Source organism: Podarcis tiliguerta (genome assembly GCF_965153285.1).
Source record: "Podarcis tiliguerta genome assembly, chromosome: W".
NCBI classification, from domain to species: domain Eukaryota; kingdom Metazoa; phylum Chordata; class Lepidosauria; order Squamata; family Lacertidae; genus Podarcis; species Podarcis tiliguerta.
The window spans coordinates 2,805,442-2,949,620 of NC_139552.1; the positions used below are offsets into that span (position 1 = coordinate 2,805,442).

General features: G+C 46.6%; 2 protein-coding genes and 1 long non-coding RNA gene across 3 annotated transcripts in view; 2 read left to right on the plus strand and 1 right to left on the minus strand.

Moving 5' to 3' along the window:
• Positions 1 to 3,055, plus strand: part of LOC310668756 (adhesion G protein-coupled receptor D2-like) — a gene marked incomplete at both ends in the record, with an annotated part of 12,695 nt that extends 9,640 nt beyond the window's left edge. Inside the window, 3 exons of the mRNA XM_083422089.1 lie at positions 1,182 to 1,285; positions 2,661 to 2,763; positions 2,924 to 3,055. Coding sequence (XP_083278215.1) covers positions 1,182 to 1,285; positions 2,661 to 2,763; positions 2,924 to 3,055 — 339 coding nt within the window. The remainder of the gene's footprint in view (positions 1 to 1,181; positions 1,286 to 2,660; positions 2,764 to 2,923) is intronic.
• A 37,672-nt stretch (positions 3,056 to 40,727) lies between these two features.
• LOC310668840 (steroidogenic factor 1-like) lies at positions 40,728 to 103,300 on the minus strand. The gene is made up of 6 exons (XM_083422183.1): positions 103,138 to 103,300; positions 90,962 to 91,103; positions 83,315 to 84,057; positions 59,325 to 59,444; positions 58,199 to 58,346; positions 40,728 to 41,034 (listed from the first exon to the last, which is right to left on the minus strand). The coding sequence occupies exons 1-6, from the start codon at positions 103,240 to 103,242 to the stop codon at positions 40,787 to 40,789; spliced, it is 1,506 nt and encodes a 501-aa protein (XP_083278309.1). The 5' UTR covers positions 103,243 to 103,300; the 3' UTR covers positions 40,728 to 40,786.
• Positions 95,318 to 95,668, plus strand: LOC310668906. Its single transcript, XR_014506890.1, has 2 exons — positions 95,318 to 95,519; positions 95,574 to 95,668. It is a non-coding gene; the product is annotated as an uncharacterized lncRNA (long non-coding RNA).
• Positions 103,301 to 144,179: the final 40,879 nt, after the last annotated feature.

The window sequence follows — 144,179 nt, forward strand, 5'->3', positions numbered from 1 at the left end:
TTGTCCTTCAGTCCCTGTTGGGCTTCTCCCCCCCCCCCCCCTCATTTCATGTCATGCTAGCCCCAAAGGAGGAAGAGGAGGAGGCTGGTCCACTGCAGGCTGCTCTGTTATCACCTCCCACCTGGAATTCACCACCTGCTCTTGCAACCACACCACTAACTTTGCAGTGCTGCTGCAGGCCTATGAGATGCAGATGAAAGAGACTGAACCCTTTGCTTAAGGGAACCAGGGGGCAGGCAGGTTGGGGGGCAGGGGAACAGGCCTTAGTGCCATCCCAAAATGTTTTTTTCTGCCTGCAATGAATGGCAATATGGTGCCTCTTCCTCCACCCCACATACAAAAGCCACAGGTTTGCACTAGCAGCTGGATAACTCTTTCGCCACAGAGGTGTGTCTGGCATCTTCATTATACAGATACAGCTTTACTCGAATACTGAAGACACACCTCTTTACCTTGGCTTTTGACACTTGAGGTGTATGTTTTTGGACCCATCTAATTTCTGTAATTTTTGTTAGGAGAGCTTGCAGCCCGGGTAAATTAGATTGAAATAATCACTTACTGTTTCTGGAGTTCAAAGGCTTTATTCATGCAGGAGCTATTAACAGGATGAGTAGGGATAAAAGAGAGAAGTACCAGACATCTTGTCTCAACATGTTGGAAGAGAGAGCACAAAATGGTTCAGCTTTTAGTGGTGCAATTAACTTATAGAGGCCACAAGCAAGTGTTGGATAGATTGCTAGGCAAACAGCATCCTCATGTGGTTTGAAGCAACACATGCATGAAATAGAAGCTCAAGAGAAGGAAATGTATTTGCTTTCCCCCAACAATTTTAAGTTGTTTTAAATTGATTTTAATGTTGTGCTTTAGTTGTTGTAACCTGCCCTGGGACTTTGGGGTGATGGATGGGTAATAAATGGTAGTAGTAGTAGTAGTAGTAATGGGACAGTCGACCACACCTCAGTCAAGTGGGTTTTTTGAGGATGGGTGGCGGTGGTTTGCAGGACATCCTGTGTGGCCTACCCAGCTCTATCCACCAATAAAAGGGAATGGCTGGGGAGGGGCTTGGGTGGAATAGCCAGGGGTTGCCCCTACCCCAACACCTGCCAACTGAGGCAGTTGCCTCACTTTGCCTAACAGTAAGCTGACTCTGCTTAGCAAGTTGTTCCTGTGTGTTTGAGCAGAGGAGTGCAGAGGAGGAGTCAACCCTGAAGACCTTGACCTTTGTTGGCTGTGGTGTCTCGTTCTGTGCCCTGATTGTCACCTTCGTCCTCTTCCTGGCAGTTGGGTAAGGCTTGAGCAGGGCCACGTCTCCAGAAGCAACACAGGTGTAGGATGGGGATGATTTCCTTACAGAAGAACATCATGACACTCTGTTGGATCAGGCCAATGGGGGCCCATCTAGTCCAGTATCCTGTTCTCACAGTGCCCCCCCCCCCAGATGCTAGAGGGAGACCCCACAAGCAAAATCCGAGCACAAGAACCCTCTTGTGCTATCTTGGATAGCCACACACACCAATCTAAGAACTAGGCAGCTGCCCCAGGTCTGTGCTCTAGGAAGCACTTGCAGCAACCAGGAACCACTCCCCCTCCCCCATATGCACCTTTCCCCAGTGGGCTGTGTGCATGTAGCAAGAGGCTACACCTGCATGGAAGATGCCTCTGCTCTTCCCTCTTCAGTCCCTTCCTGGTTTGGAAGACATAGTGCAGGGGAGGCGCCTGGCGGTTCACTTGCCCAGCCTGCCTCTTCCTCCAGCTTGGAAGCTGCCTCTGCCTTTGATTCCTGGCTGCCACAGGCCTCCACAACCCACTGCCCCCCGCTCCTGAGTCCGACTCCATGCCTCCTTCACCCAGTGCACATTTGTCAGTGCCCTGCCAGTCCCTGCCAGATTCCTGCCTCCAACTGTGGAGACAGAGCAGAGCCATCCTGGCTAGGAGCCATTCCTAGTCCGCCCCCTCCTCCTCCGTGGATTTGTCTCATCCTCTTCAAAGCCATCCCAGTTGGAGGCCACCCCTGCCTCCTGTGGAAGTGAGTTCCAAAGGACTGGACAAATTCATGGAGATGGAGGAGGGGGAAGGGGGAGGAGGACAGTGTGAGAACAGGAATCAGGGCTAGGTGGACCATCATGGACCTGATCCTGCAGGCATGCTATGTTCCTTATGAAGGGGTGCAAAGCGCTCCCTGTTCTTGCTTGAGTACTCTGTATGAGTCGTTCCCGACTGTGGCTCCACCGTAGGGATCAGGCATTGCAGGGACTCCAACTCTCATCAGCCCCAGCCAGCAGAGTGCATGGTCATGGGGGGGGGGGCTGCAGGTTCTGCATCCCGTCTCCTAAGCATGTGATGGGACTTGACCAGCACGGGGGCTGGGTATCAGGAATGGCACTCCCAGAAGTGTTGGTTCTCCAGGGTGAGAGGCAGGGAGGAAAAAGGAGAGATCCCGGGTCGGAGCTGGGAGGGGGCTGCTACCCTCTGTAGGTGGTGGGGGTTGAGAACTGCCTCTAGGAGAAGTCTCCATATTATACGTATTCTGTTTGTAGCTTTCGTAGCTGTTCTTGTAGTGAGATTTTTTTTTAAAAAAATTGAACAGTAAAAAAAGGGGGGGTGCACTCCCAGCTTTGTTTCTTGACTCCCATCACCCCATCCCCCCTCCCTCCCTGCAGTGTCCCCAAGAGCGAGAGGACCACAGTGCACAAGAACCTGATATTTGCACTGGTAGCTGTGGAGGCCTTGCTCATGTTCAGTGAATTGGCCAAAACCAACCAGGTAGGAAGGGCAGGCAGCTGGGAGAGACCTCATGGGGGACCTACCCACCTTTACCAGCCGGACAGAGACCTGTTCTGGTCCTGCTTCCTGCCAATGGATCCCTAGCCCCTCGCCCTCACATCCCACAGCCTCCTGCCCTTCCTTCCATTCCTCTCCCCAGGGAGTGTGCTTTGCAGTCACGGCCTTCCTGCACCTCTTCTTCATGGCTGCCTTCGCCTGGATGCTGGTGGAAGGTCTTCTCCTGTGGAGCAAAGTGGTGGCTGTGAACATGAGCGATGACCAGCAGGTGTAGTTTTACTATGTGACTGGATGGGGTCTGTGTCCCAGTGGTGATGAAGCAGGGAGGGAAAGATAGGGCAGGCAGCCAAGCTGACTTCTGATTCTCCTTCTCCTCCGTCTTTTTAAAGTTCGTACTCATACAGATGGCTCGATCCAGTTTAGACAAACCCTGTTCCCATCTTAACCACTGTATGGTGAAGTGGATCTGTGACTGTGGCCACTGGGTTATTAGTTGCCAGGGGCTACCCAAATGGCTCAGGTGACTGCCTCAGGCAGCAGGGGCAATTCCTCAGGCATTCGCCTGGAGCTCCTCAGGTTTCCCCTCTGCCTCTCCTGCTCCGCCTAAGCCAGTCTGCTTCTCTTTTCTCATAGAATCTTAGTTGGAAGGGACCCTTGCAATGCAGGAATCTTAGCTCAAGCATCCCTGACAGGTGGCCACCCAACCTCTGCTTAAAAACCCCCAAGGAGGGAGAGTCCACCATTTTCCAAGGGAGTCCATTCCACTGCCTAACAGCTCTTACTGCCAGAAGGCTCTTCCTTTGAGCATAAGGAATCTTCTTTCCTGCCGTTTGAATCTATTGTTTCAGGTCTAATTCTCCAAAGCAGAGAAAAACAAGTTCCCTGCATCTTCCTTGTGACATCCCTTCAGATATTTGAAGATGGCTTTCACATAATTTCCATAGGTGAAATAAGATCCAACTGCTTCTTTATTTGGATGAGGTGATGGGGTGATGGTGGGGGGCAACTTGTCCTTTTTTGCCCCAGGCAACTATGTGTTTTGGGCCAGCCCTAGGTGACTGTTCATAACTCAAAGAGGAAAGGACAAAGGTGGAACACAAAAGGCCTTTAAGCTGTGGCTGTCCATTGGGTGCTCAGGTTGACCTGAAAGAAGTTTTATTTGAACCGAAAGCAGTTGAGAAGGCCCTCCAGACTTTGGGGGTTTTGTGGGGGTATTCTGAAACATGCTGTTGATGCCATAACAGTGCATTAGCAATTGTTTGACACACATTGCCCCACTTTATTAGTAGTTTTGCAATGCTTCCCAGTGTGACCACATTACAGTGGTACCTTGGTTTAAGAATAGTCCGGCTTAAGAATGATTCGGTTTACAAACTCCGCAAAACCGAAAATAGTGTCCCAGTTTGAGAACTTTTCTCATGGAACTTTGAAGTGTCAGGCATAGCTCTAATGGCTTTAGCCCAAACGTAGCAGAGTTTTCCTGCACAGCGAAGAAGCTAGTTGAGGTGGAAATGACTAGTCAGCTAGACTCAGAATAACTATTTACAGGATTTATTAAAAAGGAAAAGAAACCAGCAGAGTTTCTGCATACAAAACAAAGCAAAATAAATCCTTTCTTTCTCTCTCTCTCTCAACCATACACAGCACTCCTACTCCTACCACACCTAACACACCAAACTGTGCTAGCATTCCTAGATAACAGAGTTGAGTGCTGGTCGTTAACCAATCAGAGTAAGTAGTTTCTAGGTCAAGCAGACCTTGGCTTTCTGCCAAGAGTAAATTGACACTGCCTTGAGTTAATTGTGTGAAGCCAGAATCTGTAAGTTTTCATGAGAATCAATTAACAGAAACTGAACACCCCCTCACAGATTCTGCTGGACAATTAACATCAAATAGTACCTATATAGGAGATTATTTTTCCAGCAAACCTAAACTCTTGCACATTTGCTTGTTCTTTATCTTTGCCAATGGTTTAGTTAATACATCTGCTACATTTTCTTCACTTGATACATAAGTACATGTGATTATATTGTCTTGTACACAGCAACGCACATTTTGGTATTTTACAGAGATATACATCAGGATGTTCAAATTCAGGACTCTCATCTATATGAAGTGTTTTTATGAAACCTGGATCCATAGGCACCACTGCCCCTTTGCAATCCTGCATCCTGTATGTAGTCAGTAGTTGTTTAACTTTGTTCTGCTGACTAATTAGGCAGCTGCCATCTTGGGCCCAGCACACTTCCAACCCTAGATATGTCCTAACCAGGCCTAAGTCTTTCATTTTGAACTTACTGGACAATTGCTTGGCAAACCTTTTAGTTTGTTTATCAGTTTTGCAAGCATACAATACATCATCTACATAAATCAGACAAAACTCTTGGGCTCTGCAATTACACTAAACACATTTGCAGTATCCGGAGAAAAACGCACCGGAGGCACTCCTTTGTTTTGTCTTTTAGATCTTCTGGGAGAAAATTTTTCTTCTGACCCACTTTCCTCCTCAGAACTACGACCTCTCTTTTGTTGCTTAGCAACTGGTCTCTGGCTAATTCCACTTTCTTGAGAGCTCTTATCTGAACTTTCCTCCCCCTCAGACTCTGATTCTCTATGTTTACCTTCAGAGTCATGAAGCTCCTGAGAAGGTTCAAACCAAACCTCAGTATTGGCATGTAGTCTCTCCCAGCCACTATGCTCACAAAAACTGGCATTCCTGGAGATCACAATGCCATTTGTCCCTTCAGCAAAACGGAAACCTTTTCCCAGCTCCTGGTAACCCACAAACACTAACTGTTTGGTCTTAGGATCTCCCTTCTTTCTCATTTGTTTTGGAATTAATACCTAGGCTTTTGATCCAAACACATGCAAATTGTCAATTTGGGTTTTTTTGTGAAACAATTTAAAGTACGGAGTTGTACCTATTGTTTGATGAAAGAGCCTATTTTGGAGATAACACGCGGTGAGCATGCTCTCCCCCCAATAAGACATGGGCAAATCAGCATCATCAAGCATGGCAAACATCATATCTTGTAAAGATCTATGTTTTCGCTCTGCAACGCCATTCTCCTCTGGGGAAAAAGCGTTCGTTTTTCTATGCCCAATGCCACGCTTTTGTAACCAATCTCTAAAAGCATTTGACATAAATTCGCCACCTCTGTCCGTCTGAATCCTTTTGAGTTTAATGGACAGAAATCTTTCCACAGATGCCACCCAGCCTTTAAACTTAGTGAACACATCACCCTTATTCTTCATGGGAAAAACCCAAGAGTAACGCGTGGCGTCATCCACAATTGTTAATGAAAAACGCGATCCACCCCTGCTTACAGCAAATGGACCAATTACGTCCATGTGAACCAGCTGTAGCGGTGACTCACTAACTCTGTCACTTCTGGGGTAAGAGACCCTGTGGGTTTTAACCTTTTTACAAACATTACAATCAAGGTACTTGTTACAACTCTTTAAATTACCCCCATCAGCCAATTCAGACATTTTTAGTATACTTTTCCAGCCAGCATGCCCCATTTTCCTATGCAATAAATGCACACAGTTGTCATGTATAGCTTTGTTATTCACTGCAGGCTGAGATTTACTGACTACTGCTGCAACTTGAGATCCTGCTTTAAGCCAAAACAAGCCTCCCTCTGACTTAGCAGTGCCTAAAATCTCACCAGCCTTCTTAATAATGCAACTGTCTCCTTCAAAATACACTTTAAACCCAGCTTTTAGCAAACAGTCTACAGACATCAGATTGCTCCTTAATGAAGGTACACAAAGTACATTTTGCAGGCATTCACGAAGACAAGGAACAAAAACTGCACCCCCCGTCTGCTAGAGTCACCTGGCTGCGCTGTGCTGAGTTCTTGGAAACAAACAATTCATCTGAATTTACGATGTGCCGAGACGCACCCGAATCGACCACCCAGACAGCTTGTTTCTCATCAGCAATCTTGACCTCTGCGGTCACCAGCTGAGCCGACTGTTTTTGTTTGAAGAATTTCTTTTTACGCTGCTGCTGCTGCTGATCTCGTCTCTGCTCCTGCACCGGCCACTGAGACTTGACCAACTCCGGACATTGTCGTTTTAGATGCGCTGAAGACCCACATCAGAAACAACGCCTAACAGCAAACGCTGACTCCTCACCGGTACGCTGCTTTTGCGTCACCTCTGGCACGGCATGAGAACTCCTTCCAAACCGCCCGCCTGTAGAAGCCTCTGCAGCAAACGACCTTTCTTGCCTCTTCTGCCATTCTTCAATCAAACGCCCAGTAACATAGCTGACTGATAAATCACGCTCCTGTAAACCTTCTAGAGACAAAACTAAATTATCCCAGCTTTCCGGGAGAGAACTCAAAATAATAGCCACCTTCTCCTGCTGGTCTAACGCACAGTCTCTTTCCTGTAGCGCAGTAAACTTTAACTGTAAACTGTGTAGGTGTTCCTGCATTGTAACCCCAGGCTGTAACATTGCCTTGTACAATGCCTTGCGAATGGACAGCTTGGAAACCGCTGTCTCACGCACATGGAGTTCTTTAAGTGCTTGCCACACACCTCTAGCTGTCTTGATTCCCCTCACATACGGCAACTGGGAATCTTCCAGCCCCAAGACAATTGTGGCCCTTGCTCTTTGCTCTTTATCGAGGTCTTCATCATCAGGCTTCGCAGGAAACTTACTCACCACTTGCCAGAGACGATCCCTCTGCAGCACTGCCTGCATGCGTTCCGACCACAGCAAGTAATTGGAGTCATTCAGACGCTCAAAAGCCATCTGAACTGGTTGTGAGGCCATCTTGAGAGCGATGTCCCTGGAACCCGGAACCAGCTACTCACGACCACCGAGAGAGAGAACAGGAACCACAGCAACCAGCATTCACACGCTGTGTCTGTTGTCCTTGTGTCCACTGCGTTACCAGCTCACAACAGTCAGGAACCAGCCAGTGTCCATCTGCTGCACCAACAGGAACTTCTGGAACTACTGGAACCAACACCGTTGATGCTGACACCACCACAACTCAGGCTGGCAGCACAATACCCATAACCTCATGGAACTTTGAAGTGTCAGGCATAGCTCTAATGGCTTTAGCCCAAACGTAGCAGAGTTTTCCTGCACAGCGAAGAAGCTAGTTGAGGTGGAAATGACTAGTCAGCTAGACTCAGAATAACTATTTACAGGATTCATCAAAAAGGAAAAGAAACCAGCAGAGTTTCTGCATACAAAACAAAGCAAAATAAATCCTTTCTTTCTCTCTCTCTCTCTCTCTCTCTCTCAACCATACACAGCACTCCTACTCCTACCACACCTAACACACCAAACTGTGCTAGCATTCCTAGATAACAGAGTTGAGTGCTGGTCGTTAACCAATCAGAGTAAGTAGTTTCTAGGTCAAGCAGACCTTGGCTTTCTGCCAAGAGTAAATTGACACTGCCTTGAGTTAATTGTGTGAAGCCAGAATCTGTAAGTTTTCATGAGAATCAATTAACAGAAACTGAACATTTTCCTCAGTCTAAGAACGGAATCAGAACGGTGGAAGGGCACTGGCAGTGGGAGGGCTCATTAGGGAAAGCAACAGGGCCGTCTTACCCATAGGCAATAGGGGTGCGGGGCACCTGGGCGCCGGGCTCTCAGGGGCACCAGGCCAAGAGTCCAGGGCCCAAGAGTTGAGTCCGGGGAACAGCCTGCCCGTCGGTCAGAGTGCTGTGGTGGGCTCTTCTGCTGTAGGCGGCTCTGCGCTGCAAGTTTGGGGGCAACCAAGCCAGCGAGACACTGAGGCAGCCAGCCGGCTCCGCCCTCCTGGCTACCTGGGACTGGGTAACCGGGGGGGGGGCATGTGAGGAGAACCTGAGTTTACAGGGTTAAACAGCTCAGAGTGTACGTCCTGCCTACTGTGGGGTGGGGAGAGACTCTGCGTCACTTCCGAGAGTCTCAGCTCTTTGTCCTCTCTGCTTTCGCTTTTGAGAAGAGCAGACGTGTTTCACGATGCTGTGTGCTGTGTTAGACAATGGATAGAATCTGCTGTAAATAAAGCTGCTTTTAGTTATTAGAACCCTGTGTGAGATTCTGTTTTGTGAACACAGAAGCACGGAAGACAGCAGCTTTCTCTGTGGAATTGACAGTACAAGGCAAAAAACTCTTGATGCTTGGAATCTATGCACCAAATGAGGGCAAGTCGGAATTCTTTAAAAATTTACAGGCCACTCTTATGGATTACAAAATTGTCTTGATGGGGGATTTGAACGGTGTAGTCTCAACAATGATGGATAGAACCCAAAGGCAAAAACTTACTAATGATGGGAGGCTACCAAAGACGTTTTTGAGATGGTGGACCAGTTTGACCTGGTGGACATTTGGAGATTGAGGAATCCAATGGAGAAAGATTTTACATTTTTTTCAGTTGCAAATCTATCGTGCAGTCGTCTGGATTATATACGGCTAACTAAAGACTTAACCCCAAGAGTGACTAAATCTGATATTTGCCCAAGGGCTTGTTCCGATCATAATGCTGTGGTGACAGAGTTAAAATTGTCTCTACAGGGTTCTTTTAGATGGTGGATGAATGATGCTTTACTGAGAAATGATATGATTGTAAATAAAGCTCAGAAGACCCTAAAGGACTATTTTGAGTTGAACCTGAATCCTGGAATTGAAGCAAGGGTTGTATGGGATGCAAGTAAAGCGGTAATGCGAGGTTTTCTGATTCAACAGAATTCTATCAGGAAGAAAGCACAGAATGAGCAAAAGGGGAAAAAATTCTGTCTCAATTAAAGGGAAAGAGAAAAAACTGAGATGTAACCAAAAAAATCAACAGATTCAAAAGGAAATTAAAGCGTTACAATCTCAGTATTCACAAATAGTAAACCGAGAAACTGAATGGAAAATTAAATTGATGAAACAAAAGACTTTTGAATCGGCAAATAAATGCGGAAAATTACTGGCTTGGCAATTGAAAAAGAGACAGAAGGAGAGTACAGTAATTAATATTATGGAGGATGGTAAGAATATTGAGAACCCAGCAGAGATTAGAAAATGTTTTCAAAAGTACTACAAGCGGCTTTACAAAAAAGAAAAAGAAGAAAAGGAAAAAATGGAACAGTTTTTGGAGAAAAATGGATTGCAGAAAATTCCAGCAGACAAAAAGAACCTACTAAATGAACTGATTACAAGACAAGAAGTTGAAGGGGCAATTGCCCAAATGAAAATAGGCAAAGCACCGGGACCTGATGGTTTAACATCCAAATATTATAAAATATTTAAGGATTGGCTGATACAATCATGGATGCATGTTTGTAACAAAATATTACAGGGGGACAAAGCACCTGAGTCCTGGAAAGAGGCATTTGTCACTCTGATACCCAAACCAAATACAGATAGAGCTCATGTAAAGAATTACCGACCAATTTCTTTGTTGAATGTGGATTATAAAATATTTGCAAATATTTTGGCTACAAGACTGAAGAAGGTTTTGAATAAGCACATGCATAAAGATCAATCAGGTTTTCTACCTGAGAGGCATATGAAAGATAATATTAGGAACATAGTGGATGTGTTGGAAAGAGTAGAGGTAAAAAAAAATACTAAAGCAATGTTAATATTTATTGATGCAGAGAAAGGCTTTGATAATGTTTCTTGGAGTTTTATGAAACAGAACATATGTAATATGGGGGTAGGTAAAAAAAACTTAAATTGTATTGATGCAATTTACTTTGAGCAGAAAGCAAAAATTATAATTAACAATGTGGTTTTAGAAGAAATTAGGATTGAGAAGGGAACCAGGTAAGGGTGCCCACTTTCCCCCCTGCTTTTTATTTTTGTCCTAGAGGTGCTGTTGAATATGATAAGGAAAGATGAAGAATTTAAAGGCATAGTAGTGGGAACTAAACAATATAAGTTAAAAGCCTTTGCTGATTATTTGGTATTGACTTTACAGGACCCTGAGATCAGTGCAATCAAAGCACTGAAGATAATTCAAGAGTTCGGATAAGTTGCAGGTTCCAAATTGAATAAGAAACGGAAGTAGGGGTCCAATTTAGATTAAAATCTTATGATCAGTTGAAAGATAAATTAGATGATTGGTTCCAGTACATCCAGATAAATGAAGTGTTTAAAATGGATAAGAAAATCAGTTTTCAAACAAAGAAATCCAAACTGGAAACGGAATTATTAGACCTATCTAAGATGTATAATTTATTGCTGGAATGGCATATGAAAGATGAACAAGTGAAATCTGTAATGATTGAATGGGCCAGGGGTGTGGGGCACAATAGCATGATGATGGATTGGGAGAAATTGTGGGGGAAATGAATCACATTTACAGCTTGTAATGCATTAAGAGAAAATTTGATGAAAATTATGTACAGATGGTATTTAACACCAGTGAAGTTAACAAAAATGTATCATACTCATAATAATAAATGATGGGAATGTAAATAAATGTAAATAAAAAGAAGGAACCTTTTACCACATGTGGTGGACGTGCCCCAAGGTTGAAGACTTCTGGGAAAGGATTTATAATGAACTGAAAAAAGTGTTGAAAAACACATTTATTAAGAAACCAGAAGCCTTTTTTACTTGGTATAGTGGGGGGTGAAATCCCCAAAAAGGATGTTACCTTTTTTTTGTATGCCACAACAGCTGCGAGAATATTGCTACCGAAGAATTGGAAGAAACAAGATTTACCAACTATCGAAGAACGGCAGATGAAGATAATGGACTAATGGAACTTGCCGAACTGACCGGGAGACTCCAAGACCATAGAGGAGAGACGATGGAAGAAGATTGGAAGAAGTTTAAGGGATATTTGAAAAATCTTAGAATAGCTTTGGAAGTGGATATAGGCTGTAGGGTTAGAAGTAGAAGATAGTGTATTTTAAAATAGTATTATTTGTAAGTGATAAAATGTGAAGATTTTTATGGCTACAGTAAGTGTGATAAAAAATATGGTTAGAAATTATGATATATGTAAACTGCTAAAGATGAGGCAAAATGAAAATCAGATAGTGGGGACTTGGGGAAGCCCACCTAACAATGTTTAGAAAGAATAAGGATAAGACAAGAATCTGTTTGTATTGTTTGTTCTTCTGTTTGTGTTGTTTATTTGTGTTATAAAATGAATAAAAAATGGGGGGGGGGGGGCGGACAAAAAAAATACACAGCAGTACAGCAAAAGCAATATACAACGGAAGTTCCCAGCAGACTGTGCTGGAAGTAAACAGACATGTGACATACTATGACTCCACATTGTTAGGATATTTCCGTTCCTCCTTAAAAGGGGACAGGCTGTTGTGAGTCACAGCCTACGTATTTCCTGCTCACAGGAAGTTTCTGCTGTTGTTTCTCTCTCTGTGCCTGAGACATCGTAGCAGGCAGTCGTGTTTTGAAGCAGGCAGTCATGTTTTTTTCTTTGTTCTGACCAACGCTGAATAAAGTTGTAAATAATGCTCTCCTGAGTGCATCTTTCGCTGTGCGAACTCTGCTGAAAGAGCGTGCACCAGTCCTTGGAATGTGGCATGTTATTTCAGAGGCTCTTGTCGCTAATTGACTGATACTGCGTATCTACGGAGATCGATGGATCGTCCGAGGTGACGTGGAGTCATGATGGCCGCTGTCTCCCTGGCAGTATCCCAACACACATATGTGTTCCTCTTAAGGCGGAACGGAACATCAATATCCTGACATCCTCCCCCTTTCTGTGTTGCCTCTGGTACCTGTAATTCAACACAATTGCAACCTTTGTACATAAACCTTAAGTTGTTCTCTGTTAACAACCTTAGACAACAGATCTGCAGGAATTTCATTTCCGGGCATGTAGGACACCTGAATGAGTCCTTTCTGAACACACTCTCTTGCATGATATAACTTAATTTAACTTAATAATGCGCTGCATGAAGAACTACTTCCTTTTCTCTGTCCTGAATCTTCCAACATTCAATGACCATTTTCTTCATGGTTTCAGCCAACCCACAGTGGAGGAGCTACAAGTACAACTCCATCTCCTCGGACAAACAGCATCGGAATACAGTGGTACCTCGGGCTACATACGCTTCAGGTTACATACGCTTCAGGTTACAGACTCCGCTAACCCAGAAATAGTACCTCGGGTTAAGAACTTTGCTTCAGGATGAGAATAGAAATCGTGCTCTGGTGGCGCAGCGACAGCAGGAGGCCCCATTAGCTAAAGTAATAATAATAATAATAATAATAATAATAATAATAATAATAATAATATATTATTTATACCCCGCTCATCTGGCTGGGTTTCCCCAGCCACTCTGGGCAGCTTCCAAAAGAATATTAAAATACTGTGATACATCAAACATTAAAAGCTTCCCTAAACAGGGCTGCCTTCAGATGTCTTCTAAAAGTCTGGTAGTTGTTGTTCTCTTTGACATCTGGTGGGAGGGCGTTCCACAGGGAGGGCGCCACTACCGAGAAGGCCCTCTGCCTGGTTCCCTGTAACTTGGCTTCTCGCAGTGAGGGAACCGCCAGAAGGCTCTCGGTGCTGGACCTCAGTGTCCGGGTAGAGCGATGGGGGTGGAGACGCTCCTTCAGGTATACTGGACCGAGGCCGTTTAGGGCTTTAAAGGTCAGCACCAACACTTTGAATTGTGCTCGGAAACGTACTGGGAGCCAATGTAGGTCTTTCAAGACCGGTGTTATATGGTCTCGGCGGCTGCTCCCAGTCACCAGTCTGGCCGCTGCATTCTGGATTAGTTGTAGTTTCCTGGTCACCTTCAAAGGTAGCCCCACGTAGAGCGCATTGCAGTAGTCCAAGCGGGAGATAACCAGAGCATGCACCACTCTGGCAAGGCAGTCCGTGGGCAGATAGGGTCTCAGCCTACGTACCAGATGGAGCTGGTACACAGCTGCCCTGGACACGGATTTAACCTGTGCCTCCATGGACAGCTGTGAGTCCAAAATGACTCCCAGGCTGCGCACCTGGTCCTTCAGGGGCACAGTTACCCCATTCAGGACCAGGGAATCCTCCACACCTGCCCGCCTCCTGTCCCCCAGAAACAGTACTTCTGTCTTGTCAGGATTCAATCTCAATCTGTTTGCCGCCATCCATCCTCCAACCGCCTCCAGACACTCACACAGGACCGTCACCGCCTTCACTGGTTCTGATTTGAAAGAGAGGTAGAGCTGGGTATCATCTGCATACTGATGAACACCCAGCCCAAACCTCCTGATGATCTCTCCCAGCGGCTGCATATAGATGTTAAAAAGCATGGGGGAGAGGACAGAACCCTGAGGCACCCCACAAGTGAGAGCCCAGGGCTCTGAACACTCATCCCCCACCACCACTTTCTGAACACGGCCCAGGAGGAAGGAGCGGAACCACTGTATGACAGTACCCCCAGCTCCCAGCCCCTCAAGACGGTCCAGAAGGATGTTATGGTCGATGGTATCAAACGCCGCTGAGAGATCCAGCAGAACTAGGAAACAGCTCTCACCCTTGTCCCTAGCCCGCCGGAGATCATCAACCAGTGCGACCAAGGCGGTTTCAGTCCCGTGATGAGGCCTGAATCCCGACTGGAAGGGATCCAAATGGTCCGCTTCTTCCAGGCGTGCCTGGAGTTGTTCAGCCACCACTCGCTCAATCACCTTGCCCAAGAATGGAAGATTTGAGACTGGGCGATAGTTGGCCATATTGGCAGCATCTAAAGATGGTTTTTTAAGAAGCGGTTTAATAACCGCCTCTTTCAGCGGGTCTGGGAAGACTCCCTCACGGAGGGAAGCATTCAGCACCCCACGAAGCCCATCGCCCAGCCCTTCCCAGCTAGCTTTTATAAGCCAGGATGGGCAAGGATCAAGGAGACAGGTGGTTGGTTTCACTCGTCCAAGCAGCCTGTCCACATCCTCGGAGGTAACAGATTGGAATTGATCCCACGCAATTTGACTAGACAGGACTCTAGCACTCTCCCGCCCCGGCCCTGCTCCCAAGGTGGCATCGACCTCTTCCCGAATCTGAGCGACTTTATCTGCAAAAAACTTTGCAAAATCATTGCAGGAGATCATGTGACCCGTACTGGGCCCCGATGTAGCAGGTGGTTCCGCTAGAGTGCGGACCACCTGAAAAAGTCTCCTGCTGCTGTTTTCTGCAGATGCAATAGAGGCGGTGAAGAAAGTCTTCTTCGCCGTCGCTACTGCCACTTGGTAGGCTCGACATTGAGCTCTAACCTGTGTCCGGTCAGCTTCAGAATGGGTCCTCCGCCACCGGCGCTCTAGCCGTCTCAACGATTGTTTCATTGCCCTCAGATCCGTGGAAAACCACGGGGCTGTCCGGGCTCCATGCAATCGGAGAGGGCGCTTCGGAGCCAAACAGTCAATAGCCCTGGTTAACTCCACATTCCAGCGGGCCACCAGGGAATCAGCTGAAAGGCCATCAACATGGGATAAAGCATCCCCTACCACTCTCTGGAAACCATTTGGATCCATTAAGTGGCGGGGGCGGACCATCCGAATCGGTCCCACCTCCCTGCAGAGGGGAAGGGTCGCGGAGAAGTCAAGTTGCACCAGGAAGTGGTCTGACCATGGCACTTCTTTTGTTTCGCTTTTACTTAGTGTCAGATCACCAACATCCATTGAGGTAAACACCAGGTCCAAGGCATGTCCGCGGCTATGGGTTGGGCCAAACTTATTCAGGGACAGCCCCATGGAGGCCATGCTTTCCACGAAGTCCCGAGCGGCCCCTTGTAAGGTCGTGTCGGCATGGATATTAAAATCCCCTAGGACAACCAAACTAGGTGTCTCCAGGAGGACATCCGCCACGACCTGAAGCAGCTTGGGCAGGGAATCCTTGGTGCAGCGGGGAGGTCGGTACACCAGAAGGAATCCTGTACTGCCCCTATTGCCCAACTTCCAGAACATGCACTCAGAAAACTGGGTCTTCCCAATAGGACGCCTGGTGCAAACTAATGACTTCCTAAAAATCACTGCAACCCCCCCTCCCCGCCCACAAGGCCTGGGTTGCTGTGCGTAAGAGAAACCTGGTGGACAAGCAGCGGCAAGAACAGGCCCATCTGCTTCATCCAACCAAGTCTCTGTTACACATGCCAGGTCAAATCCTCCATCCATGATCAAGTCATGGATTGCAGTGGTTTTATGAATCATTGACCTGGCATTGCACAGCAGCACCTTCAGGTCATGTGGGTATCCCTTGCTGATTCTAGTATCCGTCCGGTCAGGACCAGACCCGGAGGCAGGGATAGTCCTCAGACAACGACTAAACCTGCCTCCTCTGTAATGACAAGGTCTGGTCTTAGCGTAACTCCTCTTCCTACCCGTGATCACTGAGATCGGTTGTCCCAGCGCATCCCCCTCTGTGGAACATGCCCCAGCCATTTTGTTGGCTGGGACCCACTCCCCGGCAGCCCTGACCCCTCCCCTTAAGAACAAAATAAGACCTTAAAACAATAAAAACAAAAACAAAAGACCCCAGAAAACAAAAAACAATACAAATAAAAAACTATAAAAATTACAAATCCGTTAAAAACAAACAAATTCCCAACTAAACATCCATCCCACCCCCATCCACGTCCCCGCATATACAAAAAAATAAAAATAAAAAGGACAAGGAAAAATTTAAAACATTTTTAAAAAGCTCTGCACCACTCCGGAACCCCCTGGGCCGCAGCAGCAGTGACAGCAACCGTCCCTGTGAGGCCTGTCAGGCACCGCCCCAGGCCAGATGGTGAGTGGCAGGAAGGAGCAGGGCCCTCAGACACTCACGCAGGAGAGTCCTCCTGGGCAGCAGAGCGCAGCAGCAGTCCTTCTGAGGCTTCAGGCCCCGCCCCGGGCCAGATGGTAAGTGGCAGGAAGGAGCAGGGCCTTCAGACACTCACGCAGAAGAGTCCTCCGGGGCAGCAGAGCGCAGCAGTCCTTATGAGGCTTCAGGCCCCGCCCCAGGCCAGATGGTGAGTGGCAGGAAGGAGCAGGGCCCTCAGACACCCACACCAGTGGTGCTTCAGGTTAAGAACAGTTTCAGGTTAAGAGCGGACCTCCGGAACGAATTAAGTACTTAACCCGAGGTACCACTGTATTCCTTTTGGTAGATTTATAAATCTCTTCATAGGTTTCTTCATCCATTTCTATTGTTGTCACAGTCTCCTCAACATCACCCAAAATCTTATTTAAGTGCTGGTAACAAGCAAATAATCTGCCTCGAAGTTTTCGGTCATTTCTCATTTTAACATCAATTCGTTCATCAAGACTAAGCTTGATGAGATCCAAGGGCTCTTCTACAGTATTTGTGGTTTGTTGCTGCTCCACCTCGTCCGCCATTTTTTCAAAGCCCCTCCAATGCTCTTTTGGAGGTGAGGCCAGAATTCTGTGGTTCTAGGCTGAGTGTTGGAAGTGAGAGGGAGGGAGGAGAGATTTTGGCGACAGCCCCAGAGGGCCCGCTGTGTCTTCCCAGTTAGCCTTGAAAAGGCCCTGTCTCATCTCCCCCTTGTGAGCGTGGCAAGAATAGGAGGAACAGGTGGCCGCCCACCATTGAGCTAAAGCCCCCTCCCACTGCTGTTGCTTGGCCCCTGCCCTCCCCCAGTGGCCCCCCTCCATGCCCCACAGATGAAGTCAGGCCCAAGGAAGGAAGTTTCCATTGGCAGCTTTTGCCGAGTTTTCAAGAGCAGTGTGCATAGAGCAGGCACATTTTCAGGCAGGTGGGCGACAGCTTAAGAGGGATGTGCTTATCACTGCACCTTCACACCCGTCTCTCTCATCCTCCTACCCCTTGTTCTTTGGCTGAGCTGCTTGAGGCACCTTGGATCATGGTTTCCATGTCAGCTGAGCCCTATTTTCACCTGGGAAGGCCAAACAGATTAAGCCCCAATCCCTCCCGCTGGTGTTTAGAGAGGAACACAACAGAGTGGCTTTGAAGTGAAGGTTTGTTTAGGGAACATCAGAAAGTAAGAAGAAGATCGCTTGTCAGATATGGTTTATTTATCTTGCATAGCCTTTACCAGCCTGATGCTCATCTGCACAGCATAAGGCTGGCAAGGTCAGACCCTGTTCATCCAGGCAGATGGCCAGATGAAGCTTATGAAGGTAGGAAGAGCCATTAGCTGGATCAGGCCAATGTGCTATCTAGTCCTGTTCTCACAGTGGCTGACTAGATGCTTGTGGGAAACCAGCAAGCAGGATCCTTGCACAAGAGCAGATCTCCCCTCCTGTGGTTTCCTGCATCTGGTATTCAGAAGCGTCGCTGCCTCTGACCATGGAGGCAGAGCGCAGTAATTGTGGCTCGTCTCCTCCTCCTCCATGGATTTGTCCAAACCTCCATCAAGGCTCTCCAAATTGGTGGCCATCATTGCCTGCTGTGGGAGGGAGTTCCATAGTTTAATGTTGCGCTGCTTGAAGAACTACTTCCTTTTCTCTGTCCTGAATCTTCCAACATTCAGCCTCATTGGATGCCCACGAGTTCTGGTGTCATCATGCGAGAAGGAGGGGGGAAACTCCTCATGCAATTGTTTATGCTTCCGTCAGGTCGCCTCCGGTCCCCTTTTCTCTACACTAAAAAGGCCCGACCGCTGCAGGCTCTCCTCACAGGGGAGCCTCTCCATCAACCTCAGCCGTTTTGCAGATATCAGCCGATGACTTGTGCGAGCTTTGCAAGCGACACCTTCCATGTTTGCGGCCTGTGTGCCCAGGAGGAAGTCCCTCCATTCAAGAGAGGTTACCCCATTCAATGCATCCCCCCTTATTTCCCCTCCCCCTCCCCCCTGCTGCAGATGTGAAATTCGTGGAGAATTCAAGTGTGGTGAAGGAAGCCCAGGAAAAGGCCAACACAGCCCTGATGGAGTACACCCTCTGCAACTACCCACACGCCACAGACAAGTTCCGCCAGCTTCTGATGCAGCTGGCCGACGTCCGGTCCCTGAGCATGCAAGCGGAGGAGTACCTGTACCACAAGCACCTGAGCGGGGACGTGCCCTGCAACAGCCTCCTGATTCAAATGCTCCACGCCAAGCGGACTTGAGAGCGCAAAGCAAGGCTCTCTGTCCCCCCTTTGTCTGGGGAAGAGACTCACGGCAGCAGAGGTGCAAGGGTGGTGGCAGATAGATCAGGCCCCGGGATTGGGGGGGGGTGTAGGGTGACAGGGAAGGGTGAATGTCTTGTCATCCCCTCCCCACAGGCAACCTCTCCCAGTTCTGACTTTCATACATGCCATTGAGAAGCTCCAGGTCGCCTGGTTTCCCCACCAGGCAGCTGCGGGTGCAAACCCCAACCCCTGCCTGCATTTTGGTGTGATTCCTCCTGAGTTCCAGGCTCTCGCTCTCTAAAAGCCATGGGGCTAAGCTGTGTGGGGACTGCCCTTGGAGGCTGTTTAGGGGATGCTTTGGGTGGGGGTTGGCTTTCCTAACTGGGCAGGAGAGGAGTCTTCTCCCAGGGTGTGTGAGAGAGGAGGCATCTGCCCGAGCTCCCCACCTGCTCTCCAGGCATGGTCCTCTAGCTAGATGGCTGGGAAAAGATGGAGAGAAAAAGGCCCAGTACAGCTACCCATTGGAAGGCCCCCGCACCCCGTCTGTCCCTCTGCAGGTAGTGGCCAGGTTGGCCACAAGGATGATTTCTGTGGCCCATGGGCCACCATGAGAGCGAGTTTGTTGTGCCTCAGATACACTGAAACCACTCTCTCCCTTGGGGCTTCATTTTGGGAGACCTTTCTCCGAGGCCTTGCAGCTATGAGTTGAGCAAGTCCGGTGCTCCTTTTATAGTTTGCGTTGGTTATCTGTTATTTGCATTCTCACATATTTTTCCCTGTGGGTTTTGATTACACTTTGCAGCATTTTCTGCTCCACATATAATGTTTGGACTACTTTTGTGTGTCTCTTCTGGTTTGGAAGAGTTGGAGAAGACAGTTTGGAAGTGCCAGGCTCTGCCTGTATGTGTTTTTTTCCTTCTGAAATAAAAAGTGCTCTTAAGTGTCTCCCTTCTCAACATTTTACTCAGAAGGTCCTTCTGAGCATTGGTTAGAGGTGAACTATCTTACCAAATAAGACATTCCAATAAAGTTTTCAATTCAGTTATAGCTCTGTGTGTGCGTGTTTTCTTTTCCTCCCCTCCTCAAAAAAGTCTGCATCTTTGGTTGGGTACCATTCAGGGCGGTAGGCAGAAAGGCACTCTGCACCTGATCAGAGACTCTGCTCAATTTATCACCACATTACAGGTTCAGGGCTGAGTCCTGCCATGAGAGCATGATATGGGTGGTCAACACCTTGGGTGCAAGAAGTTTCCAGCAGCAGGGCCACATCCCTGTCTCTGCACATTTCTCTCCCTCTCTGAAGGACATCTTTTTGCAGCAGTTGGTAGGCAGGCTATTTACAGACCTCCCATGGCTGAAGCTGTTCGAATAGTGTCCTCCCAAGTCAGCCTGGGAATAGCAGCAGTTTGGGGGAGTTTGCAATTCTTATGCATGGACAGTTGGCCGGCTCTGTACGGAAAGGCAGGGGCACACACGCATGCACACGCATGCACACACACACCACCCTCCCCATAATCCTCAGCTAAAGACTCATTAGTCTCCTGCACTAATTGGCTTCAGTGGGCAAAAGCTGGCCTTCTGCAACGGCATTTGTCTGGGCACCAGAATTAAAATACGAGCCACCATTTTTCCTTTTTTCCTTTTTTTTCAAATAATCTTTATTAGTTTTTCAATTAGATACTCCACATACACATATTATATTACATTTTACATTTATACTTGCTCTTCAGAGCCCAGGTTTAGAAACAGCAGCAATTACCAACAGTAGAAGAATGGCGACAGAAGGTAATGGAATATGCAGAAATAGCCAAACTAACAGGGGAAATTCGACAACAGGGCGAGGAAACATTTCAAAAAGAATGGGGAAAATTTATGTTGTGTACAGGAAAGATAAGATGAAATAGTAAAACCAGTAGAATTGGAAACAGACCTCATAACAGGAAAGATTAAGAACAGTGATGGATAATGAAAATAAGAAGAAGGGAAATGTATAAGGAAACTACTGTATTTTTCGCACCATAACACTCACTTTTTTCCTCCTAGAAAGTAAGGGGAAATGTCTGTGCGTGTTATGGAGCGAATGCCTATGGATGGCGGGGGGATCTGCTGCAGTCGTGAGCAGAGGATCCATGGTTCCCCTTCCTTCCCTCCTCCGTGGCTCGCTTTGAAACAGCAAAACGGGAGAAGAGCCGCTGAGTGAGGAGGAAAGAGAGACAGAGAGCCTGCTTGCTTTAAAGGAGCAAAGCGGGAGAGGAGAGGAGAGGAGCCGCTTACACGAGTGTAAGCGGCTCCTGTCCGGTTGGCTCCTTTAAAGCAAGCAGGCTCTCTGTCCCTCTCTCCTCCCCACTCGCTAAATAGCAGCAAAGACTTTTCAAGCAGGCTCTCTGTCTCTCTCTCCTCCCCACTCGCTAAATAGCAGCAAAGATTTTTCAAGCAGGCTATCTGTCTCTCTCTCCTCCCCTTCTGTACCTGCACTCCATCAGGTGGAAGCATATACAGTTCCTCCCCCAAAACCCCGTACAAAAAAGCTGTGTTCACATCGTGATGAGAAACATGCAGTTTCTCTTCTGCAGAAATCTTGAGCATTAGCCTAATGCTCTCATACTTGACGGTGGGTGAGTAGGTCTCGTGGTAATCCTGTCCTGGTACCTGAGAAAAACCTCTGGCGACCAATCTGGCTTTGTGTCTGACAACCTTGCCAGTCTGGTCTGTCTTGGCCTTTTGCTGCCAACCAGGCTCATTCCTGGGACTACTGGCACTAGGTTTGGTTCCTATCCAAGGAATCAACTTCAGCCTTCATGGCATTAAGCCATGGTTCAGCATCTTTAGAGGTTAACACCTGAACCTCTTTGAAGCTTGCAGCTTCCCACACCTTCTCTGAGCTACCAAGAACTGCAGTTGCTGTCTTAGCAAACTCATCAGCAAATCTGTTTGGAGGTTTGCCTTTTGTGTCATCCCGCCACTCCTTGGTATGTGGAGTGCCTCAGGGTGCGATACTCTCCCCGATGCTTTTTAACATCTTTATGCGCCCCCTTGCCCAGCTTGTCCGGAGTTTTGGGCTGGGCTGCCATCAGTATGCTGATGACACCCAACTCTATCTGTTGATGGATGGCCATCCTGACTCGGCCCCAGACACACTGATCAGATGCTTGGAAGCTGTGGCTGGATGGTTACGTGGGAGCCGGTTGAAGCTAAATCCTTCGAAGACAGAGGTCCTCTGGCTGGGACGGGATGATATGGGATTGAGGGAACAACTCCCATCTCTTGCGGGGGTGCAATTAGTGCCAGCACCGTCCGTTAAGAGTTTGGGTGTAATCTTCGATACCTCCCTTTCCATGGAGGTGCAGATTGCAGCTATAACAAAGGCGGCATTTTTTCATCTCCGCCAAGCTAAGCAGTTGGCTCCTTACCTCTCTCGCCCTGACCTAGCCACAGTGATCCACGCGGCGGTCACCTCCAGACTGGATTATTGTAACTCGCTCTACGTGGGGCTGCCCTTGAGACTGACCCAGAAACTCCAGTTCCATTTCTTAAGATGAAAAATTGGATCTACGTTTTGGACATACTTCAAGCAAAGAAGGGGTAATTAATCTGCCAATTAAGCCAGCCACTGAGGTGCCAAGAGTGACAGAGAGGAAGAAAGATAACATCTAAGAATAACATCTAAGTCGGTATGTTGGAACGGAATAGAAAGGAGGGGGGATAAAACTTTTCCTTTTTCTACTACGATAATACCTAACAAACCCCCCCCCCCCCGAAGAACCGTTACATTATTTACAACAAGTGAGAAGGGAAAATATAAACTGTGTGGAAATAATAATACTATATAACTAAAGCTTTTGTTTTTTGAAACGTTTGGAAGAAGATAAAAGACTCTCCAAATATTGATATTAGGATCTTGTTAGCCGCTGGAGAGACACCCAAAAACTTTGGACGGATTCTGAGAAGGGTCATGTGACGCATTCTTTAATTGGGATCTGCCATTACGGGATAAGAACGAGTTGCAGAGATAAATAGTCTTGAGGGAGGGGAGCTCTTAATTTGTTATTATATCTGTACTTTAAGTCCGATATGGCAAATCTCCCCTAGAAAGACTAATGTTTGATGCAACCTGTCTGAGAAAATTAATGTGCAAACGCCCAGATTTTATTTCATCGGAACTGAGTGAAGATGGCGTCTGCCACCAGAGAAGGACTTTAGATTGATTCGGCATAAACACCAGCATGTGAGGACATTCTGCAAACAACAGACTTAGCAGCTGCAAAAAAAAGGAGAGTCATACAAATTTCACACAGAAGCACATTATTGTTTATTTCAACTCGCCTGTGGAAACAACTCAGAGGCCATAAAAAGAAGGAAGAATAACAACAGGAAGATTTAAAGAAGGAAATATTGGAAACTCAAGGCAGTAGAAACATAAGATGATTAGAGCCCCACTGAACTTGATGCATGGGAAGCCCCAACAAAAATTTATAATTTGGCAGAATATTTGGACTATATGATATGTATTTGTATAATTTGGAGTACTTAATGTGGTTTGATTGGATTGGAGTGATCCTTAGCATGAATCTCACTTACATATTCTATTGAAAAATATTGGGTATGTACCTTTTATTCTGTGTTGGGTTGGAAATAACTGGCAGACGAGCCGAAGGTGTGCATGTGGGAGGCGTCTCAGCTTGAGGCTAAGAGCCTGTCCCTTTTATTGTATATTTGGGTCTATTGCACCATATATGCTCGGTGCTGATTGGATACACGTGGGCTACGTTTAAGCGTCGCACATATTACATACATAGTGTGTAGGGTTACATACATACATAACCATCAATAGATAGAGAGAGAGCACAGGAACATGACAATCTCTGATAGATAGGGATGCCTTACGCAAGGATTATAAGAGTGCACTTAACATTCTTCTAGTCTGTGGTAATAAACAAGGGAAGTTTATAGTTAGATTACAGGGTCATGACATCAGCTTAGAGAGGGTACTTTCCGTACCATGTTACCACACTGTAGGCACAAGGTGAGAGCTTTCGTTTACGCAGCGCCTCTGAGATATGCAGCAAGAGAACAGACAGACACACACAAAAGACAGGACGAATCCCTCTAGGCATACGCAGGGATCCAGAAAACCCACTCTACATCTCCCCCTTTCTTTTATTGTATACAAGGTTTTTATTTCACTAGTGGAGGTAAGATAAGAAAAACAAAAATATTTCGGGATACGTGGTGTGCCAACGCATGCTCAAAATAAGTTTGCTCCTATTTACCCCCAAGAGCTACTGTTGGTGTTGCCACTTAGTAAAGTGGGCGGCGATGAGTTTTTGCGGAGGTTGAGGGGGGGAGAAGAGTTGAGACCAGAGACGTATGAGACTAGGAATGCATTGAATGAAGCAGCATAACAAAATTAGAATGCATATTATAGCAATAGCGTATTGAAAGAGTTTGCGGAGCCAGTCCAGGTTTGGCAGCCAGCCAGTAAGCCACTGGTTGAATGAATCCCAGAGGCTGGAGAATCCAACGTCCTGTTTAATGTGGTGAGTAAGGTTTTGCAGGTGAGAGATTTGCTGTCTAACGGCCTTAGAATTGTCAGAAATATTGAAACAGCACATCGCATCCACTTGTTCACAGCCATAATGATGAAGCATCAGGAGATAGTCAATAGCAGCACGATTTTGCAAAAGTCCGTGTTGTATCTCGCTCTGTTCTGTATTTAGCAGGTGGAGTGCGTTAGATGTAAAATTAATAGCTTTTGCTGCAGAACAGGCCAGGGCATTAATATTCCTGCTATTCGATACCGCCAATGAGGGCACTCCTAGGAGAGAGATAGCTAAAGAGACATATTCTGCTTTGCTGAAAAGAGAAACAGAATCATCACAATCATTAGTCAATTCAACAGAGCGGCGATATCTAGGGCGGGATAGATGTTGTTTCTTTGGTAATATGATGGACAACCGACTCAAGCAGCAGGGAGTTCCATGGGTAATGTTTGCTGGAATGTAATTGAATGTGTAACCTGGGCAGGACCAGAACCATCCTGCAGGCAACTCTGTGTATTTATATACATAGGAAATATTTACATAAGAAGAGCAGTTAAAGTTATCCTTGCTCATTCTTACACAGTTGTTCTTAGTGCAGTTCACCATATGAGCGCATGTCATATTATATGACGCCACGTACGGGGTTAATAGGTCCACAGCCATGGTGGGGCGCTTGCGCACTTGGTTACCCCAATTATGATAACCTGAGTAGCCAAGAGTACGCAGGGAGTCGTTTTGAGGTAGGGTTGTGTAAAACCAGGTATCATTTTGTATATCAGATGGGTCATGGCACACAGGGATAAGGCAAGAGCCAAGAATTTCACCCACAGATACCTACTGTGATAAACAAAAGGAAGAAACATTGAGTGTTTTTGCAAAGGATTCCCATACATTTGTTGTTGTTGTTCCACCGCCAATGGGGGCGGTGGCCGAGAGGGGGAAAAAAGAGATGCAGAAAATGAGAACAATCATGGAATTCATATTAAGGCAGGAGATAAGACAGAGAAGCACGTTATCGGGGGTTGATTCTAGCTGTTTGTCCTTCATAAGTTGTTCAGCTTGAGAGGAGAGTGATTTTATTTGGCCCCACGTCACTGGTCCATTACGATTTCCGCGCTTGCGTTTCCTGGGGGGGCTTCGCGGCACATCCTGGGAGATCTGGAGTTGTTGGGTGAATTGCGGAATCGGACTCTCCAGGGTTTGATGCCAAGCCATGGTACAGGCGGATGCAGCGCAATGGCACCCAGCGAGGGCCTTGTGGGCTTTGCACAGCCGCGTAGCCCTTACCCCAGGTGATCAATTTAACTGGTTCGCTCCAGTCGTTGGATGGTAATTTCTTATAGCGGACCAGGGGGGCTGGAAGGATCTCCTTTTGCTGAAAATGCTTTTGCAGTCGCGTACACGATTGATGGTCCTGTATGGAAATATTCAAATGATTTAGCGTAAATAGAACACTAGCTAGCCAGCCTTCCTTCTCAGAAAGGGAGGCGGGGACTCCGGCCTTTTTTTCCTGCCGAATTAAGGCAGTTTTCAAGGTGCGATTGGCACGTTCAACAATTGCTTGGCCTTGAGAATTGTAGGGGATGCCGAATAAATGGCGGATATTCCAAGTTTCACAAAACTGAAAATTATCCTCCAATGCTTGCAGACTCATTGCCTTCCACATAGCCACAAAATTGGGAGAGTTGGAAGGGACCCTGGGGTCACCTAGTCCAAGGATTTGTACTACCAGAGAGACACACACATACTTACGTGCACAGACACAACTGGGGAAGGAAACACAAGCTATGCTCCTATCATGCAAGCACACACATGTATACTAAGGAAGAGGAAAATAAAAGTACCCAACTTTATACAGAACCCTTTTAGTAGATCTTAAGATGGTTTGAGTGAGAGTTTACTTCCTTAGACTAAAGAGTGAAAGTTCCTAGAGAAATGATCTTTAAAGAAAGATATAAGTGAACAGTTTTCCTAAGATAAAATAGGGAGAGAATCTTTTATAAAGAATAGGGTTAATTCAAGAGTTGATATAACCACTCACAAATAATAAAACAGCCATAGATTTGATTTAAAAGGAATACAAAAGTGAACATTTTTTCCTGAACTTGAATAGGAATACTAAGCCTATTTTAGGAAAGTGAGATGTGGGGTACCTTTAGTAAAGATTGCCCCCCCCCCTTGCAGTTTCCTTGTTAAAGGAAGCTTACTTGGGAGTAAATTTACCTGGCACAAAAGTAAAGGGGGGGGGGGACAGAAGGAGACTGAAACGAGGGGGTGGGGGCATTTTCCAAGAAAAGAGGCCAGGAAATTCTGGCTGATCTTACAGAGTCTGATATCAGGAGCCTTACAATAACCCTTCTGTCCAACCGAATCGAAGTTAAAACTGGACTCAGATAGACAATTGCTGGCCATGGAAGCATCTATCTTTAATACCATTTTTCCTAGAAGGAACGCCATATTTTCATAGTCATATAGTCTGCGGGTTTATTTCTTTTGAATGAGTTGCACCCACTTTAAGAATTTAATAGTGCTAGCTTTTACTTTTATACTGCAGTCAGGGTTTTATCCCCACTTTTTCAGGAAACAGAATAAATAACCCACAGTAGACTCAATCTGGACAACTCCAAGGATTAGTACTGTGACACACCACCGTTCGTCTGGCCTGATTTACTAGGCTGGTACAGCTGCTGGCCTTCCTGGCTACTAAGCTAACAGTGCGGTCAGCGATCTCAACCCCCCACTTAGTGGTTATTAAATCAGCCAGGGAGCCCACAGCAACCTCCTGTCTCTTACAATCTAAAATCAGAGTTCCCTACTGGACGCTTGCACAGTGCAGGGCCAGATCGGGACTCAGAAATGAAAGCAAGGAAAGGAATCAGGTGCCCTTGCGTTCTCTGGCTCACAGGTCATCTCTAACAAAGATAGCCATGGCAGAGGTGCGGCTGCGCCTGGGAGTTATAGTTTGGTTCAGAAGTAAGTTCACAACCTTTTCTGGACACCCTGCGAGAGACTAGGTTGGCAAATAGAATTAAAGGGGAAGAGACTCACAAGACCCTCCTCTGGGCAACTCCGATGGATTTGGGTCTTGTGGTGAAAATTAGGTGATGGAATAAGGGGGGGAGAAAGTTTAGATTTGAAGGGAAAAGGAAGAGTTAAAGAATTTTGGTTGCTGTGGTTTAGAGAACCCAACCCACTACCCGTGTTTCCTACTTATGCACACTTCTGCATGCGCTGTTCTTGGTGATCCCGGGATCTCTTGACTGGTTGTTTAAGGCCAGCCTGATTGAGCTTTGCTTCCTCTGCTTGACCCCGCTGGACCTCCAGTTATTTCCAGACCCTGGGATCGTTGGAGGACTGGTTATGCCTCCTGGCAAACTGGCTGGTGCGCGCTGGATCACCAGTCCTTCCTCGCTCCCAGAATCCAGGTAACCAAACGTCCCTTCGAGCATCGCCATCTGTTGTAAACAAAATCTGCCCTTTTCCCTTATGGGGTATCCAAGAGCCCGTATAGAGTCCTTACATAGGTTCCCTATTGGTAGGAGAAAATAACAGAGGCCAACCAGAGAATATTGAGAGGCAAAGCACCTAGTAAGCCTGATCTCTATTGATCTGTTGCAACAGGGTCCTCACTCACCACATCACAGGAGGGAGGAGGAACCCAGAACAATGGCGTGCAAGGCCTTATATAGACTTTTGAAATTGCCACCCTGTAGATCAAGACCACCCCCAGGAACATCATACATACATCACAGAAGGGGTGTAACCTAAGACCACCCCCCAGATACTGTTAAGATATAGTTCTGTTGCACCTTAAGATGGAACAGGCTGTTGTGTGTCACATGCCTGTTTACTTCCACCTTCTGCTGGGAACATCTGTTTTGTATATAGCTTTTGTTACTGCTGTTTTCACTGAAGACGAAGGGATGCAGTCATATTTTTCTTTTATTCCTGACTACGCTGAATAAAGCTGTAAATATGCTTGTACATCTCTTTCTGTCTGCATCTTCCATTGTGCATGATTCAAAACACTCTGCTGACAGGGTGTGCACAGGTCTTGGAACGTATCTGAGGCTCGTGTCACTAATTGACTGATGCTGTTCCACGAGAGACTGGTGATCGTCCGGAGCCAGCTGGGGGCCTGCCTGAAGCCCCCGTCTCCCTGGCAGTATCCCAACAACAGGGTTTCAGGCCCAGATTCACGGCACTTACAGGAGAGTAAGACTGCTGAAGACTGCGAGATCCTGGCAGCAACAGAGGTATGTGGAAAAGCGAGGCTTTTCTGTGCCGCGGCAGAGTCTTTGAAGTCCGAGCCAAGTAATTAGGCCAGAGTGAGAGGCAGGTCTCTTGATTTACGACTTGCCAGAGACAAGGAGCCTTTGAAGGGAATAAGGCTCATGGCGGAAGTAAAGAGCTGAAATGGAGCTTTTAAAAGCCTCAGATGGGGTTCTGTGCCCAAAGCTTAATGGCCACAATTATCAGACCTGGGCCAGATGAGAAGGCTTGGTGTGTGGCACATGGTTTACGAGGACCCCCCAGCGTCTCTGACGGATGCATGGGTGGCACAGTATTCAAAAGCCATGGGAGTAATTTTGCTCTCAGTCAACCCTGAAGAGTTAATCACCCTGGCTGGCAAGGCCAGCTCGCGTGAGATGTGGGAAGGGCTTCAGGCCTGTCACCTCTCTTCTACAAGCCTCAGATGGGGTTCCGTGTCCAAAGCTTAATGGCCACAAGGTATTGCGAGGGTCAGGTGAGAAAGCTTGGTGTGTGGCACACTGTTTCTGAGGATCCCCCAGCTCCTATAACAGATGCATGGGTTGCAGCAGATTCGAAAGGCATGGGAATAATTCTGCTCTCGGTAGCTCCAGAAGAGTTGATTACCCTGGCTGGGAAAACCAGGTCGCGTGAGATGTGGCAGGGGCTGGAGGCCTCTCATCTCCGACAGGAAGCTGGGTCTGTGTTGCTTTACTTCAGAAAGCTGCACAAGTGTAGCCTTTTTAGACTTTACCGATTGGTAGGGTGAGCGTTGCTCCCAGAACAGGGAGGAAGGAGTTAAATGACACCGAGGTTTGGTTCAGAGAAAGAGTTTATTCTGCTCTCCGGATAGCAGAAAGTTCTGCGTGAATCGGTTCACAGCAAGCACAAAAGCAAGAGAAATTGCATACAGTATATATATCCTCCAGTCACCCTCTCCCCCCTTCCCCAGGAATCCAGACACGTCAGCTTATACACGTAAGTTGACATCCATGACCATAAACATAGAATCATAGAATCATAGAGTTGGAAGACACCACAAGGGCCATCGAGTCCAACCCCCTGCCAAGCAGGAAACACCATCAGAGCACTCCAGACATATGGTTGTCAAGCCTCTGCTTAAAGACCTCCAAAGAAGGAGACTCCACCACACTCCTTGGCAGCAAATTCCACTGTCGAACAGCTCTTACTGTCAGGAAGTTCTTCCTAATGTTTAAGTGGAATCTTCTTTCTTGTAGTTTGGATCCATTGCTCCGTGTCCGCTTCTCTGGAGCAGCAGAAAACAACCTTTCTCCCTCCTTTATGTGACATCCTTTTATATATTTGAACATGGCTATCATATCACCCCTTAACCTCCTCTTCTCCAGGCTAAACATGCCCAGCTCCCTTAGCCGTTCCTCATAAGGCATCGTTTCCAGGCCTTTGACCATTTTGGTTTCCCTCCTCTGGACACGTTCCAGTTTGTCACTGTCCTTCTTGAACTGTGGTGCCCAGAACTGGACACAGTGCTCCAGGTGAGGTCTGACCAGAGCAGAATACAGTGGCACTATTACTTCCCTTGATCTAGATGCTATACTCCTATTGATGCAGCCCAAAATTGCATTGGCTTTTTTAGCTGCCGCGTCACACTGTTGGCTCATGTCAAGTTTGTGGTCAACCAAGACTCCTAGATCCTTTTCACATGTACTGCTCTCAAGCGAGGTGTCACCCATCTTGTATTTGTGCCTCTCATTTTTTTTTGCCCAAGTGCAATACTTTACATTTCTCCCTGTTAAAGTTCATCTTGTTTGTTTTGGCCCAGTTCTCTAATCTGTCAAGGTCGTTTTGAAGTGTGATCCTGTCCTCTGGGGTGTTAGCCACCCCTCCCAGTTTGGTGTCATCTGCAAATTTGATCAGGGTGCCCTTGAGTCCATCCTCCAAGTCGTTGATAAAGATGTTGAATAAGACCGGGCCCAAGACAGAACCCTGTGGCACCCCACTAGTCACTCTTCTCCAGGATGAAGAGGAACCATTGATGATCACCCTTTGGGTCCGGTCAGTCAGCCAGTTACAAATCCACTGAGTGGTAGCATAGTCAAGACCGCATTTTACCAGCTTCTTTACAAGAATATCATGGGGCACCTTGTCAAATGCCTTGCTGAAATCAAGGTAGGCTACATCCACTGCGTTCCCTTCATCTACCAGGCTTGTAATTCTGTCATAAAACGAGATCAGGTTAGTCTGACATGACTTATTTTTCAGAAATCCATGCTGACTATTGGTGATCACAGCATTCCTTTCTAGGTGCTCACAGACTGTTTGCTTAATGATCTGCTCCAGAATCTTCCCTGGTATTGATGTCAGACTGACTGGGCGGTAATTATTTGGGTCCTCTCTTTTCCCCTTTTTGAAAATAGGGACAACATTTGCCCTCCTCCAGTCTGCCGGGACTCCGCCTGTTCTCCAGGAATTCTCAAAGATGACTGCCAGTGGTTCTGAGATCACATCTGCCAGTTCTTTTAATACTCTTGGATGCAGTTCATCTGGCCCTGGAGACTTGAATACATCTAAACTAGCCAAGTATTCTTGTACTATCTCCTTAGTTATTCTGGGCTGTGTTTCCTCTGCTGAATCATTTCCTCCAAATTCTTCAGGTCGGGCGTTGTTTTCTTTATCGGAGAAGACTGAGGCAAAGAAGGCATTGAGGAGTTCAGCCCTTTCTGTGTCCCCTGTTTGCATTTCTCCATCTTCTCCTCTGAGTGACCCCACTGTTTCTTTGTTCTTCCTTTTGCTACGAACATACCCATAAAAGCCTTTTTTGTTGCTTTTAACCTTTCTAGCAAGCCTGAGTTCATTCTGTGCCTTAGCTTTTCTGACTTTGTGTCTACATGTGCTGGCTATTTGTTTGAATTCCTCTTTGGTGGTTTCCCCCCTTTTCCATTTTTTGTACACATCCTTTTTTAATCTTAACTCAGTTAGAAGTTCTTTAGATAGCCACCCTGGCTTCTTTAGGCACCTTCCATGTTTCCGTCTCATTGGTATTGCCTGAAGTTGTGCTTTTACTATCTCCCTCTTAACAAACTCCCAGCCATCATGAACTCCCTTTCCTTTTAATATTACTGTCCTTGGGATCTCACGCAGCACTTCCCTAAGTTTTATGAAGTCGGCTTTCTTAAAGTCAAGAAATTGAGTCCTAGTATGCTTGGCTGCTCCTTTCCGCTGTATAGTAAACTTCAGGAGAGCATGATCACTTGCGCCTAATGATCCTTCCACTTCTACCCCACTAACCAGGTCATCAGCATTGGTTAGGACCAGATCTAAAATGGCTGTTCCTCTTGTTGCTTCTCCCACTTTCTGGACAATGAAGTTGTCTGCAAGGCCAGTGAGGAATCTGTTTGACCTTATGCTCTTGGCTGAGTTTGACATCCAACAAATATCCGGGTAATTGAAGTCCCCCATTACTACTATCTCCCTTCCTTTTGCATGCTTGGCCATCTGTTCCAGGAAGGCATCATCTATGTCCTCCGTTTGGCTTGGGGATCTATAGTAAACTCCCACAATGAGGTCACTGTTATTCTTCTCTCCCTTAATTTTGACCCAAATGCTCTCACTTTGGCTTTGAGGTTCTAAATCTTGGATCTCTTCACAGGTATACACATCCCTGACATATAATGCCACTCCTCCTCCTTTCTTGTCTGGTCTGTTTCTCTGAAATAGATTGTATCCCTCCATTATTACATTCCAATCGTGGGACTTATCCCACCAGGTTTCAGTGATGCCTATTATGTCATATTTAGTTTGCTGTACCAAGAGTTCAAGCTCATCTTGTTTATTTCCCATGCTTTGTGCATTAGTGTACAGACATTGAAGTCCATTAATCATTCCCCCGTGTCTCTTATTTAAGGATTTTTTCCTCCCACCACCAGGTCTGCGTGCTGTTTGCTCCATTTGGTCTATGACATTTGGATGATCATCTTCATCAATTGATAGACTCCTACCTTCAGGAGCACTGTCTCCCTCTCCCACATTAGTCAGTTTAAAGCCCTCCTGATGAGGTTTCTGAGATTTTTGGCAAAAACATTCCTCCCAACCGTTGTGAGGTGCAGCCCATCACTTGCCAGAAGTCCATCTTCCAGAAACTGCAGTCCATGATCGAAGAATCCAAACCGTTCCTGTTTACACCATTTGCGAAGCCAGCTGTTCACTTCCACTATTTCCCCCTCTCTCCCTGGGCCACGTCGTTCAACTGGGAGGACAGATGAGATGACAATTTGTGCATTTAGTTGCTTCAATTTCCTGCCCAGAGCCTCGTAGTCTCTTTTGATCTTCTGGAGGCTATTGCAAGCAGTGTCATTGGTTCCCACATGAACTAAGAGGAAGGGGTATTTGTCAGTGGGTTTTATGATTCCTTGCACTCGTTCAGTTACATCTTGGATCTTAGCCCCGGGGAGACAGCACACTTCCCGAGACATCTTGTCAGGCCCACAGATCACTGCTTCTGTTCCTCTCAGTAGGGAATCCCCTATCACCACTACACGCCTCCTCTTAGGTTTGGTCGGGGTTCTTCCATGAGCTGTCCGTTCCAAGGTCGCCTGCACATTCCCTGAGGACTGACTTTGCTGCTCGTCTTCATATACCTGATCGACTGCAATGAGGGAGAGATCCTCAAATGGAGTCTGCTCTTCGTCTTCCATGCTAGGGGTGAGGACCTGAAAGCGATTGTGTATTTCTAAACAATCAGAGCGAACCCTGGGCCTCCTATTTCTTTGAGTCACGTTTCTCCATATATCTGGCTCCTGTGTTGGTGAACTAGCCTCCTTCTCAGGGGAGTCCCCTGTCTCCTCCTTGGTGGAGACGGTGTGCTCTGTTGCTTCCAAGAAGAGCTCCAGCTCTCTAATTCTTTGGAGCGTAGCTACACGTTCCTCCAGTTGCTGGACTTTGTCTTTTAGGAGGGCAATCAACATGCAATTGCTGCAGGTAACGCTGCCTGCAACCTTTGGCAAGATGGCAAACATTGCGCAGGAACCGCGGGCGACTGCAGCTGTTTCCTCCCCCTCCATCTTGAGAACGTGTTGTTGGGGGTGGCTACAGCGGTCCTCCATCATAAAAAGCGTGAAGACAGGACAAATATCCCCCCCCCAAAAAAAACCTAGGTCTCCCCCAACAAACGTTTGAGACTAGCTCCCCTAAATCTAAAAGATGGATCAAACTAGCGGCGCGCAGCGCTGGCCTGCAAGCTCTGATAAGCTCCTCCCACAGCTAATCACCTGCCTCAACAGAAACCCTGCCCCCTCTGACCTTTGCACAGGGAGAGCAGCTAATCAGCCACAAAGAATCACACACAGGAGAAAACCCTTTTGGCTCCTTCTTCAGCCACTGCCCTGCAAACTCTGATAAGCTCCTCCCACAGCTAATCACCTGCCTCAACAGAAACCCTGCCCCCTCTGACCTTTGCACAGGGAGAGCAGCTAATCAGCCACAAAGAATCACACACAGGAGAAAACCCTTTTGGCTCCTTCTTCAGCCGCTGCCCTGCAAATTCTGATAAGCTCCTCCCACAGCTAATCACCTGCCTCAACAGAAACCCTGCCCCCTCTGACCTTTGCACAGGGAGAGCAGCTAATCAGCCACAAAGAATCACACACAGGAGAAAACCCTTTTGGCTCCTTCTTCAGCCGCTGCCCTGCAAACTCTGCAAACAGATGTTCCTGTTCCTGTACTCTTGACCATGAAAGGATGTTCCTGTTCCTGTATTCCTTATCTTGGGGTAAGAAGCTCACCAACTCTAAGAGCACTCCTGGTGTCATTCCCAAGCGCGGGGCTGTCTTGCAAGGTCTGTGCGTCAGTGTGTCAGGATATTTACAACACACAAGATAAGATAAGCCCCAGCTCTGCCATCCTGTCTCCACTTTGGAACTGACAAGGCCATTCGTTAAGCGTCACGTACTGATAAAGGAGAGAGCTTTGTTTATACAGCTGGGTTCTTGGCTCAAGTGCTCAAGTTAATGCATTTTGGCTAATGGAGAAGGAAAAATGGGGATTTTGGGGCCCATTTCAGACTGACTGCACAGTCAGATTTTAGATTTGGGAAACCCATTCCTTCACAAGAAGCGTTTGGGGCCAGAGAAAGACCTTAGAGCCCACGTTTTGCATTTGCAGCATCTCAGACAGGAATTGACTCAGAGAGGTTTTACTATGCCTGAGTCTCTGTTTGCAATCCTTATCCTGGATTCCCAAGACGATAGTAACCACTCTGTGGCAAGCCAGCTGGCAACTTTACCTGCGCAGGAGCTCACTGCTTCAAAGGATTTGGAGAACCTCCAAAATGAATATGCTAGGAGGAACACAGTGGAACCAGCTTGTGTGTTTCAGGGGGGAGCAGTGTGGGACAGCATTCCAGCCTCCAGGGGGAGCCAAGGTGTTGGCAGCTGTGAAGTGCTGGCACTGTGGAAACGAAGGCCACTTGCAGCGTCTTTGTCCAAAGGCTAAAGGGAAACAAAAGAAAAAGCCTGCAGATGCAACTCTGTGAGGTGAGTGGGGCTGAGAGACTTCAAAGAAGTGTGACTAGCCCAAGTTCACCCAGCAGCTGCATGTGGAGGAGCGGAGACGCGAACCCAGTTCCCCAGATTACGAATCTACCGCTCTTAACCACTACACCACACTGGCTCTCTCCCAACCAAGGCCAAATGATGTCTCTCTCCCAACCAAGGGGCAGAACTGCCCCTTTCGCAAAGAGATGGGCAATTGCCAGCCCTTGCCCTGATTTCATGCAACCGTTGGCTTAATTCATCCAGGGGGAAAGGAGGACAAAATGGGGGGGGGGGCAGAAAAGAGAAAGTGTGGGGATTGGTAGACAAAGTGAGAGAAAGGGTCCCGTCCATTTTTTATTCCTAGTAACTGAGACAAACTGCCTCCGACTTTGGAGGTAGAACACAGGCCAGTGTGTGTGTATGTGAGCCCCCAAACCAGCCCCCTTTTAAGGCAGCGTACAGCAAAAACTAACTTTTGACCAATATGGCCTCAATACCTAGCCAAATTTTTGTTTCCCTTAGTCCCCCCACCCCTGCCCACATCCTGAAGAAGAAGAGCTCTAGTGGATTCAGAAGCTTACCTCACTATTTTGTGACATTTTGTCTGGTCATAATGAAGGGCCTTTGGGCATTTTTCAAAATAAAAGTGGCACTGCATGCAGAAGTCTAACCTTCCTCTAACTCCTCTCAGCACATTTGGCGTTTTCTGCTCTAGAGCTGGCACTTGCAACAAAGAGAAGTTCAGTGATGTCTCAAACAAATACAATACAAATGAATTAACTGTGTGTTGTGTGAAATGACACTTCCTTTGGTCCATTTCTTTCTCTTGCATTCGGAGAGAGGAAGCCACCTCAGAGGTCTCAGTTGATGAACCTTTAGAAACACAACTGCAGGCGAAGAGTTTTTCTAGTACATCCCTCCCCCCCCCAACTTAAACAACATCCTGCTCTCAAGTCCCTGAGCTCAAAAAATTCAATGGAAGATGTCTCAAAAGCCTCAAAAGGACAGTGTCTCCAGAATGATACTACTGTTTTGTAATACTCTTCATCAGCTGGAAATAAGATACAAGGCATACAACCAATGAATGATAACAAAACTGAGCTACCTGCATACACATTGTAAAATAAAGCAGAGTATACAAAACACAATAAAAAGGAGATTCATGCTAAGGATCACTCCAATCCAATCAAACCACATTAAGTACTCCAAATTATACAAATACATATCATATAGTCCAAATATTCTGCCAAATTATAAATTTTTGTTGGGGCTTCCCATGCATCAAGTTCAGTGGGGCTCTAATCATCTTATGTTTCTACTGCCTTGAGTTTCCAATATTTCCTTCTTTAAATCTTCCTGTTGTTATTCTTCCTTCTTTTTATGGCCTCTGAGTTGTTTCCACAGGCGAGTTGAAATAAACAATAATGTGCTTCTGTGTGAAATTTGTATGACTCTCCTTTTTTTTGCAGCTGCTAAGTCTGTTGTTTGCAGAATGTCCTCACATGCTGGTGTTTATGCCGAATCAATCTAAAGTCCTTCTCTGGTGGCAGACGCCATCTTCACTCAGTTCCGATGAAATAAAATCTGGGCGTTTGCACATTAATTTTCTCAGACAGGTTGCATCAAACATTAGTCTTTCTAGGGGAGATTTGCCATATCGGACTTAAAGTACAGATATAATAACAAATTAAGAGCTCCCCTCCCTCAAGACTATTTATCTCTGCAACTCGTTCTTATCCCGTAATGGCAGATCCCAATTAAAGAATGCGTCACATGACCCTTCTCAGAATCCGTCCAAAGTTTTTGGGTGTCTCTCCAGCGGCTAACAAGATCCTAATATCAATATTTGGAGAGTCTTTTATCTTCTTCCAAACGTTTCAAAAAACAAAAGCTTTAGTTATATAGTATTATTATTTCCACACAGTTTATATTTTCCCTTCTCACTTGTTGTAAATAATGTAACGGTTCTTCGGGGGGGGGGGGGTTTGTTAGGTATTATCGTAGTAGAAAAAGGAAAAGTTTTATCCCCCCTCCTTTCTATTCCGTTCCAACATACCGACTTAGATGTTATTCTTAGATGTTATCTTTCTTCCTCTCTGTCACTCTTGGCACCTCAGTGGCTGGCTTAATTGGCAGATTAATTACCCCTTCTTTGCTTGAAGTATGTCCAAAACGTAGATCCAATTTTTCATCTTAAGAAATGGAACTGGAGTTTCTGGGTCAGTCTCAAGGGCAGCCCCACGTAGAGCGAGTTACAATAATCCAGTCTGGAGGTGACCGCCGCGTGGATCACTGTGGCTAGGTCAGGGCGAGAGAGGTAAGGAGCCAACTGCTTAGCTTGGCGGAGATGAAAAAATGCCGCCTTTGTTATAGCTGCAATCTGCACCTCCATGGAAAGGGAGGTATCGAAGATTACACCCAAACTCTTAACGGACGGTGCTGGCACTAATTGCACCCCCGCAAGAGATGGGAGTTGTTCCCTCAATCCCATATCATCCCGTCCCAGCCAGAGGACCTCTGTCTTCGAAGGATTTAGCTTCAACCGGCTCCCACGTAACCATCCAGCCACAGCTTCCAAGCATCTGATCAGTGTGTCTGGGGCCGAGTCAGGATGGCCATCCATCAACAGATAGAGTTGGGTGTCATCAGCATACTGATGGCAGCCCAGCCCAAAACTCCGGACAAGCTGGGCAAGGGGGTGCATAAAGATGTTAAAAAGCATCGGGGAGAGTATCGCACCCTGAGGCACTCCACATACCAAGGAGTGGCGGGATGACACAAAAGGCAAACCTCCAAACAGATTTGCTGATGAGTTTGCTAAGACAGCAACTGCAGTTCTTGGTAGCTCAGAGAAGGTGTGGGAAGCTGCAAGCTTCAAAGAGGTTCAGGTGTTAACCTCTAAAGATGCTGAACCATGGCTTAATGCCATGAAGGCTGAAGTTGATTCCTTGGATAGGAACCAAACCTAGTGCCAGTAGTCCCAGGAATGAGCCTGGTTGGCAGCAAAAGGCCAAGACAGACCAGACTGGCAAGGTTGTCAGACACAAAGCCAGATTGGTCGCCAGAGGTTTTTCTCAGGTACCAGGACAGGATTACCACGAGACCTACTCACCCACCGTCAAGTATGAGAGCATTAGGCTAATGCTCAAGATTTCTGCAGAAGAGAAACTGCATGTTTCTCATCACGATGTGAACACAGCTTTTTTGTACGGGGTTTTGGGGGAGGAACTGTATATGCTTCCACCTGATGGAGTGCAGGTACAGAAGGGGAGGAGAGAGAGACAGATAGCCTGCTTGAAAAATCTTTGCTGCTATTTAGCGAGTGGGGAGGAGAGAGAGACAGAGAGCCTGCTTGAAAAGTCTTTGCTGCTATTTAGCGAGTGGGGAGGAGAGAGGGACAGAGAGCCTGCTTGCTTTAAAGGAGCCAACCGGACAGGAGCCGCTTACACTCGTGTAAGCGGCTCCTCTCCTCTCCTCTCCCGCTTTGCTCCTTTAAAGCAAGCAGGCTCTCTGTCTCTCTTTCCTCCTCACTCAGCGGCTCTTCTCCCGTTTTGCTGTTTCAAAGCGAGCCACGGAGGAGGGAAGGAAGGGGAACCATGGATCCTCTGCTCACGACTGCAGCAGATCCCCCCGCCATCCATAGGCATTCGCTCCATAACACGCACAGACATTTCCCCTTACTTTCTAGGAGGAAAAAAGAGAGTGTTATGGTGCGAAAAATACAGTAGTTTCCTTATACATTTCCCTTCTTCTTATTTTCATTATCCATCACTGTTCTTAATCTTTCCTGTTATGAGGTCTGTTTCCAATTCTACTGGTTTTACTATTTCATCTTATCTTTCCTGTACACAACATAAATTTTCCCCATTCTTTTTGAAATGTTTCCTCGCCCTGTTGTCGAATTTCCCCTGTTAGTTTGGCTATTTCTGCATATTCCATTACCTTCTGTCGCCATTCTTCTACTGTTGGTAATTGCTGCTGTTTCTAAACCTGGGCTCTGAAGAGCAAGTATAAATGTAAAATGTAATATAATATGTGTATGTGGAGTATCTAATTGAAAAACTAATAAAGATTATTTGAAAAAAAAGGAAAAAAGGAAAAATGGTGGCTCGTATTTTAATTCTGGTGCCCAGACAAATGCCGTTGCAGAAGGCCAGCTTTTGCCCACTGAAGCCAATTAGTGCAGGAGACTAATGAGTCTTTAGCTGAGGATTATGGGGAGGGTGGTGTGTGTGTGCATGCGTGTGCATGCGTGTGTGCCCCTGCCTTTCCGTACAGAGCCGGCCAACTGTCCATGCATAAGAATTGCAAACTCCCCCAAACTGCTGCTATTCCCAGGCTGACTTGGGAGGACACTATTCGAACAGCTTCAGCCATGGGAGGTCTGTAAATAGCCTGCCTACCAACTGCTGCAAAAATATGTCCTTCAGAGAGGGAGAGAAATGTGCAGAGACAGGGATGTGGCCCTGCTGCTGGAAACTTCTTGCACCCAAGGTGTTGACCACCCATATCATGCTCTCATGGCAGGACTCAGCCCTGAACCTGTAATGTGGTGATAAATTGAGCAGAGTCTCTGATCAGGTGCAGAGTGCCTTTCTGCCTACCGCCCTGAATGGTACCCAACCAAAGATGCAGACTTTTTTGAGGAGGGGAGGAAAAGAAAACACGCACACACAGAGCTATAACTGAATTGAAAACTTTATTGGAATGTCTTATTTGGTAAGATAGTTCACCTCTAACCAATGCTCAGAAGGACCTTCTGAGTAAAATGTTGAGAAGGGAGACACTTAAGAGCACTTTTTATTTCAGAAGGAAAAAAACACATACAGGCAGAGCCTGGCACTTCCAAACTGTCTTCTCCAACTCTTCCAAACCAGAAGAGACACACAAAAGTAGTCCAAACATTATATGTGGAGCAGAAAATGCTGCAAAGTGTAATCAAAACCCACAGGGAAAAATATGTGAGAATGCAAATAACAGATAACCAACGCAAACTATAAAAGGAGCACCGGACTTGCTCAACTCATAGCTGCAAGGCCTCGGAGAAAGGTCTCCCAAAATGAAGCCCCAAGGGAGAGAGTGGTTTCAGTGTATCTGAGGCACAACAAACTCGCTCTCATGGTGGCCCATGGGCCACAGAAATCATCCTTGTGGCCAACCTGGCCACTGCCTGCAGAGGGACAGACGGGGTGCGGGGGCCTTCCAATGGGTAGCTGTACTGGGCCTTTTTCTCTCCATCTTTTCCCAGCCATCTAGCTAGAGGACCATGCCTGGAGAGCAGGTGGGGAGCTCGGGCAGATGCCTCCTCTCTCACACACCCTGGGAGAAGACTCCTCTCCTGCCCAATTAGGAAAGCCAACCCCCACCCAAAGCATCCCCTAAACAGCCTCCAAGGGCAGTCCCCACACAGCTTAGCCCCATGGCTTTTAGAGAGCGAGAGCCTGGAACTCAGGAGGAATCACACCAAAATGGAGGCAAGGGTTGGGGTTTGCACCCGCAGCTGCCTGGTGGGGAAACCAGGCGACCTGGAGCTTCTCAATGGCATGTATGAAAGTCAGAACTGGGAGAGGTTGCCTGTGGGGAGGGGATGACAAGACACTCACCCTTCCCTGTCACCCTACACCCCCCCCCCAATCCCGGGGCCTGATCTATCTGCCACCACCCTTGCACCTCTGCTGCCGTGAGTCTCTTCCCCAGACAAAGGGGGGACAGAGAGCCTTGCTTTGCGCTCTCAAGTCCGCTTGGCGTGGAGCATTTGAATCAGGAGGCTGTTGCAGGGCACGTCCCCGCTCAGGTGCTTGTGGTACAGGTACTCCTCCGCTTGCATGCTCAGGGACCGGACGTCGGCCAGCTGCATCAGAAGCTGGCGGAACTTGTCTGTGGCGTGTGGGTAGTTGCAGAGGGTGTACTCCATCAGGGCTGTGTTGGCCTTTTCCTGGGCTTCCTTCACCACACTTGAATTCTCCACGAATTTCACATCTGCAGCAGGGGGGAGGGGGAGGGGAAATAAGGGGGGATGCATTGAATGGGGTAACCTCTCTTGAATGGAGGGACTTCCTCCTGGGCACACAGGCCGCAAACATGGAAGGTGTCGCTTGCAAAGCTCGCACAAGTCATCGGCTGATATCTGCAAAACGGCTGAGGTTGATGGAGAGGCTCCCCTGTGAGGAGAGCCTGCAGCGGTCGGGCCTTTTTAGTGTAGAGAAAAGGGGACCGGAGGCGACCTGACGGAAGCATAAACAATTGCATGAGGAGTTTCCCCCCTCCCTCTCGCATGATGACACCAGAACTCGTGGGCATCCAATGAGGCTGAATGTTGGAAGATTCAGGACAGAGAAAAGGAAGTAGTTCTTCAAGCAGCGCAACATTAAACTATGGAACTCCCTCCCACAGCAGGCAATGATGGCCACCAATTTGGAGAGCCTTGATGGAGGTTTGGACAAATCCATGGAGGAGGAGGAGACGAGCCACAATTACTGCGCTCTGCCTCCATGGTCAGAGGCAGCGACGCTTCTGAATACCAGATGCAGGAAACCACAGGAGGGGAGATCTGCTCTTGTGCAAGGATCCTGCTTGCTGGTTTCCCACAAGCATCTAGTCAGCCACTGTGAGAACAGGACTAGATAGCACATTGGCCTGATCCAGCTAATGGCTCTTCCTACCTTCATAAGCTTCATCTGGCCATCTGCCTGGATGAACAGGGTCTGACCTTGCCAGCCTTATGCTGTGCAGATGAGCATCAGGCTGGTAAAGGCTATGCAAGATAAATAAACCATATCTGACAAGCGATCTTCTTCTTACTTTCTGATGTTCCCTAAACAAACCTTCACTTCAAAGCCACTCTGTTGTGTTCCTCTCTAAACACCAGCGGGAGGGATTGGGGCTTAATCTGTTTGGCCTTCCCAGGTGAAAATAGGGCTCAGCTGACATGGAAACCATGATCCAAGGTGCCTCAAGCAGCTCAGCCAAAGAACAAGGGGTAGGAGGATGAGAGAGACGGGTGTGAAGGTGCAGTGATAAGCACATCCCTCTTAAGCTGTCGCCCACCTGCCTGAAAATGTGCCTGCTCTATGCACACTGCTCTTGAAAACTCGGCAAAAGCTGCCAATGCAAACTTCCTTCCTTGGGCCTGACTTCATCTGTGGGGCATGGAGGGGGGCCACTGGGGGAGGGCAGGGGCCAAGCAACAGCAGTGGGAGGGGGCTTTAGCTCAATGGTGGGCGGCCACCTGTTCCTCCTATTCTTGCCACGCTCACAAGGGGGAGATGAGACAGGGCCTTTTCAAGGCTAACTGGGAAGACACAGCGGGCCCTCTGGGGCTGTCGCCAAAATCTCTCCTCCCTCCCTCTCACTTCCAACACTCAGCCTAGAACCACAGAATTCTGGCCTCACCTCCAAAAGAGCATTGGAGGGGCTTTGAAAAAATGGCGGACGAGGTGGAGCAGCAACAAACCACAAATACTGTAGAAGAGCCCTTGGATCTCATCAAGCTTAGTCCTGATGAACGAATTGATGTTAAAATGAGAAATGACCGAAAACTTCGAGGCAGATTATTTGCTTGTTACCAGCACTTAAATAAGATTTTGGGTGATGTTGAGGAGACTGTGACAACAATAGAAATGGATGAAGAAACCTATGAAGAGATTTATAAATCTACCAAAAGGAATACAGTGGTAACTCGGGTTAAGTACTTAATTCGTTCCGGAGGTCTGCTCTTAACCTGAAACTGTTCTTAACCTGAAGCACCACTTTAGCTAATGGGGCCTCCTGCTGTCGCCACGCCGACAGAGCACGATTTCTGTTCTCATCCTGAAGCAAAGTTCTTAACCCGAGGTACTATTTCTGGGTTAGCGGAGTCTGTAACCTGAAGCGTATGTAACCTGAAGCGTATGTAACCCAAGGTACCACTGTATTCCGATGCTGTTTGTCGGAGGAGATGGAGTTGTACTTGTAGCTCCTCCACTGTGGGTTGGCTGAAACCATGAAGAAAATGGTCATTGTTTCAAAAATGTTGGACCTCTGGACACTGTCTTCTGGTACCCTTAAACATTAAGATTCTGCCCTTAATTCTGAAAGACCATCCAAACCTGATTTGTTGTGAAGGCGTAAGATCATTTGGCATATAAGTTGATATAAGGGTCTCCCCCCGAAATAACTTAAGTGCAGGTGTCTTTATGTGTCAGATCAGTGGATATAACCATTTTAGTTGCTCTTGTGGCCGCTGATCTTTTTAAAGAAATAAATCTGTTTGGGGTTTTTTTGTATGTATGTGTTTATAAGCACTTTTCCCATTAAGGGGGGGGGGCATTGTGTGGGATGTGAAACACAAAAGCAGTCAAGTACAACATTCCTAGACTGAACAAGTTTACACATGGGGAGGAATGTTTGTTCAGCCAGCAGGTAAACTTCCTGTTTCCTTCTGGGCTGGGACAGACTTCCTTTGCATGTGACTAGAGGTGGGTGTGGCCTCACCTGAGCAGGTAATGACAAAAGCACAGGGCAGGGCAGCCATCTCTCTCCTTTTGACTACATGCATCGAAGAAGCAACATCTGCTTAGCCAAAGATGCCCTCTTGGTTTCCAGCCAAGAGATGACAAAGGGACTGTCTTCTTATGAGATAGTTTCCAGGTATGTTACTTTTCTAAGCTAAGTCTGCCTTCTGGAATCCTATTGTGAACAGAATGATATGTGAGTAAACTCTCTTTATACTTTTATAGAAGACTGTGTCGTGTCTTATCTTTTATGAGGGAATAAGGGGAAAATACCAGAACAGTTATTATAGAGGTTTTAGCGAGCCTGAGCAAATGCATCCGCTGCAAGTTTAAAAGGGAGAATGTTACTCTGCTAAATTGTGAACTTGTTAACACATGTTGGAAAGGCTATTATCAGACAATATATCCTCTCCTGCATCCCTGAACATTCCCACACATTAGAAAAGGTTCAGAAAAGGGCCGTCAGAATGACCAAGGGGAGGATGGAGCAACGGATGGAGGCTGCAGCACTGGGGACTTTTTGATTTGGAGAAAAGGTGACTAAGAGGTAGCGTGGCAGAAGTGTATAAAATGATGGAAGGCACAGAGGAAAGAAAACGTTTTTCTCCCCCTCTCAAAACAAGAGAACTCCAATGAAGCTGGAGTTTGCTGGCACTGAAGGACAGCAGCACTCCAGAGCCTCAGGCAAAGCACATTCCAAGCACTGCATGGAGATGCCACTCACTGAACCTGGGATTGAACCTGGGACCTCCTGCAGGTGAAGCAGGTGCTCTGCAAAACTACAGCATTTCCCTTAAAAACAACAGTGAGATTTCAGTCCTCAGGGTTCTGAAGAAAGGGCTGGTTTAAATAGGGATGGAGGAAGCTGCTTCACTCACCCACCTAGATCAGTACTGTCTATTTCAGATCTGAAATTGTATCACGATGCAGTTTGTCTCGCCTGGATTTGGGAATGGCTAACGTTAAAAAACACCGACTTGCTGGATCTAGAAGGATTCAATAACAGATACGGCTGGCATGCCCATCTGGCATATGAGAAGGTCCACAAAGGGTTTTTGAACCACGTGATCAGGAAATTGCTTTACATGGTGCGGGCCAAATATAAGGACTTACTAGAACCAAAAACGCCATGGTGGCTGTCCCCGGCAGAAGCGTTCTCAGTTTAAAAAAACAGCATGAGAGAAGTAATTGGGCAACTTATAAAGACTTATTGGAAGAAAAAGAAAATAAGCTAAAATTAAAGAAATTTGAAGCAATTCGGACACATTTGACTGATTGGTTGCAGTATTTTCAGTTAAATGAAACATTCCAAAAGGACAAACAGAAAGGCCTTTCCACAGAAATTTCAAGATTTCCACGTACCCACGGGACCGCCTCTCCTGGTATGCACCATGGAGGACCTTAAGGTCTGCAAATGACAATATTTTGGAGGTCCCAAGTCACAAGGTGGTTAGATTGGTCTCAACTAGGGCCAGGGCCTTTTCAGTACTGGCCCCGACTTGGTGGAATGCTCTGTCACAAGAAACTAGGGCCCTGCGGGACTTGACATCTTTCCGTAGGGTCTGCAAGACAGAGTTGTTTTGCCTGGCCTTTAGTTTGGTCTCAGTCTGACCCTTATGTTTCCCTCCCCTTACGGTTTTGATCTATGGGCTACTTTTAAAATGAGGCTGCATTTTAAATTGCATTTTAACCTGCATTTTAAATTGGTCGGTCCCCCCCATTATGTTTTTATTGTAATTTTACTGGTGTTAGCTGCCCTGAGTCCGGCTCTGGCCAGGGAGGGTGGGGTACAAATATTTTTTTTTAATTTTTATTATTACTGTTTAATAAACACACACACAGAGACGCTCTCTAACATGTACAGGTGCCTCCTTGACTGGGAGGTCAGGGAGGAAGAAGTAAAATCTGTCATCGTACAATGGGCCGGAGATTTTGGGCACAACATTCAGATGGAATCATGGGAGAGGTTGTGGAAGGAGGACCTAAAATTCACAGTGTGCTACGATTTGAAAGAGAATTTCATGAAGATGCTCTACAGATGGTACTTAACACCTGTAAAACTGGCCAAAATGTATAAATCTAGATCAAACATCTGTTGGAGATGCAAGGAGGCGGAAGGCACCATGATCCACGTGTGGTGGAATGGCAAAAAAATCAGGGAATTTTGGGAAACAATCTACAATGAACTTAAAAAATTGTTTAAATGTTCCTTCCCAAAGAGGCCCGAAGCCTTCTTGCTAGACATAATGAGCAATGAAATCCCTAAACAGGTAAGGAAAATATGTATGCGGTAACAGCAGCTAGGATTCTCATTGCTAAAGTATGGAAAGGAGATTCTATTCCCTCAAAATTAGACTGGCAAAATAAAATGCTAGAATATGCAGAACTAGCAAGATTCTGAGACCATACAGATCAAGTATTTAATAAAGAGTGGAATATCTACAGAGAATATTTAAACAAACATTGTAATAACATAAATTCTTTGGCAGGCCTGGATTGATTTCTGCATGAATTAAGAAATCATTACAGAATTAAAATAACAGAAGAATTTAGGAGAGAAAAAGTTAAGTGCGCAGCGTAATGAAATTTAGGAACCACAGTGGGGGGACCGGAAGTTACGTTAGAATTAGCGATGGATGAACTTAATCTTTTCTTTTTCGGTATGTACGTATGGTGTAGGGAGTATTAATTACTGGATTGCCCTTTGTGGCTTGATGCATCTTGTTTTGTATTTGTTTTGTAATGTTATGCTTTTAAAATTAATAAAGCATTGGGGGGGGGGGGATTCTTAAAAAAAGGATCAGTACTGTCTACACGTACTGGCAGCCATGGCTCTCCACAGCAGGAGATATTTAGCCCCCTCCCAGGCCTACCTACCTGGAGATGCTGCTGAGGATTGAACCCAGGACCTCCTGCACGCAAAGCGGAAGCTCTTCCACTGAGCTATTGCCCTCCCCCGGGAGCCTTTTTGCAAATCTGCTTTTCCTCGAGATCCCTTCCTAGAACCTTCTCTGGAGAAGTGGCTGTTAGAATTCCTGATCTATGATTGCAGTCATGGGATTGTTTATCACATGACAGTATATGTTTTGACTCCACAGAGTGGGAAGTGACGGCGGCAGGATGTTTGTGTCACTGTGTTCCATGAAGTGGGACTATTGTCCTTTGTTCTTTTTCTCTTTGCTGTCTGATGCTAGAGAGGGAGGGAGCCATGTTGCAGTGCTCCGTGTGTGTTTATACTGTATGTAAATAAAGTACAGTGGTACCTCGGGTTACATACGCTTCAGGTTGCATACTCCGCTAACCCAGAAATAGTGTTACGATATAGAAGCAATGCTGCTGCGAGCTGATTGCTTGAAAACAACATCACATGATGTTGGGAGTGTCCGTGGGAAACAGAGGGCACCGGAATTAGCTCAGAGTGTAATATGAGCTGTACAGGAAGTGTTTGTTCAGTCGACTGCTGGAGTTTGAAGAGAGCAGTCATGGTTTTTGTAACGCTGCAAAGACAGAAATAAAGGCATGTAAATACGTTTCTGTCTATCTCTTTCCCCTGGCGGGGGGGGGGGCAGGAAAGAGGGGGGGTGTTCTTCTCACACTGAGAAGGATCGCCTATCACGACCTCTGCCTGGATCCTGCCGGGAAAGCAGACCGGGAGGTCAACAGGAGACCAAGCCGGGTGCCTGGAAGAGTTGCCAGTTTCTCCTGATAAAGGCTTGGATTTCCAACATCTGGTAGCAAAGAGCCGATGGTTTCGATCCATGAAAGCAGCAAGAGAGGTTGATGGATCGTACTTCATCCTCTGCAAGGAGATAAAGGAAGATATGGTAGCGAGCGGATGGGAAGCTACAAGAACGGCTGAGCACCGGAGGAATCATTTTTGCTGATAAGCTAACGAGCAACGGAACCCCTAAGGTATGCTGATTTTATGGGCTAAAAGGGTGAACACAGAATGAATCTTCCCTGGTTCACAAAAGCTGCTTTTTGGATAAAAAAACAGCACTGAGAGAGAGCCACATTCTTCGCATTCCTGGGAATGATAAGGTTTGCTGCTCAAGCTTGGAATGTCCAGTTGCTAAGCAACGAGACGTCAGTCTTTTCAGCTACTTCGGAGATAGTTAGCTTGAAAGGAAGTGGAAATTTACTAGCCAACGGAAGAGAGGCTGGGACTGTAAAAGGCTGGAAAAACACTGGTAAATATTCCAGCGTTTGTTTTGTCTGTTGTCTCACTGCTCTTGGAGGGACTTTCCAGAGCTGCCTGCATTTAGCTGCCAGGTGCAGTAAACAACCCAATAGACTCTTGGATTTTACAGGCTTGAGAGTGAGAGCTGAGGCTTGGATTCAAAATGGATACCAAGAAGGGGGGAGGCTTACCTTACCCACCTCCACTGACTAATGATAATTATTCCTCATGGTCTGTAAAGATGAAAGCCCTGCTTCAGAATCAGAGGATTTTTGGGGTGATTGAAAACCCCATCCCTCCTGCACCAACGCCAGGTTGGAATTCACAGAATGTGAGAGCCAGGACGGCCATAATTCTGTGTATCTCAGATGATCAACTCGTGCATATTCAGGATTTGGAATACGCGCGTGAGATTTGGGAAACGCTGCGTAGAATACATCAAAGAGATGCTGGTTCTTCAGCGTTGCTGCATTTTGAAAAGCTGACCAATATGAGGCTAGCGCCTGATGGAGATGTACAAGCGCATCTGACAGAGATGAAATTCTTACGCCAGCAGATGGCGCAACGCAATTTCCCTCTACAGGAAGAAATATTCTGCTTCATGATTATTAACAGCCTTAATCGGACTTACAAAACAGTTGCAAGTCAACTGGGTTCTCTACCAGCCAGAGATCTTACGGTGGAGAGAATTTGTTCAGTGGTTCTCAATGAGATAGATCGCCTTGCTGCAATAGATGTCAAAGACAGGGGGAGAGAAGCTTGGAGTTCTGACACCCCCACTGCTATTGCAAGTGAAGAACAGGCTGTTGCTTTGAACGTTGTCCGTTGTTACAATTGTGGACAGACTGGGCATCTTCAGCGGAATTGTAAAAAGCCACGTCAACAGAAAGGAGCTAAGGGGAGCTCTGCAAAGCCTGAGGCGTCAGGCAAAAGTCGTACCAAGTCCCAGATGAAACCTGCAAAAGCATTGCTGTCAACAAAAGCCGAATTTTCAATGGAGAACGCTTTTGTTCTTGACACGGGTTGCACGCAACACATGACGTCACGCCGAGGACTGTTTTCAACGTTTAAGAAGCAAAGCTTCACTGTGAAACAGGCCAATGGCCAGGAGCTTGAAGCAATCGGGTTTGGAACTGTGTATCTTGAAAGTCTGAACTTGACTATTAACAATGTGTATTTGGTTCCTGATTTAAAGTTCAATCTGCTGAGTGTTTCGCAGATCACAAAGAAAGGACTGATCTTGTCCTATGATGGAGAGAGCTGCAAAATCTTCAAAGATGGAGAGCTGTATCTTTCTGCCAGAGAGAAAGATGGACTGTATTTGTTGACTTCTGATCAAAGTGATTGCATAAATTGTAATGCTTCTGAATCTAACATGATTTCTCTTGCAGGTATGACGAAAAACGTCCAGAAGACGACGAGAGTAACCAAAGCTTCTCAGCGAGTGTATGCTGATGTGATTGGTCCTCTAGCACCATCTAGAGGCAATGCAAGATATTATCTTGTGTGTGTGTATTATTTCTCTCATTATGTGTGGATATACATGTTGCACAAACCACAAGAAGCCTTAGAAAGGTTTAAAGAGTTTTGTGACAAGGTTACGGATATTCATGATGCTAACATTGATTGTCTTTTCACAGATGAAAAGCCAGTTTTTCTTTTACAGGATTTTCAGGATTTCCTGGATAAGAAAGGAATAAGGCACAAGACTGCTGTTTCAGCAGATGCATGGAACAAAAGTGTCTGTGTGCAAGTGAACAAAGAATTGCAAAATGGGATGAAGGCGCAATTGCTGAGTTCACATTTGCCACATGGGTTTTGGGCTGAATCTTTATCTTGTTTTTGTTACTCTTGGGTGAGAAAGGTTTCAAAAGGTATGGAATGTTCTCCTTTTGAGAAGCTGTTCCACAGAAAACCTTCTGTCGCGCATTTTAAGGTTTTTGGATCTCAAATCAAGACTGAAACTCCAGATGTGGTGAAGAATGCTAGAGGCATTTTTGTGGGTTATGAAAAGGGTCTCTACAGAGTAAATTTGTCTGAATCTGGTCAGGTGATTCTCACAAACTTTCTAGAGAGTGCTCCTGAACAGGAGAGAGTAATTGTTCACACATTTCCCACTGAGGACAATTCAGATGATGATGATGATTTTACTGATTACAGTGGTACTGAGAGTGATAGTGATAGCTCGAAGAGCTCAGTTGACACAGTCATTGAGAGGAAATCTCACACAATGGCTAGACCTTCACAGGTGGAGGATGAACCACTGTTTACTATTGGAACTGGTTCTCCAAAGAGTCCTGAGACTGAACCAGTGAGCAGAGAGGATCAGCACCTCATACGCAGGTCCGAGAGAGTTACAAAGGGAGTACCACCCAAGAGGTATTCAAAAGAGTTTGCTAACTCAGCTGTAGCATGTGTTACTATTGTTGACAACTCAAGACAGGTTAAAGCTGTGTCTAAGTCAGAGACAGAGACACAACAGGGAGTTGCTAAGCGTAACAGTACATTCCCTAGCCAAGGAAATGCAGATGCACTCATACCTTGGAAGTCAGACAACCAGAGAGGAACACTGGGGAAACCAGTGGCGGGTAGTTCCAAGGGTGGAACTGAAACAACAGGGGAGTGTTATATGTATAACAACTGTTTGCTTTCTTCTCTGGATCAAGCTTTGCTCGCAGCGCACATTGATTCATATGGGGGAGTATGTTACAATATAGAAGCAATGCTGCTGCGAGCTGATTGCTTGAAAACAACATCACATGATGTTGGGAGTGTCCATGGGAAACAGAGGGCACCGGAATTAGCTCAGAGTGTAATATGAGCTGTACAGGAAGTGTTTGTTCAGTCGACTGCTGGAGTTTGAAGAGAGCAGTCATGGTTTTTGTAACACTGCAAAGACAGAAATAAAGGCATGTAAATACGTTTCTGTCTATCTCTTTCCCCTGCCGGGGGGGCAGGAAAGAGGGGGTGTGTTCTTCTCACGCTGAGAAGGATCGCCTATCGTGACCTTTGCCTGGATCCTGCCGGGAAAGCAGACCGGGAGGTCAACAGGAGACCAAGCCGGGTGCCTGGGAGAGTTGCCAGTTTCTCCTGATAAAGGCTTGGATTTCCAACAAATAGTACCTCGGGTTAAGAACTTTGCTTCAGGATGAGAACAGAAATCGTGCTCTGGCAGCGCGGCGGCAGCAGGAGGCCCCATTAGCTAAAGTGGTGCTTCAGGTTAAGAACAGTTCCAGGTTAAGAACGGACCTCCAGAACAAATTAAGTACTTAACCCGAGGTACCACTGTAGATTAGCCAAAATGCTGAGTTGCTGAGGTCTGTTACGCAATGCTGCGAAGACTCTGCGGATCCCTAAGTGTGCCGATGTCGGTTGGCATCGGTCGCTGTAATGTTCGGGCTGAAGAAAGCTTATGAAGCTCCCGAACAAAAGACCAGGAGGGGGAGAACATGCCAGTCAGGCATGTGTCTCTGCCAGGGTCCTACTCGAGTGTAGGCTGAACTCCTGACAGTGTCAAGCTCTCATTTTGTAGACTCTCAAGGCATCCAGCAGCAATGTTGGAGATGGGGGCACCATGAGGGGCAGCCCTCCTTCAGGGCCCAGATTCGCTGTCAAAAGGCCCTCAAGTGTCCGCCAATGTCTCATCTCCTTCCCCCAGGGGTCTTGCAGACAACTGTGGACAGCCTGGCTTCAGTGGCACCTCATCCTAAGGCTTGCACACAGTTCCAAGGGGATACAACCGAGCCTAACCACCTGTAACTGAAAACAACAACATATTGCTTCCTGCTGCATCCCATCTGGGTAGAATTTTAGGCTGCAGGGTCCTTGGGGCAGGGACCTGCCCTTGTGTCCTCTGTAAAGCAGTTCTGGAAGGCCTGGTGCCCTCCAAACATTGCTGAACACACCGCTCCCATAGTCCCTGACCAGGCTGGCCACGGCTGATGGCAGTTAGAGGACTGCATGCCTCCCATCCCTATAAAAACACTCAGGACATGCTTCTCTCAGCCGTGCCAAGTTCTGGATACAGCCCAACTAAAGGCCAACAAGGCCTTCCCAAAAGGTTGTAGTCCAACGACATCTGGGGACCCACAGGTGGAGAACCAGCTGGAAAGAGCAGGAGGGGAGAGGGCACTCTCTGGCTCTTGGGCCCTGCTTGTGGTTTTCCCATAATGGGCATGTCACTGGCAACTGTGAGAACAGAAAGCAGGGCGGGGAGGGCCACTGGTCCCATCCTGCCTCAGGGCTCTTTTGACATTCCCCTGACCTGGGCCTTGTGCTTAGCAGTTGAAGTGCTGACTGCCCCCTTTCATTTCTGAGTCACTGCTGGGATAATCAGGCACGCAATTATGGAATCTCTTCATCTGCATAACATTACAGTCATACCTCTTGTTACGTTCGGTTCAGGTTACGTTCTTTCAGGATATGTACCGCGGCGACCAGGAAATAACGGAATGGGCTACTTCCGCGTTTTGCCGCTCGCGCATGCGCACTCAAAATGACGTCAGGCGCATACGCAGACGTGGCGACCTGCGCACGCGCAGACACAGGTTGTATTCTGCTAAGGTTGTGAACGGGGCTCCGGAACGGATCCCATTTGCAACCAGAGGTACCACTGTATTGTGATTTTCATTTTCAGGAGAAAGGGGGGGGGGGCACGCAGTCCTCACACTCACACACCCTAGAAGTTACGCTGCTAAAGCCTTCTCTTCCCTACCATCCCCCCCCACACACACACTTTGAGATGGCACAAAAATAGAGGGTTCGTCTTGATCAACTCACCTGGTTTGGCGAAGAAACCCTATTCACGATTTAATTGAATATTTGAATAATCTTTTCATTCCTGTAAGGCATAAAGAATGTTGTCCAAATAACATTGACACACTCCACTGAGAGAGAGCGGCCGCAAAGACTCCGTCCTGCTACAAAAGCCGCCTCACACACAGGCAGAGCTGTCGGGACCATTTCTATGCCCTTAAGAGTTCTTTGCATTCAGTGCCGCTTTCGTCTGCTGGAGGCGTCAGATAAATTGCAATCGCTTAAAGGAATGCAGGCGCACAAAAGCTGCTCTTGCTCCATGTTAAATAGTGGGGAAGATGGATGAAGGACACAGCTCTGTTAGATTCTCAGCTCTTTATTACAGCAGTTAGAACTGCTCCTGGAGTCAGACTGACTGCAGCCTAGCTGGCTGCTTTATATAATACTAAGTAACTTGTAACAGTAACAACTCCCAACTAGCTAACCAGTCAGTGAGCGACACTTCTCAGTCCTTCATTTGCATACTGGTGGCCCTGAGTGAGAACTGCAGCTGATCTTAATACAGTCATACCTCGGGTTACAGATGCTTCAGGTTGTGTTTTTTGGGGTTGCGGACCGCTGAAACCCGGAAGTACCGGAACGGGTTATGTAGAGTGGGTTTTCTGGATCCCTGTGTGTATGCCTAATACATTTTATTGTATTAATACAATTATTGTTGTTTGTAGCAACAAAACAACAATAATTGTTGTTGTTACAACAACAACAACAACAAGGGTAGGAGGTAAGCAGTTTGGGTATGGGGGGGGGGATTGTCTGCTGTGGTTGAAATGGCAGGGGCTGTCGGAGATGCCTGACAGTCCTGATACAGGTCCAGACCCAAATCTGGGTCTAGTCCCAAATCGGAGACAGCCTCCATGCACTTCTTCCAAGTGAGCAAACAATGAATCGGAGCCCTGGGTTCTTTAAAGAGGGAGGACCCGATCTTCTGCCATGTTGCTGGTTCCAGAGATCCCGTCTCTGCCAACCAGGAACATCTGCAGGACACTTCACATATTAATTTTTCAACATCTTTTAAACTAATATGAACACCCACCACTCTCTGCTTGACTAAGTAATGCAGTTCTTTGGCATGCTCTCTCTGCAACTTTGTCAAATTCTTCCCCATTCTACTCACGAGTTGTTAGCGCGCTTCGAGTGAGGAGATGGGGGTCGCTGGATCACGTCGGGGTCACCAGATGTTGGGTTGAATAAACGACAGACGACGTGGTGGGATATCATCCGGGAGGCATCTCGTAGCAGGAGGCTAAGAGTGTCCCTTTTATTGTATATTGGGCTCAATTGCCCCATCTATGGTGGCTGCTGATTGGATGCAGCGAGCAGCGTGAACAACGTGGGTACAACGTTCAGGCATTGCACATGTTACATACATAGAGCATACGCATCAGAGAGAGAGAGCACAGAACATAACAACCAGAGATAACTACCTAAGATAGATAGGGGTGTCTTACGCAGGGGGATTATACAGAGTGCACTTAACATTCTTCTAGTCTGTGGTAATAAACATGGGAAGTTTATAGTTAGATTAGGGGGTCATGACATCAGTTAAGCTTAGGGATCTTTCCGTGCCAGGGACGGGCACAGAAGGCACAAGAGTGAGGCACTTTTCACTTACGCAGTGTCTCTGAGATATACCAGGGAACAGGCAGACACAGACCAGCAAAGGGTGGGGGGGAAAGAATCCCGTTTTAGGCATACACACAGGGATCCAGAAAACCCACTCTACAGGGTTACTTCCGGGTTTCGCCGCTCATGCATGCAGAGACGCTCAAAATGACGTCACGTGCATGCGCAGAAGCGGCGAATTGCGACCCACACGTGTGCAGACATGCAGACGCAGGTTGCGTTCTGCTCATGTTGCGAACGGGGCTCTGGAACGGATCCCGTTTGCAACCAGAGGTACCACTGTACAGTCATACCTTGGGTTACAGACACTTCAGGTTGTGGTTTTTTGGGTTGCAGGCGACCGAAACCTGGAAGCACCGGAATGGGTTACTTCCGGCTTTCGGCAGTCGCGCATGAATCGCAATCCGTGCGTGTGCAGACGTGCCGCTGCGGGTTGCGGACGTGCCTCCCGCACGGATCACGTTCGCAACCAGAGCGTCCACTGTACATAACACTTCGCATCCCCCCGAGTGGCTGGCTGGAAAATGAAAGTCAGGCCGGCACATGTGGAGGGGGGGTGTTGATCCATTAAGCTTCTATTAAGCCCTTCTGGAGAACAAAGCTAACCTGTGCCGCCCCTCATAAATATTGCTGTTCAGAGGAGCCCTAATTTTAATTAAACCTCTTTTACCTGCTCATGAGAAAAATCTATTTAGACTCAAATGGCGCCCTTTCCTCCCCCTCTCGCACGCCTGTGTTTGTGTGTGTTTGTGTGTGTGTGTGTGCGCACACACACACACACACACACACACAGATGCCAAGTGCAGCTTGTGAGCTGGAGGGAGAAAGAGAGAGAGAGAAGACATTCTTTTCTTCAGGGCAAATACAGCCGGCATATATAAGCGAGGAGGTGGCAGCTCCCGTACAGCCGAACCTGCAGAGGGCACATGGCTTGCAGCATAATCGGCACCACGCTCAGAGAGGGAAGTTGGGCACGGGGCATGGGCAGAGGGCAACCTTTTGTTCCTGATTTTCTTTGGTGAAGGAGAAAAGCTTCCACACCGGCAGGTGGAAGTTTTAACGCAATGAGCAAAAAGGGAAGGGAAGGCATCATGGAGGCGCGGGGGGGTGGGGACCTTTGCCGCAAAGCCAAAGAGAAACACCAGTTGCTGAAAACCCACAGGAGAAGAGAGTGCACTGGCACTCAGGTCCTGCCTATGGGCTGCCCATTGGGGCATCTTTGAGACCATGGTTCTGGACTCGATGGGCCCCTTTGCCCTGACCCAAGTGCAGAGCTTGTCTTATATGCTCTGAAGAAGATCATTTGACCCAGAATTCTTCCGGCAGGAGGAAAGGAAGCCCTTCTTCATACAGTGCATGATTAAACTATCGAACGCTCTCCCCTAGGAGGCAGTGAGGGCCACCAACTTAGATGGCTTTAGAAGAGGATTTGATAGATTCATGGAGGAGGAGGAGAGGGCTATCAAAGGCTAGTACAAAAGCTACTACAAAGGGTATCTCCCGCTTGGACTACTGCAATGCTCTCTATGTGGGGCTACCTTTGAAAGTGACCCAGAAACTACAACTAATCCAGAATGCAGCAGCCAGACTGGAGACTGGGAGTGGCCGCCGAGACCACATAACACCAGTCCTGAAAGACCTAGATTGGCTCCCAGTACGTTTCCGAGCACAATTGAAAGTGTTGGTGCTGACCTTGAAAGCCCTAAACGGCCTCGGTTCAGGATATCTGAAGGAGCGTCTCCACCCCCATCGTTCTGCCCGGACACTGAGGTCCAGCGCCGAGGGCCTTCTGGCGGTTCCCTCACTGTGAGAAGCCAAGTTACAGGGAACCAGGCAGAGGGCCTTCTTGGTAGTGGCACCCACCCTGTGGGATGCCCTCCCACCAGGTATCAAAGAGAACAACAACTACCAGACTTTTAGAAGACATCTGAAGGCAGCCCTGTTTAGGGAAGCTTTTAATGTTTGATGCATTACTGTATTTTAATATTTCGTTGGAAGCCGCCCAGAGTGGCTGGGGAAGCCCAGCCAGATGGGCGGGGTATAAATAATAAATGATGGTGATGATGATTAGTCACAATGGTTATGCTCCGCTTCCACTGCCTTTGCTCGGTTCCCGAGCTTGAAACCTTGCTCTCTTTGGGAATGGGGACGGCTGCAGTTCCTGTTGCTTTGCACCATGTGGCTAAGGGACAAGGCAGGGAATTGGTGGTATTTAGAATCTTTTGAGTGTGTTAAAGCTGAAGCAGCCAAACCTGCAACGTTCTTTTGTCTGTTTATGGAGCTCATGCTTTGAGTTCAAGATCAAGGAGCTAGAAGAGCTATGTGTGTCTATACTAGTTCTTAATTTTCCATTATTGCTCAAGTTGCAACCTTTAGCTAGCGGTTCTGACTTCCATACCCTAGTCTCTTGACCACTACAGGAAGCGTCCCTAGAGGGATGCCGTACAGAATGTACCATGAAACCGTTTCACAGCTGTGCCACTCTGCAGCTGGGTCATAACTGGCTGATGGGAGGCAGGTCCATAGCTAGGGGGTAGTGAGGTGGCCCCCCGCCAGGGGTGCAGGTGATGGGGGGCCCCTCAAAATTGGCTAAAAATATGTCCATAAATATAAATATTGATTATTGCCTCATAAGAATAGAGAGTGAATTGAATTGGGGGGGGGGGGGAGAGAGAGGTGGAAAGAAGAGCTAATTTGTCCATGGCTAAGGGGCACAATCTGGACGGTTCTGCCAGGGGCGCAAGATCACCTAGCTATAGCTCTGGCAGGAGGGAAGAGTGTTCATGTGCTCAAGCCCTGCTTGTGGGTTTTCCACAGGGGCACCTGGCTGGCCAATGTGGGAACAGGAGGCTGGACTAGGTGGGCCACTGGCCTCATCCAGCCTCACAGCTCGATTTATGCAAAATAAAGAGGCTTGATTTGCATTCAGGTTGCACAATTCAGGTACAGAATCCTGGGCAGGTTTTAGGCATGAAATGGGAAACACAGCATTTGCCAAAAGGAGGAAACTTTCTGAACCTTTTTTCTCAAAGGAGCCTGGACAACAGTTTTGGCAAACGTCAGGAAGGATACTGCTGCTGGTGTCATTTTCCTCAGAGAACTGCAGCGCTGAGCACTTCCACAGAACAGGCAGAAGCTCTGCATTTCAGTTGCTGGGTTCAGTTGCCAAATGGCATTCTATGGGTAGAGGCTGGGATAAAACCGCAAGCCTGAGACCCCCAAGAGCAGCAGCTGCTGCCAGTCAGTGTAGGCAACGCTGGGCCAGACAGACCAAGAGCCTGAGACTTCAGCACTAACAAAGCAGCTTCCCAGTGCAGAAAAGGTCACTGCTTGACCCCTGCTGCCCCAGGGCTGGTGTGCAACCTTGCAGGCCTAGCAGAAGCAACCAATACCACCCTCAACCACTGCTGGTGCAACTATTTGTAGGAGAGTTTGTGGGGGGCGAGGTGTCGCTCATACCCACACAGACGGCCCTGCTCCACTGCCATGCTCAGGAGGGGAGGAGGCAAGGCTGCCTGAACTGGTGCAAATCAACTTCTGAGCAGAAAGAAGGGGTCTTTGGGGGCGGGGATCAGAAGCAGGTACCAGACAAGCCAAACCTGGCTCCTCTGCAGACTGCACTCCCACATTTCCCTGCATATATTGTGTCAAGGTCAGATGTTGTGCACAGTTCCTCTGGGCAATAGGCAGGGCTGGAATCTCCTGCAATCTCCAGTGTGGCTGACCACATCCGAGGCTGTCCTTGAATTCCTCTGGACACAAACACAGATGAACAGGAACTGCCCCTCACCCCCTCAGCTCTCATCACGTCCTTCTGGCAGTAGGGAGAAGGCAAAGACAATGGGGGCTCTGCTTCCAGCCCCACCCGCCAGGCAGACGAACCTATAAGCAAAGCAAGTCTCCTCCAAACACCTCATGTGGTTGAGATCTCAGGGTGGGTGGGGGGGGGGCTGTAGCACAAAGCTCTCCATGGCAGCCCCTGTTTGCTCTTCCCAGGTGTCTCGCTGCCCCATCCACACCCCTTGGCACTTACCAAGGCTGAAGAGGATGAGGAACTTCAAGCAGACAAACTCCTGCCTGTCCACCTGGAGAGAATGGAAGTGAAGCACCAGTTCCTGCGCTCTCAGCACCAAGTTGTTCAGGATGGATCCCGCCTGCATGGCAACGGTCAACATGTCCACCTGGAAGAAAGGGGAGGTGGGCAGGGCTCAGGACCCCCAAGAAGTACCATCTTGTCAGGGGAACAAGGAGGTTCAAGAGCTGGGCAGTGGCGTAGCGTGGGGGGTGCAGGGGGGGCCGTCCGCACCGGGTGCAACATCGGGGGGGGGCGCGCTCGCCCTCGCACTCGCAGCTCTCTGCCCCTACTAAAATCCACGGGTTAGGGGGCGCAAATTACTTGCCTTGCCCCGGGTGCTGACAACCCACGCTATGCCACTGGAGCTGGGTGGTGGGGGACAACCTCCATCAGAAAGACTTTTGAGCAATCAGCTGTTAAGGCTTTAAAGCAGTTAATGGACTCAGTTGTTGTCTAAATTACAACAAATATGGTTATATCTGGGTGCTGGCTTTACACAGAAGGATAAGCAATAACGACCAAAGTCTAACTAGCCAGGAATCCAATGCAGGCTGACTCACAAGTGATGTCCCTTAGCATCCCATAGGGCTTCCAGAGAACTGCAACGCAAAGTCTAAATATGTGCAATGGAGTACTTGCAGATTCTCTTCCCCCACCCCCATGTTTACTCCGGCCTCTATCTCCCTCTCCCGTGGGGCAGGGGACCTGTGTTCTCTTACACTTTGTACATTCCTGGCAAATCATCGTTCTTATATACCCACAGCAATAACAGCTCTCCATGTGTGCTGTTGTTTATGTAGCCAAAACTGTCCCACCCATGCTTGGTGGTGGTGGTGGGATTTTGGGCAGAAGAATGTAGAGGGAACGCCCACACACACTCCCCCCCAAAACAGAAGCCCAGTGGGCAAAGAAGGCTGACCAACCTTTGGGGGTGGGGGAGATGAGACAAGGGGGGTGGGCATGGGGAAAGGAAAGGAAGTGGCCAGAATCCTGAGCCGCAGCAGTGGCACTTCATGCTACAACATTTTGCGGCATTATTTCTGAAAATGGCCATTGTGGAACCTGCAAACACTAGTGCTTTTACCTCCTGGCCTGTCACCAGCAGGATGCTGTGCTCCTTCCCATAATGCACTTGGCGGAAAATGTGGTCAAAAACCAGCAGCTCGCACCAGCAGTTCTGCAGCAGCTTCATCTGGTCACCCACCTGGGACGAGGAGGAGGAGGCAAAGAAAATAGCTGAGAAGCTTCCTCCAAAGAGGATTAATAGTTGAGATGATGATGATGATGATGATGATGATGATGATGATGATAGCATTTGTATATCATCCTTCATCCAAAAATCTCTTAGCAATTCACAACATAAAAATACAAAATGAGAACACAAAATACATTAAAAAAACCAAAAGAATTAACCAATAACCTTCCTCCTACAAACACATTTAAAAGGGCATAGAATGCCTGGCTGAAGAAACACATTTTCAGCTGACCCCTAAAGATATATAATGCAGGTGCCAGGTGAGCCTCCCTGGGGAGAGCATCCCACAAATGGGGAGCCACTGCAGAAAAGGCCCCTTCTCATGTTGCCACCTTCTGGATCTCTCAAGCTGGAGGCACATGGAGAAGGGCCTCGGAGGATGATCTTGGGGTCCAGGTTAGTTCATATGGGGAGAGGCAGTCCTTGAGGTACTGCAGTCCTGAGCCATTCAGGCTGTAGAGGCCGAAACCAGCACTTTGAATCAGGCTTAGAGACTAACTGGCAGCCAGTGCCATTGGGTCACCCTCAGTGTAACACGCTCAAATTGTCTTGTCCCAGTGAGCGCAACCTGGTCACCAAACTCTGCACTAGCTTAAGTTTCCAAACCATCTTCAGAGGCTGAACTATGCATAGACGACAGACGTTAGGCTTTCCCTGTCCAGATAAGGACATAGCTGGCCACCAGCCAAAGCTGATGGAAGGTACTCCACACCACCAAGGCCACCTTAGCTTCAAGTGACAGCAATGGATCCAGGGCCCCAAGCTACACACCTGCTTCTTCAGAAGGACTGTGACCCCATCAAGAGCAAGAATCTGACCGGAGTTCTCCACTCATGTTCAAGCCACTTCCTAGCTTGTTTCCTAAGCTCTGGCGTATACCAGGGAGCCAGGTGGGCTCCATGAAGCAGGAGAAGGAACTCCGGGGCATTTGGTGTCAATGGTCTGAGTCATTTGGATATTCCAGGGCTTTGACAAGTGTGGCATGACCTTCAGCATGCAGAGCAGATGTTCTGCCACTGAGCTGGGGCCCTTTCCAGGTCCAGATCCTGCTAGGTGTTACAGATCAGTTAAACGAGAGGCAACAGGGCTATGCATCTGATGTAAGGACTCTTTTCTCACTTTATAGGCAGGGCCCCAGGACTTCAGCAAGACCTACTGAGGATGCCTGCCTACCATGCACCCTGTAATTCCCCCCTGCCCCCAGCCAGACACACTGATGGGTGCCTTGTGGCTACATACAGCCACTTTTAAAAAAAAATTGTGCACAGCACCTGACCTAACACCATTCTGGGATCTTTTAAAAGCACCTAAGAACCAGAGGTGCTTAGAAGGCTGGTCCCCACAGCCAGGTAAGCCCACCTGGGCCACCAATGGAGAAGGCCACCCACCAGCAAACACATGGGCCCCACTTAAACCTGGAGCCAGCCCTGCCATAACTCCACGGGGCAAATGCAAAGTGTCCTTCAGTGGCTTCTAGGTCAATTATCACCAACCTGCTACTGTAAAAGGTTAAAGGTGTGCCAGTTGAACATATATTTAAGCCTTAATTGTCACTGACTAATTCTTTTTTTAAATAATTTTTTATCAAATTTTCCATTTTAACAATCCAATCAAATCACATTAAAGATTCCAAATTATACAAATACATATCATATAGTCCAAATATTCTGCCAAATTATAAATTTTTATTGGGACTTCCCATGCTTCAAGTTGGGGGGGGGCACTGATCATCTCATATCTCTGCTGCCTTGAGTTTCCAATAGTTCCTTTAAATCTTCCTGTTGTTAAACTTCCTCCTTTCATGGCCTCTGAGTTGTTTCCACAGGCGAGATGAAGTAAGCAATGATGTGTTTCTGTGTGAATTTTGTGTACTTGACTCTCCTATTGTTACAGTATCTCCTCACACGCTGGTGTTTATGCCAAATCAATCCAAAAGTCATTTCGCTGCTGGCAGACGCCATCTTCTCTCAGTTCCGATGAAATCAAATCTAGGCATTTGCTCATTAATTTTCCCAGACCGGTTGCATCAAACATTAGCCTTTCCAAGGGAGATTTGCCAAATCGGACTTAAAGTGCAGATATAATAACAAATTAAGAGCTCACCTCCCCCTATGACTATTTATCTCTGCAGCTCGGTCTTATCCCATAATGGCGGATCTCATTTAAATAATGCATCTCATCACCCTTCTCATAATCTGTCCAAAGTTTTTTTAAGTCTCTCCAGCAGCTAACAAGATCTTGCTTCCTTCTAATATCAATATTTGGAGGGTCTTTTATCTTCTTCCAAGCAATTCAACAAACAAAAGCTTTAATTATATAGTATTGTTATTTCCACACAGTTTATATTTTCCAATCTCACTTGCTGTAAATAATGTAAACAGTTCTTGGGGGGGAGGGGATTTGTCAGGTATTGTAATAAATCATAGTAAAAAAGGCTTTGCCCCCCCCTCCTTTTCCATTCCGTTCCAACATACCAACTTAGATGTTATTCTTAGATGTTATTCTTTCTTCCTCTCCATCACTCTTGGCACCTCAGTGGCTGGCTTAATTGGCAGATTAATTTCCCCCTCCTCACTTGAAGCATGTCCAAAATTTAAATCCAATTTTTCATCTTAAGAAATGGAACTTGGTGCGCTCGCGGGGACAGCGTCCAGGAGATCCGAAAACTTAAATCCAATTTTTCATCTTAAGAAATGGAACTTGGTGCGCTCGCACCGAACTCCCTTGGGGGCTTTCCATCCAGTGCCCCCACCCCCTCCTTCTTTACGAACTTGGGGGTAGTTTATTGGGCATCCGCGGATGAGACTGCATCTTCCCTTACACCAGGAAGAATTTGGGAGGCTGATTACTCCCATCTCAGCCTCTAATTACCTCGTGGAAGGTGGAGCGATGGTATTGTCAGCCATCTTCCGTGGCGCCTCAAGCGGAAGTGTCACTGACTAATTCTTGCATCTCCTTGCCATTCCGCTCCCACCATACCGTTTTCCCCAACTAAGATTTCAATTCAGGCATCTGGCAGAGTGAGCTGGAGTCGCAGCAATAAATTTCTTGGCCTTTAAGGTTCCCTTGGAAGGAAGGCAGGAAAGAAGGAGGGAAGTGCAATGAATTGTTTCAGCCTCCCTACCTCCTCCTCGAGCTCCAGGGACAGTTTGTGGGGGTAGCTCAGCAAGGCTGGCTTTGGAGACCCCACCACCCACCACCCAGCTGCAAAGCAAACGCAGCCCACAGCGGGAGAGCAACAATGGCTGCTTGGCTCATCTGCACTCTTATCTGAGTCCCTTCCTGGGCCAAGCATCTCACCTAGTTCTCAACACAGTGTCTTGCTGGGCACATCCCCCGTCCAACATCCCTGAGGGAGGGAGGGAAAACCACCCCGTTGTTTGCACACAGAAAGGCCAGCGTCTCTCAGGAGGCTGCTGTCGATACATTTTGCCCTCCAAGACACAGTACGTGCACCTCCAGCAGCCGTGGCTCTCCAGGGTCTCAGGAAGGGGGTGACCCCAGCCCTACCTCAAGATGAGGCCATTGGGGATTGAACCAGAGAACTTCTGCATGCAAAGCAGGTGCTCTACCCCCAGAGCTGTGGCCCTTCCTCTGTCAAGACTTGCAAGATGTGCTTTGAATACATGCAACTCCCCAAAAAACACTTTGGGGCCTCTCCAAACCAGGGACGGACACACACACACACACACAGTCAGGTGTCTTCTGCAATAGTAATAGCTCATTAGTGGTGGATTTGTTCTGGACAAAGTTCTCCCAAAGGTCCCATATTTTTGACACCTGGAGGGGCATCTCTTGTGTTATAGCTCAACAAAAGTGGGACAATACAAACAAATAAGCAAATAGGAACATTTGTGGTATGCAATGTTGCAGGATTTCAGCAGGAAGTTATGGGACAGGCACTGATTGGAAAGGAAGCAGTTTGTACCTGCAAACGTTTCAGTGAGGACATACCGCACCAAGTATAGCAAGATTGCCCATAAGTACCCAGATGCCTCCACGAGGAGGACAAACACGCCCTCAAATGCAAAGCAAATCCTGGCATCCCCACTGCCCAAGGCGGCTGCCAGCACAGCCAAGCCAGGGGTTCAGCTTCTCCAGGGACACCACCCGCAGAGAACAGTCTTCAGTCTAGGAGGCAGAAGTGAAACTGAGGATGGACGGGTGAGTGTCAGGGGGCACATCCCCCCCCCCCAAAAAGGAACAGTTCAGTAAGCAGGGCAGTTTATTATTAGTTTAGTGTACGTACTTAGATAACTGTGAATTGTCCCATTGTATAGTTCTCTGGGCAAAGCAGAATAAAAAGTTTATTCCAACCCCCCGAAAGGGTTCAGCTGAGTGGATGGAGAATATTACCATATGTGGTGGACGTGTGATAAAGTGAAGCCATTTTGGGAGTCGATTTATAATGAACTTAAGAAGATAGTAAAATATACCTTCCCCAAAAAGCCAGAGGCTTTTCTACTTGGCTTGATGGGAAAGGAGATTACCTGTAAGATAAAAGATCAAAGATTATTCATGTATGCCACAGCTGCTGCAAGGACTTTGTTGGCCCAAAATTGGAAATCACAAGAAGTTCCTACCATTGCGGAGTGGCAGGCGAAGATGACAGACTATGCGGAGTTAGCCAAACTGACCGGAAGGATTTGGGATCAGGACGATCAGAGATTCCAGGAAAATTGGAGTAAATTTATTGTATATTTAAAGGACAGCTGTATAAATCTAAAGACACTAGCAGGACTGAAGTAACTCCTACAATGTAGATGATAGAAGATGTGAAAAGATAAAATACGCAAATGGATTTGATAAGGGATACCAACTGAAGGGAGGGAGGGAAGTCACAAGCTCGGCAGAGCAAAAATGTTTATATGTTGATTAATGTATTGAAAGAAAGAATGTGTAAAGAAAATAATAAAAGTTTATTGGGGGGGGGGGGGGAAGGGTTCAGCTGAAACACAGGACAGTCAAAAATACCACAGCAAAATCCAAAATCCAGCAGAGAAAGTAAAACTGACTCCCAATCAAGCTTGTCATAGTCCCAAAAGCTCTGGGCAGTGTCAGTTTGGACAAAGTTACATTATGCCATTCCCTCATTTCTCCCTCTGCCCCACAAAAGAGTGCTACTTGCTACCTTGACCCTCTTTCAAGCTCCCCTCAGTCCACCTGCTTCCTCAAAATGTTGCTACTCTCCTGCAACAGACACCTTGACAGTGTTGGGATTTTTTATATCTCACCAGCTGCGAGGAGCAGCACAATGGTTGTTGACATCATGTGATTTCTGTGAGCGTGAGACAGGAAGTCTCTGCTTGTTCTCATGTAACTGGAGAGTTACTTTCGCTTCTGAGTGAAGCGGGTGCTGAGTCGTACTTCTGTGCTTGCTGCTCAGGAGAGCAGACATGTTGGATGAGAGCTGCGTGTACAGTCTGTAAATAAAGTAGTGTGTAGACTGCTGACTGTTTCTTTCTTCTGTGATGGGATACCAGAAGACGAGTGTGCTACTCTCAGGATGGAGGGGTCGCTTATTACCCGTCTCTCTGGACTGAGGGCAATTTCCAGCCAGAGAGTGGCACCCTTCCTGGGGGCGTTTTTCCAACAGACAGTGTTGTGGAAATTACGGGGGGGGGGCATATCTTTCAAGTTGTTAAATGTTACAAATATTATGCATAAATATATCCTTTCGACTTGACAGCTCAGGGAAGTTACCTAGCTTTAACAATAATCTAAAATCAACTCCTTTGCCAGTTTCCTCCATTTCAATTCCGTAACAACAGTGTTGGCAAAAGTGAGCAGAGCATTTCATGGACTGTGAAGATGCACACACACACACACACACAGTCCTACGCTTCCTCCCGAGAGCTCTGGCTTCTGCACCCATTGTGCAAGGCACTTATAATAGAAAAAAGATGGGTGTGGAACTAGGGAAGCAGAGGACACCGGGCTTCCCCAGCAGAGAGTGGCAATAAAGCAGGAGCCAGAAGAAAGATGGGAGGTGGAGTTGGAGGAGACTTCCAAGACTCAACATTCCTGCCTCAGCCAATGCATAATCCCAGGAGCTGCCCCACTCAAGCAGTTCCTGTTGCTAGCAGAGGGCCAGTGTGGTGTAGTGGTTAAGAGCAGCATGTGTTTGGGGTCTGGATGTGGGCCCTAAAGATAATGTGTATTTCAAATGATTAAATATATTGAAATACAGAACTGGCTCTAAGTTCATTCACAAAACTTTTTGGTTTTTTGGCATTCTCAATATAGTGGGTTCCTTCGCTTTCTAAGTTCACATTTCCTGAGGCATGCTTTAGAAATGCCTGCAGGTGAGAGATCCAAAATGATAAAATACACCCTTTAATAAAATGCAATCAGGATGCAAAGAAAGAAAGAAAGAAAGAAAAAGAGTGGTGGACTGCTAATCTGATGAACGGGGTTTGTGTCTCCGCTCCTCCACATGCAGCTGCTGGGTGACCTTGGGCTAGTCACACTTCTTTGAGGTCTCTCAGCCCCACTCACCTCACAGAGTGTTTGTTGTGGGGGAGGGAGGGAAAGGAGAATGTTAGCCGCTTTGAGACTCCTTCGGGTAGTGATAAAGCGGGATATCAAACCCAAACTCCTCCTCCTCTTCTTCTTCTTCGTGCTCCTTATTTGCAAAGACGTTAATTACGCCTGCCCACCTAACAAACCTAGAGGGGAAATAGGCCCCCATTGTTGCCATTTTGCAGATGAGCAACTGAGCACGAGTCTGGGCAGACGGGCCCCAAGGGCAGCGGTTGAATCTGCAGCCAGCCAACCCAGACCTCAGAGACTACCACTTTCTCTTTCCACCTTCCCAGGAGTCTCCTCTTCCCTCCCTGTCCTACAAGGGTGTAAGCAAAGCACTATCTCTTCCAGCCCACAGAGTGCAAACAAAGTAAAACCTGTTTCAAAGTGTGTGCATGGTGCAAACAAGGAAGAAATGAACATGAACAAAGTGCAATTCCCACAGTCTCTTTTTGTCATGAGATCACCTCTTTGCACATGCAGACTGAGAGTTTGCTTTAAGGACCTTCATGCTAATGGTCAAGGCACAGATCTCATCCAGGAGACCTAAGCAGAGACAGCTCACACCAATCAAAACATGATGCTACTGGAGCCCGCTGCTTGATGGTGTTAGGCAATGAACCTCGGTTCACAGCCAAAAAGAGGTATAATCCGGGGGAGGGGGGGGGCTAGTGGGGAAAGGAGAAGGGCTTTTAATTGTCTTTGGAAACCTTCATAACAGCAGGATGCAATGTGGGCTAGAACTCCACTGCTTGAAGCTGACAATTAACTCCTTGGTAGTTACAGAAAGCATCTTTTCTGGCATCAAAGCTTTCCAAGAGGAATTAGGCTGGGGGGTGAGAGACACCTACAAGCCCATGTCACCCTGACCGATGACCTTTGGTGCACAGCACTCCAACACAAAGAGCACTGGTCCCAAGTAGCCATTTAGAGGTGCAAATTGTTTCAAGGTCTGGGTAACGTGCCTGGCTTGTGTAACAAGGGTGCTACAGAGTTCAGGGAGTACAGAGGAAATGGGTGCCTTGAACTGCAAGTGGAACAGGCCAAGGACACAAGAAGAGCCCTGCTTGTTCAGGCCAAAGGGGCCCATGCAGTCTGGCATCCAGCTCTCAGTGGACAACCAGGTGCATCTATTGGTAAACCAGCAAGCAGGATTCAATCACAGCAGCCCTCTGTCCCCTCCTGTGATTTCCAGCAACTGGCATTCAGAAGCATTCCTGCCTCCAACTGTGGAGGCAGGGCAGAGCCATCGTGGCACGTAGATGTCAATAGCCCTCCTATCCATGAATCAAGAACTCCACAAGATTTGAAAATCTCAAGCCAAATTCTTCCATGCAAGTCACCAGGAGGGTTTTGAACACACCAGTTTTGCCTCCAAAGGAGGGCGGGGTCTGTGTGTGTTGGAAGACGTGCAGCCTCCGCCAGAGGCAGGTTTAGGGGAGCAGGACCAGTTCAGTTGCGCTGGGCGCAGAGCACCATTGGGGGCACTGCAACTATGTTGAGGAGGCGGAGGGGTCTGAATTTGGGCGTTGCACAGGTCACCCATTGCCTCTGCTCCCAAACCAAGGAGAGCCCTGTGGAGCTTGGGGCTGCCAACTGCTTTCACTGCCCTTGCTTCTGCACCATTGAGAGCAGCCACAAAAAGGGGGAAAGGCAGAGGAGAGGCAGAGGCTTTCCCAAGCACCTGATCTCCAAGCCGCAGAAATGTCTGCAGGTGCTCAGCCTGCTGTTTGCAGTGTGTGTGTGTGTGAGAGAGAGAGAGAGAGAGAGGGAGAGAGAGAGAGAGAGAGGGAGAGAGAGCTATATTCCATGCCAAGGATCATTAGGAATAAGAGTGAAAATAAAACTGCCAGTACCATACTGCCAGGGACGCGGGTGGCGCTGTGGGTAAAAGCCTCAGTGCCTAGGACTTGCCGATCGAAAGGTCGGCGGTTCGAATCCCCGCGGCGAGGTGCGCTCCCGTTGTTCGGTCCCAGCGCCTGCCAACCTAGCAGTTCGAAAGCACTCCCGGGTGCAAGCAGATAAATAGGGACCACTTACTAGCGGGAAGGTAAACGGCGTTTCCGTGTGCGGCTCTGGCTTGCCAGAGCAGCGATGTCACGCTGGCCACGTGACCCGGAAGTGACTCCGGACAGCGCTGGCCCCCGGCCTCTTGAGTGAGATGGGCGCACAACCCTAGAGTCTGTCAAGACTGGCCCGTACGGGCAGGGGGGGTACCATACTGCCACTATGCACCTGGAATACTGGTTGCCTCATCTTAAAAAAGGACAGTGTAGAGTTGGGGTGTATGGCATGTTAGGGGAGGGGCAGTACCTCAGGTGGGGGGAACACATGATGCTCCTTCTGAGGTAGTTCATCCCCGTTTGGTCCCCACCCTGCACTCAGCTCTCAACTGTGGCTCCCAGAAGCTGTCAGCATGAGACAGGAGCCACAAGCCCAGCAGCAATGGCTTCAACTGGCTGGCTAAATCAGGTGAGGGGAGCTAATGGGTTTCAAACCCTCAGTGAGTTAGGAACTTCCCCTGCATGCGAAGACAAGGTTCTCACGCATTGAACAGATGAGACCAAGAGCGGGTCAAGAAGGCAGTTTCTGCCTGCGCTGCAGAGGAAAGTGAGGGGTAGGTGGGGCTTGTCCACCTGGGAAGGGAGCCCATCTAGAAGAAAGAAAACTGATCTTAAACATCTGCTGCCTTGCAAGATATCTTTGGGAGGAAAAAAGGCTAAGGAGCAAACCCGACACAAATGTGGAGTGTGGCGCCTTGCACGCCTCCTTCCGGCAACTCCTGCAGCCAAGCTGGTGCCAAACGTCTTGCTCTGCTCTCCTTTGGAAGCAGGCTGAGAGTATCATCTGGGCAGCCCAGAACCTCCAGACACACTGCCTGGGTTTGCATCCCAGGGAGGTCTCTTTGGTGCTGCTAAAAAGAAGCAGCTTGCCTTCTCGAGACAGATGGATGCCAACCACAAGGTGGAAAAGGTGCAGAAAAGGGCAATTCAAATGATAGACTGGATGCAGTGACTTGCCTATGAAGAAAGGTTGTAACTTTGGAGACTTTTTAGTTTATAGAGAAAAGGCAAGTCAGAAGCGTCATGACAGAAGCTTGTAAAATTACACATGGTGTGGAGGAATTCCAATGAAGTTGAATATTGGAAGATATTGGAAGAAAAGAAAAGTTAAACTATGGAATTCCCTGCCACGGGAGGCAGTGATGACCACCCACTTGGATGGCTTGAAAAGAGGACCAGGCAAATTCATGGAGGAGGAAGAGAGGGCTGTCAATGGCTTCTAGCCAGAATGGCTCTGCACAGCCTCCAAAGTTTCCCATCCTAGGCATCTGACTGGCTGCTCTGAGAGCAGGATGGTGGACTCAATGGACCACTGGCCTGATCCAGCAGCCTCTTCTTGTGCTGTTATGATCACTCAAAATGAAACATGTCCACAAGTCTCTCTGAGAGGCTGCTATGGATGCAGCCACTGCAGTGGGGGGGGGGGGGAGTTGCAGAGGGCACAATTATTTGGTGAAGATTGGATGTGTCCCCTCAACAATTGGGAAGGGACAAAGCTGGGCCAGGAGATGACAATCAAAACCTTTCACAAATTGAAGGGGTTAATAAGAGGTTAACACCCTTCAGATGTCACAGTGACTGACCTATCCCCTCCCCCAACCACCACCAAGATCATCAGGAAAACAAGATGTTGTTTAATTGCCTGCCTAGATGTCAGTTCAGCACAACAGGCTTGCAACTTTCTCCTTCTCCTTCTCCTTCTCAGTCCCAAGAACTGGGTGTGCAGGACATTTAACCCTACCTAAAAGAAAGCAAAAAATGCAAAGAACTAACTTTGCTCCTTGCACAGCCTTGCCAATGGATGTTATCTGACTACAACTCCCGTCGCTGCGGACCTCTAGCCATGTTCCCTGGGGCTAATGAGAGGAATCTGTCAATTTCAGTTTCTTGTTTTTCTAATATTAAATTCAGCTTTCCATATTTCCACAAGTAAAAAATAAGAAATCCTCATGAAAATTCATCAGCATTTAATTGTGAATTTCACCTAACAAACACGATTTTTAGATGCACCTTTGATGAACTTAAAACATTCCTGCAATCACTTTCCCCAAACAGAATGCATTTCTATATCTAATTTTACTAACGCATGCCTTTTTAGGCACACTTCCTCCTAATGTATGCATTCTTGTACACACTGGATGGAGAACCGCATTACTTAATTCAGAGAAGTACAAATTTTGAAAGATAATTGTGCTTCAACTCACTTAGAATCACAGATTTGTAGGGTTGGAAGGGACCCCAAGGGTCATCTAGTCCAACCCCCTGCAATGCAGGAATCTCAGCTAAAGAATCCATGACTGATGCCCATCCAACTTCTGCTTAAAAACCTCCAAGGAGAGTCCACACCTTCTGAGGAAATTTGTTCCACTGTTGGATAGCTCTTACCATCAGAAAATTCTTCCCTAATGTTTAGGCAGAATCTCCTTTCTTGTAACTTGAATCTGATAGTTTGGTCCCTGCCCTCTGGAGCAGCTTGCTCTATCTTCCATGTGACAGCCCTTCAGATATCTGAATATGGCCACTTCAGTCTCCTCTTCTCCAGACTAAACACCACCAAATCCCTCAAACATTCATTTTAAGTCTGGGTCTCTAGAACCGTTAGCATTGGTCGCCCTCCTCTGCCCCCGTTCCAGCTTCTCAATATCCTTCTGAAGGATACTGTTATTGGTTCAAATTGTGTGAACTGGGTACTTTTTCATCAAAATGCAGACAAAAATTATTCTCTCCCTTATAGTTAATTGGAGTGGAGATTCCCCCTATTACTTGGCATTCCAAGGGAAACGGGTGGTTTCATCTTGGTTTAGCTCAACTAGATTCAAAAACCATCCACATAAGTTAAGCACAAACTCCACAGTGGAAAGGCTGTCCCCACCTGCCCCAGCCAACCTCTGCCACAAATCTATAGGCAAATCAACAAAATGAGCCCATCCAGATGGAGCTGTAAATGTATCATAACTTTCAGTTTTAGTATCAGATAATATTGCTGCTGAAACATCGCATTGTTGTTCCTGTATACACATTGCTATAAGAAGCGGGGGTATATTATTATTACTGTTTTTTCATTGTTCTGGTGTATTTTGCTATTTTGCTGGGAAAGCTATGGTTTTCCCAGTAGTGACGTATGGAAGTGAGAGCTGGACCATAAAGAAGACTGACCACCGAAGAATTGATGCTTTTGAATTATGGTGCTGGAGGAGACTCTTGAGAGTCCCATGGACTGCAAGAAGATCAAAACCTATCCATTCTTAAGGAAATCAGCCCTGAGTGCTCACTGGAAGGACAGATCCTGAAGCTGAGGCTCCAAGACTTTGGCCACCTCATGAGAAGAGAAAAGTCCCTGGAAAAGACCCTGATGTTGGGCAAGAGGGAGGGCACAAGGAGAAGGGGACAACAGAGGACGAGATGGTTGGACAGTGTTCTCGAAGCTACGAACATGAGTTTGACCAAACTGCGGGAGGCAGAGGAAGAAGGAGTGCCTGGCGTGCTCTGGTCCATGGGGTCACAAAGAGTCGGACACGACTAAACAACTAAACAACAACGAATTTTGCTATTATTATTATTACTGGTTTTTTAAATTTTTCTGGTGTATTTTGCTATATATTCACAATAAATAAATAAATAAATAAATAAATAAATAAACAAACAAACAAACAAACAAACAAACCAGAAACCTGTCATGAGTCAACAGTGTGATGCAGCAGCAGCAAAAAGGAAAAAAAAGGGGGGGGGACAGGCGTACCTTGGTTGTCGAATGCCTTGGTACTCATCCGTTTTGGCTCCCGAACACTGCAAACCCGGAAGTGTGTGTTCCGGCTTTCAAATGTTCTTTGGAAGCCGAACGTCTGACGTGGCTTCTGCAGCTTGTGATTGAGTGCAGGATGCTCTTGCAGCCAATCAGAAGTCACGCCTTGGTTGTCGAACATTTTCAGAAGTTGAATGGACTCCCGGAACAGATTCCGTTCAACAACCAAGGTACGACTGTAATGCAATGCTATGTTGCGTCAACAGAAGTCTAGTGTCCCGACCATTGCTCTATTCTGCCTTGGACAGATCCCACCTGGAGTCTTGTGTCCAGTTCTGGGTGCCACAATTTAAGATGGATGTTGACAAGTTGAAATGTGTGCAGGGGAGGGTGACCAAGATCAACGGTCTCAAAACCAGTGCTATTTTTCCAGAAAACGAGGTGCCGCAACTCACCCTGAACGCCTCTATTGTTCTCTTATAATGGCAATGGTGCCCACCTGAGAGGTGCAGGAACTAAGTTCTGGTGAGTTCCGGGCGGGGGGGGGGGAGCTCTGTTCACAATCAAGACTTATGATGAAAGCTTGAAGGATTTGGGGATGTTTAGCCTGGAGAAGAAAAGACTAAGAGGTGATGGGATAGCCGTCTTCAAATATATGAAGCAATCTGCTTTTCTGCTGCTCTGATGGGTGGGACCCGAACCAATGGATTCAACTTTTTTTAAAATGGGATTCCAACAAAACACTAGGAAGAACTTTCTAACAGTAAGAACTGTCCAGCAGTGGAATAGACTACCTGGGAAGGTGGTGGTGGGCTCTCCTTCTTTGAAGGTTTTTAAGCAGAGGTTGGCCATCTGTCCTGGATGCTTTAGCTGAGATTCCTGCTTTGCAGGGGGTTGGAGGTCCCTTCCAACTCTACAATTCTATGATTCTATGAAGATAATTACAGCTGAGTCCAAGAGCAGCCATGGCCCTCCTTTGCAGACCATCCCACTACAGACTCTCCAATGAGCTTTCAAAGTATTTATCAGACACAGGAGAGCCCCAGGGAAGAAGGCTTCCATCAGGAAACTAGCCACAGATCTTGGAAGCAAACGAAGTTCCAAAACTGGTCATTGTACATTCATGATGGTATCAGTAGAGATGTAAAAATTCCAGAAATTTTGATGCCATGAGAAAAAAATGTTCCCCTCCCCCTGCTTTTTTCCAGAAAAAAATAGAAATTTTGGGAAAATTGAAAAAATGTTCAGTGTGGAGTAGTTTCACAAATTGCATGAAATGCAATGTATGTAAAAGTATTGTGCTTGCAATGAAACAGGTAACCACCCCGCTTTCCCTCAAAAGCAACAAAAAAGAGCAAGAAACCATCAACATAAAAAATAATCAGATTTGCCCCTTAGCACCAACAGCAAATGAAGTTAAGGTCCACCTCAATATTTAAGCTCCATAGAAGGTCTACCCTTTGAGTAGTGCTTAAAAAAGAAAAGAAACAGAAGACACAACATATACATGCAGTTTCTTCTATCTCATTTTCTGAACTACTGCTATCATTTCCATTTCTTCTTCCTCTTTGTCATTTTTCTCATGGACTTCTAAAAAACAGCTTTCAATTTTTTTGCATGTCAGGCCCAGAAGTGTTGCACTAAGGCTCAAACTCTGTTTGAAAGGAAAAGGAGTGTGTGTGGGTTTTTTAATTGAAGTTGTTATTATATATTATAAACTGCATGATAGTAAGACAGCTTCTAAACAGTTAACAAAAATATACAACAGAACATTAAAATGATTGATAAAACACAGTTAAAATCAGGTATTTAAGAGTATTCAAAAGATGATTAAAGTCACAGTGGTTAAAAGGAAGTAAATCGCATGCAGCTTCTATGTGTTCAGATGGGCTGTTTACAACAGCCCTAACGAAAATGTTTTGAGCAGTTGCCGGAAAGAGTACAGTGAGAGCACCTGCCTCCTGGTGTCAGTGGGGGGGAATTGAAAAATTGGGGGGGGGGGGACCAGGCTTTTTTCTGTTTTTTCCCAAAGCCGTTTTTTTCAAGAAAAATTGGGGAAAAAATGTGTGGAATATTCAAACTATATCAAACTATTTTTAAAAAAAATTCCGGGGGAAAAGAGTTTTGGGGGAAAACAGAAAAAAACCTGGTTGTTTTTTTTTTTTCCGGGGGGTTTTCCAGGCCTTCCCATCTCCAGGTATCAGGGTGATTATAGGTTATCCCACTTTCAGGACAGTTTGCCCCTGCAAAAGTTTCGGGGAGCACAACTGGTGCAGGCCCCATAACTTCCTGCTGAAATCCTGTAACATTTCATACCAGAAATGTGAGGGCTATTGTGTGGAGCGGTGGGCTGGGGCGTCTTTTCATTCAGCATCTGTTGCACAAGAGTTGCTCCTTCAGATAGTAATAGCACAATAACACTGCAGAACAACCAATAAAGCAGAATGATATTTGGACAGTCTGGTGCAACTCCACCACGAACGAGCTCTTATTGTGTCAGTGAAATGCTGCAAAATAGAACCCACACACCAGTCTGGAGGGAGAGCCCAGACACTGCAATTGTCCAATCTATCGGCAGGAGGCGGGGAGTGGGGTGGAGGGGGTCTTTGCTTCTACCACCAAGGCACTTTCCTGCCCTCTCCAATTATTTCAGAGTCACTTTTGCAAAACATTTTCCATCTCCCACAGTTTGAACACAACACCACTCCCCGCCCCCGTGTCGACTCATCAATTCACAGCACTGATCACTTGCACAGTACTAATATCTTCAAATGTTTTATCTTTTTTTTTATTACAGTGGACACTCGGGTTGCAAACGTGATCTGTGCGGGAAGCACGTTCGCAACCCGCAGCATCCACAACCCGCAGCACCGTGTCTGCGCACGCACGGATCGCAATTCGGCACTTCTGCGCATGCGCAAAGCGCAATTTAGTGCTTCTGCGCAAGCACAAGTGCTGAAACCCAGAAATAACCTGTTCCGGTACTTCCAGGTTCGGCGCGGTGCGCAACCTGAAGCGTCTGCAACCTGAGGTATGACTGTATTATTAGCATTAGCATTAGCATTAGCATTAGCATTAGCATTAGCATTAGCATTAGCATTTATATCCCAGCTTTCCCCCCCAAGGAGCTCAAAATGGTGTACATGGTTTTCTCCCCTTCCTCATTCAATTCCCACGACATCCCTGTGAGGTGGGTTAAGCTGAGAGAGGCAGTGAATGGACCAAGGTCACACCCAGTGAGCTTCATGGCAGCCAGGTGGGGATTTGAACCCTGGTCTCTCCCAGGTCTTAGTCTGACACTCTTAATGACTACACCACACTGGTTCTTTCTTGTAGCCAGCCTCAGATTTCTCCATCTACACCCTGCTGGCCATTCAAATACAAATCACAAGACCTCAGCCCAGATCAAGCCACAGCACCCATCCCGTCAGATTCCCATTGCTTGGAGCCACCCCCAAGCCTCCCATCACCGGGAGAAATCCATCTCTATATAATTTATTAAATTATAGGTTGCCACTGGAAGAGGACAGAAGAGCCCAAACCCAGGGAAAACCCCAGGAGCAATCTATTCCACCTCCGTGCCCAGAGGTGAGGGCCTAAGGCACGCCCCCTATCGGTGACCCCGGGGGAGTTCCTAGTTGATGTTCTTCAGCAGGACTCCCCCTACTGGTGGTTAACCCTTCCCGGACTTCAAGCAGATGGGCTGAAGCCAGATATAGTCGGTTAGGACCAATGCCTAAGCCAATACCGTTCATCACCTGTAACCAATAAAGTTGTGGTCTTATTTAGCCCTTAATAATTGTGTCATGTGTCTTTATTTCCACTGGGGGGGGGGCAGGAACTCGCCACGCAAGCAGGACATTTGCGGGGGGGGGGGGGGCTGTTAGCAGTTCTCTCCCACTGTTGAGCCCCAGGCAACTAGTATTCACTCTGGAGGTGCCATCATGACTAGTAGCCACTGTTCACCTTACACCCCACGCATTTACCTAACCCTCCTTTTACTGTTATATCACATTTATATTCTACCTTGGCCTCCCCTCTATTTTATCCTCAAAACTACCGGTATGCTGTGAGGTACACACTGGTGTTAAGTTCGTCATCATTTCAGGACAGACTGCTAAGAGAATTTTGCTCCCAATCTACTGTTAACTTTTTCCTAGTCTGACACTCTAACCATTGAGGAGCTGAAGGAAGCGGGAAGATGGCGACGGAGATAGCAGCATAGTCAGGTTCGCCTGCCTTCAATTAAGATTTTAAGTAGTTTTTTAACCTTCCTGGACTCTAATTTTACAGTTTTAATGATTTATTGGCTGCCTTATCACCTCACCACTGCCCCTGTTTTTCTTAGCTAACGTTTCGTTGATAAACTGCTGGTTCTCTAAATGCCTCGCTGAAGAGAGGGACAAAAGGCTGGAGGGAACCCCACTTCATTTTATCTGTAACCTCTGGTACCTCGGCCCATTCCACTTGTTAGCGGGGACAAGGCAGGTCATTTTTAGGAAAGGAAAAGAACCATTTTGCTGGGCTCTGGGAATCTGTAGCCTTGTTAGACTTTACCGACGGAGAACGCCGAGAAACAAGGAGCGGCTGAAACTGAAGTTGCTGTGCCTGCTGCTGCCTGCCTTTTCCGGCTGCTGCTTTCCCCCTTAAGAGCTGCTGTTTGCCAGCCCGAGCCTTTCTTCTCCTATCTCGGATGCCTTCCCACTGAGCTAGAAGGACGACACGGCCCAGAAAGGCACCGCTGACACCGCCACGGCCTCCACCGCCACGGCAAAGGAGCTCAGCAAATTGGTCTCAATTACCTGCCTACCTTGGAAGTAGTCCCGCGGAGAACCCTCCTGCAACACCCGACGGAGCCAATGAACCGAGGTGAGATTTTTACCAACTTGACCTTTACAAGATAAATAATGGTGACGACCAGGAGTGGCTGTAGAACACCAGGCTTTTATCGGAGTGATCTAAAACCTCTCTCTAAAAGAGCTACCCTAAAGGGAGCTCAAACAAAAAGCACTCGGCCCTTTAAGAATAGGGGTAAAGTCAAGCCGAGTGAGAATCAGCAGGAAACTGAAACTTCTCCCTCCTGCACTGAAGGGCCGGCTGTGCAGAGAGGGGATTGTGTAGCAGAATGCCACAACAAAGGGCCAATAAAGCCCAAAGTAAACCCAAACATAATTGGTACAGTCACCGAAGTACTCCCAAAACAGAGACTTAAATCCCAAGCTTCTTCTGAACCATCCCGAGTCCGAGAAGTGGAAGAATTAATGTTAAAACAAATTGCAGATATGTCTTCGGGAAACCCTAAAACATCAAGAGACTCCTGCTTCCAACTTGAGACAAATGAGGATGAGGATTTATCAGTTATCAAATGGCTTGTGCTTTTAACTGAGGATATCGAAAATATAAAATCTCATCTGGCCACCTGTACAAAAATCCTCACTATAATGATGGACACTTGCAAAACTCTCTGTAGGGAATCCAGCGGGGTGACTGTAGAAGTGGAAAGTAATAACAACTTCCTTCCTAGCACCTGCAAAAACAGATCACCAAGGAAAGCCAAGAGATCTTGTAGGGCTACTGCCTTGAAAAGGAGACCCATAAGGGTAAAAAAGAGCAGAAATGTTAAAAATTTTAAGGCAGTGCGTTACAAAAAAATGGATTTTAAAAAGCTCTTTAATCTTCTCAAGAGTCTCCCAATAACCGAGACCAGTGGGAACACTGAGAAACTTCTAACCAGGAAATCTTCTAAGCAAGAACATTCTATGAACCCTTGCCCTGATGCTGCAATGGATTGCTTGGAACCCTTAACACCCACCCCAACACCTAACTCCAAGCAAGACATTTTGATCCAAGATCCATGGTCTCACATTCTATCTGTAGATGAAACCAATCCCTCCAAGAAGAGAAATCTGACAAATCTAACAAATAAAAACTGGAATCTGGTGTTGTACCGAAACAAACTCGTTTTATCAAATTACCCTAAACCCCCAGGACTCCTGTCACAAGAAGAGCGTAAAGCCCATCTATTGAACCTTTTAAAGATTTATATGCCGGGTATACTTAATAACCCTACTGATCTGGCCCAAGTGGAATATCTATACTTCAACGGATTCCTTGCCAGAGCGGTGGTCTCATTCTATGAGGGGAGACTGGCAAAACTAGTGTACAAATGTAGAGAACATCTGGAGACGAGTGGTATAAGAATCTCAAGGTACTTTAAGAATGAAGCACCTCCAATTCCACTTATCCCCCATATTGTAAATTTGCCAAAAACTCAACATGAGATTGATCAACACGTTCTAATTGATATAAACTCTGCGGAGGACATCTCCAAACATCCTACTGGTCTGGTTGCCAAGGACTCTCAAAGGTTGGACTTCCTTGGGCCCAGGTATGCGGAGAATCAGGGAATCGACCTCGATAGCTCTGATAATAAATTACTCCACTCTTATAGCGTTCTCCCGCAAGAAGTTCAGAAAGAAATACTTCATAAAATTGATACCCTTTACTTCTGCCTGACAAAAGTGACGGAGGAACAGCTGAGATTACCTAAACAAAATATGTTTGATAGAGACTGTGGTTCAGATTCTGTCCCACGCTTATACCACCAAGAATTGGACCTGTGGGTTGGGAAGGCACCCACCCCTACCAGCCAACTGGTTGTTGCGGAGATGAATCCACTCCTCCATACTCTGGAGACGGAAACCCCATCACCAGACCCATCTATCATGCACCCCATCTCTGAGGCAAATATGACTACAACATCTGCCTGGGACAAAATGAGGGAACTCAATGAATCTGAATTAGGCTCTCCATGTAAAGTGCCCCATATGGGTCCACTTACTTGTAATTTTATTAACCCACTTGCTTCTAACGTGTGCAAGTTGAATAAATCCATAGATACCATCGAACCGGTAACAGAACCAGCTGAACCAGACCAACAAATGAGAGACGACTCCATTTTATTTTTAGCCCCGAAGAATGATCTGGTTGAAGACCTGACAGGTCGTATTAACAAAATTATTCAAACAACTAATGATCACTCAACAAGTGGCACGATACCTGTTGACTTATTTTCGCTCTCTCTAAGTAATACCCCCCTAATTCTACCATCTGGCTCTGAAAAGTCGACTATCTTAGGCCAAACATCTGCCTTTAGCGAGACGAGTGGCACGACTTTACAGCCAAACCACCCCAATAAATCTAAACAGTTGGGATGTATAGCACGATTGCCACCTTCTCAAAGGAAAATTACTGATTTTTTTGAAGCTGAAACTCCCCCAAAGTTAGAATCCCATTCCCACATGACCTGACTACCTAACGACCAACCCAGCCACCCTTCGATGTCATTTTTATGCTGGAATATTGCGGGATGGAGGGGGAAGAAATCTGATCCAGACTTCTTAAAAATTTTTAATTTATTCCAAGTAATTCTCCTACAAGAAACTTGGGAAGAGGAGGTGATTGACATAAATGGATACGATACCATTTTGCTTCCAGCTAGCCCCTCTCTTAAAGGTGGACGCCCTAGGGGAGGTTTGGTAATAGCCATTTCCCTCAAATTGCAAGCAAAACTTACACTTGTCAAATCTTCCTCTCCTTACGCGATTACAGGATTGATTTCAGGAGGGAAATTTGAATTACTGGTAACAAATGTTTATTTCCCCCCTGGGGGGCAGGTAGTGGACCTCCATTCCAAATGGGAAACATTTGAAGAACATCTAACTCACTGTTATACTAAGTTCCCAAACATTTCAGCAGTCATGGGAGGTGATTTTAATGCTCGTACAGCTGCAAACTGGGAAGCGCTAGGCAAGGCCAAATGGTGGATCATACCTGTTCACCAGAACTTGGATTTCTCCCCCCATATACAGAGAAAATCGAAAGATAATAGGGTTAACGAAGCGGGAACCCTTCTTTATCAGCTGATTTTACGTTTGAATTTGATAATTTTAAACGGAAATTGTCCCCCGGATATTCCGGGTGAGTTTACTCATTTGAGCACACTTACAAATAGTGTTCTCGATTATTTTATTGTTTCCAGAGATTTATTCTCAAATTTTTCTTATTTTAAAATAGAAAATGTCCAAATGAGCGACCATCTCCCCTTGAGTGCCAAGCTTTCCCTAGACTGGCAGTCTATCAAGTCTAGACACCCCATATATATGGGAATAAATACTGCAGAACAAGTGAGAGGAATAAAATGGTCAGTAACTCAAGCCCAAAAATATATGGAATTCTTCCAACAAGAGAAAATTCAAACTCATGTTGTTTTAGATTTAGATATGTATGGGCATGAACAAATTATTAATTCATTCTCTTAGCTTATAGAAGATCTTATGTCCTTCTTTACAGTACCAGCCATCCAAGTAAATTGGGCCCATTTTAAGACCGGTGCCCCTTGGTTTAACTTAAAATGCAAACAAGCTAGACGACATCTCTGTGCCATTTACAATGAATATAAATCTTCTGGTTCCTTAGTATTACCTAGGAAATACCAACAAGCAAAAACAGCATATAAGCAAGCCCAGAGAATGGCTAAGCAAGAGTGGCAACAAAATCACTGGCAGGCGCTAATAGTCGCCTCTAATTCAGGTACCTCACGGCAATTTTGGCAATTGGTTAATAGAAGATCAAGGAGATATCCCTTAACAATAATTCCTGCCCCGGTCTGGGAATCCTTTTTAAGGAAATATTTTGCGTCACCAGATTTCAATACCAATGCTCTTGATGATATATTTGACCATCTCCCCATCTGGCCTCCTATTGACCCCGATGAAATCTTGAATTTAATCTCTAAACTTAAAATCGGCAAAGCCCCTGGGCCAGATTTGGTTCCGGCGGAAGCCATAAAACTACATTCCGACTGGTGGGCAAAAATCCTGGCTGTTACTTTCGATGCTATTAATGCAACTGGAAGGGTGCCAAAAATATGGAAGGACGCTATTATAATTCCAATACAGTGGTGCCCCGCAAGACGAATGCCTCGCAAGACGGAAAACCCGCAAGACGAAAGGGTTTTCCGTCTGCAGAGGCGCTTCGCAAGACGAATTTCCCTATGGGCTTGCTTCGCAAGACGAAAAATGACGAAAAAAATCGAATTTTTTTTTTGCTCCAAAACCCCTTATTCTGAATTGCTAAGCTGCTAAAAGCATTTTAGCAGCAAAACTGCTAATCCCCCCCCCCTAAAAAAGCCGTTTTTAGCCCTTTTTTAGCCAATAGCGCTAATAGCGCTACTCCGTCAATGGGCTTGCTTCGCAAGACGAAAAAACCGCAAGACGAAAAGACTCCCGGAACGGATTCTTTTCGTCTTGCGAGGCACCACTGTATATAAAAAAGGCTCCCCAGACGATCCGGAGAATTATAGGAATATTAGTTTACTGTCAATAGTTGGAAAGATATACGCACGTTTTCTGCTGAATAGACTTACCCAATGGGCTGAAGAAAAGAAACTGATAGGCCCCGAGCAAGCAGGATTCAGACCGAACCAGTCAACTACGGACCATGTTTTAGTCTTGCACCATCTAGCCCGGAAATATTCCTCTTCAAACCGAGGCCAACTTTGTGCGGCTTTCATCGACCTTAAGGCTGCATTTGACAGCACCCCCAGAAGGTTACTCTGGGAAAAGTTGGCCCGATGGGGAATTGATAGAAGACTTTTATGGTTAATAATCCAGCTGCATGAGGGGTCGGCTGCTAGGGTGAGAATAACCCCAGCCGGAGATCTCACAAACTCTGTGCCCATCAACAGAGGAGTCCGGCAAGGATGTATTCTAGCTCCTTTTCTTTTCAATTTATTCATTAGTGACATGAGGATACCATTGGCTGAATCTCAGGAAATCACCCATGCCCCCCGCCTCGCAAATTATCGTTGCCCACTATTACTCTATGCTGATGATGCTGTGATTTTATCCTTCTCAAGAATTGGCCTCAGGAGAGCATTAAAATTCTTTGTTTCATATTGTAAAACAAATTCACTCACTATAAATCAATCTAAATCAAAAGTACTAACCTTCTCAAAAAGTCGGAAATCCTATAAGTGGCAATTAGATGGAAAACCTATTGAACAGGTCTATAAATTTCAATACCTGGGAGTTTTTCTCTAATATAATCTGGGTTGGAAGGCCCATATTGCACATATTTTAAACAAGGCCAAGGCCCTATCCTTTGTGCTTTTGCGCTTTTTCTTTTCGGACGGGGCTCTTCATGTTCCATCTGCCCTGAAATTATTCAAAGCTAAAGTAATTGCAACATTGGCATATGCTGTTCCTCTATGGGGGACCGCAGTAAACTTGATGCCCTTGGAGGTAATTCAAAATCAATTTCTAAGACGACTGCTAAAACTTCCTCAGTGCGTCAGTAATGCAGCTATTCGCTTAGAATTAAAACTACATCTTTAGAAAATACTCTTTGGAGGTGCAGCCTTTGTTACTGGTTGTCCTTAAGGCATAGGCTCCCGAATCTGTATTTGATCCAATGCCTCTGGAGAGATAATTTTCCCGTCCTAGGGGCAAAAGAGATCCATTCTAAAGTAGTGACCTATGGATTGTCTCCATCAGAATTATTGGAATTGGACCTAGCCACAGCAAAAAAAACCCTCACTCAAAAACTTGAGGAGATTGACCTACAACAAAACACCATTTTGGGTAGTGGCACTTGCTCACCATTAAATCTTGGCATAGTGCCCTCACAGCAGATACCATCTTATTTGACTTCTTTGTCTGTCGCGGCCCACAGATTTGCCTTTATTAAGGCAAGATTTAACGCCTTTCCTTCCAATGTCTTGAATAATAGATTTTCCAATGGTCGGATCTCAGCGGTGTGTGCATGTGATAATAGATCTATAGAATCTTTCCAACATATACTATTCTGTTGTTCACGACATTCAGTTTCTCGGATCAGATTTTTGTCCCCTTTATTATTGGAAATCTCAGGTGACTCCTTGGAAACACAGCTAATGCATTTATTGCAAGATTCTGATCCGAGTAGGTCCCTTTCTGTTGCCAGATTTCTGATAACAGTATTAGCCTATAAAAGGAAAAATGGATTACTCTATGACTATTGATTATTGATTTTGCCTAAATAATATTGATTTATACTGATAATTTGATATTTTAAGCGATATATTGTTCTTATTTTAATGGAATTTAGAAACCTACGGTCTGAGATGTACTTGATTTTAACGTAATTTAATTTATTAATTTTATCTTGTTATACCTGTGTTGCTGTATGATGTATTGAATATGGGCCTTTGGCCGTAATAAACTATCTGTCTATCTAACCATTGAGCTCTGCATGTGCTCAAAGCAGGCCTTGCTTCAGCCAGCTCCAGCTACAGTTCAACCTTCCTCCTCACCACCCACACCCACCCCCGGGACCAAACAAAGCAACCGCTGGAAACATGTCCAAGTCGGGGAGATGTAGGTCGTGGGAAGCCATTTCCTCTCAGGGTTCATCCCCCGCCCCGCGAAAAGCAACAGCCCCCCCCTCACCTCCAGCTCTTTGAAGAAGATGCAGCTGCGTGCCCACTCCACGATGGCGAAGAGGGTCTGATCTGCCATCTTACACATGAGGCCAAAGGCGCTGAGCTTGTTGTGGAGGCCCTTGCTCTGCTCCTCCTGCAGGCAGGACAGGATGCAGGCCTTGACTTGCGCCTCGTCGGGCTCCTGCTCCAGCAACTTCAGGATCACGTCGGGCATGTCGGCCCCAATGGCTGGGGAGCCGCCGCTGGGGTAGACTTCTGGGTAGGGGTACGGCAGGGCTGCCTCGTTTGGATGCATCACGTAGGGGTCCGGGAACTTGGACTTGATGGCCCGGTTGGCGAAGGGCGGGTAGTGGTAACCCGAGAGCGGCCCGTGACCCGAGGGCACCGGCATGGCCAGCGCGGGCGTCCCGTAGGAGCTGCACTCATAGTCGATGGGCGTCATGGAGGTGGAGCTGCTTATCCCGCTGCCACCGCCACCGCTGCCACTGCTGGAGCTGCTGCTGCTGGGCGGGGGTAGCCCCTTTGCCACCTCAGGCTGGTGGTGTTGGCTCAGGCCGTGCAGCGAGGCCGACAGCCCGCCGGACTCCTCCGCCGCCTGCACCGGGGACACGATGGGCGGCTGGGCCGCCGTCTCCAGTTTGAAGCTGTTGCCGTGGAGCAGCGCCTTCTTCTGCTGTTTCATGGCTCGGTCCTGCTTGTACATGGGCCTGAACCTGTTCCAGCCACCCCGCATGCGGTTGGCACGCACGGCTGGAGGGAGGAGGGAGGGAGGAGAAGAAGGGGCAAAGGGAGAGAAAGCGGGGAAAAGGCGTCAGACAAAATCCGGCCAGGAAGGCCCAGTGTTATGTATTGAAGTTCTCACCCTGGCCAACAGGGGCATTGTGTATATAGTTTACACTCAGGTCCACGTAAGTTAATTTAGGCAGGAAACCCTGGGCTGTTGTTGTTACAATGTTGACAGCCGGCTGCCTATAAAAGCAGGCCGGCTGAGCTGTTTGCTGTTCAGTTCAGTTCCAGCTTACTTATAAAGAACTACTTGGAGAAATCTCTGTGTTGTCTGCTATGTCCACCCACTATTTAATACTGGCGATGGGGATGGGATCAGATGGACATCAGAGCACAGCCACATTTGGACACTCACTGAGCAAAATCACTGAACACAACCCAATTCAGAGCTGACCATACATACTGTGTTCCATCCATCGCCCACCACGTCAGCATCGGAACCATGGCTTCACTCATGCCTCTACTGCCATTTGCCCCAGCCTCTGAATCATGGGACTCCTATCTTGCTCGGTTCGGCTGCTGCCTCCAAGCAAACGGGCTGATGGAAGGGTCAGAGGAGCGTAAGTGGGGCCTATTCCTCAGCCTCTGCGAGCCCGAGGTGTTCGAGACGGCCCGAGTTTTGGTCGTGCCACTAGCAGTCCAGGCAGCGCCATGGGACGTGCTAAAAGAGAAGCTAAAAAACCACTACGCCCCGAAACCATCCAAAATTGCTGTCATAGTGGCATAGTGATTAGTTTACTAGGACCTGGGAGAGACCTGGGTTCAAATCCTCCCACTCGGCCTCGAAGCTCCCTGGGTGTGGCATTAGAGGCCAGCCCATAGAAACCAACTCCTAGGGGTCGAGGTCCCTTTCGCCACCCCCTAATAAAATATTTGGGGGGGACAGTCTCTCCCCCCCCCCCCGGTTGATGGGCATTGCTACTCAAGTGATGTGATGTGTGTGCAGGAAGGGGCTTACCTGCCCTCCCACAATATTTCATACAAGTTTGCCCCCTGGACCAGTCACTGCTTGTCACCCTAGGCCTACCTCACAGGGTTGTCGTTGGGATTAGATTGTGCCACTCTAGACGCTATGTGGATGTCACATTGAGCTTCTCCGAGGAAAAGAGCAGATATAAATGCAAGTAATGAATGAAAAAATAGCATCCATCCAGGGAGTTGTGTTGGAATGTGTGCCCCACCTTCTCTTTCGTTCCCTTTTTCATGCGCCCATTTGCTCCATGCAGAATAATAGATGAACATAAGAACGTGGGGCAGTTGCCTTTTGCCAAGTCAGAGACTCCTGGTCTATAGAGCTCAGAATTGTCTACACTGACTGGCAGCATCTCCTCATGAGTCTTCTCCCAGCCCTGCTTGCTGGAGATGTCCCTGGGGACTAAGCCTGGGACCTTCTGAACTATAGCCCTTCTCCGCCCCTCACGGCGACCCCTGGTGGATAAAGCCACGCGAAGGCCAGTCGCAAGGCATCGAAGGGTATGGGCACTCTGCATGCACTCAAAGGCACTGCAATGGTATTGCTAGAGAGTGTTGCGATGGGATTCAGTCGGGAAGGGAGAACCCTGTACCTCTGCCACCTTAAGCTCCTTGGAGAACGAGGTGGGATATAAATGCAAACAAAGAAATATTTTGGACTACAACTCCCATCAACCACCATCAGCTGGGGCTGATGGGAATTGTAGCTCAGAAACCTCCAGGATGAGGCCCTAGGTTTCATCACACCTGCTCTGCCAAGGCACAGAACAGAAGAATCTTGCCGACACTGGTGGGGGTTCTAGCTAAGGGTCCATCTAACCCACCGGTATTGTCTGCTGTGCTGGCAGCAGCTCTCCGGCCAAGGGTCCTTTTAAGGGGGGGGGGTGCCAGGGATTGAACCTGGAGCCTTTGGCATGCAAAGTGGGGGCACTTCACCACCGAGCAGATCTCCCCCCCCCCCCATGGCGCCTGCTATCAGAGGGGTTCCAGCCAGCCAGGTTCTGCACAATGGGCATGCCCAATGGACTCCAGTGAGTCGGGACCGTGGCCGAGACACTCGGTACTGCTCAGGATAGGAGGCTATTTCCTTGGAATGGTAGAAAAAGCTGAGCACCTGCCGGAATAAATGTCCAGACTGCTGGGATTTAAACAAAAAACAAATCTTAATATTATTTTTATTCCTTTCCCCTGGGATCTTTGGAAAGGGAAGTGTCTGCTAGGGTTAGAACTTTTTTTACAACCTCATGTTCCTGTAGCTTAGTTAGATGAACTTTTGCCTAAAAACAAAGGAATGAACTGTCATTTCCAAACCTTTTGAAAAAAGGTCACCCTGAAATCAATACATCATTTTTTGTATATGTAACTGTATAATGTATTATGCATAGCATGTATACAGGAAAATTTTCTAATACATGTACAATGTTTTATACATGGTTCATCACTTCTATTGCTGAGAATAAATTGAGGATCTTGTGTGACATTGTAATGATTATGATTATGATTATATTTATACCCTGCCCATCCAGCTGGGTTTCTCCAACCACAATTGTATATTGCCACAGAAAGAAATCTTAAAAATTAAGAAGTTTAGTTGTTTGCCCAAAAATCTTTCCCTATAGACCAATATTTGGATTCTTCTTCGCCACAGTTTTAGGAAGTTCCAGGCAGCTGTAAAAGTTATAAACAGTTCCATGAAGTTTTTAAAAGTGCTGATAGTTATGAGTAGTAACTTTACATATACAGTGTTTCCAACTTTTCATTTCAGGGCAACCTTTTTCCATAACTGAGAATAATTAGTCCCTTTTTCAGTGTTTTTAAGCAAAAGTGCATCCCATTATGATACAGGAAATTAGTATACCCCTAGTGCCCAAACAAACACACAGACACGCCTTCTTGGCACTGCCTGCTTTCATCCACATGCCTTGGGATATGTGTAAAGGGTGCTTCTGAGCATGTACAAAGTATCTCCCGCACACATACACAAAAACCCTATCTCCACTGGCTTATCACACAGCTCACCCATAAGCATGTCTGAGTCTGTATGTGCAACTGGAGATGGTGAAGGGACAATCACCCTTAACAAAATTTGAAAATTACAATGGGTAGAGCAGGGAAAGGATTAGATTTTAATTATACTCTATATTGCTTAATGTAGGTTATCAATGGATCTATGGAACCCCTCAAAAAGATATGGGAACTATATATTTGCACACAAATATGGGGATATTTTGGGGGAAGGACGGGAATAAAATTTGGGAATCACAGTTCTTAAAATCTGCTTCCAGATTTCTTTGGGAAAACTCCTTGAAATTATTTCACAGATGGTATTGCACTCCTTTGCAAATGTCAAAAGTATTTCCTTCTTTATCACCTACTAGTTGGAGGGACTGCAATAAACTTTGTACATATTATCATTTACTGTAATTTGGTGCAAGATTTTTGGAATTTATTCTTGACATGAATGATAAATATTGCTAAAGAAACTATTGTTTGTTGCCCAAAATTAATGTTACTGAATATTTTTGATGATACAAATGTAAATATATTGTCAAAAGAATTGGTCTTATATATGACCTTGGCAGCATGAATAAGACAGTTTGCGCATATAATGCCAACTGTGGCTCAACTGGCTGCCACTTCGTTTTCAGGCCCAATTCAGTGCTGGTTTTGACCTATAAAGCCTTAAATGGCTCAGGAGCACCACTCCTCAAGGACCGCTTCTATCCATAAGCTCTGAGGCCCTTTTTCATGCGGCCCCTCCACGAGAGATCCAGAGGGCGGCAAGATGAGAAGCGGCCTTTCCTGTGGTGGCTCCCCACTTGTGGGATACTCTCCCCATGGGGGGCTAGCCTGGTGCCATCTCTACATATCTTTAAGTGCCAGGCAAAAACATTCCTCTTCAGCCAGGCCTTTGGCTAATTTTATTATGTTTTTAGATATGCTGTAAGCCACCCAAAGTGGCTGGGGAAACCAAACCAGATGGGTGGGGTATAATTATCATCATCATCATCATCATCTGTGGCCTTTTAAACTGTGGGGGGACATATTTTTTTTAAATTGTTACTAAGGGATGTATTTTTTGTGATTTTATATTGTACACTGCCCTGTGATCCTCGGATGAAGGGCAGTCTAGAAATGTAATTAATTAATTAATTAATTAATTATTAATAATAATAATTGCAACTCAGTGGAACACAGCCCAAAATCTTACACTGGACACTTTGTACCACACACTCTGGAATACAGTCTTAATGGAGAGAAGCACACATATCTGAGATTTTGAAGACGAGTAGAACCTCCGGACACTTTATATGATTTGGCATTCCTTTATGACATAGGCAACAGAACCATCATTTTCAAGACAACCCTCATCGCAAGCCTGGCAACTATGGAACTAGCCTTAATGATCTGATAAAATTGGTAGTCTTTACTTGGGCTTTGTTGGGAGGAAGCCAAAGGGTCGTCTAGCCCAACCCCCGCAGTGCAGGAATCACAACTACGGAACTCCTGACAGGTGGCTCTCCAACCTCTGCTTCAAAGCCTCCGAGGAAGGAGAGACCATCACCTCCCGCGGGAGACCCTTTGTCAGAAATTTCTTCCTGATGCTGAGTCTGAATGAATCTCCTTTCTGGTCGCTTGAAACCATGGGTTCGGGTCCTACCCTCCGGAGCAGGAGAAAACAAGCATGGTCCATTTTCCATGCGACAGCCCTTTATGTATTTGAAGATGGCTCTCATACGATCTCTCTGTGTGTTTATTTTTATCTTGTTTTTATTATTTGAAACCCCAATTGGTTCCCGGAGACACGTGTCCTTCCAGACCTAGACTGCTATGCTGTGGAGCAGCCTCCCGCGGGACCAGCGCCCAGCCTCGCCTCCTCCTTTCCACCCCATGGAGGAATTTGCTTTCGCTTTATGTCGTTCAAAGCCGCCGCCCCATCCTGCTCTCCAGCTGCCACGCCGCTGCAAGCTACAGGCAGCCCTCAGCTCTCCAAGGCAGGAAGGTCCCCACGAACAAGACAGCAACCCGCAGCGGCAGCGGCAGCGGAAACAGAGCTGGAAAGTCGGGTTTTAAACTGGGAGTACCAGCAAATAGTGTGCATTGAATCGGTACTGCGGCTTTTTAATTGCTAGACTCTAAATGGGAAATATACCAATCTTCAGCTCACTCAGTGGAAACAGAGCTGGAAAGTCGGGTTTTAAAAGCAATATAAAAATAAATGCGGGTTTTTTTCAGGACTTCTCCAGCAAAGCGCACCGAGCATCTGGAATTGGGCCTGGGCAATGAGATGTGGGGAGGGACTCCTGTCAAATTTAATTATCGCCCTATTGCTAGCCCTTTCTCAAAGAGTCAGCATTATGACGCGGGTGGGGGAGCGGGCACGAAACGCTCTTTGGACATAAGAGCGTCAGAAGAGGCTGCACAGGCATTTTGCCTCAAGAACATAAGAGGAGCCCAAGCCGGGGGGGGGGGGGGGGATCCAGCCCCGCATCCTGTTCTCACAGTGGCCACCCAGATACCCCCATGGGAAGCATGCAAGCAGGATCTGAGCACGCCTGAAAGCATTGCTGCCATTGATAGCCTTATCATCCTTGTCAGGGAACTGCCATCGGAGCGGGAGGCGGAGAGGAGGCTCCCGGACGATGGAGGAGAGGGTCCTAGTAGGAGGAGGGACAGCCCATCCGCTGGGGAAGGTAATCAGCGTAACACCAGTGGAGAAGGGAAGGAGATAGAGGAATCGGAGAGGTGGCTCCAGGACTCTTCGCAGGAGACCAGCGGAGAGGGCACGAGTGCTCCTTTGCCCACACCCACCTTGCGCAGAAAGCTTTCGCGCAGGCAACGGGGGAGGAGACTGGGCGTCAAACAGCTTTTATGTTGGAAGCGGTTTAAGAAACGCCCACTGACGGATTCTGCCAGCGACTGAGGCAGCCACGGAATAGAGGCTGTCCTGACAGAAAGGGTTCAACCATGCAACCTAGCCATGAGTAAAGGCAACTTACGCACAAGCAATCCCTAGAACCATTACAATCCTGCATGAATTCATCCAATCCTCTTTTAAAGCCTTCCAGGTTGGTTACCATCACTGGCTCCTGAGGAACCACAAGAATACTGTCATCATTATCCGACTTTCCCAATGATAACGGCCTTAGGGGGCCTCCACTCAATTGGAACACTGAATTAATAGTAATAAGGATATTGTGGCTTGCAACTAAGCTTGACAGCATACACAGAAAAAGCACTCAGCTCCTTTACATTTTACGTGGTCTCACTTCCAAGAGTCCTTGCAGGGTAAGGTCCCTGCCCTTCTTCTAGAGACCCACACGGGACACATGGAAACCCAGCAGAAGGAGAAGTGGGGGATTACTAGGGGACGGGGTGGGTAGAGGGGAAAGAGGCTAAAGATATAAAGGAAGCAGATCTAGAACATCTCAAAAAGTCTCTTTTAAACCACCTGGCACTGTTGTTTGGGTGGACGCTGTGTGTGGAGGCGCGCTCTTTTCAAAAACGCACGTCCTGGCCAGGGAAGGTTTTGCATTCTAGGCAAGAAATGCATGTATACCTATATGTTTTGCTTCCCCGCCCCCTCAGAGGTAGAAAAGCAACGGGGGTTAAGAGGGGGAACGAGGAAGAAAATGGCTGGTAGGAGTCAAGTCACCAGTCCTTCCACCCACTCCCGCCCACGTCAAGTCTCACGTCCCCACATCTTGTTTGGGTTGGAGCAGAAGCCCTCCTGGCCGTGGTTAGCTCAGAGGCAGCAGCATCTAGGACATAGGCTGGATGTCAGGATCCCTCCCCCACCCACTTGGCAGAAGGCACTTTCCCGTCAGCACCTACCTTCTGTGTTGCAAAGACTCACCCCCTCCCGCCCGCCCAAGACTATGCCAACTGGAGTCACCTTCGAGTTTCATGCCCACCACAAGGCACTTCTGGAACCGGCAATAGGGACACCTCTTGCGTTGTGTCTTGTCGATCTTGCAATTCTGGCTCTCCATACACGTGTAGTGCTTGTTATTCTGCACCGTTCTCTTGAAGAAGCCCTGAGGATAAGAAGAAGAAGAAGAAGAAGAAGAAGAAGAAGAAGAAGAAGAAGAGGAGGAGTTGTTTGGATTTGATATCCCGCTTTATCACAATCTCCTTTTCCCATCCTCCCCCACAACAAACACTCTGTGAGGTGAGTGGGGCTGAGAGACTTCAGAGAAGTGTGACTAGTCCAAGGTCACTCAGCAGCTGTATGTGGAGGAGCGGGGAAGTGAACCGGGTTCACCAGATTATGAGTCCACCGTTCTTAACATCTTAACACCACATCTTAATAAAATGTGTGGGGAAAGTGTGAGAAGTTCAAGGAGTCTGGAAGTGCAAAGAATTCCCCAGAAACGGGGATCACAGGTGGGTCCCACACTCCTCGCCTTGAAGACCCCACCCTGCCCAAAGCAGCTGTCACTTGGGAGGAGAATTCAAAAATGCTCTCTGAGTATGCCCAGTGGAACTGTTTACGGGATCACCTCTCCTGGTATGCCCCGCAGAGGTCCTTAAGGTCCATGAATAATCATAGTTTAGAGGTCCTGGGTGTGGGATGTGAAACACAAGAAGACTTCCGGGTTGGCGCTTCTGGTAATGGCGGATTTCCTCCGTCTCGGAGGAATCCGCTCTTTGGAAATTAGGGTCTGACCGCCACGGCGAGGCGGAGACCCGCTAAAAACCACGGGCGTAAGAAGCCCGGGGACTTGGGATTCGGCAGGTACCTTTTGCGCCTCCCCTACTCGCGGGGAGACCCGGTTTCGGGGCTCCGGAGCGACGTGGGGTGAATGGCGCGGTACATCGAATCAACTGCTATTTTCAAGGAGTGAAGCCGCATTGCTGTTGCCAGAAAGCCCCGACTTTTCCTGTGGACATTTGGACTGTAAGTAAATATTCTTAAGTAAACAGAAAATTGGATTACCAAATATTTAAATTCGGCATTTGAACGTGAAGGTCTAAACAGGAAGTCCGCCTTCCGTTTTGTAAAAAGATCAAAGCAAAGACGTCACAAGCTAAAGCCTGGGAAAAGTACTCTGTAAAGTACTAAACTTTCACCATTTAAGATATTGAATACCCCCTTGGAAGCAGGGGAAAAGGGGGGAACCTTTTGTGGACGATTTAAACCTTCAGGAGAGTGAAGGAGACGAGTTAATTTACCACTGTCTCGAGCCTGGGATCGGGCTGTCAAAAAGTTTTATGATCTGAAAAAACTGACGGGGAATGGAATATATCCTGATGGACGGTTGAACTGAGATATGTACTTTTTTGCATTGCTCTTGTGTTATTTAAAAAGAAGAAAGGCTGAATAGTAATTTTGTTACTGGATTTTGATTTGGAATAACAAAAAATAGAAACTGTTGCCTATAGAGGGAGCTTCTGAAACTTTTGCAACTGTTATAACTGTGAAGTGGAACTTTCCACTAAGAAACAAAAGCTGAGAAATAAGCGACCTTTGAAAGTCTTTAGATAAGAATGGAAAAGCAAGAAGCTCTAGTGAACGCGCTTGACAAAATAAGTGCTCTGTTGGAGCAACTACAGGAAAAGACGGACTTGGCGATAAAGAAATTGGACATTTGTGGACAAAGTGTTTCTGAATTGGAACAAAGCGTATCTGACTTGGAACGGAAAGTGAGTAATTCTACAGGAACTGATCGGGATGTGATTCAGGAACCAACTTTGAAATGGCAAGTTTTGGAGAAGAAGATGGAACAAATTATTTTTGCTCCTCAAGAAGAAATTCAAGTGGAGGCCCTGGCCCTACTGAATCAAATTGATGGACATAAGTTGAATTCTGAGGTGATGGAGTTTGAGAGTCAGAATTGGAGAGACAGTGCCCCGCTTGGACTGAATAAGGCAAGATGGGTAGATTTTCTGTTGGAGGGAGGCACTCTGGGAAAGACGGGAAAAGTGGAGCTCTTTAACCTTAAAGGGCCTGTGGAGTATGCCTTGGAACATCTCTTGGATTATAATTTTGAATATGGAGCAAACATGCTGAGATGGGATAAAGGAGCTCCTGAGAAGAAAGCCCTTTGGGACTTAATCTTTGGCATGGAAAGAAACTTGCAGGCAGGGCAGGGAGAAGAGTTAAGAGCCTCGGACACAAGAGCACCAGGTTGATGAACTATAATAATAATAAATAATAAATTTTATTTATATCCCGCCCTCCCCAGCCGAAGCCGGGCTCAGGGCAGCTAACAACAATTAAATAATCAAACAATCAAATAATCAAACATTCTAAAAACATTCCATTATAAAAATTAATTAAAATCAAATTAATGGCAACCGTTAAGCAAAATTCTGTGCAGGTTGCCAGAGGAGGGAGTCAGGCTGGGCCCTGACCAAAGGCCTGGTGGAACAACTCTGTCTTGCAGGCTCTGCGGAAAGATGTCAGGTCCCGCAGGGCCCTAGTCTCTTGTGACAGAGCGTTCCACCAGATTGGAGCCGCAGCCGAGAAAGCCCTGGCTCTAGTTGAGGCCAGCCTAACCTCTCTGAGGCCTGGAACCTAAAGGATGTTTTTATTTGACAAGCGTAGGTTTCTCTGTGGGGCATACCAGGAGAGGCGGTCCCGTAGGTACGAGGGTCCTAGGCCATATAGGGCTTTAAAGGTTAAAACCAGCACCTTAAACCTGATCCTGTACTCCACCGGGAGCCAGTGCAGCTGGTATAGTACCGGATGAATGTGATCTCGCAGCGAAGACCCCATAAGGAGTCTCGCCGCGGCATTCTGCACCCGCTGGAGTTTCTGGGTCAGTCTCAAGGGCAGCCCCACGTAGAGCGAGTTACAATAATCCAGTCTGGAGGTGACCGTCGCGTGGATCACAGTGGCTAGGTCAGGGCGAGAGAGATAAGGGGCCAACTGCTTAGCTTGGTGGAGATGAAAAAATACCGCCTTTGTTATAGCTGCAATCTGCGCCTCCATGGAGAGGGAGGTATCGAAGATTACACCCAAACTCTTAACGGACGACGCTGGCACTAATTGCACCCCAGCAAGAGATGGGAGTTGCCCCCCCAATCCCATATCGTCCCGTCCCAGCCAGAGGACCTCTGTCTTCCAAGGATTTAACTTCAACCGGCTCCCACGTAACCATCCAGCCACAGCTTCCAAACATCTGGTCAGTGTGTCTGGGGCCGAGTCAGGATGGCCATCCATCAACAGATAGAGTTGGGTGTCATCTGCATACTGATGGCAACCCAGCCCAAAACTCCGGACAAGCTGAGCGAGGGGGCGCATAAAGATGTTAAAAAGCATCGGGGAGAGTATTGCACCCTGAGGCACTCCACACACCAAGGAGTGGCGCAATGACAATTCCCCCCCTAGCGCCACCCTCTGTCCCCGACCAGAGAGAAACGAGAGCAGCCATTGAAGGACTGTGCCCTGGATCCCCACGTCGGCAAGGCGGTGGTCCAGGAGTTCGTGATCGACCATGTCAAAGGCTGCTGACAGATCTAAAAGAAACAGCAGCCCCGACCCGCCTCGATCCAGCTGCCTGCGGAGATCATCTGTTAGGGCAACCAGAGCCGTCTCAGTCCCATGACCAGCGCGGAAGCCGGACTGGAATGGATCCAGAGCCGATGTTTCATCCAGAAACCTACCAACCTATATTGAATTGATAGAAAAGACTGACAAAATCCGACACCAGGGAGAAGAGACGGTGGAAGAAGATTGGAAAATTTTTAAAACATTATTTAGTATAATATTGTATAATTAAGGAATGTTGGGAGATGGTGGAATGAATTTATATGACTTTAGTTGAAATATGATAAGGACTTAAGATTTTAGGATTTAAGGGTTTAAGATTTAAGGTTCTTTTTCTCTCTCCATTTATTAGAGTAAAGTATAGATAATTTTTAAGATGTTGATGGGAAGATAAGATTAAAATTGGATTAAGATAATTAAATGATAGTAAGCAGTGAAAGATGGAAAGAATTTGCTGACTTAATTATTAACTAGAATACAAAAAAGGGAGGTGGGAGGAGGTCGAGGAAATTGTCATTGAAGGATAGAATTGTGAAAAATGGAAGGGTTTTTAAATTTTTTCTTTGCTCTTTCTCTGGTGGGGTGGAGGGGTTGTTCTATGTATTTTTTAATTTTTTTAATTTTTACTTTTCTCCTTTTTATTGTATGTTTTCTTCTTTTTCCTTCTTCTGTAATTATTAAACTTCTAATAAATATAATTTTTTAAAAAAGAAAGAAACACAAGAGCAGTCAAGTACAACATTCCTAGAGTGAACATGTTTACACATGGGGAGGGATGTTTGTCCAGCCACCAGGTAAACTTCCTGTTTCCTTCTGGGCTGGGACAGACTTCCTCTGCATATGACTAGAGGTGGGTGTGGCCTCACCTGTGCAGGTAATGACAAAAGCACAGGGCAGGGCAGCCATCTCTCTCTCTTTCACCACATGCATCGAAGACACAACATCTACTAAGCCAAAGGTGCCCTCTTGGCTTCCCAAGAGAGGACAAAGGGACTGTCTTCTTAAGAGATAGATTCCAAGTGTATGTTACTTCATTAAGCTAAGTCTGCCTTCTGGGATCTGATTGTGAACAGAATGTGAGTAAACTCTTTTTATACTTTTGTAAAAGACTGTGTCGTCTCTTCTATTTTATGAGGGAATAATATTATTATAGAGGCTTTAGTGAGCCTGAGCAAACGCTGCCGTTGCAAACTTAAAATAAAGAGGAATGTGTTACTCTGCTGAAATTGGGGAACAAGTTGGATAAGGATATAATCAGACAATATATCCTCTCCTGCATCCCTGAACATTCCCACACTGGGCCCTAAGGAAGTCAGATTATCCTCCACCAGGGCCTTCTCAGTGATGGCTCCGACCTGGTGGAATGTTCTGTCCCATGAGACCAGGGCCCTGCAGGATTTAATTCCTTCCGCAGGGCCTGTAAAACAGAGCTATTCCACCTGGCTCTCAATTTGAACTTAGCCTAATCTTTTATTCCCCTTCCTTCCCTCCCCCACCTGAGGCCCTTCTTCGTTTGCCCCCTCCACTGGAGACCCGGAGAGCTGCAGTAGGAGAACGGGCCTTTTCAGTGGTGGCTCCCCGCTTGCTGAATGCTCTCCCCAGGGAGGCTCAGCTGTCGCCTCCAATACATATCTGTGGCGCCTGGCGAAAATGTTTTACTTCAGCCAGGCATTCAGCCAATTAACATTCTGTGTCCTTTTAAATGTGTTTAGATAGCTAGCTCTGCTCCTTGTCTCAAAACCCAGTTCCCTCTGGCGCTCTTTGGGACACAAGGGGGGCAACTGGGAAAGCGGCAGGGTGGAATCGGGAGACCTGAATATGTGTGAGAGTGTATCCCACTACACATGTACCAAAGCATTATGATCATCAACTCTGCTCTGGGAAGGGTGACTGTAACCATTTTTGCATCCTTTATCACAGGTATCTGAAGGACTGTTCAAGGAACAGCAACACTGCAAAGGGGAGACCAACCTGGCCCCATCCGTGGGCCAGTCAGGAAGCAACTGCTCCAAAATTCTATCTCTCTCTTCTTTAGCATGAAGGGTGATCAAACAGTCTCTTAGTCTATTCTTCTCTTTTTACCCTCCTCTTCCACGTCTAAGGGCCCTCAGAATTCTAAACTCTCCTTGAGCCAAGTCCAAGTCCCAAAATTCAGCAAATTCCTGTATGGGAAAGTCTATCAAACTTTCCCCCTCCAATTCAAGTAGGGCTCCAATCCTCAGATTCATCTGTTTTTCTTTAAGTTCACTCTTAGCAAATGTCACCTTATGTTCATCAAGATGCCTCTGCAGGGCTGGGGCTCTCTTTCTCTCCAATTGTACTACTTCGGATTCATCAGCAACAGCTTCCTCCTTGACTTCCTCCGCAGTTTGCCGTATCAAAGTAGATTCCTGTATCAATTTCTAGATGGTTTCTGTATTAGCATTCACCTTTTGTCCCAGACTATTTATACTTTCTGTATTTAAGTCAATTTTAATAGTTGTAGCATCAACTTTCGCATTTATCACGTCTGTTTTTCTGTTTAGCTGTACCAATGAGTCATTTATCTTATTTAATACAACCGCTAAGACTTCTTCTGTCGACATTCCTCTTGGTTTTGATTGTACTAATGGAAAGGCAACAACAGGAGAAGCGGAAAGGCCTGATGTTGAGCCTCTCCTGGGCCTTAATGTTTTTTCAGCAGTTGACTGATCTGTTTTTTCCTTTCCATTTGCCATAACACTTAAAAGATTCAAGGTCAGTCCCAGAGTCTCACAATTTTTTATCTTACAGCTGGAAATTCCCTTAGCCCAGCTCTTGCAAAACAACCAGTTTCAAAGACTTCCACAAGAGGGAAGCATTTTCTTTTTATATTAGTCAATAATGTCTTCTTTTAAACAAAGTTCAAACAATCCAAAGTTAGTTTCAGTTTTCAGTTACTTTTACTCCTTTTTAGAAGCAGCCAAAGACAGTAGAAACAATGTATCTCTCTTACTTAGGTAGCTGTCAAAGAACGTTTTAAGCGCTGTCAATACGCATTCCAAAAGACGTCAGTCCTGCTAGCAGCCCGTTTCCAGGATCAGAGCGGCGGTATTTTAACTCTCCTCACTCTCTCCTGCAGGCTTACTCAGTCCACAGCTTCCCCCCCTCTTCTCCTGCCTCCAAGGGGGATTTAATATTCTTTACCGGTGGAAATTTATTCTTTTACAAAGGGCTTTCCAAGACTTCAGCTTGCAGCCTCATTGCTTCAGTCTATTTACAAAAGGGGGAGGCGGACTTCCTGTGTTAAAACCTCCCCATTTCGATGCCAAATTAAGTTAAACTTTTAGAAATCCAATTCTCCCGCTTCAGCTCTACTCACGGGTAATTACTTTGAAGTCAAATTGTCCACAATAAAAAGTCAGTGCTTTCCGGCAACAGCTGTGCGGCTTCGCTCCGTGGAAGAAGCAGACGATTCGAAGCACTGCGCCACTCACCCCACGTCGCTCCGGATCCCCAAAACCGGGTTTCCCCGTGAGTAGGGGAGGCACAAAAGGTGCCCGCCGAATCCCACATTCACAGGCTTCTCCCGCCTGTGATTTTTTACGGGTCTCCACCTTCGCCGTGGCGGCCAGACCCAGATTTCCACGAGGCAAATTCCTCCCGATCAGAGGAATTCCGCCATTACCTCTGCCTTCCTCCTTGTTTATTTCTTTTGTGCCATGTCTCTCTGGTGGTGAGTCTGTGGGCATAGACTGTTTTTGTCTTTACAGCTGATAGATACTTTGGGGCCCTTTGTAAGATGATAGTGATACTATTAGTAATCATAAATCCATTTAATTTCCCTCTGATTTCACAGTTAACGTTCTCTCTGTCTTTCAATCATTTTATTTGTGTGCTGCCTTTCCAAAGTTAACACCATATTCAAGGCAGCTTACAACATGTAAAAAACCCCACACAACTACAAACATTCCAAAGTAGTCATAAACAATAAACAACAACAACAACAATCTCTAAACAATACCACAACCCAAGAGTCATGTCCCTATATGCATCTGATGAAGAAGCTTATACCATGTTAATTTTTTTGGTCTTAGCAGTTCAGGAAAATGGAAATCTGCTTCATACCTAGTCAGAACTTTGGTTCACTTGACTCAACACTGCCTGTATGGACTGGCAGCAGAGCTCACGGGCAGGGGTCATTCCCAGCGCTACTTAGAAAAGCTGGAGATCGAACATGTGGCTTTTAAAATAAAATAATAGTTTCCACGTTTGGATGTTTGCTTATTATAAAGTACCTGTTGTAAATTATCACAGTTTGGAACTACATGCAGAAGACCACACATCGCACCAGGAGTGAAATCATATCATATCATATCATATCATATCATATCATATCATATCATATCATATCATATCCACATGAGGCAGCTCGGAAATGGAAGAGGGAGACGTTTGAGCAAAGCAGGGATGGAGCAACAGTGAGAGGAGGAGGGAAATGTGGCACAACCAGGGAGAGTTTCAGGGCTGAACAGGGACAATAACCGGAGCACCCTGGACCCAAGCACTTGATAGCAAAGGGTACAACTCCCATCACCCCTAACCAGTCCGGTGGCCATGCTGACTGGGGCAGAGGAGAATTGAGAAGCCAGGGACCCCTTTGGGGACCACAGCTCCAATATAATTAGCATCTAATCAAGCTGTCCCATTCTGGCCCCCACCATCGCCACCTCCCTGACTCCTATCAAGGAGGGGCGACAAGCACCCAAAACTCTGAGGTCCAGCTCCGAGGGCCTTCTGGCAGTTCCCTCACTGCGAGAAGCGAAGCTACAGGGAACCAGGCAGAGGGCCTTCTCGGTAGTGGCGTCTGCCCTGTGGAACACCCTCCCATCAGGAAATCAGTAATTATATAACATTTAGGAAACATCTGAAGGCAACCCTGTATAGGGAAGCTCTATAAGGTGTAATGTTTTACTGTGTTTTACTATATATATATATATATATATATATATATATACTGAAAGGCACGCAATCCAATTAAATGGGCGGGGTAAAAATAATTTTTTCTTATTATTATTCCAATTCCATCACATCACATCACCATCACCACCTCCACATAAGGAGAAGAATCACATTAAAGGTAAAGGTACCCCTGCCCGTACGGGCCAGTCGTGTCCGACTCTAGGGTTGTGCGCCCATCTCACTTAAGAGGCCCGGGCCAGCGCTGTCCGGAGACACTTCCGGGTCACGTGGCCAGCGTGACGAAGCTGCTCTGGCAAGCCAGCACCAGCGCAGCACACGGAAACGCCATTTACCTTCCCGCTATAAAGCGGTACCTATTTATCTACTTGCCCTTAGTAGTGCTTTCGAACTGCTAGGTGGGCAGGAGCTGGGACTGAAAGACGGGAGCTCACCCCGCCGCGGGGATTCGAACCGCTGACCATGCGATCGGCAAGCCCTAGGCACATAGGTTTTACCCACAGCACCACCTTATATTGTGATTATTTTAAATAAAGCACATTTCCGCAAGTCATTTTGTCTTGTGAACTTCTGCACGCCGCCGATGACGTCACAACCTCAGGCAATTAAATAAAAAGATCTTCAACTCAGAACAGGGTGGGCGGCTCAGCTCCAGGGATGAATCCCCAGAAGAGGTGGCCTCACCCTGGGGAAAGGGAGCCTCAAGAGTGCGCCTCTTCTCAGAATGCAAGATGGGCACGGTTCCTCAGTTGGCTCCACTGCCCAGGCCCCCTCGCTTCAGCCCCGGCACCTGTCTGCAGATACCCCATGCCCTGTCATATTCTGCCTCCTGGAATCTAACCTTCAGCCAGGATGTTAAACTGCAAGAACCACGGGGGGGGGGGGGGAGCAGTGCCGGCTTACCACACAATTGTTAATTCTGAATTTCAGATTGTTGTAAGCCGCCCTGGGACCTACTGGTGAAGAGTGAGCAATACATTTAATATTTCTAATTATAATTCTGAAGTGTAAGTGAAGGAATACACTTTTTCCAGCGAGAGACTGAGACAGGGTGGCAGATGTTTCTTAAGACTAGAGTTTCTCACAGGACCTAAGTGGCAACCCACCCACCCCCGCAAGGCGCTTAGGGCATTATCAGTCCCCCAGGGAAAGTGCATCTCCCTTTCGCTGGTGGTGAGGGTGGGGGCGGCCGGGCCTTCAAGCTGGAGCTGCCGATCCCCCCCCCCCCACACACACACACATGATGAGGGGCACCTCCGGACGTTTGAAGAGACTCCATGGAGCTTGCCCTTCCTTTGTGGGAGCCTCACGACAAATGTGACAAACATACCCCAGACACATCCTGGTAAACTGAGGCTTCCGTCTTTGGGCCTCTCCCTCCCCACCTTCCTTGATCCTACCATTAAGGTGGGAATCTCAAAAGCACCGTCTCAAAACAAGCAAGCAAGCAAGCAAGCAAAAACACCTTTAGAGACAGCAAGGGAGGATGGGGGAACTGGAAAGAAACTAAACCGAACTGAACGAAGAAAAACAGAATAATGTCTTCCCTCACCCGGCAAATAAATAAATCCACAAAGCAGAAAAATGACCAAGAACAGACATTTTTATTACTATTATTATTATTATTATTAATAATAATAATACCCCGCCCATCTGGCTGAGTTTCCCCCAATGGAGTGTTAAAAACAATACAGCATTAAATATTAAAAACTTCCCTAAACAGGGCTGCCTTCAGATGTCTTTTAAAAATAAGATAGCTGCTTATTTCCTTGACATCTGATGGGAGGGCGTTCCACAGGGCGGGCGCCACTACCGAGAAGGCCCCCTGCCTGGTTCCCTGTTAACCTCACTTTAAAGGGATGCCCTTGCTGAGTGTCATCATTTGGTGGGGGGGGTGGTGGAAGGCAATATTCGCTTCACCCCCCCCCCCCAATTTCTCCCTAACCCTTCTCGCACCCACCGCTTGCAAAGCGGCCCTTCCCAGCAGGGGGCCCCGCCGAGCACCGTCCTCTGGCGGCCTCCGGAGACCCTGTTTGGCGCAAACCCGTTCCTGGAGAGAAGGACGGAGCGGGCCAGCCGGGTCTGGTCCTGAGCACCACTAGGCCTTTTGCACAGAAGGGCCGAGTGCAGCGCTCCGGGGCTCCATTTGGTTCACCCCCTCGACTCCAGGGAAAGAGGCGCGCAGGGTCCTCGGGCGTCTTTCGCGCAGCCATATATTTTCCCCGCGCCTAAAAATCTACAAGACACTTTCTTGGAAAATAATTGCCATCACATCCACACCCCGACGTGCACATCGGGTTCCCCAAAAGACGAATCTCCTTCATTGAATCACCTTTTGAGTACTCCAGACCGGGATGCATTTTCCCGGACACATTTCCTGATCGAATCGCCCGCAAACCAGTCGATTTCGTTTATTCCGGAAGCATTTTATTCATTCTCAGATAAGATTTCCAAAGAATTCCTACCGCGCATTTTTCGAAAAGAGTTTTAGGGACGAAAAGGCCGCGCAGGGGGAGCATTTGCCCTCCGGCCCCCACCCCCTCCCCGGAACAGACTTAGGGAACCTATCGCTCCTGAATGGGAGTGACATCAAATCGGCGCTACATGCGATTTTGGGCGCCGGATCACGGACTCCTTAAAACTCGCCATCCGTAAAATCGGGGTTCGAAGAGAAGTGATAAACATTCGCAGTCCTCCTGTGGCCTCTAAAATATCACAAATGATCGAAAACAAAAACCCCAAAGGAACTGAGGCCGTATTGTGGGTTCTACAATGCGAGCGTTGTGGGGCTGCGCTACAGAGATGGGCCCGAGAAAATTAAGATGAGTGACGGCTTCTACAGGTCGAAATATGTACCGGGATTTTCAACAGAATATGGGAAAGCTTCTGGGGTTAATGAAATACTGTTCTGAAGCGCTGGGCAATCCAGAGTTCGATGTGGATGGCTTGGTGCTTAAGAAAAATATATTTAACAATAATTTTGGAGCTATTTTAATCAATATAATGATTTGCATTTATGTTGCTAATATTAGTAGCATGGCTTAATTTTAATGATTATTTTTAATAATACTGAAGCAGTTATCACTATTTCATATAACCATGAAGCAGTGATAGCGATAATAATTCAAATTTTGTTTGCATCCTAATTATTTCCTTTTCAATCCTGTACTCACCGTTTTGCCCTGCAAATATTTGTAAACCCCATCCCTAGCCGAGAGATGAACCTCTTTTAAATACGCACGTCCAGCGTCATGTATTAAAATGCGCCACCATAATTTTCTGCACTGACGGTTTTGCTCTGGGGTGTTTTAGGGCGCTGCAGTTAAAGAAGCCCAGGGCGATAGCCAATTTTCAATGCGGCATTTATTATGATAATCCCATCCGGGGGTCATTATTCAGTCGGCGGGTGGAGCGGAGTTCGTTGGGGAAGGGGGAGCCCGCAATTTTTTAAAAGAAGGGCATCCGACCCCACAAGCCCACGCTGCTGCCCGGAAACATTTTTGGGGGTCCAAATTTGGGGATCCCTGATCTCAAACCTCTTCCCTCTCTCCTTCCTAAGAAGAAGACCACTAAGTCCCTTTCTCGGCTGCGGAAGGCAGTCCCGAGCGGGTCGCTGTCCCTCGACGGCCGGCCCTTACCTTGCAACTCTCGCAGGTGAGCAGTCCGTAATGGTAACCGGATACCTTGTCCTCGCAGACTGGACAAAGCTCGTCCAGATCATCGTCGTAGGAGCAATCCATCATCTCCTCTGAAAGTAGGAGAGCCGGGCAGCGTCTGAGCCTTAATCGGCGGTGATGGTGGCGGCGGGTCCGGGACCTATGGGCGGACTGGCAGCAGCACCGACCGACCGATGGGCAGGGGAGGGCAGCCGCCTTTATAACTGGGCGGGGAGGCTGCGCTAGCCCAGTCTTTTCCACCGCCTCTTGAGGTGGGGGGGGGGATGGGGGTGGGCGGGAGTAAGAAGCGCCCAGCCGAGGAAGGAGGGCGTTGGGGAGTGGAGAGTTAGGGCTCCATTATACCCATGGGGTGGGGCGTCGGGAGTCAGAACCTCCACCCACCCGATGGGGGCAGTGCTCCCCCCCCCCCACCGCGGCCTTTTGAGCAGATCTCCGCTTGCCCCGCCTCCTGGCGCAGCCCGAAGACGAAACGTCCCATCCTCATCAGCCCAGCTGGAGACTGGCTTCCATGCACTTGAGGCCCCGACGGGGCGCACTGGCTACTCAGGAGCAACAGTGGAGGCGAAAGGGCTACATTGGCTTCCAGTACCTTTCCAAGCACAATTCAAAGTGCTGGTGCTGACCCTTAAAGCCCTAAACGGCCTCCGTCCAGTATATCTGAAGGAGTGTCTCAACCCCCATCGTTCTGCCTGGACACTGAGGTCCAGCGCCGAGGACCTTCTGTTGGTTCCCTCCCTGGTTACCCCACCCCCCACCCCCCCACTCCAGATTGGAGCGACCGAAACTCTGTGCTCCTCGGGAAAACATGGGGCTGGGGCATGGGGGGGACCGCCTTCAGCGGCCTTCTCCTCTTGGGGGGGAAAGTCTCCCTCCGGGTTTGTTTTCTCTCACCCTGGATGGTTGGGTGGGTGCACGCGTGTGTGACGTCGACCGGGCCTCCCCAGCGGCGCGCTTCGCTCCTCACGGTCAGCCCGGGGAACTGGCCAGCAGTCCAAAGCGCGCAGACTGAGGCGCCGCGGAGATTCAGCCGGGCCGGTTCGCCTCGGCCAGGAGACTTCCAGGATTTCAGGGGAGTCCGGACCGAGCAAAAGAGTGGGGGAGGGAGGAGGGAAAATTACCCCCCCCCTTCCAAAATGTGTTTCGGGTTGTTTTCAGGAAAAAAACAAACAAGACTCAAAAGCATCTTTTCTTTGCCTGTGTCGAAAGAGAACACGCGTCAGCCGGAGAACTTCATGCCGCTACCGCCGGTGAAAAGAAAACGGGGGTGGCGGTTTTTATTTGTTTTCCCCGCGCCCAGCCTCATGTGCCGTTTTTATTTTCTTCCACCCACTCAGCAAATCACGCTCCAAATTATTAGAGATTTAGGTAATTCGGAAGGCGGGGAGAAATATCAATCTTACTGTTATACCATAACATTATATACTTTAAATATAATATATTACAATTCATAGCATGTTAATATAAATTAGAATGTATGATAATAATGTAATAATATATTGAGGGCAGAAGACATATAAATATTAGAGTTGTTATACAATATTGTGTTATATAATTTATAGCACACTCTGTAAGGTATAGTAATGTTAATACGATAGAATATTATAAAATATTTATATTATTATTATTAATTCAGGGGGTACATTAATATTATTTTTGTTATACTATGATTGTACACTATACATTTTATATAATATTAAAAGTTATACTTTGTAACATATTATAAACGGTAATTATGATAAAATATTGTAATGTATTAATTTTTTTATTGTGTAATAATAATATTGTAAGCCACCAGCGCGTTATGCTCTCGGGCAGCAGCCGCAGTACACACGTATCGCTAATAGATACATTAAACATGATCATTATAACATAAAGAAGCGTCGGAAGACGGAGGAACGCGCCAAACCAATGTCCCATAGCAAGCCTGAAAAAGGATTTCGAACCACCTTCAAACGAAGGGATGAGCAATTTAAAAGAACGTGCTCCTAGTATTTTGTCTTTTTTTAACCTGGTGATGGGGAAATCCACATGACAAAAGAGAGTGGCCAACGTAGCCCCTCTTTCTGCAGCGGTTCTCCCTTTCGCACAAGAGTATTTCCCCCAACCAGGTCTCCTCTGGGTGCTGCTGATGCGCTACAGGGCACAGAGGCGAAGGACCGACACGGTTCAGTGGCAGAGCATCCGCCTCGCGCTCAGGACATCCTCGAGTGTATCCCGCTCAGCATCTCCAAGCAGGGCTGAGAGAGACTCTCCTTGCCTGAAATCCTTGGAGAGCCTCTGAGGCCCTGAGCAAGGCGGACCCAGGGGTTTGGTTCGGGTTCTGCAGGCCTTCAGCATCCCCGGAAACATCTACCAACAGACAGAAGCGCTCCAGCCTGGCTTCGCTCTTCCCCTGCGCTCTTCCTCAACGTGCGTGCCACTCTCCGGCAGGGCCAGCGAGCGCGATGTTGCTGCGCGTCCATTCTTACCTTGCCAAAGCTGCCTTTTTTCATGCATGTACCAAGTGGTCCCGTGATGATGATGAATGGATTGCAGCAAATCTCGACGAATGCTTCAATAGACTACTGGATTATTTCATGGGTTGTCTCAGAGAGGCTGAGCTGAAACACTTTTTTATACACGAGTTCAACTTGCTTCAGACAGTTGAAAAGGCAAAATGTAATGCACTTGCAAAAGGAATCGAAAGCGAACAAAACAGTAGGTTTCCTCGCATTGTCCCTGGCCATTGACCGTGCTTCCTCGGGCTGATGGGAGTCAGAGTCCCACCAGGCCGAAAGGGCCAAGAGATCCTTGTCAGAGGCCAGGAAGGACCCCCTGAAGGCGCTCGGTGCAGCCTCCCCCCGCCCCTGCCCCTGCTCACACGCACACAGGGCTGGGGCTCTCATCAGGACATCTAGAAAGCCACCTAGGGCGCAGACGTCAGGGGGCCCCGTAGTGAACTCTGAGAGGCGCAGTTTTATTCAGATTAGTTTTTGTTGTATCTTATACATTCCTAATCATAGTTTACTTTTATTTTATATTTTGAAGAAGGCAATCAGTTTTCAAGTAGTACATACATTGGAATTCTTTTTTATGTATAAATGAAATAGATAGACCGTGGAGTTGCTTGGTAGTTATGTAACACACACACACAAGAAGTGAAAATACACTTCATTTTAAATTTTACAGCTACAGCCTAATCTTCTATAGAAAATGTATTCATCTTTTTAGTGAGTTACAGCTGATAGAAAACAACCAGATGGACCTCAGCACCACAACCAAAAGGCAGAAAAAGCTAAAGACCAAGGAAAGCAAGAGTTCTTCCTGAAATATCTTTGTACACAATTGAAAAACAAAAACGGGCCCTGAGGGAGCTGAATGCAGTGCTCCTCCTACAAATGATTATAACCCATGGGTAGGCAAACTAAGGCCCAGGGGCCGGATCCGGCCCAATCACCTTCTAAATCCAGCCCGTGGACAGTACGGGAACCAGTGTGTTTTTACATGAGTTGAATGTGTGCTTTTAATTAAAGTGCATCTCTGGGTTATTTGTGAGGCATAGGCATTCATTCATCCCCCAAAAAAAATATAGTCCGGCCCCCCATAAGGTCTGGGGGACAGTGGACCGGCCCCCTGCTGAAAGTTTGCTGACCCCTGAATGGCAGGAGAAAAATCAGAGGAAAGAGAGGAAATGGTGTCACAGAAGGCCATCCCCCAAGGCTTAGGCAAGTTGGAAGAAGGTGAACCTTTGGTGTGCCCCACAAATTGTGTGCCCCACCGTACTTAACTCCGGTAAAATTGGCTAAAATTTACAAATTAAAATCAAATACCTGTTGGAGATGCAAAAAAGAAATAGGAACAATGTTTCACATGTGGTGGGAATGCCGACCTATTAAACAATTCTGGAATGAAATTTATGAAGAACTCAAAAAGATGTTTAAAATATCTTTCAGTAAAAAACCGGAGGCATTCCTTTTAGGTTTAATCACAAACAATATTCCCGACAATCAAAGGAAAGTATTCCTTTATGCAACAACAGCTGCCAGGATGCTTATAGCAAAAAACTGGAAAGGGAGAAAAATTCCATCAGTGAAAGAATGGCAAATTAAATTTTGTGAATACATAAATCTGGCAAGACTCACAGCATTCATAAGGGGACAATCAGACCAGAAATTATTAAAAGAATGAGGATGTGCTACAGAGTATATAAAAAAAATTGTTCTGGAGTAAGTATATCGGTATGTAATGAATGATGCTTTACAGGGTTAAAGAAAAAGAAAAATGGTGTAAAAAAAAAGTACAAAGATGGAAGTAATCTAATTAGACACAACAATACAGTAAGAGTAAATTTTTGAGGTCTTAGAACAAAGGAAGGAAGTCAATATGTGTATATGTATGTAATGACTAGATTATAATGACGATATGGTTTTTTTCTGTAGATGTGTGCCTTTTCGTTTTTGTTTTGTTTTGTTTCCTCTGCTTTTTTTTTGTATGTTCCTTTTTTTTTGTTCGTATAGTATTATTTTGGATTCAATGTTTGTAATTTTTGTTATGATTCTGCATTGAAAATAAAAAATTAATTTAAAAAAAAAATGGGTGCCCCACCCTCACCCCAAGTGCCTCCTCAGTGTCCAGGTTGCTGCACCCAAAAACCAACCCCCTTTAACGGAATACCCAAAAATTGAAGGCATAGGTGATGGCCACACCTAGTGCTTCGACACACCACAACACATTATTCCAATGCCTAACCTACCCACCAATACCACAAAAAAAAAAAGTTGTGACGATTGCTACGAGGTAGGTGAAAAAACCAAAAAGCCTAATGCCAAATGGAAAAATTCCTACCAGGCCCCCCAGTCAACCAGGGCGACCAACCTAAGGTCCATAGCAAGGCCAAGAAAAAACGTCAACCCTAAGCTAAAGGGAGTGGAGGGTGGGTGACTCGCGACGGGACGAAGATCGACGAGAAGAGAGGCCGGGAGGGGGCTGGTGCCCAGCATATATGCTGGAGGACACGCCTCCTCAGCGGCAGGTAAGCCAGGTAAGAGGGAAGGCAGGGGGCTATCGCCCCCTGCTAGGGGGCGGGGCTCGGGCTCCCGCCCACAACCACTCCCCTCTCTTCCAGGGATGAGAGTCTTTGTTATGCTTCCAAATGCCAGTTGCTGGAAACAACAGGAGCGGAGAGGGCTCTTGTGCTTGAGTCCTGCTTGCTGGTTTCTCAGAGGTAACTGTTTATCCACTGTGAGAAATGGATGTTGGAATAGATGGGCCTGTTGGTGAAGACCAGGTCCAAGATGGGTGATCCCCTTGTTGCTTCTTCCACCTTCTGGGAAATGAAATTGTCAGCAAGGCAATGGGTGAATTTGTTGGACCTTACACTCTAGGCAAAGTGTATCTTGATTTTGACAAAGTTCTCCGTGATATTCTTGCAAGGAAGCTGGTAAAATGTGGGTTGAACGAAGAAACTGTTTGGTGGATTTGTAGCTGGTTAACTGACTGAACACAAAGAGTGCTAACTAATGGTTCCTTGTAATCCTGGAGATAAGTGACAAGTGGGGTGTCGCAAGGTTCTGTCCTGGGCCTGTTGTCATTCAATGTCTTTATAAACAACTTAGGTGAAGGAAGTAAATTTGCAGATGACACCAAAACGGGAAAGGTAGCTAATGCTTCAGAAGGCAGAACCAGAATTCAAAATGACCTTATAACAGATGGGAGAACTGGGCCCAAACTAACAAAACAAATTTCAATATGGACAAATGTCAGGTTCTTCAGTTAGGCAGGAAGGACCAGCTTCACAAATATAAGATAGGGGGACACCTGGCTTACTAGCAATACATGTGAAAAGGATCTAGGGGGTCTTGGTGAACCACAAGCTGAACATGAGTGAACAGTGTGATGCAGCAGCAGGAAAAAAAAGCTAACGCTATTCTAGGCTGCATCAACAGAAGTCATGTGTCCAGATCAAGGGAAGTCATAGTCCCACTCTATTCTGCTTTGGTCAGACCACATCTTGTGGGAATGTTCAGGGATGCAGGAGAGGATATATTGTTTGGTTATAGCCTTTCCAACTTGTGTTAACAAGTTCACAGTTTAGCAGAGTAACATTCCCCTTTTTAAACACACAGCGGATGTATTTGGTCAGGCTCGCTAAAGCCTCTATAGTAACTGTTCTGGTATTTTCCCCTTATTCACTCATAAAAGATAAGACACGACACAGTCTTCTATAAAAGAATAAAAAGAGTTTACTCACATTCTGTTCACAATCAGATCCCAGAAAACAGACTTATCTTAGAAAAGTAACATACACCTGGAAACTATCTCATAAGGAAACAGTCCCTTTGTTCTCTCTTGGCTAGAGGCCAAGAGAGCATCTTTGGCTAAGCAGATGTTGCTTCTTCGATGCATGTAGTCAAAAAGAGAGAGATGGCTGTCCTGCCCTGTGCTTTTGTCATTACCTGCACAGGTGAGGCCACACCCACCTCTAGTCACATGCAGAGGAAGTCTGTCCCAGCCCAGAAGGAAACAGGAAGTTTACCTGCTGGCTGGACAAACATTCCTCCCCATGTGTAAACATGTTCACTCTAGGAATGTTGTACTTGACTGCTCTTGTGTTTCACATCCCACACATCTGGAATACTGTGCCCAATTATGGGCACCACAGTTTAAGAAGGATGTTGATAAGCTGGAAGGTGTACAGAGGAGGGCAACCAGGATGATCAAGGGTCTGGAAACCTAGCCTTATAAGGAACACTTGAAGGAGCTGGGTCTGTGTAGCCTGGGAAAGAGGAGAGTGAGCAGAGCTATGATAGCCATCTTCACATATCTCAAGGGCTGTCACATGGAAGAGGGAGCAAGCTTGTTTTCTCCTACTATGGAGAGTAGGACTCAAACCAATGGCTTCAAGTGACAAGAGAGGAGATTCCGACTAAACAAACAGAAAAACTTTCTGACAGTAAGAGCTGTTTGACAGTGGAATGGTCTCCCTTGGGAGGTTGTGTGGAATGGTCTCCCTTGGGAGGTTGTGTGGAATGGTCTCCCTTGGGAGGTTGTGGACTCTCCTTCCTTGGAGGTTTCTAAGTAGAGGCTGGATGTCACCACTGAGGGCGGCACTCGCTGTGGGGCCTGCAACGCACCCAAGCCACACATCTCTCCTGGGAGAGACACAGTGGCTTGGACGCGCGCAGGCTCCGCACTGCCCCAAACGGTCCACCCGCCACCTCCCCCTCAGCTGTAGGGCAGCTGAGTGGGAGGAGACAGGAACACTCCTTGGAGGCCCCACAGAGTGTCCTACCCCGCCTTGCCCTGGTTTGCCCCGCCCCACGGGTAGCTGGCCCTGTCCCTGGGCAAAGGGCGCGCGTGCTGCCCCAGGCACCGAATCGGCTTGCTCCGCCGCTGAATGGGGTAACTGTGCCCCTGAAGTGCATAGCCTGGGAGTCATTTGGACTCATAGCTGTCCATGGAGGCGCAGGTCAATTCTGTATCCAGGGCAGCTGTCTACCAGCTCTACCCTACCTGCCCGTGGACTGTCTCGCCAGAGTGGTGCATGCTCTGGTTATCTCCCGCTTGGACTACTACAACAAGCTCTACGTAGGGCTACCTTTGAAGGTGACCTGGAAACTACAACTAATCCTGAATGCGGCAGCTAGACTGGTGACTGGGAGTGGCCGCCGAGACCATTTAACACCAGTCCTGAGAGATCTGCATTGGCTCCCAGTACGTTTCCGAGCACAATTCAAAGTGTTGGTGCTGACCTTTAAAGCCCTAATCCATGGGTAGGCAAACTAAGGTCCGGGGGTCGGATCCAGCCCAATCAATTTCTAAGTCTGGCCCGTGGACAGTCCAGGAATCACCATGTTTTACATGAGTAGAATGTGTGCTTTTATTTAAAATGCATCTCGGGTTATTTGTGGGGCATAGGAATTTGTTCATTTCTTTTCTTCAAAATATAGTCCAGCCCCCCACAAGTTCTGAGGGACAGTGGACCAGCTCCCTGCTGAAAAAGTTTGCTGACCCCTGCCCTAAACAGCCTCAGCCCAGTGTACCTGAAGGAGCGTCTCCACCCTGACTGAGGTCCAGCTCTGAGGGCCTTCTGGTGGTTCCCTCACTGTGAGAAGTGAGCAACAGGGAATCAGGCAGAGGGCTTTCTCGGTGGTGGTGCCCACCATGTGGAACATCCTCCCTTCAGATGTCAAGGAAATAGAGAACTACACAACTATTAGTAGACATCTGAAGGCAGCCCTGTATTGGGAAGTTTTTAATGTTTGGTGTTTTATTAAGTTTTTATGTCTTGGAAACCACCCAGAGTGGCTGGGGCAACCCAGTCAGATGGGCAGGGTACAAACAACAACTATTATTATTATTATTATTATTATTATTATTATTATTATTATTATTATCTCTCCCCCTCCTTGCTTTGTATTTTTATTGCAAAAGTCTTAAGCTTACAGAAGAATCACACATAAAATTGTGATGCATCGCTATAGCTATAATAAGATTCACAACTAGCACTTAAAGATAAGTCAAGCACCAAAGAGCCCCACCCAAGGAGATTCACTTGGTGTCTGGATTTACAGCATTTTGAGCCATTCTCCACTCCCTTTGAGGCCCTAACTTCCTAAACTGAAACATGGTGGCTTCCAGGCATCCAGGTATGAGAAGGCTGTGGTTATATATAAGGCACTATTGTTTATCCACAAAGAAACCTCCTTCTTTCACACGTAAGTTCCAGAACAGAGCTTGCAGTCTAAAGGGGGGGGGGGGGCTGCGTATGGACTCATGTTAAGTCCAGGTTGGAGCTGAGATGGATCCTGCAAAAGCTGTCCTGAATTGTAGCTTAGCGTCCACCCTGCCCACTGGGGAAGAGAGTAGCACTGGCCCTCCTTGTGTGGGGAGCAAGCAGGCTGGCAGCTCAGCCTCTTCCCCCACCCCTGCCCCCCTTCCCACTTCCCACCTCCTGGTCTGACAGGCACAGATTTGCTGGAGTTGCGAAGGCAACACCAAGAAAAAGAGGATCTGTGCAGGAAGCCAATGCAGAAACCTAGGTCCAGTTCAGTACCTTACTGGGCTTTCAATCTTCCAAGCGACCAATGCACAGAGAGTACAGGATGGACAGTTCAGCTGGGATCGTTTCAGGAGTGGAGGAGTTGCAGCTGTTGCAAATGGCCTTGGCATGGCCTGCTTTAAATCACTTACTTGGGAAATCCTTCTTGCTCTGCGTTGTCTGTTGAGCTGGAGAAGCCAAGGGCCCTCACGCGAGTCTCCAGGAGCAGAAACAGCCAGATCCTTGGGCTTAGGTTTCAATCCGGAAAGGATTGACTGGGGTTCCCCTCACCCTCACAACGTGGGCACCCCTGTGTCAGGAGTCCCAGCTGCTACTGGACCTTCATCCAATTCACTTCCCGCCTCCAAATGGTGGCCAAGGTGGACACAGATTAGTTGCCTCCTTGGCTTTCTCCATGGCCACGTGACCATGTTAAAAAAAGAAAAGAAATTGTGATATGAAATGCGGCTCATAAACCAGCATCAGAATGTGGCAGCAAGGAAGATAAACTGGGACCTTTGCCATAAATAAAGAAGGAGGGGAAAGGAAGTTGCTAAAGGATGCTTGTGGGGGCTTTCATGGCCAGAGAAGAAGCTCATTAAAAAAAATGAGGGAGGGAGAGGAACTCAGCCTGATTTATTGCTCAGCCCTGCTGGGCCTTAGCAAGGTCTCCCCGGGGAGAGAGATGCCCTGCCAAGCCAGGCACTCTGCTGAGATGGAGGCTGGTGCCATGAGAACCTAAGAAGAGCCTGCAGGATCAGGCCAAAGGAGCCCGTTTAGCCCAGTGGCCAACCACATGCTTCAATGGGAAGCCCTCAATCACAACCTGAACGCAGTAGCCCTCTCCCCTCCTGCGGCTTCAGAAGCACCTCTGCCTCCAACTGTGGATGCAGAGCACAGCCATTGTGGCCAAGAGCCTCCCATAGCCCTCTCCTCCTGTGGGAGGGAGTTCCCTAGTTTAACTGTGCACTGTGGTCTGGCTTCTTCTGCACTGGTTAAACCACAGCAGCTGGCCCACAGCGGACCATCACGGTTCCTTTTCACAGACACAAACTGCCTTCTTATGGTTTTTTTGCTTTTGATACGGCTCTTTTTACAAATATGTATGAAAGGTACTTGGCATTCCGGGTTGATTTGTAGGGGCCAGTTTGGACGCTGTGAAGGTTCCACCAGGTGAGGGTGACTCGGATGGCTAGTTTAAGACATGCTGAGGCCCTAAGCTATGTTAAGTTTAAAAGGCCCGACAGAATCACCAAATAAATAATAAACTTTTATATTTGCATATGTATGTGAGGTTGCAACTAAAAACTAACAGAAGCTAAACCCAAAAGCTACACGGCTTAGGTGTGCCTAAAAGACCACATGACCTCAAAAGAACCTGCCCAGGCTCTGAGGTCTTCAGGACCTTCTCTTGGCCCCCACGACCTTTGGTGGGGTTGCAGGAGAGGGCCTTTGCAGTGCTGGCTCCTCCCAGGCAACTTTGGAATTGCCTCCCTGGAGAAGCCAGGATGGCTCCTTCCTTGCTGTCTTTCTGCTGGCAGACTGTTTCATTCCAACAGACCTTTGGCTGACTGTTTTTAAGGAAAGGACTGGTGCTGTGCTTTTTTAAGTGTATTATCTGTATGTTTTTAACACACACAAATATATGGCCCACATGGTCCCTTCCAACTCTACAATTCTATGAAGATATATATATATAACATATATAAATGTTTATCAGTGTGTTTTTTAATTATTGTTTTCTATGTTTTCAGCCATTCTTATTTAAATAATAATTTTATTATTTATACCCTGCCCATCTGGCAAAACATAATAAAGCATTAAAAACTTCCCTGTACAGAGCTGCCTTCAGATGTCTTCTAAAAGTTGCATAGTTAGGTTTTGCTAAGTTTTCCTGAAAGTTTGCCAGAGAGACCTCTGAGAGAGCCACTCTCTCTGAGCCCTGACAGCGGAAGGGTGTAGCCATAGGAAACCTCCACACCTGGCTGGTCTCTTCCTCTGGGCTCTTTTTGGCCTCTCTTCACTCTTACTTCTTCAGCTCATCACCAAGCCAGAAAGGTGAGAACTGCAATCACGGAGCCAGGAATTCTAACAAGAAGAACCTGCATGTCTGAGCTCCATTGCTCAGACTCCCGTCTTAAGCGGGATTTAAGTATGTCTTTGTAACTGAATTGCCATGTTAAGCCTGAACAAAGCTGCTGTATCTGTTACTCTTCAACAAGTATCCTGAGTAAATGTTATTTTTATCTTTTACAAGACTGCTTGTGTGATTATTGTTTTAAGTGGGAGAAAAGGAGGAAATACCAGGAAAATCCAGCCTGCTTTAAAGCATCCTGGATTACTTAAAGTAAAAGGCTAAAACTGGCCTATGATATCTAGGCTTTTAAGCTGCAAAGAGATGCACTCTGCTGAACATGAGGAAGGAAGGATAAGATCTAATAAATACACATTCCTACCATACGGTACATGGAAAGGCAGGATATAAATTTAACAAATAATCAATGTGGCTGATCAAACCTGTGGCCTTCTGAATGTGGATCGTGTGCCCTGTTGAGCTGTGGCTCTAGCTTACCTGTCCTGGGCCCACTTGCTTGGGAATAAGCATTTCTGAGTAGACATATGAGACAGCACTTCAAGCAACATTAAGGAGACACAGCCCACCGAGGAGAAAGGTTTGTTTTCCCAAAAATATATACAAAGAGCTAAAGAAGATATATGTTTAGATATACGTTTTTGAAAAAGCCAGAGGCATTCTTGTTATTAATGGTAGGAGAAGATATAGTTAAGAATGATCAGAAACTGTTTTTATATGCAACAACAGCGACGAGGCTACTGCTAGCCCAGGTTTGGAAACAGCAGCAATTACCAACAGTAGAAGAATGGCGACAGAAGGTAATGGAATATGCAGAAATAGCCAAACTAACAGGGGGAAATCGACAACAGGGCGAGGAAACATTTCAAAAAGAATGGGAAAAAATTATGTTGTATATAGGAAAGATAAGATGAAATAGTAAAACCAGTAGAATTGGAAACAAACCTCATAACGGGAAAGATTAAGAACAGTGATGGATAATGAAAATAAGAAGAAGCAAAATGTATAAGGAAACTAATATAACTAACAGTAGTGGTAAATGAATACAGACGGACAACAAGAATTGTATAAACATGAGGACTTATTTGTTTATGGATACACTATGGACAAATATGGAAAATGAATCACAATATATAAAAGGGAAGAAAATAATGCAATAAAATTGCATGTGATATAAAAAACCAGAAGAAGGAAGGAGGGAAGTCAGCTCTGAAGAGCAAGTATAAATGTAAAATGTAATACAATATGTTTATGTGGAGTATCTAATTGTAAAACTAATAAAGATTATTTGGGAAAAAAGAGAGAGAAGAAAGGTTGGTTTTAGGGTGGTGGCTTACACATTGCCAAAGAGAGAGAGAGAGAATCATAGGGTTGGAAGGGTCCCTGAGGATCATCTAGTCCAACCCCCTGCAATGTAGGAATATGCAGCTGCCCCTTTGGGGGATCAAACCTGCAACCTTGGTGTTATCGGCACCGGAAGGAAGGAGAAAGAGGTCTGCATAAAATTTGCTTATGTCAATTGATAGCATAAATGCAAATTTAGAAATAATGACTGCAATTTCAACAGAAGTATAATAAATATCATGGAAGGGGGTGGCCTGTGTGCCTGCCTGCCTGCTCAGTTTGTTGATCAGCAGCTGCAAAAGCTCTGCAAAAGTGCCTTCTGATCATTCTTTATTAGGACTTGGAGTCAGTGGCCCTTCAGACTAGAGGGCTGTCCTTCAAAACAGAGCTCTCTCCTCTGTAAAGTAGGACACATGGCTACCCTCATTAGTTTTGATGAATGTTGTTAACTGAGTTTTGTTAAGAGATTGGATTTACATTATTTATGAAAGCCCTAAGGAAGAGTCAAAGACATGAATGTTTTGGGTTAATAAATCTTTCCACCTTTAAAAAAACAAATATTTTTATTACATTGTCAAATCTTAATGAACAAACAACAAAATCTAACATGGAGGTTCTCCCATGAAGGTCGAACACAGTTACAAGGAATAATAGAGGTGCATTCAGACATGGTGAAGCTTAGTCAGCAGAGCATGAGAGCATAATCTCAGGGTTGTGGGTTCAAGCGCATGATGGGCAAAAAATTCCCGCATTGCAGGGGGTTGGACTAGATGATCCTTGTGGTCCCTCTGTTCCAACTCTACAATTCTATGATCATGTGACATGGAAGATCCGAACAGTTTCACTCTAGCAAGTCTCTCTGAGGGTTTCCATGTGTTTGTAGAAGTCTTTGGGGTTAGGGGTGATGTTGGCATTTTGGGAAATATTTTTTTAATGTAAGAGAACAATTAAAACAACAGGTGAAAATTGAAAGATGAAAAAACAAAACAATTTTAAAAAGCTTTTGCAGTATGTTTATGTCAGAATTAAATATTTCTGAATCTTTAACTAGCCCATTGCACAGCTCTTACAAACTTTTTTGATGAACTGTTGTGGGAGTTGGGTATGTTCAACTTGAAGAGGAGACTGAGAGGGGATATGGTAGCCATAATCAAATATCTGAGGAGCTTTCCCTTATTGGATGGAGCAAGCTTGTTTTCTGCTGCTCCAGAGGGCGGGAGCCGAACCAATAGCTTCAAATGACAAGAAAAGAGATTATTACTAATCACTAGGAAGAACTTTCTGTCAGGAAGAGCCGCTCGGCAGTGGAACGGACCACCTGGGAAAGTGGGGGATTTTTCCTTCATTGCAGGATTTTAAGCAGAGGTTGGATATCAGTTTGTCAGGGATTCTTTCGTTGCGATTCTTGAATGGCAAGGGGTTGAAGTAGATGACCTGGGGGTGGGGGGGAGGTCCTTATAGAACCCTGAAATAGGCATGTAGAATAAGTAAAGTTACCGTACATAAGTCATAGAGTCCAAGTCATAAAAGGGGAAAGGGAGAATAAATGTTGTCTTCTTCGCATAAGGGGTCTCTGGGTTTTATCCTTCCTATGTAGGGTTGTCAGTCTGCATAGAAGAAACATTGGGTGGGTATCTGTAGGATTACTGCCTGGGTCCGGCACATTTCCTCTGCGCATAAATCTTCCAGGCAGCAGCAGAGCGAGCAGCGAGTGCTTTCCGTGTGAGAGAAAGGAAAAGTCCGCGCGCTGTTTCTTCTATCTAAACAGCCTTTATTTACATCAGCAGGTAAAACAAACAACTCCACCGGAGGAGTTCCGAGACATTGCGTGTGTCTCTCTCGCTTCCCGGTCAAAAGTGAAAGTGTCTCACACAGACAAAGAAACTGCAGCTTAGGAAGCTCCTCCCCAGATGTAGGACATTCAGAAGGTTAACCCTATAACTACCACAGTATCCTTTCTCTTTGACATCATGGAATCAACACATCGTTTTCCTGCTAGCCCAGCAGTCCAGATACAGACATGCCCTGAGTCAATTGACAGATTTATACACTTAATATACTATTAAGATTGATACACTGCTTGATTGTGGTTGTTTTTTAAAGAAGCCCAAAACAAAACCTCAAAGCAGTTTTAAAAAATAGTAAAACAATACAATGATCAATAAGAAGAATTACCGTAACAAGAGTAATTTGAGACTTTGGAAAAGTAAAAATAACAATAGACTCAAATAGATGAGAACTTGCAGCAACTTTCTAACTTTCTTGTCCAAACAGGAATGTTTTTAGCAGGTGCCTTAAAAAGTAGACTGGAGGTGCCTGCCTGATATCAATAGGCAGGGAGTTCCAAAGTGTAGGTGCTGCCACACTAAAATACCAATTTCTTACAAGTGTGGAATGCATATTATGTCATGCCTGTAACAGTGCCAGTTCTGCCAATTGAAGGCATTGAGTGGGCATTTATGGGGCAAGGCAAAAACATTTCTGTCCATGATATATGTATTTCAGTGTAGTGCCACCTGTGTCCCTAGAATCCCGCATGCCCTCCCAGTGTTTGGGACCGAGGGAACTTGGCACATGAGAATGAGGGCTCTGTACCCCTCTGAGGCCTCCACTCTGCTCTGCCAGATTCCTCATGCAAGCCTTGCACTAGTTAAGTCACATGCAGCATAAACGGTGCTATTCTCCAGGGTGTTATGACCAGCAGTTACAAGCAAAATGGTGATAGAAAGTCTTTGTGCCTATTAAAAAGGATGTTAAACCAGCTGCTCCCTCCCACTATCCTGCCGTTGCTCACACAGCTCTCCAATCCACTGCTGAGGAAGGGCAGCCATGGAATGTGCACAAGGATGGGAGCTTTGTGGGGGCAGGACCTGGGAGAGCACTGGGGAGCCTGGAAGTGAATGCGTCTAGGAGAAGATTAGAGAGCAAATCAGGAATGGGGAACCCATAGCATTAGAGGCTGCAACTCCCACCAGCCCTGGCCAGCCTGCAGCTGGAGCCCACCAACATCTGGTATGCACTAGAGAGAGAAGCAGCGCTTTGCATGGTGTGCGTGTGAATTGTGGAACTGCAGGAAGAAATGTCTCAAGAGGAGGCTCTGCTGATAAGAGAGCTGTGAATGATGGGGTGAGTGGTCAGGGGAGGAGGGGGGAATACAGTCCCCCGGGGAGTCAAAACCTCACCTCCAGGATGTCATTGGTGCCAGTGTGGTGTGAGAGCCAGTGTGGTGTAGTGATTAAGAGCGGTGGACTTGTAATCTGGTGAACGGGGTTCGTGTCTCTGCTCCTCCACATGCAGCTGCTGGGTGACCTTGGGCCAGTCACACTTCTTTGAAGTCTCTCAGCCTCACTCACCTCACAGAGTGTTTGTTGTGGGAGAAGAAGGGAAAGGAGAATGTTAGCCGCTTTGAGACTCCTTCGGGTAGTGATAAAGCGGGATATCAAATCCAAACTCCTCTTCTTCTTCTTCTTCTTCTTCTTCTTCTTCTTCTTCTTCTTCTTCTTCTTCTTCTTCGCACTGCAGCCTTCTGATGGCGGGGTGGTGGTGGTGGCCCAGGCAGGAATGGACGGAGGCACAAAGACACCCCAGGGGACCTTCCCTCTACCCCAACACCAGCAGCCCAGGAAATGAATTTGTCACTAAGCAACCAATATGTAGCATCCATGTTCCTGGGTGACAGTTCAAGGTTCAAAAAGTAACACCATCTGGGGAAGCAGCTTCTCTCTTTCCTCCGTGAGACTACAGACACAGGAGGGGGGGTCAGTCATGATTTTCCTTCTGCACAAAATGTAGAGCAGCACTTGACTGCCCTCAGCAACCCTTTTGGACTGTGCTGCCATTACTGTACCCCTGAGACACCCCACCCACCCAAAAAATCCCTGTGTCCTGGCTTGGTGGCCCCTGTTGGGATACTGCCAGGGAGACAGAGGCATCAGGCAGGCCCCCAGTTGCCTCCGGACAATCACCGGTCTCCCGTGGGACAGCATCAGTCAGTTAGCGACACGAGCCTCAGAGACATTTCAAGGCCCGTGACACCCTTTCAGCAGAGTCTCCACAACGAAAGGATGCAGAGAGAAGAGCATATTTACAGCTTTATTCAACGTAGTTCAGAACAATGGAAAAACATGACTGCTTGCCTCCGTGTCCAGGAAAACAGCCGGAACAAAAGCTATATACAAAACGGAAGCTCCCAGCAGAAGCTGGACGCAAACAGGCATGTGACACACAACAGCCTGTTCCGTTAAGGTGAAAAGGAACTATCCTAACAGCCCCAACAGCAGTTGATGATTTTGTCAAGATTTTGTGAACTTGCTTCTCCTGCAGGATTTTATTTGGGAACTTTGGGGCTGCAGCTCCCCATTTTACAAGAATTGAAGATACGAACACTCTGGCCTGGAGTTTTTTTTGTGTGTTTTACTGCTTTGCTTTGCATCTCCATGCTGGCTGGGATGCAGGGTGCCTCTGAGCATATGCAGAGTGCTGCAGCCAGTTCCCACCAGAGCAGAGCTGAGATGTTTTTGCACACCAGCCAGAAAGCCTACCCTGCCTGGAGGCTTCTCACTTGCTGCCCCGCTGAGAAGAGCGCAGAAAAGGGAAAGTGTTGCTTCCGGCTGCACCGCAGGCCATTATCAGCTGAATGCCAGATGTTCAGAGCTGGTGCCAATGTTGTGGCAAATAAATCTTGAGCAGGTTCAAGGCCTTGGCTGGGTGGGCAGGGCTGCCTCTGCTGCTCAGCAGAGCATAGAAGCAGGGCTGCTCCTGGGCAAAGTGGCTACTTCCTTGGGCAGGCCGCTAAGTGGCAGGCTATTTGGGGCAAGAAGGGGCTTTGCAGGGAGGGGGGCATCAACATCCTTGGGTGCTTTCTCCTCTTCCCAAGGACTTGGCTGGTGATGAAGTTATAGTGAAAAAGTCCCCTCTGCCCACAGGGGTTGGGCTCTTCTGTTCATGCCTACTGGGACTAAGGGGGGAAATATTAGGCTCAAGCCTTTCCCTGGGAGCCACATCCTCCACCTGGAGAGTGGCTCCTAATGTTGTGAGGAGCTGCTTTTGATTGGTTGCTTGAGTGTTGAGAGAATGACAGTCTGCCCATGCTCAAAGACTAAGCTCCATAGGTTCCAAATCTGAATGCCATGGTTCTGGGATTTGCTTATTTATTTTAATGCCTAAGCAGGGAAATGGGTAAAAGGCGGATCCAGCTGAATTTAAACGGATCCTCATGAATTCATATGATTTTTTCATTCAAATTAAATAAAACTGCCATGATACTGTAGACCAGTCTTAGTCTGTAGGCAGCATAAAAAAAATAATGCATCCACTGTTTCGTGGGGCCACAATGGTGCAAAAACATGGTTAAAAAACATGGATCCTCATGATTTTTGCACTAGATCAGCCTGAAGTCACCATCAGATCAAACATCATGGCCAGGGGCACAGCCTGCACACACACACACAAAAACCCCTCAGATCCACGGCTTCCTGGCCATACTGTGGCCCAAAAATGTAGTTTCAAAGCACGGATCCTCATGGATCCTCATGCTTTTTGCATTGGGCCAACCCTAAAGGTAAAGGTAAAGGTACCCCTGCCCGTACGGGTCAGTAGTGTCCAACTCTAGGGTTGTGCGCCCATCTCACTTAGGAGGCCGGGGGCCAGCGCTGCACATGGAAACGCCGTTTACCTTCCCGCTGTAAAGCGGTACCTATTTATCTACTTGCACTTAAGGGTGCTTTCGAACTGCTAGGTGGGCAGAAGCTGGGACTGAAAGACGGGAGCTCACCCCGCCGCGGGGATTCGAACTGCCAACCATGCAATCGGCAAGCCCTAGGCGCTGAGGTTTTACCCACAGCGCCACCCGCGTCCCTCCAACCCTAACTCACCGTCAAATTGCACATCATAGCCAGGGGCACAGCCTGCACCACAAAAAACTCGGATCCAAGGCTTCCTGGCCACTCCATGGCCCTTTACTCAAATATCTTTTACATATCCCCAGATCTGACCACAAAAATCATGGATCTACTGCTTCATGGCCCTGGCCAGATGCTACCCTGGATATATTGGCCATTTTTTAGGTGGGTGTGCTGGGATGGAGGAAACGGACGTCGGCTGAATCTCTTTCCATTAAAGATGGTGGTCCAATGGCTGGGCCGGAATGATTTTGGTTTGGTTTGCCAGCTCCCAGCTCTTCATGGGGCGCAATAGTCACCTGTACCTGCCACCAGGAGTCTGGGTGTGATGCTGGACACTTCTGTCTCTCTGGAGGCACTGGTCACAAATGTAGCCAAAGTGGCATTTTTAAATCTATGCCAGGTTAGGCAATTAGTACCGTACCTGTCCCTTTCCAACCTAGCCATGGTGATCCATGCAGCCGTCACCTGCAGACTAGACTACTTTAACTTGCTCTACGCCTGAGCCAGGTAGGGCGGGGTATAAATGCATTAAACAAACAAACAAATACGCAGGGTGTCAGGGAACTGGAGTCAGAGAGGGAGGAGGAAATGAGAAGTTATCGGGAGACAGCCCCTTTGATTCGCAGCTTTTTGTCTTCCGAAGAGAGAGAAGATGAAGGGGGGTCAGAGGGGAGTGAATCTGAGAGGGAGGAGGTACTTCCGAGGGCAAGTACCTCTCATCACAGAGGAAGGAGGGGGGTTGGGCTTAGACGGTGGTTATGCTGGCCCCCAAAGCAGAAGGAAGTTAGTTGGGACAACTGCCCACCATGATCAGATCACTTTTTTGAACTGCTTGTAAATATGTCAAGAAGCAATAAAGATTTGTAAAATATGGCTGGAGTCCCGGACGCTTATCTCCCCTGAGCGCTCACAACTCAATCTGCTGACACAGGGCTACCCTTGAGATTGCTACAGAAACTCCAAATGGTCTAAAATGGAGATGCATGAGTTCTTACTGGGACTTTGTGGAAAGCCCACATTCAGTTGGTTGCTCATCAGCTGGATTGGCTTCAGGTGGAATATCGAATCAGGTTCAAGGTTTTGGTGCTAACTTTTAAAGCCCTAAACAGCTGTGACCTTTCTTATCTGAGGGAATTATCTTCCAATACACCCCCCAAAGAGCATGACACTCATCTAACAGCAACCTACTGGTGGTCCCTGGCCCAAAACATATCCAGCTGTCCTCAACCAGAGCCAGAGCCCTTTTGGTGGAACGCTTTGTCTAATGAGACCAGGGCTCAGCGCAATCTATCTCAGTTCTCTCACTTGCTGGTGAGTGAGCAGAGTGGGCTTGCACATTCCTATGACCTAGGTGAGGGGAGAGACTCCATCAGACAAGGCCTCCTTCCATCTGCCTTGCCCCACCCTCCAGCCCTAGGAGTCCTCATAAGGGAGCTGGTCCTGGAGAAAGAACTGTGAGGGGAGAGACTCCATCAGGCAAGACCTCCTTCCACCTGCCTTGCTCTACCCTCTGCTTCTCAGTGTGTATTGTATTTTTTATGTACTGTGCCTTGCCGTTGTTTTATTGATTATAGTTTAGATATTATTGTAACTGTTGAGTGGATTTATGTTTAACTTTTATATATTGATATTATTATTTTATATTCTAATTGATTGTTGAATGTTACTTTTTGATGTGGGCTGCCTATTTTAAAGTTATGTTTTATTATCACATTTTTGTATTGCATTAGATTGTTATAAGATGTACATTTTTTGTTTCTTCAGCTTGTAAACCACCTTGAGTATTGTAAGATAGAAAGGCAGTATACAAATTAAAAATGATGATGATGTCCCTTGTGAGCGAAGCCGTTGGGAATCTCGTACTCCCAGCAGGGTCACCAAAGGCAGTAAGGTCAAAGGGGAGGAGCTAGACAAAGAATGATCCAAGAAGTCCTCAACGGCAGAACAGGTGGATGATAACAAGCGGTATGTTACAACAGCTGTGAAGGCGAATGAAGGCTGCAGCAGATAGGATCTAGCAATTCGTCATGACTACTCATGCCATTGGAACAGAGCCCTACTGCAAAGACTGTGCGTTGGTCAGTGTGCACTGATCTACACACATAAAACAAATTCACGCACAGGTGTCTTCAAAAAACCCAACCCAACCCCCAAAAGCCCCATGGCGATCGGCAAATGGTAACAAGGGCAGGGTTGTGAAATCTGGAAGCCCCTAGTCATGAACCGGCACATGGGTGGTGGATACAGATTCAGTCATTCTGACTCAAGGAACAAGATAGTTGAGCAGCTCGGCAGCTGTATCCATGACTGAGCAGCCCTTTTTAGGATCCACTCTGCTCACCCCAAAAAGGGGAGGGGCTAGAAAAGGTGCCCTAAACATAGTCTGCCTCCCCTTTTCCCTGACTGGATTACTGCGCCCAGTGGGGTCACCACCCAGTGGTCGTAAAAGACAATTCCTCTTTGGAACATGGAATATATGGACTTTGTCAGATAACACAGAGAGCGAGCGTCCTGAATGCAGAACTGCCATCATTGCAAGAGAGCTGCGACGTTTTAACATCGATATTGCAGCGCTTCAAGAGACTCGAAGAGCAGGCAAGGGACAACTGAAGGAAGAAAAAGGAGGCTTCACATTCTTCTGGAAAGGTCTATCTGAGCAAGAACTTCAAATACATGGGGTAGGCTTTGCTATCAAAAACTACCTTGTGAAGCTCCTGTCAGAAGTCCCTACCTGCATTAACGAGCAACTCTCAACCCTTCGAATAAAGCTCACCAAAAACCATCAGGTTACTATTATAAGCGCTTATGCACCAACACTGGATGCCGATGAAGACATTAAAGAAAATTTTTACTCTCAGCTGGATACCGTCCTATCAGAGATGCCTAAGGAAGATAAAATTACCCTCCTGGGTGATTTTAATGCAAGAGTTGGGCGAGATTTCGATCTGTGGCCTGGGACTATTGGGAAAGAAGGAGTTGGCAACAGCAACCAGAATGGAATCTTACTTTTGACGATATGTGCAGCGCACAACCTTGTTATTACCAACACACTCTTTCGACAGAAAAATAAATTAAAAACTTCATGGAGGCATCTTCGGTCAAACCACTGGCACCTCTTAGACTATGTTATTGTCCGTGCTAAAGATCGACATGATGTGCTCCTTACCAGAGCTATGACGAGCACCGACGACTGCTGGACAGATCACTGACAAATACGCTCCACGATGGCTATCAAGATTATACCTCAACGCAGGCTTCAAGGAAGGAAACCAAGGCACAAAAAGAACACTCAAGCCCTTCAAGTTCCCATTAAGCGGGATTGCTTCCAAACGGCTCTTAAGGATCATCTGCTTTCAGAATTCCCTGATAACACCAAGGAACACTGGACCAAGCTAAAAGCATCCATTATTGCAGCCTGTGAACAAACTATTGGATACCAAACCAAGAAACACCAGGACTGGTTTGATGAGAATGACATTGAGATTGAACGCATGATTGACAAGAAAAGGAAGGCATTTCAGATCTGGCAAAGAGATAGAAACTGTGCCACTAAAAAAAAAACCTATGCCGATGCTAAGGCTGAGGTTCAAAGAAGAACCAGAGAACTAAAAAACACCTGGTGGATAAAAAAAGCTCAAGAGATCCAGCACTTAGCCGACACTCATGATGCACAGAGTTTCTTTAAAGCCACAAAGACCATCTATTGGCTAATAAATCATGGCATATGTTCCCTATGCTCAGCAGATGGTACTACACTTCTAAAAGATAAAGACACTATTGCACTGTGCTGGAAAGAACACTACCAACATCTCCTTAACCACAACTCCCCCGTAGCTGCTGAGGTCCTCTCACAAATTCCGCAAAAACAAGTTAGAGATGAGCTTGCAGTATCTCCAAATCTGGGAGAGTGCACAGCTATTAACCAAGTGAAAAACAACAAAGCCAGTGGACCTGATGGGATACCTGCTGAAATCTTCAAAGTGGGTGGAATTGAACTTACACAACAACTTCACAAGCTCATCGAAAAAATCTGGGAAAGAGAAGCGATCCCAGCAGACTTCAGGGATGCCAAAATAAAATTATCAATCTCTTTTAAAAAGGTGACAGAACTGATTGCAGAAACTATCGAGGCATCTCTCTATTAGCTGCGGGTGGCTAAATTCTTGCAAGGATCGTAGCAAACCGTCTCTTAACAATATGCAATGTGAGCCTTCCTGAATCTCAAAATGGTTTTCGGCCTTCTAGGGGGACAGTGGACATGATTTTCACCGCTTGACAACTTCAGGAAAAATGCAGAGAGCAAAACCAACTCCTGTATATGGCGTTTATCGACATGACTAAGGCTTTCAACACTGTAAATCGTAATGCCCTGTGGACTGTCCTTCTGAAAATTGGCTGCCCAGATAAATTTGTAAACATCTTTTGGCTCCTCCATGATAATATGACAGCAACAATCACAGATAACTATGGCTCTCAAAGTGAACCATTCACAGTGGGAACAGGTGTTAAACAGGGTTGTGTTATTGCCCCAACTCTATTCATTATTTTCATTGCCATGATCCTACACTTCGTCAAAGGGAAACTCCCCACTGGGGTAGAAATCATATATCGAACAGATGGAAAGCTCTTCAATCTGAGCAGGCTGAAAGCAAAGAGTAAGGTTACCGTAACTTCCGTCATAGAGCTTCAGTATGCTGATGACAACATAGTGTGTGCACGCTCAGAGGATGACCTCCAAACCATCCTAAATATTTTCGCAGAATCTTACGAAAAGCTTGGCCTGTCGCTCAACATCCAAAAAAAACAAAGTGCTGCACCAACAAGTACAAAATAAACCCTCTGCAGTGCCACAAATCCAACTCAATGGTGTAACGTTGGAAAATGTTGATCACTTCTCCTACCTAGGCAGTTATCTTTCCACAAGGGCCAACATTGATGCCGAAATCCAGCATCGCCTGAGCTCTGCGAGTGCAGCTTTCTCCCGATTGAAGTGCAGAGTGTTTGAGGACCGGGACATTCACAGGGTAACCAAAATGCTTATTTACAAAGCTATTGTACTACCAACCTTACTGTATGCTTGTGAAACATGGACCACTTATAAACGCCATCTTCAGCTCCTCGAAAGATCCCATCAACGGTGTCTCCGAAAAATTTTACACATCACTTGGGAAGACAGGCGAACTAATATCAGTGTACTGGAAGAAGCAAAGATCTCCAGTGTTGAAGCAATGATTCTTCAACATCAACTTGGTTGGACCGGTCATGTTGTGCGGATGCCTGATGATTGTCTTCCAAAGCAACTACTCTATTCCAAACTTAAAAATGGAAAGCGTAATGCTGGTGGTCAACAAAAGAGGTTTTAAAACTGTCTGAAGGCAAATCTTAAAAAATGTAGCATAAACACTGACAGCTGGGAAACACTGGCCTGTGAGCGCTCCAGTTGGAGAGCAGCCTTTACCAAAGGTGCCATGGGCTTTGAAGACACTCAAACTCAGGATGCAAGGGAGAAACGTGCTAAAAGGAAGGCATGCTTGGCAAATCCACACCGTGATCAACTCCTGCCTGGGAACCAATGTCCCCACTGTGGAAGGACGTGTGGATCCAGAATTGGCCTCCACAGTCACTTACGGACTCATTGTTAAAACCATGTTTATGGAGGAGGCGGAGGAGGAGGAGGAGGAGGAGGAGGAGATCTTAGTTCTGTAGAGCTTGTAAGACCGAGTTGTATCACCAGTCCTAAGGTTGAGGGCAGCAATGGTTTTATTTTTACCTTTCCCTTTCCCTTCCCTTTTTATTTTCTTCTCACTCTTTCCCTCTTCCTGTTGGTCCTTTCCCTCTTCCCCTTTTATCCTTCCCCTTGCTGGGCTAGTAGCTGGTAATCAGGGTGCCTCAGTTATTGGAATCGAATTGTCTTTTAATCTATCTGTTTTATTGAATTTCTGATGTTCTACACTGCTCTGAGCCCACTTTGGTGAGGAGAGCAGCTTAAAAATCTGATAAATAATAAGAATTGTTGTTGTTGTTTAAAAAGGACCAGGGCGAAGGCTGAAGCCCATTCTCCCCTTTCACTGTGGTACCAATCCAGATTTGACTCCCGTGGTGCTTTTCCCACAAGGAGGTCACAACTGCTGCCCTGCTGCAAGTCCCTGTGGCAATCTTCTGTTTCGCAGTCTCGATTTGCCCATAGAACTGATGGCATACTTGCATTCTTTTGCAATGCTAGAATGTTGCTTTTCCTCAATTGCCTTATAACAGGACTAAGTGGTGGTTGCACCTGATTTTTAATGTGATGTCATATGCCTCAGAAACATCTGATAATTCCCATTCCCACAGGCCATGAGATATACTTAATCAGAAGAGATCCCCTTTCATCAACAATCCTTGCACTTGCTCCTGTCCCTTTTTGATTGTCTGCACTGGGAGGGTGCAGAGGACCCTCACTCACCCACCACAAGGGTGAGTGCGTAATGAGCCACTGTTTGAAATATCATGTGCATTCCATAGCTTTCCTGCAAAAGGAAGTCCTGCTCACCAACATTTTGGAGTTCCTTGAGAAGAGTTACAAGCACCTGCATGAGGGTGAGCTGTTAGACATGATATGCTTAGACTACCAAAGGGGTTTTTGATTAGAAACCTCACCAGACTACTGAGAGTAATCTTACCAGCCATGGGACCAAAGATTGGGCCCACTGGGGGATTACAAATTGGTCAAGCGACAGGAAGTTGGAACAAATGGACAGTTCTCTCAGTGAAAGAAAGTGAGCAGTTGGGTCCCACAAGGATCAGAACTGCTATTATTTCATTTATTCATGCATGATCTGGAATTAGTGCTGAGCAGTATAGTGGCTATCTTGGTAAACCAAATTCCGTGCTGGAGACTATTGAAAAAGGAACTGAAAATGAAATGTAATGTAATGTCCCTGTACAGTTCTAGAGTGTGGTCCCATTTGTAATACTGTGTACAGTTTTGGCATAGCTGGGGAAAGTGCAGAAGAGGGTTTTTTCGCTCTGTGTGGGATGGTCGTTCTCTTCCATGGAGTGTGTGGCATAGGGAGGGATGCACAGTGATGGAGATGGCAGACACATTTCTTGCCAGTCTGATCAGCCAAATCAACCCTGGTGATCAACAGGGTGATAGATGTGGCAACCAGATTGCTCTTGCATCTAGAATTGGGCAACCAAACAATTAAGGGGTAACAGTGCTTTTCCTTTGAGAAAAGGCTGAAGAGCTTGGAAATGTTCAGTCTATAAAAGGTGACTAAGTGGGGAGCAGACATGATAGAGGTTTAAAAATTTAAGAAGATAAAGTGGATAGAGAGAACTTTTCGTCCCTCTCCCATAATACTGACCTCAGGGGCACCCAGTAAAAGGAAGTGCCACTTTACTCCATGAGAGATTAAACTGTGGAGTTAACTGCATGAAGATTTAATGATGGCCACAGGAAAAAAAATAAAAATATTATTTGGACAAAAATTCTGGCCCACTGGTCTTATGCACCCCTTTAGAATTAACTTTGGGAAATTATTCCAATAAAAGAGACCACTCCAATATTGTCAGGGAACTGCAGGCAGCAAGGGAGGAGAGAATCAGGGGGTACAGAGAGAGGTCTCCATTAATCAGCAGCGAGTCCTCAGAGGACAGAGAAGAGAGCAGTGAGTCTGGGGAGGAAGGGGTGCTTCAGAGAGAGGGGGATCCACGTCACAGGGAAAGACGGAAGGGGCTGGGCCGTTGGCTCTGTTGGTCTCGCGGGAGAGGGAAAAGAGAAAGTAGTTAGAGCAACGCCTCGTGAGAGACGGGTGGCTTTGTTTATGCTGGATGTAATCTTGTCGGAAAGCAATAAAGAAAGGAATTTATGGCGACTGGCCTCGAGTGAGTCCCTGCTAATTGCAGCCACGGAGGGAGGAGGCACGCGTCACAAATATATAGAGCTTTCTTAGTGACATTATTGAGCAATTGCACAGAAAGGTAGAGACAGAGACACTGCATTAAAGCTGATCATTTAACATTTTCCTGTATAATTTTATATACGTTTGTGTCAAGAGAAAGGCGAAATGGATAGAACTAGCAGGATACACACAGGGCAAGGGAGAAGTGAGAAAGTCAGAGCTTGGGTTGGATATTAAAAAAACTATAATTTAAACATTTACTTAACAGTCACAAAGCTCAAATATGCACAACTTTCTTTTGCAGAGGTCATCCTGCAATTAACTATCAGCCTCATGCAGCCTTCTCCTGTCTGTCCACATGCTCATCACATGGAGACCTGAAAGCATAATGCAGAGAATTATATGCTGAACTTACATTCTTCATTCCTCCTTTCGTAACAACTTTTCCTAAACATTTGTCTTATCTTTTAGGAAGATATTTCCGGCTTTAGGTGCCAGCATAACACTAATGTTTCAAAAACGATAACAACAGAGCATTATTGACAACTGGAAAAGGCACTTCAGGTGTGGTGTGGTGGTTATGAGTGGTGGACTCATAATCTGGTGAGCCGGGTTCGCTTCTCCGCTCCTCCACATGCAGCTGCTGGGTGACCTTGGGCTAGTCACAGTTCTCTCTGAAGTCTCTCAGCCCCACCCACCTCACAGGGTGTCTGTTGTGGGGGAGGAAGGGAAAGGAGATGGTGAGACACTTTGAGACTCCTTAAAGAGAGTGAAAGGTGGGGTATCAAGTCCAAATAATAGTGCTATTATTGCACTAAGATACACAGCGGGACCAACAGATACTTCACTTGGACTGCACTCTTCCCCAAAACATCATATCAAGGACTGGAAAACGACAACTGCATCATGCTTAGATCACAAGATGATGCAGGTGTTCCGCAAAAACCACCCGCAGTTGGGTGGCTAAAATGGACACAAACATTGACATGAGACAGTCACTGTAGCATCAGAGCAGAGTTAACTAACGAAAAGATGATCCTTTGGGGGAGGGCTAATCGAATCTGCCCCCCTTCCCATGCATCTACCTGTGAAGATGTTGGTGTGCTGGCAATCAAAAAATGTGTGGGAAGGTGAGACAAAGTTTTTTTCTTAGCTATACATGCAGGGAGGGAGCAAAACTCCAGTAGAATTGTGCCAGCACCTCAGTGGGCTTACCTCAGCCCAAACTGGCTGCTGTGTAGGTCTGTGAGGCCTTCATTTCATTTATAGTCCCCTTTCTCCCCAGTGGGGACTCCAAAAGAAACACATCCTTCTCCTGACTTCTACTTGGTACTCACACCATGCCGCCAGTTCTAGTGGTGCATCCAGCACCTCAGGGGCTCCCCTTGGTTGCTTATGAGAAGAACTGGGTCTGCATTCCATATAAAATGTTGTTGTGCCTGCTGTTTGCTACAGGGACTGAAGATTCCTTCCCCCAGGTTTTGGCCCTGATCAAGAACCAGTTAAGCACTTCCATGCCCCATTCATTTAAAGTGCAGAATAAACTTGGCCCTTCCATGAATCCCACTGAAATCTATAACATTATTTGGTTGTGTCTCAGCATATTTATGGGAAATGTCACTATTACAAAGAGTTTGGAAGAAGAGTTTGGACTTGATATTCCGCCTTTCACTCCCCTTAAGGAGCCTCAAAGCAGCTAACAATCTCCTTTCCCTTCCTCCCCCACAACAGACACCCTGTGAGGAGCTGCATGTGAAGGAGCGGGGAAGCGAACTCGGCTCACCAGATTATGAGTCCACCGCTCTTAATCACTACACCATGCTGGCTCAAAGACTAATAGATGGCAGCTATACATAACCTTTAGTTTAAAAAATAGCAACAATATCTATCTAATGGAACAGTGCAGTGTACTAGCTAGTGTCACAGAATCATAAAATCATAGAGCTGGAAGAGACCGCAAGGGCCATCTGGTCCAACCCCCTGCCATGCTGGAACACACAAGCAAAGCACTCCTGACAGATGGCCAGCTAGCCTCCATTTAAAAATCTCCAAAGAAGGAGACTCCACCACTCTCCAAGGTGGAGTATTCCACTGTCCAACAGCATTTACTGTCAGAAAGTTCTTCTTAATGTTTAGGTGGAATCTCTTTTCCCATAGTTTGAATCCATTATTCTGCATCCTAGTCTCTAGAACAGCAGAAAACAAGCTTGCTCCCTCTTCAACATGACTTCCCTTCAAATATTTAAACATGGCTATCATGTCACTCCTTAATCTTCTCTTCTCTAGACTAAACAAATCCAGCTCCCTAAGTCTCTCCTCACAGGGTTTGGATTCCAGACCTTTTACATTTTGGTCATCCTCCTCTGGACATGCTCCAGCTTGACAATATCCATCTTCAACTGTGGTGCCCAAAACTGGACACAGTATTTCAGGTGTGGTCTGACCAACCAGAATAGTGTGGTAGCATTCCTTCGCTTGATCCAGACACTATACTCCTACTGATGCAGCCCAGAATCACATTGGTATTCTTAGCTGCCGCATCACACTGTTGACTCATGTTCAGCTTGTGGTCGACTAAGACTCCCAGATCCCTTTCACAGGTACTGTTGTCAAGCCAAGTGTCCCCCATCTGTGCATTTCATTTTTTCTACCCAGGTGTAGTATCTTACATTTCTCCCTATTGAACTCCATTTTGTTGGTTTTGGCCCAGCTCTCTAGGCTAGTCAGGTCATTTTGAGTTCTGACCTTGTCCTCTGGGGTATTAGCAACCCCTCCCAGTTTGGTGTCATTTGCAAATTTGATTAGCATGCCCTCTATTCCATCATCCAAATCATTTATAAAAATATTGAATAGCACCAGGCCCAGGACAGAACCTTGTGGAACCCCAATAGTCATTTCTTTCCAGGATGAAGATGAGCCACTGATGAGCACTCTTTGGGTTCAGCCCATCTACCAATTACAAATCCACCTAACAGTAGCTTTGTCTAGCCCACATTTTACTAGCTTTTTTGCAATAATATCATGGGGGACCTTTTCAAAGGCCTTACTGAAGTCAAGGTAAGCTGGTACAAGGGAAAGCAGGATTGTAATTACCGTAAAAAATTACTGATCACTTTGGATCAGCAGTCTCAACCTAACCCACTACGTGGAGAGAGCCATGTGTTGCTTTGGAAGGCAGGTGGAATACAGTGTGATATACTGACAGCTATTTTAAAAGATATAACTGTAACTTAAAATCCAGTAGCAGGATAAAAGAAAAAAGATGGTCCCTGTGTGGATAGTCAAGTCTGCATGATGGGGCCACCTCCAGTGACCATGTGGCCTGATATAAGAGGGTTCTAAAATCAGTCCTGAAAGCATAGCGTTTGCTCTTCCATTAACCGGGTGAGCTGAAGCAAATTCTTGCCTCCCTTTGGGCTTAGCAATATTTCCTACAGCATTCTTTTTGAAGGGCATTGGAGAGTTAGGTGAGGGTCACTTTTCTGTTTTTCCACCAAGCCCCCAGACAAGAATGCTGCAGCATAAGCCCCAAATGATCAGTCTCATAACAAAAAAAATACTCAACGGAGTTAGGGCTGAGGGTAGGGGAAGTACAATCATCATCTTTCCAGTCCGCTAGAAGCTGACCCTTTTGGTCATTTTGGTCATGGAGCCAAATATCTGTTCCCAAGTTTAAAGAGTCTAAACAAGTAAAGAACAAGCTTGCCCTTTACATGCAAAAGCCCTGAAATTCAGCCCATTGGGCAACGTATCATGGGGCTGGGAGGAGGGAGGTAAGGACTAGCACCTTCTCTGCCCTCCACCTCCAACAGCTACACCTGAAAGTTTCATAATGGGGTTCGATTTGAGAAGCTGAATGTTTATAAAGGCACTTGGCCAATTTCTGCCACGGAAATTCTGAACAGAAACACTCTGCAGGTTCAGGCCCCAAAAGAAACTGCTCTATGGTCTCTGTGTTGGGAAATGGGAACAGATCTTGCTCATCACCAACCTTCCCTCTGCAAATCAGTATCACTATGAGGCTGAACTGAACAGCTTGCTCCAGAGTTTTAAGAGATACGTTTCTGTGGTGGACTCTAATCTGGTGAGCCGGGTTCGCTTCCCCGCTCCTCCACATGCAGTCTGCTGGGTGACCTTGGGCCAGTCACACTTCTCTCTGAACTCTCTCAGCCCCACCTACCTCACAAGGTGTCTGTTGTGGGGGTGGAAGGCAAAGGAGATTTTTAGCCACTTTGAGACTCCTTAAAGTAGAGAAAAGCAGGATATAAAAGCCAACTCCATGAATAAGAATTCTATGGAAAAGGACCATCCCTGCCATGATGATGAAAACTATGTGTTTGGATTTTGATGCATTATACCAACCTGTGGAATATGACAGTTCACAGTTTCAAAATCTATTTGGCCACAGTGGATTGACAATCTGGACACATGAAAACCTCTGGAAGATCTTTTGAATCAATGCCTATGCAAAAGCAGTGGTACCAGTCCTTGCAGTTTCCTTCACAGTAAACCATAGTTAGGTCACCACTGGGCCTCCTGCACCCTTCCTTCAAAAAACATAGTGACCAGCGGCCTTCAAACAAGGAAGGTAAAATATCTGAGCAATAGGTTAGTGTATCCTTCCATCCCTCTGGGCATGATCTAGACACAGTAATGTGACTCTCTTTCATAGCTGTCAACGTTTCCCTTTTTAAAAGGGAAATCCCCTTATTCCGAATAGGATTCCTCGCAAGAAAAGGGAAAAGTTGACAGCTATGCTCTCTTTCAATATTTGCCTCTTCTTAGAACAGCATCAATTTCCAGTTGAAAATATTTGTCTTGTCCTTCAAAATAGGTTTCCCCACTGAACTGTATTATTTCTTTTGCAATCCAGGGTCTAGTGGCAGCCATATCCTTTTGTGTGAACTGTAATTGGGCAGCAGAAGCAATCAGATGTACAATGGTACATGTGAAAGGACCACAGTCACTGGAATTACCTTGCCTGGATATATCAGTTGGTGCAAAAAATGACCAGTCCACAAAACTATAGGGATATTTTGAATCCATCTCATACAGACATGCTAAGAAGGATGTTATTGCATCAATCACAGGGTGATTCAATCCATGTTTGGAATCTAGATAGAGCATGGTTTTCCTTTTAAGAATGATTACTAGCAGTATCCAGTGGACTTCACTGTCATTTACTAGAACAAACATCAAAACATCTTTCTTTAGCACTCCAAATCTCAAACAGTACTTCAGGGCTTGCACTGGCAATCTTTGACACATCTGCATGAAGTGGCAACTAAGTGGGGAAATTGTTCCATCGTGACCTAGCTCTTTGGCCATGATCACCCTGGAGGCAAGAAAGGCATCTATTATGCGGTCATTTATCCAGTTTGATCCTTTCAGTGTGTTTATGTCATAGTCATACACACAGATGTTGCCAACGGAACCCACAAGTCCCATGGTTTGTAGACTGAGTGTGGGGAAGGTACAGTTGTGCCATGGGGGAACTGATGTACAAATCAGTGCTTTGCCCAAACACTTCTCACTTTGTGTTGAGAATATGGGGCTGCTATCAAAAGAATCAATATTGGTCACTGTCAAATCCTCTTTCCCACTTTTTGGAGTGGAGGTCATCTGAGGTTGAGTGCTTTCCAGGTGTCTCATAGTCAGTTGGTGATCTGTTTTTAAGGAGTCCAACCCCTCAGCAGCCTGCACTGAATCAGATGCTGGAGCTACTGTTATCTTTTCCTGCAGTCTGGGGAACTTTCTTCCCAATCTACTGTGTGAGCTGCAACCGGCGAGGCGTCCCTGGTTCTGCTGGCATGCCGATACATTTTGTGGCAGCTATAATATGGTAACAAGTCCTGGATGATGGGCTTGCACACAATGTCCTATGTGGACTGCGCATACACGGCAGACTGTATGGACGCCGTGTATGCGACAGTCCATATGGTCTCCACGAGAGCGGCTGCCCATATGGCCTGTATGGGCGCCGTGAGAGGGGCTGCCCGTACAGTCACTGCAAGAGCAGCTGCCTGTACAGATGCCGCGTGAGCTGAAGGTGAAGCCAGCAAGAAAATTGGGACCACATCTTACCTTCAGACACACTGTGAATAACTTCGTAGTGTTGGTGGCAGCTGCTTCCAAAGCAACATCTTAAAAAATCTGCACAGCCAATCAGTGGCAGAGGAACCCTCTCCGGCACCTGGGGCGGGGCGCCGAGGAGCGGGGCAAACTGCCTGGCAGCACACACACAATGTCCCGTATGGACTGCGCACGCACAGCAGACCGTACGGACTGCAAATGTGTGACAGCCCATACAGTCATTGCAAGAGTGGCTGCCCGTACAAACACCGTGCATGAGCGGCATCCCCTATGGACTCCACACATGAGCGGCAGCCCATACGGATGCCGCTCAAGTGGCAGCCCGTACAGACTGCGCAAGCGTGGCAGCCACTACGGTTGCCGCTTGTGCATGGCATCCGTACAGGCAGCCGCTTGGACAGCGACCGTATTGACTGCACGTGCCCTTGGCCACTCTACAGCTGGAGGGAGGCAGTGGGCCATCTTGTCACACACACCCAGGATGGCACTCTGGGGCACCCCCCCCCCGCTGCCCCTTCGTACGCCCCTGCAGCCAATCAAATGTACTATGAACAATCTGAAGTCATGCGGGCACAATTCACCACTGATCCTGTTCATTTTCTAAAAACATGTGGTGGACTCCAGGAAAGGTGTCAGCAGGCACCACGGTGCCCATGGACACCACACTGGAGACCCTTGATTTCAAAGTTTGCAGTGACAAAATCTGTTGGCAAGAAAACTTGCAGTTAAACCTCCATTTATAATTACCACCCCCAAAAAACAACCAACTTTTGTCCCAAAACCATTTGTAGCTGAATCGACGCAAGACAGATGATTGCTTTTCATGGTTACTTTGGTGTGAATTTTACATTCACAGGTAAGAGCATCACAATCTCCGCCTTGGATAGTCTTGAAGTCTGGCAGCGTCAAAAATTTCCAGGTGCGGTTCTTCACAGTGGAAGCTATGGATATGAATGTCATTTTAATACAATGTTCTTGCTAACGCAGAACCATTTCAGATAGAGTTTTTATTTCGGTCATTCCATGGACATTGGTGTGATCTTACAATGTAATTTAGTGGAGTCCATTTAACAATCATGATGATCCATGAGGATCTAAGTATTTAATATAGTGTTTGTTCCTTGGCTGTGCTCTGTGGTTATTGTGATTCATTCTGTGGTCATATACATCATGTGTGATTTGATAGTGATTTCAGGGTGACCAAACATAAAAAACCTAATGTTCCATGGGGATCCGTGCTTCATGAGAATGTTTTTACAGCATGGTAGTGCCCCAAAGTAATCTGGCTATGAACAGCATAGGTGGATGGGTAATGAATATGGGGTGACCCAGAAAACTATGGAGCCGTATTTTTAAAATATATATATTAAGATGCCTGCTTCTTGGGAGGAAAGCAATGACAAACCTAGACAGCATCTTAAAAAGCAGAGACATCGCCTTGCCAACAAAGGTCCGTATAGTTAAAGCTATGGTTTTCCCAGTAGTGATGTATGGAAGTGAGAGCTGGACCATAAAGAAGGCTGATCGCCGAAGAATTGATGTTTATGAATTATGGTGCTGGAGGAGACTCTTGAGAGTCCCATGGACTGCAAGAAGATCAAGCCTATCCATTCTGAAATAAATCAGCCCTGAGTGCTCACTGGAAGGACAGATTGTGAAGCTGAGGCTCCAATACTTTGGCCACATCATGATGATGGTGATGATGATGATGATGATGATGATGATAATAATAATAATAATAATAATAATAATAATAATAATAATAATAATAATAATAATTTATTATTTGTTCCCCGCTCATCTGGCTGGGTTTCCCCAGCCACTCTGGGCGGCTTCCAAAAAAATGAAATAAAAATACATTAAAAAGTTACACATTAAAAACTTCCCTAAACAGGGCTGCCTTCAGATGTCTTCTAAATGTCAGGTAGTAGTTTACCTGTTTGACATCTGATGGGAGGATGTTACATAGGGCGGGCGCCACTACCAAGAAGGCCCTCTGCCTGGTTCCCTGTAGCTTTGCTTCTTGCAGTGCGGGAACCACCAGAAGGCCCTTGGCGCTGGACCTCAGTGTCCGGGCAGAATGGTGGGGGTGGAGACATTCCTTCAGGTATACTGGGTCAAGGCCGTTTAGGGCTTTAAAAGTCAGCACGAACACTTTGAATTGTGCTCTGAAATGTACTGTGAGCCAATGTAAGTCTTTCAGGACCAGTGTTATATGGTCTCTGCGGCCACTCCCAGTCACCAGTCTAGCTGCTGCATTCTGGATTAGTTGTAGTTTCCGGGTCACCTTCAAAGGTAGCCCCAAGTAGAGCACATTGCAGTAGTCCAAACGGGAGATAACTAGAACATGCACCACTCTGGTGAGACAGTCCGCGGGCAGGTAGGGTCTCAGCCTGCGTACCAGATGGAGCTGATAGACAGCAGTCCTGGATACAGAATTAACCTGCACCTCCATGGACAGCTGTGAGTCCAACATGACTCCCAGGCTGCGCACCTGGTCCTTCAGGGGCACAGTTACCCCATTCAGGACCAGGGAGTCCTCCACACCAGCCCGCCTCCTGTCCCCCCAAAACAGTACTTCTGTCTTGTCAGGATTCAACCTCAATCTGTTAGCCACCATCCATCCTCCAAACGCCTCCAGACACTCACACAGGACCTTCACTGCCTTCGCTGGTTCTGATTTAAAAAAGAGTTAGAGCTGGGTATCATTCGCATATTGATGGACACCCACCTAAAACCCCCTGATGATCTCTCCCAGCAGCTTCATGTAGATGTTAAAAAGCATGGAGGAGAGGACGGAACCCCGAGGCATCCCACAAGTAAGGGCCCAGGGGTCTGAACACTCACCCCCCACCACCACTTTCTGGACATGGCCCAGGAGGAAGGAGCAGAACCACTGTATAACAGTGCCCTGAGCTCCCAGCTCCTCTAGACGGTCCAGAAGGATGTTATGATCGATTGTATCAAAAGCCGCTGAGAGATCCAGCAGAACTAGGAAACAGCTCTCATCTTTGTCCCTAGCCTGCCAGAAATCATCAACCAGCGCGACCAAGGCAGTTTCAGTCCCATGATGAGGCCTGAATCCTGATTGGAAGGGATCCAAATGGTCCGCATCCTCCAGGCATGCTTGGAGTTGCTCAGCAACCACCCGCTCAATCACTGTGCCCAAGAATGGAAGATTTGAGACTGGCTGGGTCTAAAGATGTTTTTTAAGAAGCGGTTTAATGACTGCCTCTTTCAGTGGGTTCGGGAAGGCTCCCTCACAGAGAGAAGCATTCACCACTCCGCAGAGCCCATCGCCCAGCCCTTCCCGGCTTGCTTTTATTAGCCAGGACGGGCAAGGATCAAGAAGACAGGTGGTTAGTTTCCCGCGTCCAAGCAGCCTGTCCACATCCTCGGAGGTAACAGATTGAAATTGATTCCATGCAACTTGACCAGACAGGGCTCTAACACTCTCCTGCCCCAGCCCTGCTCCCACGGTGGTGTCTACCTCCTTCCAAATCTAAGTGACTTTATCTGCAAAAAAACTTTGCAAAATCGTTGCAGGAGATCTTGGGGTCTTTACAAGGCCCCAATGGTAAAGGTGGTTCCGTTAAACTGCGAACCCTTGTAAGGTTGTCTCAGCATGGAAGTTAAAATCCCCTAGAACAACCAAACTAGGTGTCTCCAGGAGTACATCTGCCACGACCTGAAGCAGCTCGGGCAGGGAACCCTTGGTGCAGCGGGGAGGTTGGTACACCAGAAGGAATCCTGTACTGCCCCTATTGCCCAACTTCCAGAACATGCACTCAGAGAACTGGGTCTTCCCAGTAGGATGCCTGATGCAAGCTAGTGACTTCCTAAAAATCACTGCAACCCACCCTCCCCGCCCACATGACCTGGGTTGCTGTGCGTAAGAGAAACCTGGTGGACAAGCAGCAGCTAGGACAGGCCCATCTGCTTTATCCAACCAAGTCTCTGTTACACATGCCAGGTCAAGTCCTTCATCCACGATCAAGTCATGGATGGCAGTGGTCTTATGAATCATTGACCTAGCATTGCACAGCAACACCTTCAGGTCATATGGGTTTCCCTTGTTGAGCTCAAATATAACATTGAATCACAATGGTACAAAATAACTCAGCAAGCTGACATTTATCAAGAGTTAAACAAGGTTAAAAAGTTAAAGGTGCTCCTGCCCGTACGGGCCAGTCGTGTCCGACTCTAGGGTTGCATGCTCATCTCGCTCTAGAGGCCGTGAGCCGGCGCCGTCCGAAGACACTTCCGGGTCACGTGGCCAGCGTGATAAAGCTGCAGCTGGCGAGCCAGCACCAGCGCAGCACACGGAAAAGCCGTTTACCTTCCCGCTATAAAGCGGTACCTATTTATCTACTTGCACTTAAGAGTGCTTTCGAACTGCTAGGTGGGCAGGAGCTGGGACCGAACGACGGGAGCTCACCCCGCCGCGGGGATTCAAACTGCTGACGATATGATCGGCAAGTCCTAGGCACTGAGGTTTTACCCACAGCGCCACCCGCGTCCCTAAACAAAGGTTAGTGTACTAAATATTATTTCCAATTCTAAGTAGTTTGCTATTGGAGAAATACCATATATAATTATAGAAATCTAAAGCAAAATTATTAAGTAATATGATTTCATTTCTAGATCAGACAGACAAGATTTCTTCTACTATATATTTCTTTCTTTATCATATACACACAAAGCTTCTTTTTAAACAAGAAATATTTTTGTAACCTAAGATCTATTATACAAATCCATATAGATGTTCATTTTGTTACAGTTCTGTTAAGTTGTATACAAATTATAAAGATTCCAAGTTTTTTTTTTATGTTCCTCCATGGGTCTATTATTTACTAAATTGGCAAGTTCTGCTATTACTGCATATTCTGATAGTTTCTCTTACCATGCATCTATTTCAGGACATATGTCAGATTTCCATATGTTATCCAACACCACTCTGACTGCTGTGGTCATATAACTAAACAGTTCCACTGATGATTTCACAATAGCTGAAGGAGTAATTCCCAACAGCGGAGTTTTGTTTTGTTTTTTTTAAAAAAATTATTAACCGGCCAATCAAATCAAATTAAATCACATCACATAAATTCTGAATTACAAAGCCGAATTTAAAATTTTGTTGGGGGGGACCCATATTTCAAGATCCAAAGGGGGATTCTGATCATCTTCTTACTACTGCATTAATGTCCAAATCAGTCCAAATCAGTCCAAACAGAGTTCATAATTCTATCCAGTCTTATCTTGCTGTTTCCACATCACATCTTATTCATATATTTTCTCTTTTTTCTTTATGCTCTCTTCTGATAGTCTCCTTAAGCCAATAAACACCAATAATGATCCTGTGTGAATTTTTCCGTTCTTCCAATCCTCAAATCGATATGGTTTCCATACTTGTGGTCTCTTCCAACTCTATGATTCTATGATTCTATGATCATTGCCTTCATAGATAACATTGCTCTTTCCATCGTTAATCTCGTAAAACTGTCGCTCTTAAGTCTCTCTGAGGAGTTTCACCCACAATATAAAAACAGCTTTATTTTTCTCTTTCTCCTCCCAGACTCAAGACCTCCGACAGATCTTCCCAATATGGCGACGGCATTTTTAACTGCGTCATTTCAAAGCTCTTATACATTCCACGCTCTTCTTAAAACATGCTTTGGTTCAAAAGTTTATCTCCACACAGCCTTAAATCCACAGCTTAAGTCCTTAAAACGACATTTCTGACTCGTAAGGGGAGGGGATTCTTGTTTAATCACATAATCACATAATCGCACTTTGAAGAAGTCACACAATATCCTGAGAGATCCCACCCATCCTGCCAACAACTTCTTTGAACTGTTGCCTTCGGGCAGAAGATATAGGACAATGAAAACACGAACCACACGCCTTCTGAATAGTTTCTATCCAAGAGCTCTGATTGCACTAAATAATGATCTCAGAGCCAGTTGTAAGAAATAGCAAGCAGGGAGTAGGAAGGAATGAGATAGGGTTTAGGTCATGTTATGCTTTTAATAGGACATGTTATATTCTGGATTATGTATGTTTTATAGATTATGTCTGAATGGGATGAGAGTGTTGGAGGTACGTGCAAATGTGTATGTGAAGCCGGTCTTTGGGTGGGCGTCTGATTTTCGTTGTTGTGTATACTGTGTATATACGGACAATGACAAATAAATTTCTATTCTATTCTAAGAAAAGAAAGGAAAGTCCCCCCCCTCCCCCATCAGTCATTTGCCATACCGAATCTTGGCATATCTTCTCATGATTTATTCTTGTCTTGTTTTACCAGAGATCTCTTCTGTTAGCAGTCTTTACTCCCCCTCCTTCCTTGAAATATGTGCATTCCTTCATCCAAATTGTTTCTTTTTGAAGTTCTTGCAGCTAGTGGCACGGATCAGGGACGGTGTCCAGGAGCACCGGAATCCCACAGGAGGGCTTTGTGCCTAGTGCCCCCATCCCCACAAATTCGGGGGTGGTATAGGGCACAGCAGGCAAGGGCAGTCCCCCCCCCACACCATCCTGGGGGGGGGTAGGGAGGCTAATTACTCCCATCATAGCTTCCAAATTACCTCGTGTGGGTCGGAGAGATGTTATTGTCAGCCATCTTCCGATGCGCCCCCTAGTGGCCCCCCAACAGCGGAGTTTTGGGGTCCAATGCAAATGTAGGGTTTTTTTTACATTTTTTTGCATTTCAAAATGAACTTTCCTCCAGAAATTTTTGGTCTTTTCACGGTGTAGCACCCTGCTTGTGGTTAACGCTTAGCTGGAATGAAATATTCAACGCAGCAATAGAGAAATTAAAATAATAATTTATTTGTCAGACAAATAAATGATTGGCACAGTGGTATATTTACCAAAAGCTCTGCACACCCCAGCCCTGGTGGCCAGCACTTATATTCCCTCAGCCCAGCCTCCTTACTCCTCCTTTGGCTGCCTCTGTCCAATCAGCCTGGTTGAAATTCCTATTGGCTGTTTGCTAGAACCAATCATAAAAGATACACCCATTTCCTATTACCTTTTATGGGAGACAAAGAGCTATATTTCCTTCTATCATATATCTTACATTTGCCTTGACAAGGCATCTTAATTATCAGATCACCCTATGCTCTTTGCTCTTCTGCTCTTGGCTCTTCTGCCCTTGGCGACAGGGACAAATGGCTAAAACAGATGGCTCATGGTTTTAAATTTTGTCATATAAACAGAGGTCTTGGGTTCACCTTCTCACACACCATCAATGAAATAAGAATCTAACATAAGAATCTAACATTTCTTACTTTCTAGATTTTGCATAATTACACTAAAATCAATACATTTCATATATATATAACATAGATTGATTTTTTGGAAGAAACGATTAGTAAAGAACAGTTTCCAAAGTGACCAAAAAACAACCTCAGAGCAGTCTCTCTTCCTCACCAGGCTGCTGTAGCTGTTGTTTTTAGCTCTTTGCCCTTTAACCTTCTCAGGATATCTTAAACCTTGAGAAGATATGGCTGAGTTTGAGTAATTACCAACTCTAATTAATGTTTTTGCAGCTTGGATTGTATTCTGTAAATTGTATGACCTTTGTTCCCAGCTTTTGCTCCTTTTTACAACTTTGAAGTACTGCAACAAATCAATGAGGGGCCCTCTTCAGAAAAATAAATATCTGCCAAGGCTAAACATCTGCCAAGGCTGGAGCAAGCATCTGAAGCAAGCATCTACAGATATATTTTTAAGCTTATTTAAAATACAGATCTTTGATCAGATGCCTCAACGGGTCCACCATAAATGGAAGAAGGTTCCTTGAGGTCTATGACATATCTAGCAATGTCCATTCATTTCATTATTCATCTTCTGTATATCTTTGAAAGTTATATACCATCGAAAGAACATTTTTGTACAGTCATACCTCATGTTACAGCCGCTTCAGGTCACGTGTTTTCGGGTTGCAGACCACAGGAAACCCGGAAGTACTGGAATGGGTTACTTCCGGGTTTTGCCACATGTGCAGAAGCGCTAAATCACACTTCGCGCATTCACAGAAGCGCAAAATCGTTCCAGCACCTGCACAGACATGGCGCTTCAGGATGCGAACGTTGCGGGTTGCAAACGTGCCTCTGTCATGGATTACATCCGAAACCCAAAGTTCCACTGTACCAATTTTGTTTTAGGGCTTAACTTACAGTGAATTTTATTCCTTTATTCATAATTGTTATCATTGTTCCACTGTAATCTGCTCTCAAAATGTTTGCATATATTTTGTCATACAAGGTTTTGCTCATTCGGGCTTGGTGTCATATTTGAGTAATAGTTTATAAATTTTACCCAAAAGGTACCTCTGTTATGATGGATTCAAATTCCGTCTTTTCACTGATTTAACTGTTTGCCGTACAGTCTTTCTTGAATCTGGATATTAGTTGACAGTATGTAAGCAGTTTCATATTTTTTCTCCTCTTTAATACTTCAGCATGTATTTGATCAGTTCTTGAAGATGAACCATATCTTGGTACAATATATAGTCATGCATTCTCCCCCCCGGCTCTAATAATAATGTTCCAGTGGTGACATTAACAGTGCTGGTGAGGGCATTTTTGTGATTTTTGTGGTGCAACTCATTATTTTTGTGGTTCAGGCTGTGCCCCTGGCTATGATGTGTGATTTGACGG

Bases quoted from the DNA above. Each gene is read 5' to 3' on its own strand.
- LOC310668840 (XM_083422183.1), bottom strand. From the start codon at position 103,242: ATGATGGATTGCTCCTACGACGATGATCTGGACGAGCTTTGTCCAGTC. The intron at 84,058-90,961 runs GTGACTCCAGTT...TCCTCCCTCCAG, and splicing joins GGTGGGCATGAAACTCGAAG to CCGTGCGTGCCAACCGCATG. The intron at 58,347-59,324 runs GTAAAAGCACTA...CCTTTCTTCCAG, and splicing joins TGCTGGTGACAGGCCAGGAG to GTGGACATGTTGACCGTTGC.